Source organism: Crassostrea angulata, chromosome 9 (assembly GCF_025612915.1).
Source record: "Crassostrea angulata isolate pt1a10 chromosome 9, ASM2561291v2, whole genome shotgun sequence".
In the NCBI taxonomy this organism is placed as follows: Eukaryota; Metazoa; Mollusca; class Bivalvia; order Ostreida; family Ostreidae; genus Magallana; species Magallana angulata.
In genome coordinates, this window is record NC_069119.1 from 16,495,161 (window position 1) to 16,639,339 (window position 144,179).

A 144,179-nucleotide genomic window follows, 5' to 3' on the forward strand; every position below is an offset into this window, starting at 1 on the left:
GAGAGACAAAAGTTCAAAAGCAAGACGGCTATAGACATTTTTGAACTTGGCATGATTTTTCCCTTTTACGAGTACTTAAAAAAAAAGGTGATGCTTATTTTTTAAGAGATAAAGGTTTAACTTGTAATTTGAATCAAAATGAAACAAATTTATTTTTTGAACAAGTAGCCAGTTTATTAAAAAAAATTCCATAATAAGCGAACTTTTTAACTGAAGGAGCATTGTTGACATCAATAGGAAGCCTATCTAGTATCTTGGATGTCACATGTTGGCGATATATGAGATTTTTTATAATTCTTATCTGATTGCAATGTTCTTGCATGTCAACAAAGTTATGTTGCATGTTGGCATAATTATCTTGCATTCAACATATTAAACTTGCATGTGTACATATTTAATAGAAAAATAACTTGCACACAAGGGGCAGATATAGACACCATAGATTTCTATAATGTATAGATAATTATAAATAAGTTGGCATTTGTTGGGAAAGGGCGGTCTAAGTTATGGAACTTGTGCCCCATCCCAATTGTATTTTTGTACAATAAAAATACATTCAACTCAAATTAAACCAACACTTACCAAATGTTTTCACAATATCTTAACTTTGATGCACAACTTCATTCTTTTTCATTTCTAAATATGTGAATTTTAACTCATTTCTTTCATTGAAATTTCTGAGCAGAATAAAAAAAAGAAGATAAAAAAGAAACTGGTCAAATTCGGAATGCAAGGAGTTAAGTCATTTGAGTTTTTCACAACGCACACGGTATAAATAATAAACAAATATGATCAGCGGTTTGCTTTGAAACGCCAATCCGGTTATCCAATATTTAACCGATAAATATGCTAGCAGACAATTCACTGCAATAGCCATGATTGTCCTGTGCTCTACTGCTTTTTGGATGGGAAGTGAATGGTCCGCTATCGATATTGACCTCGCTATTTATATTTGACATCAGCAGTACAGTAATAATGGCAGTAAGTAGCTGTGTCAGTGGTATCATAGAAACTTGTAACGCAACGAACTTCCTACCTCTGTTACCAACTTCATAAATTCAAATATTGATACTGCTGTTTTAGTTATTCAGAAATTTTATAGTATTGTTGGTGCTTAAAATAAACATCCAACTGAGGGCTACAATTTACAGACGGCTGCATTGCTGGGTTTTGTCAGGCTAATTATCTAAGTTAATTTTTTTCGGATTATACATTAACATTGTTCTATGATAAAGTATATACTCCCTACTATTTGATTAATTTACATAATGAGAAATTGGGCTTATGGATTAATTTATTTATGATATTCTAAAAAATTCAAAATTTACAGGAATAAATGATAGTATTACTTAAAAAATATTTACATCAAGTATATGAAAAAAAGTACTTTAACATTGACATTTAAAGATTGACATCTTTAGAGTTGTCTAGTGATTCCGCACAATAATATTTGTTTCTAGATATTAATGCAATTGCTCTGTAGCAACTAACACCTTACAATCTTTTAAAGAAAATCCTGATGACATGGAAACCATAGTAGTACAATTTTAGGCATTATATATTATTAATTCATCCATGAAAAATTCAAATAAGATAGCATTTGTTTTTCTGAACATGCACGTTAATCAAAAATTCTCATCATGTGTTTTTCTTTACCTGCACTGAATGAACAATGGAAGACATCAAATTCTGGTTTGTATGACCATCATTACAAACATTCTTTTTCACTAAATTACTTGGGTTTGCATGCATTAGACATGTGCCCAGTTGTTCAAACGCCCGATCACCTACTTTCACTTTGTATGATACAATGCCCAAATTTTAGCAATCAGACATACAGAATTGATACGGATAATTTTTTGGAAACAGACATTTTTAGTGAAAAAAAATCATATCAAAAATTCTAAGGGACGGTAAAAGAGTCCTGTGAAGTCTGAAAAAGATTTCTTTAGAAAAAGAAAAACAAATTCAACAAAGTTTTCCCAATCATCTATTGGGGCATTAATTTACGCAAAAGTTATTTTTTTTCAGCGCAAGAATTTGGTACTTTACATGTAAGTTCCATAAGTTCCATAAGTTGATACTTTATATTCACTTGCAACAGTAAATTCTTTTAAGAAGAGTAGGTTTTGTGAGTTTATTGCTGAGAATTTGGAAATCTAATAAGTTTCGACAGATAAGTGATGTTTATCATTTGTCCTCTAATCCTCACATTGCACAAAATTCATAATGTTTCTGAAATGTTTCTGAAAACAATGCGTAGAACAGCAGCACATTTGAAAGATGCATTGTTTAATTTAATAGCTATGTTAAAAAACTTGAGATGTTGCACCTTTTTTAATTACTCTGCAAATGATCAATGATTACCACTTGATTGAACTTTCAAAGTATGTCACTGTTTTTTTTCTTCAAAAGTTCACCTTTAATTGTAAAATAAAATTCGTTGATGGCTACAATTTTTCGAATTTTACAAATTGCATTAACAAAACATGTGTAACTGTCTGGTGGACACCCATTGGTTGAAGTTATTGATTTGCCCCTGTAGAGTTTTAGTCTCGTGGAAGTTCACATTTACAAATCATACACCTTTTCTATTCTATTCAAGATGAATTTATTCAATGTCTATACTTGCCACATTAGCTAAACGAAATTCACCATTATATCCTTTGCCTATTCATAGCCACCGCACTAATTATAAAAAGCAGAAGTGAATTTATTTTAAATGTAAACTCCAGTCATGAAAATCTAAAAGTGTGGTTGTCTTGATTCCGGTTACATAGATTGTGCAAGACTTTCTGAAATGTAGACCCGTCAATGTGTAAGTAAAAACTAATTTGTCTTTCATTGAATATTATTGCAATAGATGTATTTATAATACAGTCGTTTGACCAGTTCTGAATTTTGACCAGTTCCGAATAGTTCAATAGTTTAATAGCAAATAATAAATGAAACTAGATCGTTCTCGTTGCAAGCAACGAGTGGGTCTTCCGTCCGATTTATGAGTAAATGAGATAAAATCCTCACGTTTAAGACTAAATTATTAATCAACTCAAAACATTAGGGGAAAAAATTTCGGCACCCGAAGCTTGAACCCGGGTCGCCTGGGCACATGTCCACGACTCTAACGACTGTGTCATCGGACTCTCGCTTCAGGACTTTGATGCTTATTATCTCAGGAACACATCAATCGATTTCAAAACAAATTACATATTCTGAATCAGTAAAAGAGTCTCTATCAACCCGTTAGAAAAATATATAAAAAGCAGAAAGTTGAAAAAACCGATTTTTTATCTTTTCTTCCGGTGACGACCGGAAGTGACGGCGGACGTTTTTATGACAATGTTGCAACAGGTCAAATTAATGTCTATCCTCACTGAAAATTTCAGCCCTATATCTTTATTCGTTCTTTGGATCTCTAGCCGACAAAATTGACTTTTAAAAATCGTAAACGGACGATAACTTCCGACCGGAAGTGGTTATCAAAAAATTGAAACGGCGGTACAAACTTCAGATGCCGACACATCAACCCTTAAAATTTGAAGAAAATTGAATGAGCCATCTTCGAGAAATCGCCTGCACAAAATTTGTAAGACAAAAAAAGAATAAAAAGAATAATAAGAAAAGTGAAAAAGAAACAATAGAATAATAGTAGGGTCTTCCGCTGAAGACGGAAGACCCTAATTAAAAAATGGAGAAAAAAAATCAATTTCTTTATATAATCACGTATTAATGCTTGTTTGAATTCTGCAGTAGTTTCATTTTAGCTGTCATGTATGTATTTGATATCGGTCTGAGATTAGCCGACCTACTTTCGCTTTGTAATAAATCCAGGTCACTGCAACGCTAATATGCGCATAGAATCGTCTGTCGGTGTCTTAAATAATCACTTGTAACAAGATTTATTTTATTACGTGTAGGTTTAGTATGTATTCTAACATACCAAAAAGCATACAGGATAAAAAATATAATATAAACATAAATCGATGCAAAATTTTATTGAGCCGTCATTTAACGAGTTCCGAATACCCAATTCTTTTCTGTCTGCTTGAGAATTAAATGAAGGGATGGATAAAACAAATACTTCTGGAATTCATTAGATGTCTTTCTCAGTCTTGGATAAATCATACTGTACCACAATAATGATAAGTGGAGGAGCTGTGACTGTATTTCGATAAGATGTTAGAAACCAGTCTAAATTATTGTTACGGTGATTTTGTCTGTCATTTCCGTGCAAATCAAACTGCATAGGTTAAAAAAATACCAATATCTGAGTGGTTTGCATTAAACGTGTTATTCAACAGGTTCAATGGATGGTTTTTGGGCCGACACTTTTTTTTATCTACATTCGATATGAAAAGAAACAGTTATGCTATTCGGAACTCGTAGGCTTATTCGCAACTGGCAAAATGGCTTCTCGCGTAATTTGCTGTAATAAAATTTTATTTAAAAAAAATAAATGCAGCAGTATTGCATTAATATCAGCAGGGATATGGTGTATATTGGCCAAAAAGTCATACCAAAAAATAACACCCAGGAACATTTTTAGTACCTGTACCCTATTCGGAAATGGTCAAAGGACTGTACTTATAAATTTCGGTAAACTTAAAGTTTGTTTACATTTTTAATAGATTGAAATCAATAAATATGTTTTCTTTATAGTGGTCTTTTTGTGAGTTCAACATTTCAACACAAGGATGGACGATAGAGAATACGGACGAAATATTTGCAGACTGGAACTCCTCAGAAATCCCCAATTACTTTGACCAAGGATCGGAGACGATCAATATTACAAGGGACGTTTCAAAGAATTTATACCAGATTCTATTAGGACACCATTTGGATATACATCCTATCCTTAATGGATGCAAACATTGTGGCAAAATGCAAATGCATCACTTAACCTTACACCAAGGAGTTAAAAATTGTTTACGTTTAGTGAATGGTGAAACTGTTGTGTTGATGGTTTGTATGGTCAGGTGCAAAGATGACAACAGAAGCTTCTCAGACTGACATGTTTTTTTACTACTTATAGCAGAAAAACGCACATTTCGAGGCATTGTACATTTTCTATCAGCACACGAATTAAAAAGGGCAGAAGATAATTGGATTAGACATGTGCAAAAGGATCTTACAGATTTAGACGTCTTGGACCACAATTAACATCAGATGGAATTCATCTTACAGATGATGTTATGTACATATTTAGACGTCTTTGACCACAATTAATATCTGATGGAATTATTACCGTTGGTCAAAGAATAAATAAATGGATTGAAAATAATTGTAACAATACATCATTTGCTCTTGTCCCATCAAGTCATCCAATTACGGAGTTTATTGTAAAAGGAATTCATAACAGAGATTATGCCGGAGTTGATGTTACTCTTATCAAATTTCGAAGTAGATACTGGACACCAATACTTAAAACAATACAAAATAAGACGTGTGAAATCAAAATGTATGACTTGCAGGAAAAAAATCACAGAATCTCAGCAAATGGGACAAATTCCAAACATCGGACTCAAGCCAGCATCACTATTCTACTTATGTGCTGTGGACTTATTTGGGCCACTTGTTATCAAATATACTGTAAAGAAAAGGACTCATGGAAAAGAATATGGAACCTGTCAACTGTTTAGTGTCTAAAGCTGTATTGACTTAGCTGAGGGTTATGATGTTGGAATTTTGGATTTTCTTTTATTTCATGTGAATTTTTTTGGTGTAAAGATTTTTTCAGGTTAAGAATAATATAAACAAGTTCCCGGTTTTCACAAAATAAATAATAATTATTTATTTTCAGCAGAGTTTTCGTAACATTTTTCTTTATAACAGAGAAGTTTAATACATATTTAAAAAAAACCCAAACCATGTTTCTGTTATTTCTTTTTATTTTATTCTTCTGTACTTTTAAAATATTTTATGGTGGATAATACTTCTATACGTTTTGAAGTATTTTTTCTTCTTTCTTTCATAGAATTATTAAATTTTTTCGATGAATATAATGAAGTCAGTTTATATTCAGTATTGGCAGAAGTAAACAGTTTACACATTATGTGCATAAACATACTATGACTATTTTAGCCCCGGCGCCCTGGAATCAGAACTTCTACCTTGGCGGACATGAGATATATACTTTTTGCTGCAGACTTTATGGTCCTTCTTAAGATAGAGTAGAACATTTGGACCCAGCCCTAGAGTCAAACCCCTACCCTAGAGGACATGAAATAAACATTTCTGGACGGCAGAGGGCTTCCTTTCCTTCATAGCTAGGAATGGAGTTTTTCTTTTAGATGTGCAGAGGAAGAGTGAAAAAAATTGGACCATTTTGGTTTTGTCCTTAGAGTCCGTGTAGGACAAGAGTCATGTAATTTTCAATGTATGGTCCTCTTACCTCAAAGAATCATCATAAGTTATTTGAAAGCATTTGGCATGTCGTTTTAAAGAAAAAGTTTAAAATGTTCAAATTTTAACACTCAAGATCAACGGACGATGACGACAGACGAAAACATATTTTAACAGATCACTTGAGTGACTAATGTAACATAAAAATGTTGTAAACTTTTATACAGTTTCACTGTATGGCCTTTTCCAAGGGCCAGGTTCCCTGAACTAAGGTTCATGAATTCTACCATGTAGATAAAGCGCTTCACTAACTTTGAAACCATGCATTCAGTTTATTTGCTTTGCAAGTATGGAAACCCATTTTCTAAGGTACGAATGTAACGTAAATGACTATATTGGCCCGCAAAAGGGTCTAAACCCCTTACCCATGGTCCATGAAATTTTTCACAATTGCGGTAGAGGGATTTAAGAGATGTCTTTAGTTCTTTTTTTTTTTACATGCGTGGGAGAAGAGAAGAAGATGTTTGAAAATGTTTACTGTTTGCATAATTGGCTCATAAAGCGTGGTAAGGTGGGATATTTCTCAGTTTAGATTCTTGTTATATTAGCTCCTTTAAACCAAAAATAGTTCCAGCTGAATGTAAAGTTTTTAAGAAGATACAATGTGAAATTGTTATTGGACGATGCAGGACGCACAACGACGGACAAAGAGTAATGGCCATAGCTCATCTGAGTGGCACAGATGACTTGAAATATACCTTTGAATGTGCAGCATTTATATCCTCGCTTTAGTCTCGCTCTAATCAGAAAGAACAAGAGGAATATCATGACTATGATAAACACTGTCAACGCGACGAACCTGTAAATAGAACATTAAAAATATATTAAAGATCTTTAATATTTAAGGTTTTTAGTAAAAGCTGGCATGGAAAAGTTTACTAGCAATGCAAATAATTATATAGATAAAGGTTGATGTATTCATAAGGAATAAAGTTTCAATTTTACAAATATTTTCCGAATATATTACATTTATGGCTCCAGTTACAGGAACAAAAGATTAGGCAACCATTTAACCGTAATGGGACATTAAGTTTTAATTGTAGACGAAAGTTTCGTTTAAAAATCACTGATTTTTTAAAATTGAAAACACACAGAGAACTCACCAGAATATGTATCCATCGATATTATCCTTTTTTGGTGGGTTTGATGTGCCGGTAATGTTTGTATTGATGCAAGCAGTATCTACCATAGCATAAATAATTAACAGATACGTCCAAACAAACCTTTTTTCAACTAAGTAAGTACTGGTCAATTGTTGAACAATATATATATATATATATATATATATATATATATATATATATATATATATATATATATATATATATATATATATATATATATATGTAAGGCGCAATAGAACAACACAACTAATAATGCATTGCGTTTGAAGGTGACTGTATTTTAATTGTATCTGAAATTGCAAATAAAACTAAATTCAAGACTAAGTTATTTTTCTGTAAGTAAAATTTAAGTTAAACCCACTTACATTTGTAAACATCGGATGAATTGTACTTGATGGGGCAGGGAGTGTTTAACTGTATGCATTTTAAGTCCTGGTTTTCTTGAATTTTGCCTCTTCTTTCATCGTACTCCGGACAAAAGAACCCTTTAACAGATATTTAATCAATTGCATCTATTTATTTAGTAATTAGTCAAAGTCAACGTATTTTTGCCACAGCAAAAAATTACTGAAATTAACTTGTTTTAAATTTGTTCATTACCAATTATGTCTGTATCTTCTCCACACAGTACAAAGGATTGATTTCTCCAATGGTTCAGAAGACAGTGGTACTTTAATGTTACGTTTATTGAGCTGCAGTTCTTTGCTTTTCTTTCTTCTATCCATTTCTCCTTCGTGACTGGACAAGATGAAACTTTTTGAACGACAATTATTTGAGTTGTATCCTGGTTCTCAGCCAACTAACAGGAATGATAACAGATAAAATATGATGTTGAATTCTTGTTACTAGAAATACGAAATTGCCATATTTTCACACACAAAAAAACGAAAAAAAAAACAAATCAAAAAACAAAATAAAAACAAAAAAACAGACACAAATTTTTTTAAAACAGTCAACTTTAAATTCGTGTTTCCAGTGTGTTTTTAAACGTGGGTGCATCCACAGGTTATATCACTTAGGTGATCAAATATGACCCAGGAAGATAGCTACAGGAAAATGTTGCAACCAAAGATATGTGATGCAACTGCATTGGTTAACACAGCATGTGACTGCCTCATATATCTCTATGTATGTTCGATGAGAATCAATATTCGGCAATATGACCGTCACTGGCCGGCGCTTCGCCTACTCATGTCATATTGTTTAATACCGGAACCGCATGCCGTAAGTTCTTAAAATATTTGGATTAGTTGCCCTTTAAAATTCTTAAAAATTAGAGTAGTTGCCATTTGAATATTGACGTCACATAGTTTTGTCTGGGCAGAACAAAATAACAGCGTCGATATTTGCTCAAATCACTGAGAGAAAAAGGGAAAAAAAAGTTTAAAATTGAATAGCATCAAAACATTTTAAGTAAACATTACTGAAGCGAAGATATTCAAAGAGTACTGGAAAGGTGAGATCGATAATTTTGAAGCGTTTTAATGAGTTAAATTGGACGATATGTTAGGCATCTTGTATACATGAGTTTGCGTAGATCATCCCTATCTGGGAATAAATGTGTCACGAGATAGTTCTCCGTAGAACAAAACATTTATTAGGTTTGCTTCGCCTCGCCATCTATGAGATTGATCATAGCTAATTCTTTAGCTAATTGATGTTGCAAATGCCAGGAAATCTATTTTTAGATTGAATGTCCCTCTGATAAGAGAGATAACTACTGTAGAAAAAAATCTACTTTTTATGCTAACTCACAATTATTAAGAAATGTAGCAACAAAGGAGGTAGTACAGGTCCCCAATTTATGTTCGAAGGTGACATCAACTTAAATTCAAGTATGGAAAATGAAAATTTGTACGAAACCATCTCGAAACCAACTGAACCCAAACTAGCAGAGGGCAAAAAGGTAATGTGAACTTTTACAAAAAATTTCAAGAAGCGATTTATATTGTTCAAATTTCTATGAGGCATTAACTACATGTATACCCCTCCCCTTCCCCTCCCCCCGATGGATTAATTCTTTTAATAATATTTATCCATAAATTGATTTCCGTTTGAAGGAGCTATAACTTATGTAGTTTACTTAACGTATGACCATCACCTCAATCTTTCGATACATAATACCACATAATTATATAAACAATTAAAACAAGACATGGTACATGTATATGTTGCTCTTTGCCATCAGCGTGACTTTAATTGTTACAAATATTGTAACACATTGCGTAAAATTATATAAAATAATATTTCGCAATACTACAATTAAAATTTGATTGAATTTTGTCACAATTCTGCATTTGATCTTAATATAATGTAATTATTATAATAATTAATTTCCGAATAGTAATTTATTATTTGGCTGTATTGAGAAACTGAAATCGAAAATTGGTTACATAATATCGTCAAACAAATTCCTTGTGGTATGTACGTCTACAATAAAATACATGCATGAAAAAAAAGAAATAATAATATAAAAGATTTTACACTGGAACGGTAGAGGGGAGGTGGTGGATTTTTAAAGAAATGGTCCAAAGGAACGGAATCAGAATTCGAAGGTGTTACCCGTGCGGTGTCCTGAAATAAAGTGAATTAGCACGTCTTTCTAAACAGAGAGAGTCGCTAGAATTCCCGCGTTTAATTTCATTTCTCAAATGATGACACCAACATTGCGTGTCCAAATAGAGCACTCTCTACTTCTTGATACTACACAATAAAAAGTGCGATAACTCGTAGGGCGAAAAATTGTAAAAATCAATATATATATAAAGCATTTTTTAAAGTAAACTTAAAATTCCTAGCTAAATTTTATGTACTAGTTCATTACATGAACAGTACGTGTATGATGTTTTAGGCCAAAGAATATTTGAATGGTAATTTTTTATTTCTCAATTTATAGCTCGTTCACAGAGGTAATTGAATTATAGTTGGGAAAAACGTGACTATGACCATTGCAGACTCTAGACTTAGGATTTCAAACAAGAAAACATTATTCTGATCAAATAATTTTATAAGAATCCAATTGAGGGACTGATTTTCTCTAATTCTGAAAACATCATACTTTTCTGAACACTTCCATGAATCATTGTGTTGAGTTTCACTAATTTGGTCGAAATTGACCAGTGGTCGAAATTATCCCGGTCTATCCTAGTTATCATCATTTGGAACTTATAACATTTAAATGTCTAAAATTGAATAAGAGTTCGAAACAAAAAACAATTAATATCACAGCTTATTCAAGACAACTAGACTTTGACCCGTGCGTGCATGGATTGACATTGCATATGATATCGGACATTTACGAAATAGATACATCGGCACTATGACATTTGCATAAGCAAACTTTAACCCTACAATAATGCTTTTAATTTTACTACACTCTACTTAGTTAGAATAATCTAACTGTGTCTGGGGAAATGCCTTCACCACAGTAAAATGCCTCCCTGGTCCCATGTACCCGTAATGTAGCAAAAAATGGCAGAATCGCTCCAAAACGATTTTTTTTTAAAGAAAACTAATTAAGTTGCATTGAAAATAACTTGTTTGTTCAACACAAACCATTTTGAAGCTGTAAATACCTTTCTTCGAAAAGTTTAATTCTATAATTGCAGAATTCAACATTTTTTTCAACAACGTTATTTAGTCACTCCAAATTTACACACCATGTTGACATTCGAAACTCTCGAGATTTTTTAAAAAAAGTAAATGCACTCTGTTAGAGGTAGCTCACGTATTTTCTTTGATGAACATAAAAAAATTCCAATGAAAATTAACACGCATTTGTATTATCGTTTCTGAATTTATCCATGTAAATGTGTAAAGTGGAAACATAATATATAAAAGAGCCTCCCATGATTTAGCGTGAAGGTTATGCGAATGCACAAGATTGTAACATTAAAAAAATTTTGAGGAATTTTCGTTGATTATTAATGAACGAAGCAAAATCGGAAATCTTCAAGTACCAATGATGTTTAAAATATATGAAACAAAAGACAGTACTCTTCCGATTTATCGGTATTAAAGCCCAAAAATTCGATTCTATTGTGTTAATAAAGTAGCATAGACATATCCAAATGCCAAAGCTTGATGATGAAACATATGATGAAAGTTGTAGATTCTTAAAACCATAACCCCAGATACAATACTGAGGCCCCATGAGGGATTACAATAAAGAAACAAGTAGATATTTCTATGCACGCATCTTAAGATAGTGTAGATTTTAAATTGTAAATACCGTGGTTACAATGCCATTAATTTGGACCCACATCAACACCCCTAGCCACCATTATACCATCCTCTAATTCCCTCCTCCTACATTGTATTTTTTTAAACGCAAAAGAAGATCAATATTAGGATCATGCGGGATTGTGTTAATTATTGAACGTTGCAGTTACTGATGCCAAATTAATGTTACTAGACCTAATTGCAAAACGTGTCAATACAGCATTACATCAATCAAATTCAATTAGGTTTTTTGATATTCTTATTACATGTTGAAAAATGTGCAATGGTATGTTTTGTTACTCTCAAATAATTAATTATATTTTAATAAGGACGTTGAAACCTGCAATCAACGGTTTTAATATTTTTTCAGTATTTTATTTAAGAATGTACACACCAAAAACCGAAATTCAAAACAAAATTTACGGGTCTATATGCTTCTTTTGGCGCTACAGTGTATTTGATGTGACCTTTCCGCACTGAACATGCAAATAGGAAACAAATCGCTTTTTCCTCTATAAGATTTTTTTATCGAAATGAATCATTGCATCAAATACAAACATGTACAATTTAAAAATAATAAAATTACAAAATAAAAGTTAACAGTTTCTTGATCTAATTGATATTATGACCTTTTTGCACTAATAAAACGCTATTTTGGCGTTTAACGATTCAACTTGCAATGAAATTATATAAAAGTCTCAAAATTTTTCTCAAATTACAATAGACTTGTCAGAAAAATGTTATAAATATAGAAAATAAAACCAAAAGTACAGGTCTATGAGCAAAATTTTGAGATATGACATGAAATTATCTAATATTAAGCAAAGATTGAAGTTCATTTTTCTTGACTTTTAGGAAATGTAAGTCAAATATGCCAATTTATGTCAAAGAAATACTGAGAAGTTGTTAAAATTTGTTTTTCGAAACAAAATGAAGTAATCACAATGCACAAATTATCTGGATATTTGGTATGCACTGAAAAAAATGAAGCTAAAGTTACGGTACTCCTAAACAATTGAGTTATGAGAAATGTTCATTTTCTTGTTATAAACCTTATTATAACTCTTATTTCCCCCAATATTCTATTCAATATAGTTTATTTAGCATTGTAAAATATGAAAATACAAGTAGAATTAATATATGATGCATAATTTCTAGACTAGAGGTGACCAAAAATGGCTACCAAAAAAAGAGGAACGAACCCCTGTAAATAAAAATTGGATTAGAAATTACCTGAGAAACACCAAAAAACGGAATCAACACAGCCAGAAACAATACCTTCCAAAAGATCCTAAAAAAGAAAGAAAATGACATAAAGAATTTCAAATTGCATTTAGTTTACAGTATAAACAACGTGTGGTAATAATAATCATATGTTAGAAAACTAAAAAATATAATTCTATACGAACAGTTCTACCGACCATGATTCCCTATAATAAAGTTCATTCATGGCTCTTTAGACAGCCAGATTGAAATATACAGGCCCCGTTTTTCGCTTGGTCGAAATCTACATCGGCAGAAACTGACAGGACTGAAATCTACACGCCCTGTTTATCGATTGGTCGAAACCTACAGGGAAAGTACAAAGTACTGAGAGTACTGAAAGACGGGGTCTTGAAAGTTTGAATTTGTAATTGTCCTTGATTTTCTCGAATACGAATTTTAATTAGTTGTTTCAATCTACGTTAAATTGGCTTTTGCAATTGTCTGATACTTTGTCTAAATTTTACTCAATCCCAACCTTCATAATTGTAGAAAATTGACACAACGGTATTTTATGTAAAATAAGATCCCAAGAATTTTTTTCTTTAAATTACTACCAACCGGGAAAATTAAAAAAACTATATCAAGGTAGAAAATTTAAATCATCAGATTTATTCAATTTTGTGATCCAAGAGAAAATCCACAAGTCGGAGGGTATCCATTATAAAAGGTTTATGAAAACCCCGTAAACTCTCAAACTGCTGAATTAATTAACAAAGTTAATACTTTTTTACTGATAACAAAAACAGGCACCTGACGTTAGAAATATTTCTTTTTACAATAAGATTCCAAGTACTCTAACAATAAAAAGGTGTGTTACAGTCGCCATTTTGATTTTTTAGACCGATTTATCTGACACGATTTTCTTGCAGCAATTCATGCAAAATTAATAGGTAAAAATAGATCCGTTCGGCACTTACTACTTTTTTGAGTAAACTCGTGCACCACCTACACGAAGTACGATACAACCGTTCCGTTCATTAAAAATCATACTCCGAAAATCAGAGACATAAATAACAGAGATTGGCAACTCCGCCATTAGTGTGTGAATGTGACCAACCTTACTTTGAGAACTACAATCTTGTATAAGTCATTACATTTGAACCTGATAGTGAACACGTAGTTGTATATATGTTTAAGCATGTTTTATTTATGATACATATACAAAAAGTTTAACTCTTAATTTAGCTTTTAAATTACTTTTTTTTATAACTTATTGACTTTTCACAAAGTAATGGTAATGGTAATGCATTACTTTACTCATGTAATGGTATGTAATGCATTAATTCAAGAAATATAAGTAATGGTAATGGTAATTTAATGCCCTAATTCAGGAAGAAATTGTAATGCAATGCATTACTTTACAATGTAATTCACCCCAAGCCTGATTCCAACTAAGCCGGACAACATGAACATTAACATTTAACTTGGTTATACAATCGATAAGATTGTATATATTATTTGATGTATTGGTCACCCAAAATGTATAATCTATATAGATTTTGCTAACAATGCACTGTTCAAAATATTAATTCAGTTTATTTAATTAAAGAACCAATGAACGAAAAGGCAAATTCAGACTTGTTTTTATTTTCTATGTACAAAATTCCTCTGGAGACGAACAGCAGTCATACTGCAGGTAGACTGGAAGCCAATGAAACACCTATTTCTTTGTATAATCCGTCCTACATGTACATGTAATTTCAACTTCGGCCTGCGCAAGAAGTTCGGTAGTATTCAAGTGAAAGATTGTCAAAATAAAATTCACAACTTTTCAAAAATGATACATTGCGTTTAGGAACGTTACATTCGATTCAACCTTCAACCTCTTCTATTGATTAATGAGCTCCAACACTAGTCTAACTGAATCGTCAACGGCATTGTGCATTCAGTTACGTACCTCATTCCACATTTGAGCCCGAGCAGGAATATTTTGATCAATAAAACTATTTTTTAACTTCTAAATAAAATTAAGTTTATACACAGAAGACTTAAAAAGATGTAATGCGTGTTTTATAATATATTTACTGATATGTATGAAAACTTTCTGCACTATTTTCTTTCGCGTAGACTCAATTCATGTATTCTACGCGTGCCTTGCGGTTTGAGACTTCGGCTGACAGTAAACTAATAGACGGGGTCACGTGACCCCGTCTAAAAAACACGGACTGCACGAACTAATCATCATGATGTCAGACTAAAATTTCCTAAAAGTCGATTTGTCTTTTTTTTTAATCTTTTAGCTAATGCGCTAATGTACATTAACAGTAATTAAGTAAAATTAAATGTTTTCTTTGATGGTCCATGTGGTTTATGAAGGTAGCGATCATTGCAGAAAAAATTTAGAAAACCCACTAAAACCGGATAGATAGATAGATAGATAGATAGATAGATAGATAGATAGATAGATAGATAGATAGATAGATAGATAGATAGATGATTGAGACAGATGCATTTAAATCCAAAGATGTGAGATTAAAACACAGAAAACGCTTACTTTTTTCTGTGGCAAAAAAGCTTCACAATTTCCGAACATCGTATGTGTAAACTTACATGTATCGGTACCATTTCGTTTATTTTTACAGCTGCATCACTCAAGATCTTATTAATAACGAGTATTATGTTTTTTCCTATAATGTTACTATATAACTCTATACGAAAAAAAAGTCCAGCATTTTGACTGTTGGACTGGAACTGTTGGATTGGAACTGTTAAAATCGACTGTTAAAAAAAACTGTTTACCGGTGACGTCACATTCCGCGAAAACGTGTTATTGATTAGAAGGTGTATAACAAAACAGTTGTTGACTGTGTCTCAGTCAACAGTTGATCTGTCGGACCGCCTCGCAAACTGTTGTCCGCGGCCTGGGCAACAGTTGCGAGCCAGTCCGACAGATCAACTGTTGCCCTCGACCCCAGTCAACTGTATACTGTTGTTAACTACTTGAACCCTTCTCCCCCAAGTTGCACATGTACCAATTTTTGTGCATCTTTGCCAAGGCGATTGATGATAAAACTATGTGTATTAAATGCACTGTACTGTATGACCAACTATAAAAAATCTTTAAAGGTTGTCTATATTTAGATTTTCCGCATGTTGGTTATTGTATGTGCAGTTTATTCTGAGAAACTGATTGAATCATCATTATTATCTAACTAAAGATAGAATGAAAGGGTAAGCCCATTTATGAAAGTCAAATGACACACCATTTTTTCGCGCATTTTTTATCAAACGCTGCAAGCGCCAAGTCATTTTTCTTTTAAAAAGACAGCTATACTAGATGATATTCCACGCAAGCTCGGGAAATAATAGTTTACATATTGATAGGGTTTGTATGTTGAGGCAGATCTTTATCTTAATACATGTATTTTATCTGTCCGAATTTTTTCTAAATTTTATTCCTCAACTTATTTTTTTTAACTGGAATTTAAAAACAAATGGCTGTATATCAAGAGGAGCGAAACATACTTTCTTGAAACTTACTTGAAACATACTTTCAAGTCACAACTCACTTACTTGATTATGATTTGCATATGCTTACTAACAATCATCTATATATGTACATATATGTATATACATGTACATACCCGTACTATAACTTACTTGAATATACTTACTTACTTGACTACACTTACTTGAATATACTTACTTGACAGTACTTATCACAATAACATACTTAAACTAACATTCATTACTTCAGCAATCTTTGACTTATACTGAAATTTCTGAGGTGACTTTTCTAAACTTCTTTAGCCTAACACAGGAGGTACCATTAACATCGTGTTCAAACATTAGTGACACAGTATTCATAATTATGTTAGTTTTGTTGATGAGCATCACTTCATTTTTACCCCAATATAACAATTAAATGATTGAAGACTGTCCGTTTTGGATTATGGTTTAGTCGCCCTTTTAATAGGTTTCGCAACCCTTTTGTTACTCTTGAATATCATCGATTTTAAACCTTTAAATATGTTCAATACTTGGTATGTGTTGACTCAAACAGACGTATACGTATCAAAACCTGCAAACAATGTCATTTTTTAGAACTAAAAGGCATTTTCTTTTATAGAGTGGGTCTGGGCTCCATATTTTTCTCATAGTTTAATTATGGTCTAATGGAAAACAAACCGATATCAATCAACAAAAACGTGGAGAGATGACCCACTTTACCTTAAAAATATTATTTTGTATCCCAACAATTGAACGTTTTGAAAAAATAATACAAGTCCATAAATTCGTATGCATTCAGTCTTATATTAAGATTTTGGGTCCAATGTTACTGGAGGTATATCGCACTGATATTTTCACTGTTTACTGTTTTTTTTCATATTTTCATTCAGTTTCATATGATGCGTTTATTTCAATATTTCAAATGAAGAAAAGGAGGATTTCATAACTCAAAATTTCCTTTAATTTAGAAAACTGTGTGAAATAATATAATTAGGTATTATTATCTGCATTCTGTTTATTTCTAAAATTAATGGTTTACAGCCAAGACACACGTATTTAGCAAATTCTTTTCATTGTGGCATTGTTTATTTATCCTCAGTCAATGTTGTGCCTTCTTACACTCATTTTTCTTTGATGTCACTAATTTCTTTGTTATCCAAGTGTGAAGCAATTTACTGTCCAAACACCATTGTCATACATATACTCTTATTTACTTAAGTTAAGCCCCTTTAGCAAAAAGTAGTTTCTTACTCAGTGTGAATTATTATCACGCGTTAATCGTCTTTCTACATACATTTTTCGAAACATACACTATTATTACTGAGGTCATTATTCACATGTTTTCAAGAACTATTTTTTTACGACATTCGAGTGTTGGGCGAGTTGTTGCAAATCACTTTCTCGATTGCTCTCTTTCAATAAACACCTGACAGGTATTAACTGCCCACTATCTGCCTCTTTTACAAGGTAAATAAAATTATGTTTTGTACTTTTTATATTGCTTACTATTTTATTTGATTTTATTATAAGTATTTCGATCTTACTTTTATTATCAGAAAACTCAATACCTTTGGAAATAATACATTTTTTTCCCCATTAATATATCGTGTTCATTGAATTGTATGTATCTATAGGTAGCGATATTGTTTTAAAGCTTTTTATGGTCACACGCATTTTAAAATTATTTTTTAATTTTAAATTTATTTGGAATACTTATTTCCAAAAAAGGAATTAACTCTATTACCTTTAGAGCAACTCTGCACATCTCGGCGTTTGATGTACTTTACGGAATTAGCCGAGGTTTGACGAGTACGTGCAGAACAATTAGAACTCCTTTATGTAGGGAGATAGGCTTTTTGTTATTTGTTTGCAAATCGTTTTCAAAGCAAAGAATGAAAGATGAAAGAAATCCTTTTCTTGATAATATGTAAGTGTTCAATTTTGTTAAATATGAGTTAACTATGTAAGAGTATGAATTTCAAAGTTGTTGATTTAAAGAGGCCGGGTCTTATTTTTTCTGTCCTAGATTTTTTAATGAAATTTTTTGCATGAATTTTTACTGATATCATTTTTATTTTAAGATAAAAAAAAATAAGACATTTACCACACCGTTTGTTTAGGGGGTCATCTCAAAGTTTGTTAATTTTTAAGATAGTCGAGTGGTAATGCATCTTGGACCAGGAGCACGAATAACCTCAATTATACAGAAGCTAGACAGTATTTATGACACAGTGGCTGAAAAAGAGGACATTCTGTCAGAGTTTTACAGTGCTATACAGAGGAATGTGCGATATGGAGTTGTAGACTGGAGGATATTCTGAATAAGGCCATACAGAAAAACCTCAATGGCAGTAGTCAGTTCGAGGAGATGCTAAGAACCATGTTCTTTAAGGGACTTTGACCTTCACTAAGTCTTAAAGATATATATGGACATCTATATGATAAATGCAAATCATTCGATGAACTGAGAACATCTGTGAGAAAATTGGAAAATTGAAAATCATGCGCAGACTTCAGAAAAGAAATTAGCTACAGCAAAAGCTACAACAGTGAAGGGTCAGTCAGCTGACAGATTCGATAGCTTAGAAGCTAAGATTAATCAGTTAACCACTGAGGTTAGAAGTATAAAAGAAAAAGAGTATTCTTATTCTCCCATTCCCTAGCCGTATAGGGCACCAATACAGCCATATCAGAGAGGCAGACAGGAAATAGGATACAGAGGAGGATATAGGCAATATCCCAGATTTCCTCAGCCCCAAACTACAGGAGATGTTGCTAAGGAACCTCAGAGTTCCAGGGTAAGAGAACCCCCTGCTTGTTATAGATGTGGACAGTTAGCCCATATCGCTGTGGGATGCAGAGTTTTAGTCAACCAAAGGCGCCAGGCTTTAAACTACAACACGTCAGCACCTGGGGACAAGGGGTTGGCGAGAGGATCAATGGTCCCAGAGAAAAACAACTAATTGGAAAACCAAATGAAATATTAGTGGCCATCAATGATGTACAATGTACAGCTCTTTTAGATACGGGAGCTATTTCAAATGTAGAGCTTCATTCACTGGAAGACGTTATCAATATAGAGTGTGCGGATGGTCAACTGATGCCCTATCATGGCTATGTATGTGTTGATTTAACACCATTTGGTATTCCATCTTTGAACAAACTAAATGATTGTCTGTTTTTAGTTGTTGAACCCAAGAGCAATTATAATGCACATGTACCAGTGCTTATAGGAACAACTATCTTACAGAACCTGATGGATGTGACAAAACTTGAGTTTGGCTCAAGATTTCTGCAGGATGCAGCCATTTACACACCATGGAATTGACCATTCAGATGCATTGCATTGAGAGAGAGGGAGTTACACATACATGACTATGTATTAGGATTAGTAAAGAGTGCTGAGACAGATAGAGTTATCATCCCTCCGAACAGTCATGTGACCATTCACGGATACTTGGATAAGAAAATTCCTTATGATCAAGTAACTGTCATGATGCAGCAATCTGAAAAATCCTGCATTCCATCTGATGTAGACATAGAAGCTACATTGCATCAATATGTGTATGAAGAGTTTCAAACAATGCCTGTCACCATCAACATTATTACAACCAGGACTATCTCAGTATCCCCAAACGGATGATTTGCGAAATACAGCCTGTTCACCCCTGCGAAAGTTATTGTTATTTAAATTTTAAACCACGTTGTTTTGTTTTACCCTTTCAGTTATGCAGTAAAAACCGTGCCTCATGGTTATAGTCTATTTCATAGAATCTAGGTACGTGTAGTCAAATATAAAATGTAAAGGTTTATTGATTTTAAAATTTATCTTCATTAATTGGTGGGAAAAATGTGTTCTATAAATGAATATAACAATACAAAAAATAGTTTTTGTCTGCTGTTACAACAATTAACATGCTTAGTAGAGATCCCCCTAAGGATTAATTTTTGATCCGCGCCTGACCTAGTAATTGCATCAATAGTAAAACAGACTATACTATTTTATGCAGAATGTTCCTTGAAAATGGCTCGATATCCTAAGTTTTTATGCAAAACAGACACCCATTATTGTTTTTTGAAAACATGAAATTGCACACCAAAAGCATAAAAAATTGCTAAGATTTTATTAAGTAACCAAATGTTTATATTTTTACCCACTCTACACGTGGTTGAACACGAACGATAACTCTGTTCTGAATATCATCGTTTAGTATAAACAACCGCTAGATGGTGAAATAAGACATACATCTTAAAAGATGTTCATGTTTTAACATAAATCTAAGTAGGATATGATATGAAAAACGACCGGTACTTACGTATTTTGAGAATACTATCCGAGCACTTATACTTCCGCTCCAAATTTCACAGGAACTAAACAAATCTCAGTAAAGTCTCGTGAACTTTCAGTCGAGCACCTCTGGATTTATTACATACTTAGCAACGATAAAGAAAAAATTCCGAACACATTCGCAGGGGTGTGTTGCTAGTGAGGACACAACAGTTGAGAAATCCTCTTTGTCAAGCTCAAAACAAATTGAGGATATATCCAAAATTCAACTCCCAGATGATATTGGAGAAGATGAAAAACAGGCCTGTTTGAATTTAATGTTGAATTTTTGCAGGGATATATTCTCAACAGGAGCTACAGACATTGGTACAACAGACAAAGTGAAGCAAAGAATTGAACTCCTTGATGAGATACCTTTTAAGGAGAAGTACAGGAGAGTACCACCAGCATTGGTTGAGGAAGTGCGTATTCAGATCAAGGATTTACAAGCTGCAGGCATTATCAGACCATCTCATTCTCCGTTTTCATCTAACGTAGTCTTAGTTAGAAAGCATGATGGATCCTTGCGGCTATGTATAGACTATAGGTATCTTAATTTTAGGACTATCAAAGATAATTATGTTCTGCCTAGAATAAAAGAGATTTTAGATTCTCTTTCAGGTAACACATACTTCAGTGTATTAGACATGAAATCCGACTATCATCAGATAGAAATTGCAGAGGAGCATAAAGAGATAACTGCCTTCACTGTTGGTGCACTTGGGTTTTATGAATTCCACTGCATGAGTTTCGGCCTTGCAAACGCCCCTGCAACCTATCAGCTTCTTCAAGAGGCGACCTTCATCTTAAAATTTGTTTTATATATTTAGATGATTTAATCATATTTTCTAAATCTTTCATGGAACATCTTAATTGCCTTCAGCAAGTTTTCCAGAGAATTAGAGATTTTGGGCTTATGCGTTCTCCCAAAAAGTGTTCATTACTTATGAAAAATGTTGAATATGAAGGGATTGTGTCCGAGCATGGGATTTAGTCAAACCCTGATAAACTTGCTAAAGTTAAAAACTGGCCTATTTTACAGAATCCTGAAGAGGTACATGTAAGACAATTTTTAGGGTTTGCAGGATACTATAGAAAATTTATTCATGAGTTCTCTAAAGGTCATTTGACCATCACCACCCGTCCTAGGTTACCCAGGGGCGCCTGTAAAGTGCGAAACGAAATCGAAACGAAATTGAACGAAACCAAACCAAACCAAACTAAACGAAACCAGAAATCAAAACGAAACGGAATTTAAACAAAACTAATATCGATTTTGACTACATAAAAGTGAAAAAAAAATTCATTGAAATAAATTTTTAAACCATAGAATATAACTATCTATATGTTTCACATTGCTGCTGTCAATTTGTAAGCCGATTATCCGAAAGGACACTATATGATAAGGGCCTAAAATGGCCCCCTAAAATGAACATCATCATTTTACTATCATTCTTTGTTTTCTTAGTACAGATATATATAAGATGTGTTTACATAATATTCATTTTGGTTCAAGTGCCCACAATTTAGAAATACGACATTGTAAAGACAACATTTTCCCGCCATTTGTGCATTTTTAGCGTAAAACAGATTGTTTTCAAGCAGTTTTTCCTTCCGAAAACATAGAGCGCATTCTTGAACAAATAAAATATTTTAATTAGACATGTATCTAGCCAAGACTAATATTTGACAAAAAAAATTTCCTTCCGCTCTATATTTCCCATTCGTAAATAGATAAGAAAATGTCAATTTTTGGCAGATTTTGATTGAATTATAGAAATGGCGTCACTTCTGACGTCATTATTGCCAGTGAGTGCAAATAAATCAAATAAATAGATGAAAAATATATTTTATATCAACTCTTCTAAAAAATTAGTTAACATTTTATTGTACCCGAAACACTTGAAAATGGCGAATTATGGGGGCCAAATTTAACTCTTATCATATATAGTTCTTTGCAAAACTATATAATTATGTAAATAAGTGATGTACATCCCTATACCTTTTAATGTTTCTAATTTTTTTCATTAAATGATATTCAGACGTTTAGAGAGAGAGAGAGAAAGAGAGAGAGAATCTCTTAAAACTTATCAGCGACATCACATAGCAAAGTATTTACGCAAGTACTATAACAATTTATTAAAAAATTTGTCGCGGTAGCCATTTTGATTTTTTTTAGACCGTCTTACATTTCATGATTTTCTTGCAGCGATTCATATTAAATTAATAGGTAAAAAATAAATTCGTTCGCCACTTACTACTTTTTTGTGTAAACTCGTGCATCATTTACACGAATCACGATGCAACCGCTTCTGAAATTTCATTAAAAAGCATACTCCGAATTCAGTCATCTGCTTTTCAAATTGATAAAACTAGAAAATGGAGACCAAAAGTGAATGAATCACGTCATATTTCGGAGTAGACATTTCCTGATTGGCTGTTATATATAATAATTGTAAATTGTTAAATTTAGCTATTAATTCAGATTTAGGCTATTTAATTTTAAAATTTCTAAACTATGCAAAGTTAACGCTTTAAACAGTAAAATTAACAAATGTTGTAGGACATTGTCATTTCAGGGATTTTTGTCCTTTCAATACATTCTCGTTTATTAAACGCACAATTTAATGCATGTTTTGGAAAAATGAACTTAATTTCGAAAGCGATTTAATTTCAAATTTTTCGAAAGGCTACAATAAAGGATTCGTAAATCAGATTTTAAAATTACGATAAAAACTTGTAAAAACTGAGATAAGACCTATTCATTTACATGTACTACCATACGATAAATTAAGCATTTAAAACATAACAACCATGCATTATCTCTGAATTCATAGGTCAAATATTGGTGCGAGATATTTATCAATGAGAGAAAGATCAGCTGAGTTTCTGGTGAGAGGCATTAAGATATTGATGGAAAATTCCTTTTAATCATGAATATGACTGGTTTTGTCCGTTATAAAGTATAGAAAATGTCTCATAACATTAAAATAAAATACATAATTGTATATTCCAACTAAGCTGGACAACATGAAGATTAACATTTAACTTGGTTCTTCAATCGATAAGATTGTATATATCAATTGATCTATTGGTCACCCAAAATGTATAATCTATATAGATTTTGCTTACAATGCATTGTTCAAAATTTAAATTCAGTTTAATTAACTAAAGAGTCAATGAACGAGAAGGCAAATTCAGACTTGTTTTATGTAAAAAAAATTCTTTAGAAATGAACAGCAGTCATAACACGTGTTGACTGGAAGCCAATGAAACACCTATTTGATATGTAGTACAGCTGTGTATAACCCGTCCATATTTTAACTTCGGCTCGCGCGTGAAGTTCGGTATTAAAATTCACAACATTTCAAAAATTGTACATTGCGTTTGGGAACTTTACTTTCGATTCAACCTTCAACTTCTTCTATTGATTGTATGAGCTCGTCCACCATCTGAATCATTGACGGCGTTGTGCATTCAGTTACGTAACTCCATTCCACAAAACACTACAACTATTGAACCCGAGCAAGAATATTTTGATCAATAAAGCTATTTGTTTATGTTCTTTACAGAATTTGGTTTACAAATAAAGGACTTAAAACGATTTAATGCGTGTTTTTATAATATATATTTACAGAAATGTATGAAAACTTTCTGCACTATTTTCTTACGCGTAGACTCAATTCATGTGTTCTACGCGTGCCATCCGGTTTGAGACTTCGGCCGACAATAAATAGACGGGGTCACGTGACCCCTTCTAAAAATAGGAAAATTCATTAATTAATAGGTATCCAAATGACGTTGACCTTTGATCTTTATGTCATTTTGTTTGGCCAAGGTAGACGCTTCTATTCCAAGTGGTCTGAACTCTCTATGATACAGTGCTGCTATCGTGAAAGTTGACAAAACTATCCTATCCTATCCTATATCCTGTATCCTGCATCCTATCCTGCAAATAAGCTCTATCCTATCCTATCCTATCCCATACTTTCAAAATATAGGAATGCAAGTTAAATGAAACGAAATTTAAAAATAAAATGATTTTATCAATTAATGTAGTACTCAAAATGAATAATTAAATCTTAAAACCGAATATTCATCGAGCGGGATAACTTAATTACCTGTGCTACGGTAAAATTAAATCGTACGCAGGATGGAAACAATAACGTAAACAAACAAAGTAAGCGATTAGATTTTTGATTTAATTATATTTATGCATAAAAAAACCAGATAAATAACTTCGATGCACTTATTGAGGAACTGTTTAGTCACATATTTTTATCAAATTATTTTCTTATCACATATAAGTGAGCGTAATTCTCATTATTCGAGCGATTCGTTCGGCGATAAATGTAAACACGATCTGAAAATAAATGATTCCTTTAGGAAGTTTATATTGTTTATAGTTAAACCACTCGGAGTTATTTTTAAAGTATAAATTCTTAAGCCTTTATAGCTGTCTGACATTTATTAATTCGATATGTTCAGGTTAATATCGGACGGAAATATTTGTCCCTGTTATTGGGCATCGAAGAAATTATATGAAACGTGAAGCAATGTCTGTTTCTTGTATACATGTTTATCTTTTAAAATGCCAAATTAGTCGTTTATAAATTCAAGCTTTTATTATTTTGCAGGCTTTAAATGAAGTTAATACAGAAATCTATTTCTGACGTTGTCAAATGTTGCAACGAATTCTCGCAGTAACTCCGTACTTGCGTACGAATTGAAATAGATGTAGCGCCGACATTTTAGCACGCATTAATGTTATGCACCGCGTTCTTGATAAAATAATTATTCTTAAATGGTTTAACTTGTAAAACGTATTAAATTGACATTGTTTAGCCAATTTTCGTTTCGCAAAATAACTCTGAAATTTATACTCGAATCTGATTGGCTACAGGATGCAGGATAGGATAGGATAGGATAGGATAGAACTTAACTTTTATATTTCTATCATTTATCGTGCATCCTGCATCCTATCCTATCCTATCCTTGTCAACTTTCAGGATAGCAGCACTGTATATAGTAAAACAGTTTTAATGACTTTATTGGAGTTTCAATACTATCAGGGTCAATAACTGCTAGAAGGGGCCTCAGATCCTTTCGGTATAAATAAATAGAAGAACCCTCTTAGTGTACTGAATGCATTGGTAAAAGTAGCGATAACAAGTATTCAGTATAATAGGGGCAATAACTCTGTAAATATTCAAAAGTGTTTGCCAAGGGGCTTTATTTTTAAATGTCTTAAGGTGTCCTACTACGTCCATGAAAATTTTTTTTCTCTAGCACCCTAAACAAAAGAGATCTAAAAACTAATTAACAGATTTCCAAATGACCTTGACCTGTATGTCAATTTGTCAATTGGAAATTAAAATTCTTTCAAGGGCAACAACTACTAGAAGGGGGCCTCAGATCCTTTTGGTATGAATAGATTGAAGAACCCTTTAATTTTACTTAAGACATTGGTAAACGTTCCAAGTCTCTATCTCTTATGGTTTCAGGGGAGTAGCGATAACAAGCATTTCCTTCTCAAAGGGCAATAACTCTGTAAGTTCTGGGAATTTTTTGACAGAGGGTCAACTGGTACCATAACTTTTAATGAGCAATTACATATATTGTACATAAAGTTTAAATTGTTTGGATAACCCTAATAAAGAAAAAGTGACTCCGAGGAAAATATAAATAAAGAAGAATAAGAATAAAAAAACATAAAGAAAACAAGAGGTCTTTCACCTAAAAAAAGAAGACTATTATTCTGTAATTTCTGCTTTTATGAATAGACTTGCTAACCTAGACGACACAAATAAAGAGTGTTTTGAACACATAATTTATCTTTCGTATCTACTACCACAAAAGGTAAAAATAATTCTCCGAATTCTTGAAGAATTCCTGCTCAAAAATCAAATTTCATGATCAGCTATTTAATTATCAAATGATAATTTTCCTGGCCAATGTTTTATCTTTGAATGCTGTTGCATTTTTGTTAATTATTTCTCGAATTTTACAATATCTTCGAAAAAAAAACTTTGACGAAACTTTTAAATGAAAGTAAAAATTCACAACGAATTACGGTGTTCTCTGCCTTTACAAATGGTAATATTAAAAGAGTGAATCAATTTACACTTCAATCATTTTAAAAATCAAAGCCTACAAATTATTTTCTGGAATTTAGATTTTAATATCATTATGATAACAAATTTTAACTAGACTCTTGTTGCTATAGCAACAAAAAGGTCTTCCGTTCCTCATGTATAAATCTGTACAAAAGATCCATTTCTCTTGTAAACAGAAAATGGATATTATTTATACTAAAAAGGAATTCCCAAGAAATGAACAAAACAAAAAGACAAAACGTCATTTTTGAGTACTTTCTGTGACGACCGGAAGTTACGCCGGATCATACAAAACATAGTAAACATATCTTCATACATTGTCTTGTATTTCCTCAAATTTTGGATGTTCAAGTTTTTGTTAGTTATAATATCTCGTTGAGAAATGGTTTTTGTCTCGGGACCGGAAAGGAACGAACGGAAGTGATTAAGAAATTGAAAATACGTATTTTAGTATATTTACCTATGATAAGTTATTGTTCGTCACATTGAGAAAATGCTAAAAAAAATTCTAATTAAAAAAAAACAACAACCTTTTATTGCTTGAACACTTCAAGTGAAAACCGGAAGTGACGTACGACCAAATGGAACCCGTTAAACACATGTTCATTCAAATGTCCATTATCCATACAAGGTTTGTGTCTTGATCTCTCAAAGTTTCTGAGATCTAAGGGGTAGTTTGTTTTTTAAAAAGAAGGCTACCTGAGATATTTGAGATGTCTCACCGGAAGTAGAACTTTTTTGGTTTTTTTTACGATCTGTGGATGACTTCCTGTATTTTTATAACTAAAAAGTTACTTCCATGCTAAATAACCAACATATTTTTAAAAAATCCGAACTTGGTGTACTTCCTGTGACGACCGGAAGTTACGCCGCATGAAACAAAATAGTGTTAACACGTGTCCATACACAGGTCTATAATCCTACAAAGTTTGGTTGTTGAAGTCGTTACCGTTTTTGAGATCTCCTCGATATAAGGTTTTTTATTTCAAAACAGGAAACGGACAAACGGAAGAGCTTAATGAAATTTAATTTTTTTATATTTTGTTACTTTCCTATTTTACATTATTATTCATCGAAGTAGCTAAAACTATCAAATAAAAACAGTTTTATGGATAAACAGTTTGATTTGTTTGAACTCTTCCGCTGTGGACCGGAAGTGACGGAAGACAAAATGAAACTGTTTAAACACATCTTCAATCAAATGTCTATGATTAGTGAAAGTTTCGTGTCTTAATCACGTACAGTACCTGAGAACTTGCGGGTACAAAATATGTTTTAAAAAAGCTTCCTGAGATAATCGAGATATCTCACCGGAAGTAGATTTTTTTTGTTTATTTAACATTGTATGGATGACATATGTAAGGATCTATACTAATATCTTTATTCTATGGGAAATAAATTAGATATGTAAAAACAAAATTTTTTGAAGTGCTTCCGGTGACGACCGGAAGTTACGACGAACAAAACAAAAATATTTAAACACATCTACAACTATAGGTCTATCATCCCACAAAGTTTGGATGTTCAAGTCTTTACCGTTTCTGAGATCTCGTTGGTACAAGCTTTTTCAACGCGGGACAGGAAACGGACGACCGGAAACGATTTTTGATAAAATGAAAAAAACGCCTCGAGATATTGTCATTTTATTCCATTCCAGAAAATTTCACATAAATCTATCCAATCATCTCTGAGAAATCTTGTGGACAAAAACTGGGAAAAAAATAATAATAATAACTAGACTCTTGTTGCTATAGCAACAAAAAGGTCTTCCGTTCCTCATGTATTAATCTGTACAAAAAGTCAGTTTCTCTTGTACACAGAAAATGGATATAACATATACTGTAAAGGAATTCCAAAGAAATAAAAAAAAACAAAAAGACAAAATGTCAATTTTTGAGTACTTTCTGTGACGACCGGAAGATACGCCGGATCATACAGAATATAGTAAACATATCTTCATACATTGTTTTGTCTTTCCTCGAAGTTTTGATGTTCAAGATTTTGTAAGTTATAATATCTCTTTAAAAAAAGGTTTTTAGTCTCGGTACCGGAAACGAACAAACGGAAGTGATTTAAGAAATTAAAAGTAGATATTTTAGTACATTTACCTACGGTACGTTTCTGTTCATCAAATTAAGTAAAATATTAAAACAAATCTAAAGTTTAAAAAAAACTTCTATTCCTTGAACGCTTCAAGTGAGAACCGGAAATGACGTACGACCAAATGAAACCCGTTAAACACATGTTCAATCAAATGTTAATTATACATATAAATTTGTTTTTTGATCTCTAACAGTTTCTGAGATCTTGTGGGTACTTTGTTTTTAAAAAAGAAGGCTACCTGAGATATTTGAGATGTCTCACCGGAAGTAGAACTTTTTGTTGTTTATTTATATTGTGTATATGACCTTTTGTATTTCTACAGCTGAAATGTTACTTCCATGCTAATTAACCAAATATTTAAAAAAAATCAAAATTGGGTGTACTTCCTGTGACGACCGGAAATTACGCCGGATAAAACAAACTAATGTGAACCCATGTACATACATAGATCTATCATCCCACAATGTTTGGTTGTTCAAATTGTTACCGTTTTTATGATCTCGTCGAAATTAGGTTTTTTGTCTCGGGACAGGAAACGGACAAACGGAAGTGCGCAGTGTAAATTGTATTAATTATTCTTGTACACTTGCCTTCTGTACATAATTTTTAATTAAAAACGCTTTAAATATCAAAAGAAAACAGTTAAACTTATAAACAGCTTGATTTTTTTTAACTCTTCCTGTGTGGACCGGAAGTGACGGAAGACAAAATGAAACCGGTTAAACATATCTTCAAACAAATGTCTATCATTCATGAAAGTTTCATGATTTGATCATTTATAGTTTCTGAGATCTTGCGGGTACAAAATGTGTTTAAAAAAAGCTACCTGAGATAATTGAGATATCTCACCGGAAGTAGAATTTTTTTGTTGATATAACATCGCATAGATAACTTATGTATAGAATTATAGTTTTATGTTTATTCTATAGAAAAAAAAATTCAATGGGAAAAAATAATTATTTTTGAAGTGCTTCCGGTGACGACCAGAAGTTACGCCGAACAAAACAAAATAGTTTAAACACATCTACAGCTATAGGTCTATCATCCCACAAAGTTTGGATGTTCAAGTGTTTACCGTTTCTGAGATCTCGTTGGTACAAGCTTTTTCAACGCGGGACAGGAAACGGACGACCGGAAACGATTTTTGACAAATTGAAAAAAACGCCTCGAGATATTGTCATTTTCTTCCATTCCAGAAAATTTCACATTAATCTATCCAGTCATCTTTGAGAAATCTTGTGGACAAAAACTGGGAAAAAAATAATAATAATAAACTAGACACTTGTTGCAAAAGCAACAAAAAGGTCTTCCGTTTTGATATACATGTATCAATTTAACTGTAAGACATTGCTTCTCTTACATGCAGAAAAAAGTTGATATGATAATTATTGTGAATGATATATCCAGACGTTACTTACATGTAAAACAACGAGAATGAAAAAGAAATCAATTTTTTAAGTACTTTCTGTGACGACCGGAAGTAGCGCCGATCTAAACAAAAATGTTAACCATTTGTACAATCATAAGTCAATCTTTCCTCAAAGTTTGGTTGTTCACGACTCTGCCAAATCTAAGATCTCTTTGAAACAATATTTTTTGTCTCGGGACCGAAACGGACGAACGAAAGGGATTAATAAAAACAAAAGCTGGTATTTCTCGTACATTTGCTTAATGTACATCACTGTTTATCAGGCTAGATGAAATTCCAAGAAAGTCAGCTAAACTTGTTAAAAACAGGATTTGTTTGAACCCTTCCGGTAAGAACCGGAAGTGACAGTTGACAAAATTAAACCCGTTAAACACATCCCCAATCAAAATTCTATCAAACAATCTATGAAAGATTCGTGTCTCAATCACTTACAATGACGAAAATATTGCGGACATCAAATTTGTAAAAAGAAAAGCTACATAGAGATACTTGAGATATCTCACCGGAAGTAAAATTTATTTGCCAATTTAAAATTATATAGATGACATATGTAAGATTGTATACTGATATTTTCATTTTATGTAAAATGAATAAAACAAATTTTTAAAGTGCTTCCGGTGACGACCGGAAGCTACGCCGAACGAAACAAAATAGTGTAAACACATGTCCATACTTAGGTCTATCATCCCACAAAGTTTGATCGTTCAAGTCGTTACCGTTTTTGAGATCTCCAGGAATCAAGGTTTTTTGTCTCGGGACAGGAAACGGACAAACGGAAGTGCTCAATGTAAATTGTAATTAAAAATTTTTTTTGTACTTGCCCTTTCTACTTAATTGTTCATCGACTTCACTACAAATATCAAAGGAAAACAGTTAAACTGATAAACAGCTCGATTTGTTTGAACTCTTCCTGTGTGGACCGGAAGTGACGGAAGACAAAACGAAACCGGTTAAACACATCTTCAATCAAATGTCTATCATCCATGAAAGTTTTGTGCTTTGATCGCTTATAGTTTCTGAGATCTCGTTTGTACAAAATATGTTTCAAAAAAGCTGCCTGAGATATTTGAGATATCTCACCGGAAGTAGAATTTTTTTGTTGAGTTAACATCGCATAGACAATCTATGCATAGATTTATACTTATATATTTATCTTATGGAAAAAGAATCTTATGCGAAAAAGTAGTTATTTTTGAAGTGCTTCCGGTGACGACCGGAAGTTACGACGAACAAAACAAAATAGTGTGAACACATCTACAGCTATAGGTCTATCATCCCACTAAGTTTGGATGTTCAAGTCTTTACCGTTTTTGACATCTCGTTGATACAAGCTTTTTCAACGCGGGACAGGAAACGGACAAACGGAAGTGCTCAATCCAAATTGTATTTAATATATCTTGTAAACTTGCCCTTTGTACTTCATTTCTCATCCAGCACACTACAAATATCAATGGAAATAAGTTAAACTGATAAACAGCTCGATTTGTTTGAACTCTTCCTGTGTGGACCGGAAGTGACGGAAGACAAAACGAAACCGGTTAAACACATCTTCAATCAAATGTCTATCATCCATGAAAGTTTTGTGCTTTGATCACTTATAGTTTCTGAGATCTCGTTTGTACAAAATGTGTTTCAAAAAAGCTACCTGAGATATTTGAGATATCTCACCGGAAGTAGAATTTTTTTGTTGAGTTAACATCGCATAGATAACCTATGCATAGATTTATACTTATATAATTTTTTTATCGAAAATGAATTTTATGCGAAAAAATAGTTATTTTTGAAGTGCTTCCGGTGAAAACCGGAAGTTACGACGAACAAAACAAAATAGTTTAAACACATCTACAACTATAGGTCTATCATCCCTCAAAGTTTGGAGGTTCGAATCTTTATCGTTTCTGAGATATCATTGTCCATATCTTTTTGTCGCGGGACAGGAAACGGACGACAGGAAGTGAATTTTGAAAAAATGAAAAAAACGCCTAGAGATATTATCATTTTCTATCAGTCTTGAAAATTTCAAGAAAATCCATCTCGCCATCTCTGAGAAATCTTGTGGACAAAAAAAGGAAAAAAAAAAATAATAATAATAATAATAAGAAACACTAGACTCTTGTTGCTATAGCAACAAAAAGGTCTTCCGTTCCTTATGTATTAATCTGCACAAGAAATCCAGTTATCATGTAAACAGAAAATGAATATAATATATATAAGTTTTGTGTCTTGATCTATCATAGTTCTGAGATCTTATTTATTCTTTGTTTTTAAAAAAGAAGGCTATCTGAGATATATGAGATGTCTCACCGGAAGTAGAACTTTTTTTTACCATGTGTAGATGACTTTTTGTATTTCTATAGCTAAAATGTTACTTCAATGCTAAATAACCAAAATGTTTTTTAAAATATCAAAATTGGGTGTACTTCCTGTGAAGACCGGAAGTTACGCCGGATGAAATAAAATAGTGTTAACCCGTGTCCATACATAGGTCTATAATCCTACAAAGTTTGGTTGTTGAAGCCGTTACCGTTTTTGAGATCTCGTCGATATAAGGTTTTTTGTCTCGGGACAGGAAACGGACAAACGGAAGTGCTTAATGAAATTTAAATTTTTTATATCTTGTTACTTTCCTATTTTACATTATTATTCAACGAAGTAGCTAAAACTATCAAATTAAAACAGTTTAACGGATAAACAGTTTGATTTGTTTGAACTCTTCCGCTGTGGACCGGAAGTGACGGAAGACAAAATGAAACTGTTTAAACACATCTTCAATCAAATGTCTATGTTTAGTAAAAGTTTCGTGTCTTGATCACGTACAGTACCTGAGAACTTGCGGGTACAAAATATGTTTTAAAAAAGCTTCCTGAGATAATCGAGATATCTCACCGGAAGTAGAATTTTTTTGTTTATTCAACATTGTATAGATGACATATGTAAGGATCTATAGTAATATCTTTATTCTATGGAAAATAAATTAAATACGTAAAAACAAAAAAATTTGAAGAGCTTCCGGTGACGACCGGAAGTTACGCCGAACAAAACAAAAATGTTTAAACACATCTACAACTATAGGTCTATCATCCCTCAAAGTTTGGATGTTCAAATCTTTATCGTTTCTGAGATCTCGATGTGACAAGCTTTTTGTCGCGGGACAGGAAACGGACGACAGGAAATGAATTTAAAAAAAATGAAAAAATCGCCTAGAGATATGATCATTTTCTATCAATTCTAAAAATTTCAAGTAAATCTATCCAGCCATCTTTGAGATATCTTGTGGACAAAAACTGGGAAAAAAATAATAATAATAATAATAATAAAAAACATTACAATCACTAGAAGGTCTTCCGTTGTAACGGAAGACCTTAAAAACCTTACAATCACTATAAGGTCTTCCGTTGGAAACGGAAGACCTTAACTAGACTCTTGTTGCAAAAGCAACAAAAAGGTCTTCCGTTTTGATATACATGTATCAATTTAACTGTAAGACATTGCTTCTCTCACATAAGTAAAAAATGGATATGATAATTATTGTGAATGATATATCCAGACGTTACTTACATGTAAAACAACGAGAATAAAAAAGAAATCAATTTTTGAAGTACTTTCTGTGACGACCGGGAATAACGCCGAAGTAAACAAAAATGTTAACCATTTGTACAATCATAAGTCATGTAAGATTGTCTTTATATATTTCTATGTGAAACTTGGTCACCCTATTTTGGCCCCACCCTACCCCCGGGGATCATGATTTGAACAAACATGAATCTACACTACCTGAGGATGCTTCCATTTTAATTTGAACTTTTCTGGCATGATAGTTTCCTCGAAGTTTGGTTGTTCACGTCTTTGCCAAATCGTAGATCTCTTTGAAACAATATTTTTGTCTCGGGACCAGAAACGGACAAACGGAAGTTATTAATAAAAACAAAAGCTGATATGTCTCGTACATTTGCTTAACGTGCACCACTATTTATCAGGCTAGATGAAACACCCCAAAAAGTCAGTTAAACTTGTTAAAAACATGTTTTGTTTGAACGCTTCCGGTAAGAACCGGAAGTGACAGTTGACAAAATTAAACCCGTTAAACACATCCCCTATCAAATTTCTATCAATCATGATAGCTTTGTGTTCCAATCAATTACAGTTACAAAAATTTCGCGGACATCGAATTTGTAAAAAGGAAAGCTACATAAAGATATATGAGATATCTTATGGGAAGTAAAATTTATTTGCTAACTTAACATTATATAAATGACATATGTAAGATTGTATACTGATATTTTCATTTTATGTAAAATGAGTAAATTATGAAAAAAATATTTTTTTGAAGTGCTTCCAGTGACGACCGGAAGTTATGCCGAACAAAACAAAATAGTGCAAACACATGTGCATACATAGGTCTATTATCCCACAAAAGTTTGATTGTTCCAGTCGTCACCGTTTTTGAGATCTTTGGGAATCAAGGTTTTTTGTCTTGAGACAGGAAACGGACAAACGGAAGAGTTCGATTAAAATGAAAGTTGGTATTTCTTAACCATTACACAACAGGACTTTATTGTCTATCAATTTGTCTTTCATTGTCAAACAAAAACAGTTAAACTCGTAAGCAACTTGAATTGTTTAAACCCTTCCGGTGTGGACCGGAAGTGACGGTTGACCAAATGAGAGCGGTGAAACACATCTTCAATTAAATGTCTATCATCCATGAACGTTTTGTGCTTTGATCACTAATAGTTTTTGAGATCTCATTTGTACAAAATGTGTTTCAAAAAAGCTACCTGAAATATTTGAGATATCTCACCGGAAGTAAAATGTTGTTGTTGATATAACATTGCATAGATAACCTATGTATAGATTTATACTTATATATCTATTCTATGGCAAAAGAAATGAATGCGTAAAAGTAGTTATTTTTTAAGCGCTTCCGGTGACGACCGGAAGTTACGCCGAACAAAAAAATAATAATGTAAACACATGTACATACAAAGGTCTATCATCCCACAAAGTTTTATTGTTCAAGTCGTCACCGTTTTTGAGATCTTATCAAAATAAGGTGTTTTGTCTCGGGACAGGAAACGGATAAACGGAAGTGCTCAATGTAAATTTTATTAAATATTTCTTGTACACTTGCCCTTTGTATTCTATTGTTCATCGAGCACACTACAAATATCAAAAACAAAAAGTTAAACTGATAAACAGCTTGATTTGTTTAAACTCTTCCTGTGTGGACCGGAAGTGACGGAAGAAAAAATAAAACCGGTTAAACACATCCTCAATCAAATGTTTATCATCCATGAAAGTCTTGTGCTTGGATCACTTATACTTTCTGAGATCTCGTCTGTACAAAATGTGTTTCAAAAAGGCTACCTGAGATATTCGAGATATCTCACCGGAAGTAGAATTTTGTTGTTGATATAACATCGCACGGATACCTTATGCATAAAATTTATACTTATATATTTATTCTATGGAAAATGAATTAAATGCTTAAAATTTGTTATTTTTTAAGTGCTTCCAGTGACGACCGGAAGTTACGACGAACAAAACAAAATAGTTTAAACACATCTACAACTATAGGTCTATCATCCCACAAAGTTGGAATGTTCAAGTCTTTACCGTTTTTGAGATCTCGAATGTACAAGCTTTTTCGACGCGGGACAGGAAACGGACGACCGGAAATGATTTTTGAAAAATGAAAAAAACGCCTAGAGATATTATAATTTTCTATCAGTCCTGAAAAATTCAAGAGAATCTATCCAGCCATCTCTGAGAAATCTTGTGGACAAAAAACGGACAAAAAAAAATAATAATAAGAAACATTACAATCACTAAAAGGTCTTCCGTTGGAAACGGAAGACCTTAACTAGACTCTTGTTGCTATAGCAACAAAAAGGTCTTCCGTTCCTCATGTATTAATCTGCACAAAAAATCCAGTTATCTTGTAAACAGAAAATGGATACATGTACAGTTTGTCTTTCCTCAAAGTTTGGATGTTCAAGTTTTCGTCAGTTGTAATATCTCGTTGAAAAAAGGTTTTTATCAAGGGACCGGAAACGAACAAACGGAAGTGATTGAAGAAACGGAGAGTAGATATTTTAGTTCATTTACCTACGTACATTACTGTTCATCACATTGAGTAAAATGTTTTTGAAAAAGTTAAAAGTTTTAAAAAAAGTTCTATTGCTTTTGAACGTTTCAAGTATTATCCGGAAGTGACGTAGGACCCAATGAAACCTGTTAAACACATGTTCAATCAATGTCCATTATCTATATAAGTCTTGATCTATCACAGTTTCTGAGATCTTGTGGGTACTTTGTTTTTAAAAAAGAAGGCTACCTGAGATATTTGAGACGTCTCACCGGAAGTAGATCTTTTTTTTTAACATGTGTAGATGACTTTTTGTATTTCTATAGCTAAAATATTGCTTCAATGCTAAATAACCAAAATATTTTTAAAAAATCAAAATTGGGTGTACTTCCTGTGACGACCGGAAGTTATGCCGGATAAAACAAAATAGTGTTAACACATGTACATACAAAGGTCTATCATCCCACACAGTTTTGCTGTTCAAGTCGTTACCGTTTTTGAGATCTCGTCGAAATAAGGTGTTTTGTCTGGGGACAGGAAACGGGCAAACGGAAGTGTTCAATCTAAATTGTATTCAATATTTCTTGTATACTTGCCTTCTGTACATTATTTTTCATTTATCTAACTAAAAAATATCAAAGGAAAACAGTTAAACTGATAAACAGCTCGATTTTTTAAACTCTTCCGGTATGGACCGGAAGTGACGGAAGACAAAATGAAACCGGTTAAACACATCTTCAATCAAATGTCTATCATCCATGAAAGTTTCGTGTCTTGATCGCTTATAGTTTCTGAGATCTCGCGGGTACAAAATGTGTTTTAAAAAAGCTACCTGAGATAATTGAGATATCTCACCGGAAGTAGAATGTTTTTGTTGATATTACATCGCAGAGATTTCCTATGTATAGATTTATTCTTATATATCTATTCTATGGACAAAAATTTTGGTGCGTAAAAATTTTTTTTTTTGAAATGCTTCCGGTGACGACTGGAAGTTATGACGAACAAAACAAAAGTGTTTAAACACATCTACAGCTATAGGTCTATCATCCCACAAAGTTTGAATGTTTAAGTCTTTACCGTTTTTTTAGATCTCGAGGTGACAAGCTTTTTGTCGCGGGACAGGAAACGGACGACCGGAAGTGAATTTAGAACATTTTTTATTAAAATCCTCTAGATCTTTTTATTTTCTGTCATTCCTGAAAATTTTATAAAAATCCATCCAGACATCTCTGAGAAATTCACGAGAGAAAAAAAGCTTCCTGAGATATTTGAGATATCTCACCGGAAGTGGAATTTTGTTGTTGATATAACATCGCAAAGATTAATTTTGTGTAGATTTATGCTTAAATATTTATTCTATTGAAAAGGAATTAAATGCGTAAAAGTTGTTAATTTTGAAGTACTTCCGGTGACGACCGGAAGTTACGACGAACAAAACAAAATAGTTTAAACACATCTACAGCTAAAGGTTTATCATCCCACAAAGTTTGGATGTTTAAGTCTCCACCGTTTTTGAGATCTCGAATGTACAAGCTTTTTCAACGCGGGACAGGAAACGGACGACCGGAAAAGATTTTTGACAAAATGAAAAAACGCCTCGAGATATTAACATTTTCTATTAGTACTGAAAATTCCAAGAAAATCTATCCAGCCATCTCTGAGAAATCTTGTGGACAAAAAAAGGGGGAAAAAAATAATAATAACTAGACTCTTGTTGCTATAGCAACAAAAAGGTCTTCCGTTCTTCATATCTAAATCTGTACAAAAGATCCATTTCTCTTGTAAAAAGAAAATGGATATAATTTATACTGTAAAGGAATTCCCCAAAAATACAAATACACAAAGACAATATGTCAATTTTTGAGTACTTTCTCTGACGACCGGATGTTACGCCGGATCATACAAAACATAGTAAACATACATTCATACATTGCCTTGTCTTTCCTTAAAGTTTAGATGTTCAAGTTTTTGTTAGTTATAATATCTCGTTGAGAAAAAGTTTTTGTGTCGGGACCGGAAACGAACGAACGGAAGTGATTAAGAAATTGGAAATACGTATTTTAATGCATTTACATATGATACGTTATTGTTCATCACATTAAGTAAAATGTTGAAAAAATTATAATGTTAAAAAAACCAAATTTTTATTGCTTGAACACTTCGAGTGAAAACCGGAAGTGACGTACGACCAAATGGAACCCGTTAAACACATGTTCAATCAAATGTCCATTATCCATACAAGTTTTGTGTCTTGATCTCTCACAGTTTCTGAAATCTTGGGGGTAGTTTTTTTTTTTTAAAGAAGGCTACCTGAGATATTTGAGATGTCCCACCGGAAGTAGAACTTTTTTTGGTTTTTTACCATGTGTGGATGACCTCTTGTATTTTTATAACTAAAATGTTACTTCCATGTTAAATAACAACATATTTTTAAAAAATCAGAATTTGGTGTACTTCCTGTGACGACCGGAAGTTACGCCGGATGAAACAAAATAGTGTTTACACGTATCCATACACAGGTCTATAATCCTACAAAGTTTGGTTGTTGAAGTCGTTACCGTTTTTGAGATCTCGTCGATATAAGTTTTTTTGTCTCGGGACAGGAAACGGACAAACGGAAGTGCTTAATGAAATTTAAATTTTAATATCTTGTTTACTTTCCTGTTTTACATTATTATTCATCGAAGTAGCTAAAACTATCAAATATAAACAGTTTAACGGATAAACAGTTTGATTTGTTTGAACTCTTACGCTGTGGACCGGAAGTGACGGAAGACAAAATGAAACTGTTTCAACACATCTTCAATCAAATGTCTATGATTCGTGAAAGTTTCGTGTCTTGGTAACGTACAGTACCTGAGAACTTGCGGGTACAAAATATGTTTTAAAAAAGCTTCCTGAGATAATCGAGATATCTCACCGGAAGTAGAATTTTTTTGTTTGTTTAACATTGTATAGATGACACATGTAAGGATCTATACTGATATTTTTATTCTATGGAAAATAAATTAAATACGTAAAAACAAAAAAATTTGAAGAGCTTCCGGTGATGACCGGAAGTTACGACGAACAAAACAAAAATGTTTAAACACATCTACAACTATAGTTCTATCATCCCAAAAAAGTTTGGATGTTCAAGTCTTTTCCATTTTTGAGATCTCGAGGTGACAAGCTTTTCGTCACGGGACAGGAAACGGACGACAGGAAATGAATTTTCAAAAAATGAAAAAAACGCCTGGAGATATGATCATTTTCTATCGATCTTGAAAACTTCAAGTAAATCTATCCAGCCATCTCTGAGAAATCTTGTGGACAAAAACTGGGAAAAAAATAATAATTAAAAACCTTACAATCTCTATAAGGTCTTCCGTTGGAAACGGAATACCTTAACTAGACACGATCTCGTTGCGAGCAACGAGGAGGTCTTCCGTCCGATTTTTAGAATATGCAATGACCTTACTCTTGACCTTCATCAACGAAACGTAGTCGGAAAAGGAGGCGGGATCTATGAGTAATGGGTGAAAGACTATCTATTCCTTTGGTGTCCCTTATTTGAGGGATCAGCTCCTTTTCATTCATTTTAGTCAAAAGGTATTTTTGTGTACCACTAATAAGTATTTAGAAATTGGTTACCGTTTTTGAGATATCTGGGAAAAATCGTTTTGATATCTGGTCCTAAAACTCCTTTTAGGGTCCAGATAAAAACAATATATATGTTTGTACATTGTTAAGCTCAATATTTTGAGCATCTTTTGTTAAATATTGCTTTCCGAAGTTTTCCTCTATTTCGAGATATTAAACATCAAAGCTTTAGACCTCTTGTCCCTTAAAATTCCTAATTACGTAACATAAGTGTAAATGATTGCTATGTACAGGTACATAACATTAGAATGAACATAATTGCTTCTATAACGTATCACCAAATATTTAACAGTAAAAAGTTATCATTAATAGACTTAAGAGCCCCCTCAGCCCCTTATTAGAAGGGCCAGCACCTTTTTAATGATTTCAAATGAAAGCTATTGTCAATTCTAACACTTTTTGTTCAACAAGTAATTACAAATTTTGTACCGTTCTCGAGATATCTTGAGAGGGTCGTGTTAGGGGCCAACCCTGTATCTCCTTTTAGGGACCGCATAACAAAGAAATTTTAGTTGATTATTGTTAAGCTCTATATTTTGAGCATCTTTTGTTAAATATTGCTTATCCAAATGTTTCTTCATTTTGAGATATTATGCATTAAAGTTTTGGACTTGTGGCCCCTTAAAAATTACTAATTACGTAACATAGGAGTAAACGATTGCCATGTATAGGTAAATAACCTTAGAATGAACATAATTGCTTCTATAACGCATCACAAAATATTTCACGGTAAAAGGTTATCATTGAAAGACTTCAGAGCTCCCTCAGCCCCTAATTTGAAGGGCCAGCCCCTTTTTTTTGATTTCAAATGAAAGCTTTTGTCAATTCAAACACATTTTGTTCAAAAAGTGTTTACAAATTATGTACCGTTCTCGAGATATCTTGAGAGGGTCGTTTTAGGGGCCGACCCTGTAATTCCTTTTAGGGACCGCATAACAAGGAAATTATGGTTTCAGGTTGTTAAGCTTTATATTTTGAGCATCTTTTGTTAAATATTGCTTATCCAAATGTTTCTTCATTTTGAGATATTGAGCATCAAAGTTTTGGACTTCTGGCCCCTTAAAATCCCTAATTACGTAACATAGAAGTAAATGATTGCCATGTATAGGTAAATAACCTAAGAATAAACATAATTGCTTCTATAACACATCACAAAATATTTCACGGTAAAAAGTTATTATTAAAATACTTTAGAGCCCCCTCAGCCCCTTATTTGAAGGGCCAGCCCCTTTTTCATGATCTCAAATGAAAGCTCTTGATATAATTAAGTTTTTTTGTTCTACATGTTTTAACAAAATGCTTTGAAGAAAAGAGATATTCAAAGAAAACCAAGAAAAATCATGACGCCTTTTTTATCTTAATTTTCAAGCTCGGGCGAGCTTCGGCGCTCTTTGAGATAAAGATGATTAATGACCATTAGACACTATTTCAGTCTTTCGTTTATCAGCCCTGAAAAGTTCAACATCATATCTTCAATGGTAAAAGAGGAGTTCTCGGTACAAAATACCCCTATAAAAACTGATAAATCAACGATATCTCAAGACAGGAAGTGACGTCATCAACAAAAAAAATTTCCAACAAGGTTCAGATCAATACCTATCAGAACTGAAAATTTGACGTAAATCGGTTGAGCCGTTTCCGAGAAATCGCGTGCACAAAATCGGTAAGAAAAAAAAAATAATAATAATAATAGGGAAAAAGAAACCTAAGAAAAACAATAAGGTCTTCCGTTGGAAACGGAAGACCTTAATAAAAAAACCTTACAATCACTATAAGGTCTTCCGTTGGAAACGGAAGACCTTAAAAAACCTTACAATCACTATAAGGTCTTCCGTTGGAAACGGAAGACCTTAAAAAGTTTAATGGTCATAAGAGATGATATTCAATATTTTTAAAACGGAGAAAGTATCTGTTTAATTTACATGTCAAACAAAATTATCATGCTCACGAAAATAACTAGCATTATAGCTATCTAAATAAGAGTTTCATTAAAAACTGTGTGCCCAGTTTTTCCGCCAAGTCCCTCAACAACTTCCTTAAGTAGAATGTGTTGGAGTTTAGTAAAGATGGTTCTTGTTAAAAATATCGTTCTGTGCGTTAATATTATTTGTCTTCTCCTCACTCCGAAAAGGTATATGATTTTAAAATTCTTAGCACGCTTGCGAGTCGATGTGATTGGGAAATCTTCTGCCTTTACTCTTCAATCTACTTATATCAAATTCATTCTTATCCTACTTTCTTTTTTAGACCTTCCACCTTTTTTAGTTTTCTCAAAAAGAACGTATTTGTTTGTTTGGCTTTTGTTTTTAGAGGGGGATTAATAGAAGCTTTGATTGGATTTTAATGAATGGTAAAACTGTCGATTCTCTTAACCTAATGGGGATTTTTAATTAACATTTTTATATCTATCTTTTTTATGGGCGATTCGCACGCACCACGAGTAGTTTGTGTACGCATGACGTAAGTATGACGTACGTGTACTGTACGTTTTATTTATATGTTAATGGTGAGCACATGCGACTTGCAATTAACGTAGGTGTAATGCAAGGGACAAGTGAAATCCCCTTACGTCATTCATGCAAGTCAAATCGTACGGTTATTTTACGGGTCCCTTGAGTGCAGCATGTATCGCACTACTATCCATCGCTGGTACTATCCATTTCTGTAGTCAAAATCAATTACATATTGAATGATTGATGCATTAAAATATCCATTTCCTGTTACAGCAACATGAGAGTTCATTACATGGTGGTGATATTGGGTTCATTTAACGGTAATAAACATTCAGATAATACTAACTAAAAGAATATCATACTGTTTAAGATGTACTTACCTGCAAATATCAAATTCCAAAAGAGGAAACATTTTGAATTTTGTAAGCATGTACACGCGAATCTAGACGTCTACAATCTTGAGTAAAACCTGTTTTTGCTGAAATCAAAAGAAAGCCCGACGCAGCTTTTGATCAGCTCTTTCAATTCACAAATACTCTCTTCGCTGTAGTTGTAAACATTAACGTGTGCATTATTCGTGCGTCCCAGAGCGTACTGCGCATTTAAAGAAATCGGCAATATTCGGTCAATATCGGTGAGTAAATTAGTGTTAAATGAAATCCCGTTAGATATTCGATGTTATGCAGGGTAATTGTGTTAACAAATCTAGACATTTAAACTTGCAGCCTGAAAACGCAATCGTGTTGATTTGTGAGTCAGAGTATAAAATGGTGTATCTTTTGATACTCGGGCATAAAAATATTTTAACAAAGAGTTGGCTCTTAGCATCATGGGTACATGTACTTTAAAATGACTAAAACAGTGCTTCAGTAGGACTTGAATACATTCGCAGGCTGAAGTCCGTAACTAGAAGAGTGTTTAGGCTAAAGCCTCAGTCACAACTCGCCGTACGTGCTTATTAAACGTGCGTGTGCTATGGGTTTTGCAAGTCGTGGCTCACGTGACTGATCGTAGCATGAAAAATCGTGTTGAAGTGATTGAAAGTGCAGCGTAAGACAAACGGACGTTTGACATGCCAGTCGTAGGTGTCATGTACATTTTTGTTTGGAGACGGGATATCACTTGCAACGTGCGGTGACCGCAGGAACCGTACTTGTGTCTTACGATAATCGTGCAACAAACGTGCATTTGCGTTGCAAACGACAGTAAAAACATTCACGTCGTATAGGTCACTTGCACGTAAATCGTACCGACGTCTTTCTGTGCCTCACGATAGCTGCGCGGACAATTATGAGTTTTAACATTAAAAAAAGAACTTCTTTTTCTTTAGACATGTGCTGAAATACCAGGTAAATCTATCGTAAGCAAGTGAATATTGAACCGTCCAAAGAACTCCTAAAAAAAGAAGACTATTATTCTGTAATTTCTGCTTTTATGAATAGACTTGCTAACCTAGACAACACAAATAAAGAGTGTTTTGAACACATAATTTATCTTTCGTATCTACTACCACAAAAGGTAAAAATAATTCTCCGAATTCTTGAAGAATTCCTGCTCAAAAATCAAATTTCATGATCAGCTATTTAATTATCAAATGATAATTTTCCTGGCCAATGTTTTATCTTTGAATGCTGTTGCATTTTTGTTAATTATTTCTCGAACTTTACAATATCTTCGAAAAAAAAACTTTGACGAAACTTTTAAATGAAAGTAAAAATTCACAACGAATTACGGTGTTCTCTGCCTTTACAAATGGTAATTTTAAAAGAGTGAATCAATTTACACTTCAATCATTTTAAAAATCAAAGCCTACAAATTATTTTCTGGAATTTAGATTTTAATATCATTATGATAACAAATTTTAAAAAGTTTAATGGTCATAAGAGATGATATTCAATATTTTTAAAACGGAGAAAGTATCTGTTTAATTTACATGACAAACAAAATTATCATGCTCACGAAAATTACTAGCATTACAGTTATCTAAATAAGAGTTTCATTAAAAACTGTGTGCCCAGTTTTTCCGCCAAGTCCCTCAACAACTTCCTTAAGTAGAATGTGTTGGAGTTTAGTAAAGATGGTTCTTGTTAAAAATATCGTTCTGTGCGTTAATATTATTTGTCTTCTCCTCACTCCGAAAAGGTATATGATTCTTAAATTCTTAGCACGCTTGCGAGTCGATGTGATTGGGAAATCTTCTGCCTTTACTCTTCAATCTACTTATATCAAATTCATTCTGGTCCTACTTTCTTTCTTAGACCTTCCACCTTTTTTAGTTTTCTCAAAAAGAACGTATTTGTTTGTTTGGCTTTTGTTTTTAGAGGGGGATTAATAGAAGCTTTGATTGGATTTTAATGAATGGTAAAACTGTCGATTCTCTTAACCTAATGGGGATTTTTAATAAACATTTTTATATCTATCTTTTTTTATGGGCGATTCGCACGCACCACGAGTAGTTTGTGTACGCATGACGTAAGTATGACGTACGTGTACTGTACGTTTTATTTATATGTTGATGGTGAGCACATGCGACTTGCAATTAACGTAGGTGTAACGCAAGGGACAAGTTAGATCCCCTTACGTCATTCATGCAAGTCAAATCGTACGGTTATTTTACGGGTTCCTTGAGTGAAGCATTTATCGCAAGATTTTTTTTAAATTCAGGTTTTAGACCACCCGTAGTAGCACGTGCGACATGTTGTGACTAAGGCTGTAGTTATGACAATTTATGCAGCCGGTAAAAAGGGACTAACTTGGAACAATAAAGACGAACGATTTTCAGTTTCAGTTAACATATTATTTTTTTTTTGCTTGTAAGCATTGTTTTGGTATAAATGTCATGGTGTGAGTCAAACATATGCTTTAATTCTGTAAACACGACAGCTATGGGTTTCCATATTAAGCTGCACAGTGTTTTATGCAAAAATCTTCCATCATTTATTGTTTTGAATTGCAAATTTTAAGTATGAATGGGTCTTGACTCCATCCTAAAAGTACTTTTATTTAAAGAATAAGTTTTTATTCATTCATATTATTGATTTATTAAAATGGAGTGTAGAGCCATAATGGGTCTTTTTATTTTATTTTTATATGTACGTAAGCCATTTCAACATTTTGGTTGCGGGGGACTTGTCAGGCAATGTACGCTCTTGTACTTAACATAGTAAAATTATTGCAAATATGCCTCACCCCCCCCCCCCCCTCGGCAAACGCCCTCTCCCACTCCACACCCCACCCCCATGGATTAGGAATTTCATGATTTTCGACTTTCAATTCGGATACCCCCTGGAAAAAGTTTCTGGATCATGTATATTGTACTATATGTATATAATTGTTATTAAAATAATGTATTTGCGCTTGCGAGCTCATCCTACAAAATATGTATTTGTTTTTTATTTTATGAATAATTTATGTTACGTTGAATTGGTGAATTAGAACGTAATGATTGGTATTCTTGCTATAGTAACGCATTTTATTTTTCAAACATGTCACAAATAATAAGGTATCTGCAGAAACGAGATATATAGATTAAGACAAGGGGGCAGTTATATGCAGTTCGTGGAAAAAATGTTCTTATTTTCAGTGCTTGAAGTGGATATTCATGTATCATGTATTTTTCAGTTTTATAAAAGAGACAGTACAGCTGACACATGGGTGTTTAACTTCAAACTGACTTCAAATAGGCGAAATACTTAAAAATCCCAGCTATTAAATGTACATAATATGTATGTAATTATGAGCTTTAGGAAATTAATGGGTTGTGAAAACTGGATTAATCTTATATCGTTTATTTGTACTTATTTTGGATTTTGATTGTCATTAATTTACTACGGTCATCATGTGTTACGACGTAAAAGGGACTCTCTAAACGTAATATATCATCACTTTGCCGATAATTTATATATGACTTAACAATTTCATTTCTGACAAGAATATGTCAAATAACCCCTAAAGGGGCTTCACTTACAAGTGAATTAATGTTGTAGCAATCCCTGTGATAAAAACGCAAAATCCAAACTTACAAAATCATAACATCACAAAATTGAATTTGGTACCCAATTATTTATTCATTTGATAACTCAAGGATAAAGAGCGAGTTTCCATTTGACTATTCTGAGCCTGTAAAGTTTACATTTTTGGGAGATTATTTTAATTAACTCTCACATGCAGTTACTCTCTCAAACCGAAAGTGAAACAGTGTTTTGACCTACATGTAAGCACAAACCATCACGCAAACAATATCTAGTTCTTGAAAATATTTGATTTATTCGATGCAATGTATGATGAAGCATTCCTTTTCAAGGAAACGTATTTATAAATACCTTGAAAATAGTCAGATTTTAAATGATACGAACAGGTTAAATATTTTAGGTCGTATGTATTCCTACGCCAGAGTTCAAGATAGTCTCTTCAACCCAATTCTCGGCTGTCTCCGTAAATATCCGACAAGCAGAGAGTCATTCTATATTTAGAGGTCGCGTCATCAAGCTATCACGTGACCTGGTGTACATATTGGCAGAGAGTTTCTCTTGCTCGCCGGAGATTAACAACGACAAGCTAGCCCTTTTAAATTCATTGGGACCGGTTTACGTAAATATACATAGTTTAGACACCAATGGTATGCATTTGCGTGATATATAAATTCATTGAGTATTTTGTTGATAAAGCTGTCTTTTGTATTATTCATTTATATTCTATACGATAAAAACAATAACAAATAAATTAAGATTTTTACCTGGAGCCATAGACGTAGATATATATAGTTATTGCATTACAGAAATCTCAGGGCTGGGTTTAATAAAAAATCGTTAGATCTATTATAAGACATATCTTTAGATTTTCATAAAATCTATCACTTCCGTTTCACAAAACTATCTTAAATTAGAAATCTTAAGACAGTTTTTTAAACACACTTTATTGCGAATTGTTAGAAAGAAAATAATATCTTTGCACGGAGGCTGTTTATATTTTTGATTATATTTATTTTTTAGATAGTGTATAATTTAAAATCTAATGTGATTTTTGCTCTGAAATTGATTCTGCACCAATTGAATGTCTTTAACCATGGGGGGAATGTTATTGCTATACAAAATATTATGATGTCTAACATATAACATAATTTTTTCATTAAAACTTGAATTAAATATATTTTAGATCATAAGATATCTATTTTGAAAAAAAAACATCATTTTCATTAAATAAATTATAGTCTTATATAGTATAAATCGATTAACCGCTGCATTTGCGTCTGTACAAACAATAGATTTGTTCGAATGCACTAAGTTAGACCATTTAACAAGTAAAAACTTTTTAAAAATCCACGACCGCCTTTAAATATGCCAGCGAGTCATTTGATACCTTTTTCTTTGGTTTATTCGTAGTTTACAACGCCAACGCACGATGCTTTCTTTAGTGCCGACTAATATACAAACTCTCCTCTGCTTAACCAAAATAAAGGTTGATGAAATGTTTAGATTTAAGACATGTATCTGGTTGTTGTAAGATTAAAGGCAGATCTTAACATATGATAGTTTTGAGGAACATCGATGATAAAATCTTATGATAAATTTTGGTCTTATGACATATCTTAGTCATAAAATAGTTTTGTGTAACGGACCCGTGATGGGTTTTTTTTTCATCTAATTAAAAAAGAATTGTAAGTCAGGAAAACTTTAATTTTGTTTTCTTTTGTTTTACATAAGAATTGGAAAAGTAATTTTTTAAAGTATGAATTTTGTAATAGGTATTAAGATATTCATTTATTTCATAAAAAAAATAATACAATTGAAATAATCTATGGTTCGTAGAACCAGAAACCTATATATAATACCTGCCTTACAGATATATAATCTTTTATTTTCGCAATATTTTGAGTTATATCGCGTAACAGCACTCTGTGACACGCTTATAGAAAAGTAACAGTTACAATTGAAACTGATGTTTTCCTTTAATTAATTAGCACTTAAGAAAAAAACAAAAGATGTTTGATTATTTCTTTTTATCACCAATGTAGCTACTAATTCAGAACCTATGTTGGAACATCAAGAGTATGCAATACGATGGATTCATCATTAAAAATTTTGTGGGTCAATGAAATTTGAAACGCAACTGCTTAGATTTGAATTCTCTGCATGGCATTTATTTCATGCTTTTGAAATCGGAACAAAGAACACAGACATGCTAACAAAGAAATACTCGTGCAATCTATAAATACTGTCATATTTATTGTTTAATTGTTGTGCACATGTGCGATCTTGCTTATATTGAAAGTGGAATGGAAGTGAAGTTTGCCAAAAACACTGTTCTCTATATAACGAAGAAAGATATCTTACCTTATGTGTCCACATTTACACGTTTCAAGTTATATAATTAACGTCCATGTGTTAGTTGTTATCTTTGAGATAAGAAGAGGGTGAGAGGGAGAGGAGGGGAAGAGTGAGAGTGAAACATTCTCATTTACTGTCTCTCACCCCACTAGCCTCATCTTTCATTTCTCTCTCTCTCTCTCTCTCTCTCTCTCTCTCTCTCTCTCCACCAACCCCATTTCACTTACCTTCTCGCTCAACTCTCCCCTTTTCACTAAGGGTGAGAGAAGGAAAGAAGGGGTGAAAAAGGGATGAAAGATAGGGAATATGGAGCAAGAGGAGAGAGAGGTTAGAGGAGAGAGAGAGGAGAGAGGGGGCGAGATGACAAAGAGTGGGACGAAAAAGAGAAAGGGGAGAGAGGAGAGAGAGTGGGACGAGAGGAGAGTGTGTGTGGGGGGGGGGGGGGGGCATTAGAAAGAGAGTGGGGAGAGTGACGTAGGAGAGTTGGGCGAGAAGGTTGTACAAAGTTAAATCCGTTACCATGTACGATTGATATTTAAAAACACGTTAACATGATTGTGTTATTTTTTAAAATTTATGCAATGTATATTAGGAACTGGTTAATCTAATAGAATTATCACAAATTCTGCGAAGCTTAATTATATTAAAGGCTATTTCCGAAGCAACTACTCGGTAGATTACTTGTGATGAATGATTCGGAGATAAAATGTGACGAGCTGAGAACTAACTCGAATATAAGATGATTTCTTGATTTGACAAGATCCTATACCATGTAATGGATTTATCGATATAAATAAATATGTTAGTAAAATATTTAAAATTTGGGAGGGGACTCTAAGCAAACATTTTTACGTTCAAATGAAAGCTCATTTAAGTAATTTCCAAAGCCCCAACACGCATTAAATAAATTAAATGATGTAAAACATTTATTGTCATTTATGATTTTAAAACAATTGACTGTGTTTCAGTTAATTTTGTGAGGAAATTTTATAAGCTATAAAAATCCTATGAGATTTATGAAAACCGAGTCAATACAAATTCTTTTAAAGGGACTTGGACACAATTTTAGATCAATATTTTATTTTTTATTTTTTATTGACCAAACTTGGAATGTTAGAAATCAAGTTATACATGTAGGAGAGACACAGAGGTCAGAATTCATTGTTATGTAAACAAAGCTCGAGTTTTATATTTGTTTACAATGGTGAAAAGTATGGAATTACAATTTCATTGACAAAATGACTCTTAAAAACAAGGTTAACTTATTCAATGTGTTTATAAATAAAATTATCAGCAGAAGAAAGTAACATTAGATTGAAATTTATACTAATAAAACACATATGTAAGCAATAACAAGGCTTGAGCTTTGTTTACAAAACAAATAATTTGAAACTCTGCATCTTGCTTATAACTCAATATTTGACTTTAAAAATTGACAAAGCATTAAAAATACTCGTATTAACCATTCAAAACATAAATTGTTTTTTATCTTTAAACTACAATCTTAATTCAAGTGTAGAATATAGAACTGAACATTTTATTCACAGTATACGTATATTAAAAGTGTTTAACAATATACATTTATATAGCGCACAACATATACTAGTATAGGACGACTCTGATCCACATTAAATTGTCGCCTTTACAATTTGAGATTTGCTGTCTGTTCAAAGAATATGCTTTGAAGTGTTAAAGTAATATATGAATGTGCCCAAATCGAGAACAAGACCAAAAAACAAAAACAAAAAAACAAAAAAAACAAAAGAAAGCACTTTGCCTCTTATATTCGATCAGAACCACATAGTGAACCAGGACTATGAAAAAATGCTACTGATATAATGAATACACAATGGAGACCTATAATTTTGATATCGGAACTTCTTATTGTTTTTACGGACAGTAATCTTTGAATGTGCCCTCAATTTCCATTTGAGAGATTTTAATTTTTGAAACTAACGGTTTTCAATGAAGATTCAGTCTACATTTTGTAAAGATCCTGTCTTTTCTATAAGATTGATGCATCACTATATAGCTAACAATCCAATCAGTTTCTATAATGCTTTAATTCTTATCTGTGTTTAGCAGATCAGTACCGAACGGTATATTGCTGGCGTAACAAGTACTCACTTTTACACGAGGTCCTGTTAGGTATGTACACGTTGGTGTCTCTGCGGACTTCCAAATTGACAAACTGATCATTTCCTGCTTTGAATGTGTATTTATATTCTCTGATTAAACTGTTTAAAGCATCTATGTCCAACAATTTATATTTTTGCAACTCATTTGTCATTTCGGTATAAATGGGTATGTCAAGAGAACTTATCACTCTCCGGTATTTCGCTCTTATGTTAAGCACGTCATACTGAGGCGCCGCGAGCAGCCAATTCAACTTTCTGTTTCTGAGTTGGTCCAAATAATAAAAGTTGCTATTGGAATGAGTATCGATTATCAGTTCAAAGACTTTTTCAATATTCTCTGATGACTCAGTCGTGGAAAATACAACTATTAGCAAAATCATCATCCGGCGCCAAAATTCTAAAACTATTGCCGAATTCCAGGCTGGATAACGCCGTCTGAGCTCAGACTTTTCAATGTTTCCAACTAGTTGCCGCCTTACAAGGGTGTCACAAAGAAAGTGTGATCCCCAAATATTATGCGTTCTATGCTCAAGAATATTTTTCAAAACGTTGGTTTTAGTCAAGAAATAGGTTGGCATGCACGTCTGATCAAAGCATTTGGCAAAGTAAATAAAAATGAAAAGAATGAACTCAAGCTCATGGTCAAAATCTTTCTTGGATTTGTACATGATGGCCGATTTGAGTGCATAAGACGTCAAATATTCAGACTTGCCCATTTGATCGCTGGTAAACAATAGTTTAAGAACACGGTGGCATTTCTTTTTTCCACTGTCCATTTTCCTAATCATTTCGCTTTCTGCATGTGCAAAAGAATTATGCCAACACTTGCCTTCGTAATGATGTTCGCATGACCTTGGAATTAAGTAGCAAACTTGATTATGGCCTATCTCGTCCATTCTAGTGTCTGTGCAGTCTTCACGTAAAGTTTTATGGAGATCTTTGTAGATCACAGGAAAAGCCGGCATAATGTCGACTGCAATATTCATGTTACTGTCGCCGTTTTTCTTCCAAACAAAGTCAAATGTCCTCTTTCTTCTCTTCCAGCCATACAATGTTCCGGATGGAGTGATGATTGGTGAAATATTTTCAAGATGTGACGGTAGAAGGGTTTCAAATATTCTCATGCATTTATGAGGAGACAAATAAAATCCTTGGCAACAGTCAGACCACTGTTTGGAATTTTCGTTTACTCGGATTTTGGTGAAACCTGGTCTACATCCAGATTCCAAACTAATTCCTCTATCGCTAGTGATGTCATAATCGAACACTGCGAAGAAATCGAACTCATTTGGTGCCAAAATCTTCGTCTCTTCGTACATGCTTCCTATTAACTGTAAATCTTTGACTTTAAAACGAGCGTCTTGTTTTGACGATTCTATTACGATATTCTTCATCATGTGAGAAACGGCTTGATTAAGGTGATCATCTTTATTTTTGAACAATGTGTCCTTGTGTTTAACTTCAATAAAATCTGATACAGCACGGGCTGTCTTTTCAGTGAATCCCCGCGTGCCACGAGTTTTTGCAATTTTGCTTACCAGTCTAAATCTATAAGGTGGAATACGAATCATTGACATGCTCAATCGGAATTGGTGTCTGAAAAACAAGAAAAACACGTATTTTGTATTTGTTTTCTATCATAGTGTAAAAGAAAAATACCAACAACCAACATAATAATATTAATAATATTAGCCAAAAAAAATCAAACAAAAAGCTTAATAAAAGATTTAACGTTATTTTTGTGATTTATTAATGTACACAAATTTAAGCGTAAAAAAAGTTATATTTTTTCTTTTTGTTGCTATACCTAAACCGAGAAATGAGGACGAGTGCTAAAACGTTTGTGTGTGTAATGTCTGCCTTGTATTATATTTATAAGACAAAGAAGCATTTGACATTATCATAATTATATTTATATATTAACCAAGTATGATTCCTTCTATTGAAATTCATAGCTCTGTGGAAACTGACAGGACTGAAATCTAAACGCCCCGTTTATCGATTGGTCGAAACCTTCAGCATCATGAGAAAAATCACAAACTGCACGAAATAATCATAATGCGACCCAGTGGAAGATTGTATTTGCTGACAAGGTCATCGTATCGCCCATAGAACTTACAAAAAGATGACTTCAATTGAGGCTCTCAGACTCAAATTCCCATAAGAGACGTTTTGGCTGTTTCTTTCGACTAACGTACTACTGTACATAAACAGTAGTTCAGTAAAGTTTACTAACTTTTTCGATCAATTAGTTAATTTGTCAAAAGGAAGATGTAAATATAAACAATAAAATGCTTTCTTTGGTGATTCATGCGGGTTTTGAAGGTAGCGATCATTGCATAAAAAAATATATAACCCCCGAACGCGGGTTATGTATTTTTTCAGCAATGTCGCCACCTTCATATCCCGAATGAATCACCAAAAATCGTTTTATTGTTTTAATGACAAGAATCTATCTTTTAATTGTGCTTCAGTGTTGGCGAATGTTCATTCTACAAATATACTATGCATAGTGACAGTGCAGATTTAAGACATGTGATATCGCAATTGAAAGTAATACTGTAAATTCCTAACTGAATGCGAGGAATAAATAGAAATATAAAGTATTTAAAATCTCCCTTTCATCTTTTGAACAAATGTAAATTCATTGAAAGTATGATAAGAGATTCGGCGTTTGCGACTTTATATTCTCGTGATTTGATGCAAAACGGTTGAATCGCGGAATTAAGTATTTGCGTTTTTGCGTAAAATAAGGAATCTACAGTAAAAATCAAAACAGTAATAAAATATTATGTTTAAAAGATTAAAATTTTCGGGCATTATGGAAGATATTGCATTGGAGTATTCCTCTTCTCTCCCGCGCCAGGACCAACACAAAGTCCGTATAGTATGAACGACACTTTAATTTCTGAAAAAAACCAATTACAGTTACATTGATTGTAATTCATACGGCACACTATTACTACATGCTGTGTCATGCTTGCGATGTGTAATCGGACCGATGCAACTAGCGTTACATATACATAATAAAGGTGACATCTGTTGGGTTTTTTTTTTGCCAAATAATATTAAAATCAATACAACAGGTGACCAGAAGGTTCGAAGAAAGACGCAACAAAACAAATGTTATTTTTTGGAATTAATTTTGTCAACATGATTGATTTTGAATTAAAAGAAAATAAAAGTTACCACCAATTTGAAGTGTACAAAGGTAAAAAATCTCTTTGCTATTAATGGAGTAATTTTATAGCACTAAGTATACAGTTACATATTCCGAATTATTTATTCTTCGACAAATGATCAAATAAACCAATTTGAATTGTTTTGTGATCAGAAGTTTTCTAGCTTCCAAATTGTGTAGATGAACAATTTTTTGTTGGAAAATAATTCATTAGACTGACTACACTACTTTAAAAACGATTGAATCGTGAATGTAAAAAGGTAAATTTAGCAAAGTAGATGCAACTTAAATTACACCCATTCTTGTTTTTTGAGGCGCCATTCTCCGATCTTTTCGATCACAGTTTCTTCAAATTTGATATTTTAAAGAAAATTTCTTCTTATCACCTGCATCTCTCTCTCTCTCTCTCTCTCTCTCTCTCTCTCTCTCTCTCTCTCCAATTCAATGATACAAATAATGTACTTACTTTTGCTTATGTTTACAACCTTTCTATAAAAAAAACCCAAAGCTTTTACTATCTTAATAGGTTTTAAAACATGATAAAAAGAAAGTACAGAAGTAATCGTACAATCATTACACTGCATTAAATTAACGGTTACATAACACAATCATATTACGTAAAGTACAATGAAGTAGCAAAACAAAAGAGTGTCTTTACTGCTAAATACAAGCAACTTACCCCAATAGTCACGCGCTGATTTCAATGTATAGATTGCATGGTATTTTACGTGCAGGTGCAGTTTATGTAATTGAAGAAGGCCAAGTGTAAACGAGATGTATCGATTGTTCTTGTTAACAGACATGATGTATGGAAAATGTGTTTTAGATACATTGATATAAACTCAACCAATCAATAAATACTATAGTAATCATTGGAATTATATGCATATACCCCTGTATATTAATTATGTCACATGCATACATATAGTGCAATATTTCTTGTAATATTTTTCTTTCGTCTTCTCTTTCTTTTTTCCTTTTTTTTTCGTAGAAGTAAGGCAATTAACATTATGGAATAAAAAGAACAATTTTGTGAATAGTTATTTACATATTTTTATCAAGAATAAGATTAATAAAAATAATCTAGCGTATGCTTTTTATTTATCAAATATAATGTTAACCAAATGCCATTTTTACATCATATTTCCGTCAACAAATACAGTGTATGCACGTTTAAAATAATATTTTCTATTAAATAAAATACCTCATAATATGTGTTTTCAAGCCGAAAAGACCCTTTCACAATAACTGTGGTACTCCTTTCTGGCAAAGAAAATTGGTAAATAGGGGCGATTTTTAATTTGTAGATTGTTACATGACGTTTATTAAACAATTGATGTTACGTCATGTCTTAACAATCTTGGTCACTTTGCATTGCCCCCAGCTACCGTGAAGTAATTTATATCATACTCTAAATGATTATGTAAACATTAACTATTTTTAGTGATAGTTTTATTATATATCACATATAATATGTTTTACGGTGCGACCGTTTGGGCGTGCACAGCATGTGATCAAGCAATGAATTTTGATAAATCAATAAAAATAAAATTAACAACGTAAATGAATTTGATTGCAAAATAAAATAAAACATACCTATTTTTCAGTAAATTTTCATTATTCATAGTTTATAAGATTTGTTATAATTTATTTATTTATAAGTAAAACAATAGTTTAATCTCAGATACAATGTTGTTGAGGAATAAAGATTTTAATATAAATGTTCATTGCACCGTATTTCTTCTTTTAAAGTGATTGTAACGTCAGTTCATCCCCTTATTTTGCAGTAGACATTTTTTCTTAAACTTACATATAAACATTGACTAGTCATAGAGCTTCCCCCCATGTTAAAACAAAATAATAGCGAGCGCAGCGAGGCGGTGCGAAGCGCCGCTCGCGTAGCGAGCTCCATAGACAACGTGTACGAACGGAGGAAATTCGAGTTGAAATCTGCACATTGTTCAAAGAAAATTTTGTGGACCCGCGTGAAAACGTTCTACTATCCCAGTGATCCTTTGCTGTGCATAGCAACATGGTGGAACAGGATGTGTTTCTACGGAAAATTCCTACCTCTACATCGCATACACCATTTTCACTTATCAATAAAAATAAATCCTTCTAAAAACATTAAAGTAAACAACACATAAGCTTACGTAAAAAAAAACTTTTGCTGACATATGACGTCATTTCCTTCTCCGAATTTGTCCTACAATTTACGAAAACTGTCGAGCGCAAAAGAATGTTAACTATGACGTCACAAAGATCTCGCGATTTAATTTCCCGCGATACATTTAGAGGTGGATCAAGGATATGTACTGGATAATGTAGGAAGTACTCAGTATCAGTGTTAACGGTGACTCTTTGGCTGATAAGTTTTGTTTTGATGATTTTTTTTTTGCTTAGTAAATACACATGCAAGTTCCATGCTAAATTTATTGTCATATTGATCCAATCAAAAAATTATCAAGAAAGAAAAGTCTAATCATTATTAGATCTACGTGCAGCCACGTCATTTTGTAATGAATAGATAAAAGAAAAGAATTAAACTGTTAAAATATTTACGGGTACATGTATTTGTTATATAGTTGCATATGTGGTCAAATAATATTGGATATCACACACTAAGAAAGGGGTGAGGGCACATGTCTACAGCGCTTATATAGCGTACAAAAATTAAAAAGATTTAAAACAAAATTAATGTCACAGAGGAAAATAATTAAAAAATGTTACAACAAGGAACAAAATGAGAAATAACAGACAAAATTTATTTTTTACTGATTTTAATGATCATTATTAAAAGGTAAAGAAAAGATAAAACATAATTGTATCTACATAAAAAAAAAAACGGCGTTGTGTTTATCAAAATATTTTAATACAATGTAAGTCTGTTTAACATTTTATTAAAGCTCAGTGGTAGCTTGTTTAAGTGTATAAGACTAGGAAGGGGCCATTGGAATAAAAGTTTGATAGCTTCGGGTTCCTTGCGGTGGTAAAAGTTTTCGAGACAAAGCCAAAGTTTTTTGGTTAGGGCAAGTCCACGGGTTGCATTTAACAATGATGACAGGTGTGTGGTTCCTTCTGCGCTCGCCCCAACGGTCACACCGTAAAACATATTATTTGATTTTTTTTTTCAATTTACAGTTTCAGCAGATTCAGCAGATTTACAATAAATTCAATTAGAGTAATTTCCCCTTATTGTGACGTGAAAGTTCACGTTGATTAAGTGTCATCTGACTCTTTAAAACTCCCCTGAAAAATAAAAGTACGCGAAGTATACTGTTTTATATACTTAAAAAGCATGATGTTCTTAAATTTTAATATTTTATATGCTTCTTAAAAGTTTTAATTACTTTAACTGATTCTCGCGAGAACGTGAGGTTGGAAACCATTGGTACTATGAATTGTGGGTCAAAATTTACTGACGCCGAAAAAATCTATCGTATCAATGTGTAAACCTTTGTGACGTCACTCGATCATTTTTATTGAGAGTGTACTGAGGTGAACTTTAGAGGTAACATTGACTGTATGTCGTATACATCGTTATTGTTTTTACTGTCTTGCTGATTCTCGTGAGAGTGTGAAGTGATAAAAATTGCCATGATTACAGGGAACTACTGGGATGATTAAAACAATTCGTTACTGGTCCGATTTACTGACGCCAAAAAAATCCGTTGAATGAATGTGCAACTAGACCGAATTTTCTATTCACACACGCCTTGCCGGTAGAGCTCGCTTTGCTCCGGCGCTCGCTAATAAATGATCATTTTATTCCTTTAAGTGATGTAAATGTTATCTGTATATAGGCAGATGAAAGACAATACACATTAAACTGGTTTTGGTGAGGTAATGCACTAATTTTTTAAAGATCAAAATGCGTTCCAAGTGAAATTACATGTACCAGTAAAAATACAATGTTACCGTTTGTTATATAAGTTATATTTGGGCGAGGGTAAGAAAACGTGTGTCAGAGTTCCACGTTTTCGAAAATCGGGCAATAATTGGCCTAGATGTGTAAAGCAACCCTATCATAAAATCATTATCCAGCGCCACATTACACATGAGATTCCTGTATCTAATGCATAATTTAAAAACCGGTGTAACGAAGAATATTGACCCGGGTTGAAAATTGACCCGGGGGTCATTTTTCAACGTTGAATATTGACCCGGGGGGTCATTTTTCAACGTTGAAAATTGAGACCAAAATCGTGAAATTTATACCCGGGGTCATTTTTCAACGGTATGAGAAAGATTTTTCTAAACTCTGATGACATCGACCCGTTGAAAATTGATCCTGTTGAGAATTGACCCAAACCTCAGAGTTTTGATCTGAACTGGAACTTACTCTACACGGTTTAAATGTACAATCATGCACATATTTGAAAGTTTCAGTTTTAAAATGTACATACTGTCCGATACATATGCGGACGTGGCTAATTTCTTTTAGGCTGATATGTCCAATTAATCATTTTGTTTTTAGATTGAAAATATGATATCCATTTATTATTACAATACTATGTAAATAAAGCTAAGAAGATGACCGTTTGCTTCGGAATCGAGCAGGCGAGTAGGGCTAGAATACTTTTTGACATATATGACATGGTTTTCATTCCCTCATGTGACAGAATTGTAAGTTTAAACTTGTTACAATCTCTGATAAGTATATCAAACAAACATATTGCCCGTTATCGTCACTTTTAAGGCAATTCAACAGAGCTCTTTTCGACAGGCACCTGACGTTGTATATTTTTCTAATAATTGAAAATATATAACCTCTGTACTGCTTTATTGGGTAAAGGGTGTATATATTTATATCAAGACAAAAGGATATAATGGCAGAAACCTATGCTTAATTTGAAGAAGTCAGAATATTTCACTGACAAAATAATAAATAAATGGTTGTCATATTTTTATCCTTTTTCATATATACTGGGTTTTTTATACATATGTATACAGCATATACATATTTACACATGTTTTTACGACTTAAAAATAATTTTTCATAAACTTGTCTGATTAACTTTATTGAAGCACCATCCAATTTTCTGCATATACAGTCATAGTTCTTCTTAAAAATGCAATTTATTTCTATTATTTTGAGTTTTCAATTCTATTATTCACCTGTAAATTAGAAACACAGGCAACTGACGTAATATATTTTCTCAAAATTAAAAACATATACCCTCTACAGCAAAAATGTTAACAATTTTAAAAAAGTAGGTTTGCATCTAAATATGCAGTCGGAGGATGGTTGATCTTATTATATTAATGGTATATACATGAAAAGGTATGCGAAAAGTATACAACTGATAGATATGTTATTTGGAGCAGCTGTATCAAGGAAAAATCCGAGTTGCTTAAACATGTACAAATTAAAGCAACCAGGACAGTGCCAGGGATCAGAGTTAATTCTTCTAAAATGATTTTATATAGTGAGATTAATTTGGAAACCTTGCAATCTCGAAGGGATAGCTATAAACTAATTATATTCTACAAGAATATAAATGGTTTAGCACCACAAGATATGTTAGATTGAATTCAATCATATTTTCTTACTGAACATGCATATAATCATAGATCAAATTAGCTTTTTTACTATCTACCACTATATACTTATTACAATAGCTTTGCTCCGTCTACATGTAAATTATGAAATAATCTTCATGCAGAAAAGAAAATTTCATCAACTTTATCTTTCTTTTAAGTCAAAACTTAAAAAACAAAATACACCTAGAGCGTACAAACCTTTCAGTTAAGACAATAGGAAATATTATTTTACGCCAATTACGGAATAAAGCTAGTAAAGCTTACTTATTTAAGGATTTTTTATCTGATGTGAGTCGATGTTTATACTGTGGGTCTGAATCTGAAGGAAATGTGATTTTTCCCCTGGATATCCAAGATACACTCAACAAAGAGACGAACTTCTTAAACAACTTATTGACATTAGTGTACCATTTTTTATGAACTATATACTTTATGGTAGTTCTGATTTTTCATATAGATAAAATTGAAAAATTGTTTCTCATGTTTATACTTATATTAGATCTCCAAAGCGTTTTTGATTCTCTTAAGGTACACTGTTTTAACCTATTTAAGTATTATACCTGTATATTTACTTAATATACAGTTCCCTTTTATTTACTGTTCTTTTCAAATGGGCTGGATCATGAAAATCTCATTCTTATGTTTGTATCTCTGCAGGTATAAATAAAGATGATATGTTTGTTAATATAGGTGTGAGTGAACATGTCTACCAACACTATGTAATACAATCATATATGATAAATATTCAAATAATTATTTAATATTCAAGTACCTGATCATGTCTTATATATACATACTATACACATTAAACACGTTTAAATTAAATTAATAATGTAGGTGGCTGTGATAGGAAGGTCAATCATCTACTCCAACGCTGCTGTATGATCTTCCACTACTTATTTCTATTCAAAAAATGCAAGTTACCAATATATTGACGAAAACAATTACTGTTAGTAAATTTATGTTAATGTTTGTGATCAAAGCAATTTAGAAACTTTAAAGCAAAATTCTATTGTCATCCTGTACAAAAATTAGGTTGCTAACTTGCTACAGATTCCATGAAGCAGAATTGCTAATGCCTAGAAAAATTAGCGATTTGATGATATTTAGTTACATCAGAAGTTATTCTAACGGAACAAATAAAACACCAAAAAATCGGCTTCAAGATATAGTTACTACAGCATTGTTCATGAAAGAGTACAATCATGTTAGCATATCATCATTTTGTAAACTGTTATTGGTGGATGGGTGTAAATACAAAATTCAGATAGGCACAGTTTTAACAAACTGAGTGGGTGCAAACACAAAAATCTCAATATGACATACTGTAATTTTTGGGAGTTGATTTTAATCAACTCTCCTTTGCAGTTACTCCGGCAAACCGAAAGTGAAACCGTGTTTGGACCGAAGCACAAATCAACACCGCTGACAACATTTAGTTCTAATCAATAAATTCGATGAAATGAGTTCTTAGGCATTGTTTTTCAAGGAAACTAATTTATAGATACCTTGTAAATAGTCAGATTTTAAATGATACGAACAATTTAGATATTTTTTGAAGTCGTACATTTTATGCATTCCTACGCCAGAGTTCAATATAGTCTCGTTCAACCAGACGCTCGGCTGTCTCCGTAAATCTCCGACAAGCAGAGAGTCTCTCTTGCTTGTCGGAGATTAACGAATACAGCTGAGAGTCTGGTTGAACGAGACTAGAGTTCAATTTTGCTTGAATCCATAAAATTTCTCATAACTATTTCGATTACTGATACGCAGTTTGGTGGACTAATTCTTTGAATATTACACAACATGATTGATATTGGAATTTCACGAATTTCCTGTAGGAAATATTACATGTATAAAAAATATTACATAAAAAATGTGCGTAATTCAAATACTTACAGGAATTTACTTGCCATGCATGCACAATTACAAATCGTTGATTTAAAATAAAAAATAATCGATAAAATCAACTCCCGTCAGTACTTCAGTACTTTGATTTTTATTTACACCCACTCAGAAAATTTTCAATGAACAATATCAAAGTTTCAATTTACTGGGTGAACGTAAAACCAAAATCAAATAATATGACATATTGTAATTTTTTAAAATTATTTATATTTGTACACTTCTCCAGCAAATTAAAAAAAAATAGTTTTACTGAATTGAATATTTTAACGTGTAACCATGTATACTAATATTATTAAGAAACATATATTTCTTTAAAAATATATAGATATCACACAAAACAGCATTATACGCGATTAGTTTATTATGAATAAAATAGTTATTACATGTACATATTTAAAGGGATACTATGTAAATTCAAAAAATAGTTATTTAAGTCTCATTTTAACGCAGTTTGTGCATGCATTTCAACGGACGGGGGTGGAAGGGGGTTCCACCCCCGTCCGTTGAAATATGTGAACATATAAATCTAAAGAATAAATACATAAAAACTGATAATTTTTAATTAAATAAACTCAAGTTATAATATTGATTCGTTAATTTGTGCTTCTTTGCTGTTGAATTTTGAACCGGTTTCATGATCAAAATTCCACGATGCGGGTCAATTTTCAACGATTTAGGGTCTTTATTCAACACCTTTGGTCTCAATATTCAAAGTTGAAAAATGATCCCCGGGTCAATTTTCAACCCGGGTCAAAATTCTTCGTTACACCGGCCTGAATTTTCCTCATAGTTTTTTTTTCAATGACATAACATTTAAGAAATTGGCTGATTATGATATCATACAGTCTTCTAAATCTTTGAATTTTAATTTTTAAAGAAAAAACCCACAATATCTCTATTAGAATTATTTAATAAACCCAAGTTAATTTCATCAAGTTGATTTCTTTAGTTACTTATTTTTAATAACCGAAATCCATCTCTTTTTTTCAACCAAAGATTAATACATCTAATGCAGATCTAAATAATATCGTTTGCAGTCTGTTTTGTCCGATATCAAACCAAAAGTATCATAGTATTTAAAAGCTGACATATTCATAAGAGCGTTAGTAACCAAGGGAACGTAATTTTACTAGTTCAGTACACAGTTCAAAAAGTCTCTGTCTGTTGTGTTTTGACAAAAGCATCCAGGTTGCAAAGACTTCTGCAGACTTTTTTGTGACTATTTTAAGAGAAAAAAAAGGGAATTCAAAAATAAAGGGAATTCAAAAATATTTTTTCATGAAGTAAAACAACTAAATATTTTTTTTTATTAAATTGAAAAAAAGGGAAATCAAAAATTCTTAGAAGTTTGTTTTGGTTTATGGTGTGGTATAAATTTTTACAAACGGTATGCTTTATTATCAGTTTCAGGGATTAAAGTAAACCTTCTGTAATATCAAGTCCGGATCCGTGCTTTGTCACTGAACAATGTTCTAGAATAATCATAGATTATATCAAGCGCATATGCGACAATAAAACAGTTTAACAGAAAAAGGCCAAATTTTGATAATGGAAAGTTTATGATATATTTGCTTGGGTATCAGTCGGTTAAATTTGGACTTTAATGGGTATTCCTTACCACTGAAAGTGGTTGTAAATGTTCTATAAACGCGTCTTGAAGAAGTATTTGCCTCATATAGAACGTGAATGGGTCGATAAAGTGCATGCATGCCGAAAAACATGGAAAATGTGTCATCTTTGAATAGATGTATATGGATAGAAAGTATCAATTGAAAAAAAAAAAAGAACTTAAATGGCTATACAGAGATCAAGGGTAAATACATGTATGAAATCGTGTCCACTTTAAGAGGGAAGAGGGCAAGAATATTTACTTAATAACGTTGGAAGTCCATTTGAGAGAACTTTAATAACAAATGTTATTTCATGTTTTGATTAGAGTTGTCTTGAAATATGCTTTGACAGACATTTTTAAGAGATTCAAATTAAGGAAAAACATATCACGTGAGATTTCCAATCCAAATGTAGTAACCAGATACTTTCTAACTGTATTTTTGTAAAAATTGCTGGACAGTAACTAGTTTTAGGGGAATATATGCATGGTGACATTCAGGCGTTGAACGTTTAAAACACTTCCTGCTCTGATAGTTTTAAACCCCTTATCAATCTCATGTGTGTATTTGTCAAGGTACTTGTTACCTGATAAATCAAACATTGCGAAATTTAAATCCAATTTACGCTATATAAAGCGTTTTGATAGAAAGATGTAGTTTGAAGATAAAAACTCCCTCACTCGCTCTAAAGGATATAAAAAAGAAAAGGAAACAAAAGTAATACTCTTTATTATGATAAAGATTCGTCATTCCTTTACCTGGTTGTAAATTTAGAATACTGTTCAATGACATGCATAATTACTTTCAATGCAGAATAACAAGCAAGATGTTCTCCAAAAAAGAATCTTGAATCAAAACTGAAGTTCATCTCTGCATATTTTTTAACAAATCATAATTTTGGACACCTATTAAATGTCAGTTTACCTATATTCCGACTGCACAGGATTTAATATTGTTTGATGTTTCTTTCTATATGTACATGTAGGACGTCCTCTCATATTCAGAAATAGCAAGTGTCAGACTTTGAATTTTGAGGTTCAAACTTTGTAGTTGCCGTTTTGCAATATTCATAGTGTTGACGTGATCCTTGAATGTGCCCTTTATCTTCATTGCAATGGAAGCTGCTTTAATTTAGAGATCAAGGGTCATTACAAAAGGTTCTGAATCAGTTCTCAGTAACTGAATGAACATTCGTTCTTTTGCATATAAGAATGCAGCAATTCTATTGACATTGTAGTTTTTGAAATGCTACCGATTGGTGTAAACCTGGCGTTATAATAAGGCATCGCTTTTACATGAGGACATGTAGGGCATATATACATTAGAAAGTCTACGAACATCGAGATTGATAAACGTATTATTTCCTGCCTCAAATTTATACTGATTATTTAAAACCAAACTGTTCAACCAGGCCCTCATATCAAGAAATTTATATTTGTGCAACTCGTCTACCAATTCCGTGTATACGGGAATGTCGAGAGCTCTTATAACCTTTCTGTGATTTTTTCTTAATGTCATCACATCAAACTGAGGCGCTGCTACCAGCCAATTAATCTTCCAGTCTTTCAGCCTTTCCATATAAAATTTGTTGCTTTTGGAGTGGACATCGTCTATTAAACTGAAAGCAAAGTCTAAAGCCATGGATGACTCGGCTCTACAGAAAAGTACTATAAACAGAATCATCATCCGACGCCAGAATTCCAGGATTACTGCCACATTCCACGCAGGGAAGCAAGGGGGATCTTTGAGTTCATCTTTGTCAATATGCTCTATAATTTGTCTCTTCACATGGTAATCGTACAAGAATTTTGTGTCCCAAATATTTTGTGTGCGATGTTCAATGATGTTTTTCCACACGTTTGTTTTGGTCAAGAAGTAGGTTGGCATGCAAGTTTGATCAAAACACTTCGCAAAATGTATGAAAATGTACAAAAGAAAATCTAATTCATTGTTAAACTCTTTCTTGGACTTGTACATTATTGCAGATTTCAATGCATAGGATGTTAGGAATCCTGACTTGCCCATCAAGTCATCGGTAAACAACTGTTTTAAAACACGGTGGCATTTCTTTTTTCCTGCGTCCATCTTTCTAACTAATTCACTCTCCGCATGCGCAAATGAATTATGCCAACACTTCCCCTCGTAATAATGTTCACATGACCTCGGAATTAAGAAGCAAGCTTGATTAGGTCCAATCTCGTGCATTCTGGTGTCCGTGCAAGCCTCGCGCAATGTTGTTGGAAGATCTCTGTAGATCACAGGAAAAGCCGGCATAATGTCCACTGCAATGTCAATTTTAGAACCATCTGCATCTTTCCAATACAAATCGAATGTCCTTTTTCTCCTCTTCCAGCCATGCAATGTTCCTGATGGTGTGGTGATTGGTTCGATGTCTGCTATTTGTGATGGAAGCAAGCTTTCAAATTTTCTCATACAAATGTGTGGAGACAGATAAAGTCCTTGGCAGCAGTCTAACCACTCTTTAGAAATTTCCTTTACACGAATTTTGGTAAAACCAGGCCGACGCCCGGTTTCTAAACCAAATATTCATTCGCCAATAACATAATAATCAAACACTGCGAAAAAGTCGAACTCGTTGGGCACCGAAATCTTCGTTTCTTCGTACATGCTTCCTATCAACTGTAGAGATCTGATTTTAAAGTGAGGATCTTTTTCAGTGGATTGTATGATGATATTCTCAACCATACGAGTAACGGCTTGAGTAATGTTATACGCCTCGGTTTTAAACAGAGTTTTGTCGTGTTTGAAATCGATAAAGTCATATTTTCCTTATCAAAGTTTTATTCAATTTTTTTGTTCGAACCCCTCCCCACCAATAGTTTACATGTAGAATAACTCCAACCGATTATCAAAATAAATTAAAACTTCAGAAGGAGATGTTTTGTACATTGAATTCAAAGGGGTTTAAAAATTTAGGTCAGGACATATATAATTATTAAGTAAATGTAAAAAAAAACCGCCTGGGCCTGCATTTAAATTTTTTAACCAAAATACACTATACAGACGTGTACCTTTAATAAACATGTATTGATTTACACTTTATGATATTGTTTGCAAAAAAGGCAACACATAATAAACCGAATCGATGATAAATTGTTTTTAGGCAATCTTCCGCTTTGGTGAGAGGGGCAATCACACAATATGCAGTCACATGTGTTTAAAGTGACCTAGACTCGAATTCAAATGAAAGCTTTTTTTAAAAATCTCTATGTATAAAATGATTTGCTTGTGTATTTTGAGCTATTCACCAAGTTTGTATTTAGAAGTCAAGTTAAAAGCGAGACACAGTCATGAAAGAAAATGTTGTGATGAAACGAGACTCGATCGAGTCTTATATTTGTTTACAAATAATGTCAAGTAAAAAATTTACTTTATTTTTTTTTTTTTTGGACAAAATAACTAATTGTGGTAAACAAGAGAAACTGATTAATAAGTTCATAAATGCTGTTATCGACAACCAACGAAAAACACATTAGATTGAAATGTTATTTTAACCAATACAAGACATATGTAAATAATAACAGGACGAGCTTCCTTTACAAAATAAAAGAAAATACAACCTCTTTAACGTTCTTTTTACTCGATATTTTAATTGAAAATTTTGGCAATGCACTAAAAACATACATGTTCATCATGATTACATTAGACATTAAAATGAAAAAAAAAATTAAGATGATTTTTTTTTATAGCTTTAATCGTGTCTAGGTCCCCTTAAACATAAAGTCTCTCTCTCTCTCTCTCTCTCTCTCTCTCTCTCTCTCTCTCTCTCTCTCTCTCTCTCTCTCTCTCTCTCTATCTCTCTCTTAAAATATTTACCTTTAAAGTGTATCGCCAGGGTAAAGACGTTGTTTTCCTAAATTCTGTAAGTGCTTTTTTCGGCTTTATTTTTATTTAAAACGCAAGATTTGGTAACGCATCTATTTCACTCCACCAAAATCCAAGTTTTTACGATATTAAAACATTGAGCTACAAACGTCTTTTCCGCTATACAAGAAAAAATAAATAAAATGAAAGTCAATGGGATTTCCTGTATTCTATAAATAACAACATAGATTTCAACATTATTCATTGTCCCGCGAAATAAATTCAAAAGATTTATTTTTCAATTCAGGTCATTTAAATATTTCGATTATTTTTCTAAATCGCAAAGCAAACAATCTGTCGCAAATGAGTCACTAAAAAACGTAGCTTTCATAAGGGCTGATTCTCCGAACGCCTACTGCCCAATTATCATTATTCAATTATACTGGGCAATTATGGGGCCTTCTAAAGGGGCACAGGTAAACTTTACCTGTGTTTCCTTAAATGAAAAATAATATAACAGTTTGTAATTTTTGTTAAATTTTGAATGTCTTTATAATTAAAATTGTTGCATAAATAAAAAGAAAACATTGAATCAATTTTAATATATTTATTTAATTTATTAGCACTACATATAATTTAAAACAATAAAATAATGTTTTAAAATTGCATAACATTTTATATACAGTTTTCTTTTTATTTTGACACATAGCACTATTTTATAACAAACTCATAAATACATGGTTGTCTAAAACATAAATAACAATTCAAAATGACATTAAGTTTTAAAAAGTATAATTCATACCAGTATATATACAATATTTACACATATACTAGTATGGGCACGGAGTCTGTCATAATGTCCTTTCTCTTTCACTGTCACTATGTCAATGTCCTAAATAAAGAAGTTCCGAAGCTGAATCTGCGTAGGTCATAAGGTCGATGATCCCGTCTTGGTATCGCTCCTTCAGGGTCTGCAGTCTCCTCTTGATGTTCGCGTACTTCTTTGTTTCTGGATCTGTAGAATTTCTTTGCCGTTCTGGGTGTCCTTGAAGATCTTGATGACAGTGTAGATGTTTGGGTGCGCGTGTAGGGCCATCCTCTTCAGCTTCCCGTGCCATGCTTTTAAGTTGTTATTGGTCCGTGGTCCATTGGTTCCGAAATGATTCCAAATAAGTCTGTCACCATTCACCCACTGTTCTGTCACATAGTCTGTAAAGGTCTCTCTCACTTCCGTAAGGTCGGCTTCATCGCGGTCTTCCAGGACCACACGTCTTCGATGCATGCTGTCTAGAGGAACTAGGGGTAGGACGGCTGCTCTTCTTATCAGTTTCTTCACGTTCATTTATTTATTCAAAGCTTGGACAAACTTGTTGAAGAAAGTGATTTTTTATCATAATTTTATCTCAGTCATAATTTAGATAATCATCATTTAAAATCTCTGATTTTAATTTATACCTTAAGAAATAATGTTTTATTCTTATTTTGTTAAGATGTAAGTTTAAAAATGAAGAAAAATATTTAATTTTAATTTTTTTTTTAATGATTATTTTATTTCAGTGAAACATTTAGGTTATTAAAAAAAATATGGTATTTTTAATATAATATCAGGTACATGCAGCCATTAGCACTATTTTTTGCATCTTTTTTTTAAATTAGAAATAAGACAATGTCGTCTACCTGTGAACGAAAGTATATACAGGTAAAGTCTACCTGTGTCACAAAGTATATACAGGTAAAGTCTACCTGTGTCCCCTTAGAGGGCCCCATAATTGCCTTGACCAATTATTATTTTTAATTGAGGAGTAGGCGTTCGGAGAACACACCTTCATAAGTACTCTAGACTACAGAAAATAAATTGACAAGATTTGTGGAACATCGGTATTTAAAAGGAATATCTGACCAATGAAAAAGAAACCATGAGACGTGGTATTTCTTTTTAAAAATGGATCTCTGTGTAAAAGCATTTATTATGAGAATAACGGATAATGGTTTACCGGGAGTTTTAACGTGTCCACTTATAACCCTAGCCCCCCCCCCCCCCTCCCCCGGTTCCGACGCATATGCTGTGTCGTCTCTATAACAGTAGGGTACATATCAGTTTTTTATCAGATAATTCATAATTATAAGAGAAATATTGGATTTTTAAATCTATTGAAGAAGAAGATAATTACATACTATTTCCATTAATATTCGTTTAAAAAATTGAAATCAGATAATTTCGGCGGAATATTATTATTGAAAGGGTGGATAATTTGTGTACGGAAACTTCCAAAAACTGATTCTAGAGTCTCACAAAATTTAATTTTTAGAATAATTTGTCTAGCGAAACCCTTTCGTAGATTAAAAAAATACTTTATTACACTGTATCATATGTAAGAAAATAAGTTTCTCGTTTCTATTTATTTTTTATATTTTTATTTGTTTTTCTCAACAATCGCAAAATATTTATGCGCATGCAGAAACAATTTTCTGTAGTTGTAACTCTCAGGGTAAATGTTCAGTAGTAAAATTATATATTGCTGTAGATTGGCTATCGCCCAGCTGCGACAATCAACTCGGGCAACACAAATATAATTCCTTGTTCGTCGGATCCCGCGCGCCCGTATTTAAATGAAACAATGCAAATAATTTTTTGTTTTAATTCGGCATCAAGGAAATTCTGCGCTGTTTTCTCTTCTATTTCCGCTCTTTTTTTTTCGCAATTTAGATAATTTTAATTTACAAATCAGAAACAAGTGGAAAAAAATATAACCGTCCGCACAAAATTATTTATGTACCGACTATAAATTTTGGCTACAAGAAATAATAATTCTATTATTAAATCGCTCGCCCGCTTGTACTTTTTGTCACTGGATGTCCGACGAGCAAGGAATTATATTGGAGCGGCCTCACATGCTGCACCTTAATTTTTTAATATGTCGATATGAATTTCACCTGATATGTTGACATGAAGTTTGATAACATTACAATATCATACATAATTAAGTGCCTCTCATTTATCCGGCCATGCAGTTTGTAAAAAATATATTATAGATTTGCGAAAACTTACATGGGTCGATTTCAAAATATTCAAAATAAGGATATTAACTCAATATAAATACAAACAAATGTATGTTAAAAAAATACAAAACAAAATCCAACAAAACAACGAAATGAGATGATGCATACCTTAACGGGAAAATCATATCCCATTATAATTTGAGCATTCCTTTCATCCATGTATTAATTTTCTCCATTTTTCCATATTTACATGATATGTACTTTACCAATTTTAAAAATGCCTTAAGTTTGTACATATAGATTTTTTTACACAAACAAAGCGTACTGTAAATTCTGATTCCTTTTTCCGTTCCGATTTCATTATTTGGATAAAAATATTTTTTGGGGAGTCTATATTGTCATGATCAAACACTATTTGTCCTATTTGTGTTTAGATATTGAAAAGGAGACGTGTATACATCAATAGCCAAACTTTGTTTTATTTTTTAATTATTTCAAAGAGACATAACTTTATGTTAGGGCTAGGGTAAGGGCCACAATGATACATTTGTCCATATTTTGGACTACATGTACTCTCAAAGTAAAAAAATACTCACAGAATTGGTCAATTTATTTCACAAGATACAACATGAAAGTACACATATTCATTCAAATCACAAGACAAATTGGTAGGGTAGTATTTCATACTAGTAAATTTTACACTGGATTAATACATACATGTACGAACGTAACAATCATTTTGCTTAAGGATGACGTTTACTCAGAATGAAAAAAAATCCACTGATGATAATGAAAAACCAACTATTGTGTGTTATATACCTTACATGGGAGTGTTATTCTTCACTTTCAAAAAAGTAGGTCAATGACCTACTTTTTGAGTTAATGGCCATGTACTATTTTTTGAAAATTTAAGAAAAATCCATAAAAATTTTACACTATGATTGAGGTTTTCTTAATTGTGAAAATAATACAAATTTCTTAACTCTTTAACAAATGAAATACAGTTTATGAATGGTAGAGACATTAAATAGATACAAGGCATAAAGTTTTCATTCACAATTTTTATAGATATTCTAGTCCGAATTTCCTCTATCAGTTTTCAAATTACTACCCATTTTTTGATTCAATATAACAAAAAACTGGATGATGATAATGCTAAAGCATTTATAGCATTAAACGAAGTATATTGACCTTTCTCTGCTGGCATAAAATTTATATGAGGTCAATGATCAAAATTTTGAGATATTGTGTCTTTTATCATTTTTAGGCATTTTTCAATATTTTTGTAGTGTGTGCCATTCGATTATCAAAACGAAAAAGCAAGATAAAACCAACAAAAAATAAGCAAAATTATGTAGACTAACAAATAAAATCTTAACTTTAAATATTACAGAACTACCAAAAATATTTAAGTGGAAAACAAAATCTGCCAAAATCTGAAAATTTTTGTCCGAATTTCCTCTGTTTTGCTAAAAGTCAAACTTTGTCTGAGCCTAATTCCATTATTTAGTAAAAATATTGATTGTTATGTCAATAATAATTTATGTCATAAATACTTTTTGTATTTAAAACAAATTTTTCTCATGAAATTGGACTTTTTAACAATCCGGATTTGAGAACTCAAACCCTGAGTAAACAACATCCTTAAATACAGAATATATTATCAACTTTACATACAAGCAGTCATACTCTTATATTGCATAAAAAAGAATGAGGCGGGCCAAGACAGATAAGGTTATAGAAATGTCTATAGCTAACAAAGTTATATGTATATAGTAACAGATTGCTGGCAAACATTAAAGCTTATTACAGTTATTACAAGCCTTTAGCCCTGTACTGTCTGGACATTTTACTACAGCATTGTGTCTTTCCTTTATTTCAATCTAAATCAAACGTATTTGCGATACTAGTTTTACTTGAACCATTCTTGCGTCTAAACATTCTTAACATAACATCAGGATTGAGCAAAGAACAATGAAAAGTTTCATAAAAGGTTTTTGGATATAGTTTTCTTCTTTTAGAATTAGTTTTTAAAGATATGTTTAATACATTGTCTTTTTACGAGAAACAAATTCTGAATGATATTGTTTAAGTATATTATATTCTAGTCTTGTTGACTGAATACTGAGTACTATGGAATGTTTATATCTGAATCCATTTGATAAGTTTATATAACGTAGATTCTAACTTTAACTAAAAAATAAAATAAAATGTTGCCTGAAATATAACAATCCTATGGTGTTTACTACAGTTGAATTGGTTGCTTTCAGGGGATGAATGCAAAATTGGAATTCACCAATTAACTGACTAGCATCCAGTATTTATTTCATATAGTCTGTCATACTGCAAACATGCTAAAAACATATAGACGAGAGCACCTGAAAAAAACCCAGTTATTATAACAAATTAGAATTGACATTGTACTTTACACTTAAAGAACACTGACAGGGTTTGATATTTTTTTCATTTTTAATGATTGATATTGACTTTGATAATGCTCGACTTAAATTTGAATGTAATGATCAGAAGTTTAGTCACAAGTGAGATAAAAAAACAAAACCAGGAATGTCATTGTTAACATGAAAACAAAGTTCTAGTCATGTTAACTTTTTGTTCACAAATAATATACATGCGCTATAAAGAAAATGCCAATTCTTTAACAAAATGACGCCTGAAAAATTTGTGTTTGTGTCCAAAAACAACTTTATAAACTTAACAAGAAAAAACATTAAATTAGGAAAAACTTTTACCAGACTTTAATAAGTATAAAATCATTCTTAAGCAGAGAAAAATACATTCAATTTGTTTTCAAATGATAAAATTTTGTCCTGTAAATCTCACTTTCCACTAAAATAAGGACATTTAAATTTATGTGAAGCATAAAAAACACTAAAGTAACCATTGAAAACTATAAGAATTGAAAAACAAAGTTTCTGAACTTAAACCGTGTTATTGTCCCTTTAACTGGAATGAATCGAACCATTTAATATCACATGTTCAACATAAATAAAACAAATCATATAATTATATAACAAAAATAGTTTAACAGGTCCAATAAAATATCAATTCAAACATCAAACTTATTATTTAAAATTAAAACAAATGATCACAGTACTAAATAGCAGTCTTTCAAAAATATAATATAAAAATCATAAAAATATATCTTAAATAAAATATCATCATCAATTACAAAGAGGCAAAGAAGTATGATTTGGAATCAATCATAATATCAAAAATAACTTATATTGCACTTCATCTTGTGAACAAAATAAAATCTGTAAATAATGCATTTCTTACAGCAACAAAAAAAAAATAAGTATTGAACTTCCCCTTTTACATTAAACAAAAAATATTGGCTTTTATCACAATACATGTACACTACAAAATCAATCATAATTTCAAAAATAACTTATATTGCACTTCATCTTGAGAACTAAATAAATAAAATCTGTAATGCATTCCTTACAGCAACAACAAAAAGATAAAATGTATTGCACTTTAACTAATAAACTTTTTAAAAATATTGGTTTTCATAACAACATTTGAATTCATTCTAATACACTACAATGAGTATTTACTATAATTGACTAGTTTAACATTTCCATCATTCAAAATCCTATTAGGACACCATCATCTCCAGAAACAATGTCCATGCAGAATTTGAACCATTTCTTATAAAAAGAACCATTTTAACAGGAGCGTGGACTTTGAGTAGTTGTGTCAAACAGCAATGTGACGTAAGCCTGTCTGTTTCATTGCTGGCCACTCAGCCATGGGTCTTTGAAATCAACAAGATTTGTCTGGCTTTTTGAGCGAAGATTACCAACTTGTGTATATTTCACTTGAAACCAGCATCATTTTTAACTTGTTTTGATGCAAGAAAAAGATAGTTACATCCTACTGAAAGTCCAAGGTCTTGTTAAAATGATCTATCTCTTTATAATAAAAGCACAGCATTGACTATCAAAAGCCTATAATATAGCACTCATTTTAAAATGTCCAGCAAAAGCCTATAATTATTTTTTTATAGCACTCATTTAAAAAAAAAACCATACTGGTATAGACCAAAAACCATGGTTAAATTTTGTAAAAGTTCATCTCAATATCACACATGTGACTAAACATGTTGGCCACTTTGGCGTAGCTCTGCTCGCTGAACTGTGACAGGACTTCCTTGATGTCCTCCAGGCAGTTCTGCTCTAGTTCTCTCAGATTCTCTTTAATCATGTGACCTTGTAGCTCGTCACGCTCCAGTAAATTTAGAAATTTTTGGTGACCTTTGACCAGGGGGTGGGCGCGGTCCACATGTTCTTGGAATCTAGGCTTTATTTTAACTGGATCCTTTTCTCCAAAGTCAGGAGACTGAGTCAAATTACCTAGTGTCATAAAGGTATTTTTTGTGTATAAATATATACAAAAAACCTTTATATGTTTATTTTTAATTATTCATATTAGTGTCATTGAACTCTTGTAGAATAATTTACCGAGCAAGAAAATTGGCATCACTTTTAATCAAATATTTAGGAAACATACTGGTAGAAACTTCATGAGAAATACCATGCAGTACTAGCTGTTGCTTATGTAATTAATTGCTCAATCATTTTTTTTTCTTTTTTAATAAATTTAGAAGCCGGGGGGGGGGGGGAGGGGGGGGGAGGGATTAAAAAGGTTTCTGACTAAATAATAATGTTAATACTAAATCATAAATCATTCAATTGTTTAATAGACATGGGGAGGTTGGTTGTAGATGAAATACCGGTAAAAAGATTGTTGAACAAAGTCAGTGAAGTTTAAGGAATCATAAATTTTGAAAAGCTATAAACCCTGTCACATTTACTTTAGTAATGCTTTTTTTTGCCGGGTTTTTTTCTTCATAAAATATAATAATATAACAGCAACTAACATTATATAATTGCATATTAGCTATAATGTCACCAAACCATTTCAATTTACGTTGAAAAAGAGCATGAGCACCTCAATTATTGTGAAAGGGTCAATAATTGATAATAAAGCAGATTTAAAGTGATTCTTTTGTTTTGAAAAGCTTCTCTTTCAATGCACATGTACCACTTTTCCATAATACTGGTTTACTCACCAACACTGTTGTTGGGACAGAAGATGAAAGGCTTGAAGAAGCTGGCCGCTGGATTCGGAGTGGCAGTCAGCCAGTGGCATGTTGGGACATCAGGGGAGATAACTGATATCATACTTCCTGTTGTCATAAATGGTCCAGACATACAGATGTTGCTCTCTTGGTCTCGTAATATCTCCATCATCTCAGCAATCCCAAACTCTTCTACAACCAGAATACCAGAAATATTTAAGATTATCTTAAATCAGGCTAGCGTAAAACATACAGCAAAAACTAATCCAGAAAAGTATTAATTTCTATATGTATTATGCATAATATCTTCCCGCATGGTACATCTGTCTATTGACTTCCATATACATGTACATGGCTAACAGTCTGAAGGACATGCAATTTAGACATCAGGCAACCCCCACCTCCCGTTTTTTTTGTAAAAAGGACGCTGATATTTATCACAATACATGTACTTAAGGAACTTAGTCAGATGAAACAGAATGCAATACCATCTCATCGTGAATAGTTGTATGTAGCATGTCATAATAATTACTCTTGGCTGCGAGTTTTTCCATCAGTTGTTTCCCTTTGTCCCTGCGGTCTGCTTGGTCCCCTTCCTCTTCCCCCTGTGGCACAGAAAACGTGGCCGCAAAATCAAAAGGTCCGCTGTCTGGCTGATACAGCCCCTCCCCCTTTGCTTTCTCCACCAGTCCCTCAGAACTCATATCAAAGTCAGAGCCCAATGTCAAGGTAGTAGAAATGTTATGATATCCATCTGCAATAGAGTTTGCAACATTGAGCAGCAGTATGTTACATTTGCTGTACCTATCTACAGTTATTTAGTTACAAGGATGTACAACCACTATAAGGGCAAATTTCCTACTTCACAAAATATAACATACATGTATATTCAGAAATAAAGAGAAGACAATAAGGAAACAATTACAGATTTATATTTCAGTTCCTCAATTATAGAGGTCTGCTTAATAGTAAATCTGCAACTACATTTACAATGTAATATTTTAATGATTTATATAAAGTACAAAACATGTATTTCTACTCATAAATTTTATATTTGCATTGTAAAATGAGCGCACATGCAAGTTCCATTGGATACAATCTAATCTTAATCATACTGCATTGAACAGATCACTTTCTTTGTTGTATCAAAGTTTTTCTTCTCAACAAATTAACCAGTACATTAGCTTTACCTTTGATGATTTTGGCCACCCAGTAACTGCCAGCTGTTTCCAGAATCCACCCTTCGGATTTATCTGCTATCAGGAAGCTGTTGTGGTGTGCCCATTTCTGTGGGCCGCTCTCCTCTGCCCCGGGCCCACCCTGCCCATATTGAGACATCAGACCAGTGATTACCATCACTGCCTCTTTAGCTGTACAAGCTCGCTCTAAAGCTAGTCTAAATGTAGAGTATTAAACATGACTGTTCATGGCTATCAATACTAGTAATTTCGAAGTGAAGAGATGAGTTCAGAGCTTTTATGTACATGTAGTCTTCATTTACTAAACTCGTAGTACCTTGCTAGATCCTGTCCCAGCAGCCTCTCCTCTAGATCGCTGGGTCCGTTCAGCTTGGTCCACACTGGCGCCATGACTACAGAGACCCCTTGGTCGTTGGCCCCCATTTCAGCACCCCACATCCAGGCTGGCTTACTCAGAACTACAGCATGAGTCTTCTTAACCTGGTCCACTTCAATGTATGTGCACTTCAATAAATTAAAAAGAATTTAATCACATTGACTTAATGAACTTTGGTGTTCAACACATTACATGCAAACATCATTTTGCATTATTTCCCAGGTTATTTAGAGCAACCATATTTTCATGACCAAACCAATGTACATGTAGATTATCTTATTATCTTACTAAAACATATAGAAATAAAGAACTGGTTTTCGCAGTAACTTGAAACAATCATCTGATTCGAGAACAGTCCCCCATCATTTCATGACATTGCTATATACCGTTATATACATAAAATTTTGTTCATGTATAGTGATTGAACCTTCAACTTTTTTCTAAAATCTGTGGTGAACATGATAAATGTGTAGTGGGAACGGAGGAATGAGCATATAAATACAATATTATAAAAATATATGGCTGGAAGGAGAATCGAACCTGGGACCCCTGCAACTCTAGATAGTCAGGAGCTCTATACCACTGAGCTACCCTGGCCGATATCCAGTCCATATAGCCCCATCTACTACAAATACATTACAGTCCTAAAATAAAATGCAGGGTTAAAGTACAGTAATCAAAACAACCTGTGTTAAGCCCATGGGTTTATAACTATCATGCTTCTTAAAACCAACAAATTGGTGCTATAAATATGATACCTGTAGTTTCATGTTGTCTGAGTAGCTTTCAGCTCGTTTATAAACCACTTCCTGGACCTCAGTGGTTGGCCTCTGAGAATTTTTCCCTAATATAACAGCGTTATCTTTGGTCAGTGGAGGAAAAACCAAGAAACAATCCGCCATGATGTCTGCAAAACAAGGACTGTACTGAAAATGATCTAGTATCAGCATAAAATATTCAAGAAGAAACCAATTTTAATTAGCATGATTACATGTTACCTCATTTGACCATGATCAGTGCATGCCGAGCTGTGATCATGGTATTCAAACGAAATAAATGCAGAATTAATTTAAATTGTCAAGCCCGTGATGCGCTTTCAGAAATACCAACACTCTCAATATGAATTGACGGACTTTGATTGAAGTAAACATATTAAAATAAAATTTAGATAACCATACATAAATATAGTACGTCTTTACTCTTGGGTCTTTCAATATGTATGAGGAAATTCGTGCTAAGCGGAAGCGCCTATAAAATCTTGGTTACTGCCTTCCCATGGTCCGGATATTAAAATAACTAATATTTTTAAAGAGTTTATTTTTTTTATATAGATACATATGCCTGATTAATTAAACACTGGAGCAAATATTGTTAACCAACGCCAAAAAGTTATATGCAACAAATATATACTTAAACTTTTTGCTAAACCCGGATATTCTGTATTTTTCGAATTGGCTCTTTCTTTTACTTTTAACGTCGTCCATCGGTTTCAGGTATGAGAAGAAGTGATGAATAAATCTGTAATCATCGCCTTATTGATAAACACTATAATAAAATCTCTTTTACATTTGCTTTGAATACTATTTTAGGTTTGATATTTTACATGTTATAGTGCCCTATCAGAGAAATTAAAAGAGATATGGATTAGTAAAGTACCACGTTGAGAGTGAATGTTTACAAAAGTTGGCCGATTTTCGTTTATTATCAATAAAGTCTAGTATTTTTCAAACTTATACCATATGCATCTTCATCACAGTAATAATGCTGTTTACTGACTATTCATTGCGTGTCAGCTTTATGTAGTCAATGATAAAACAATTGCAATTGTATTGGACCTGACTTCCGAATTTGCTCTAATCGACTTGAGATAATTGAAACCCAATTCTATCATTTAGCTTCACAGTATGACTCATTGAACACTCAAAGCGTTTTAAATGATCGCCAAGTAAACTTTTGGGGTTGATGGTCTGATTGATGTAAATTTTATTTATTGATAAATGTAAAAGTAGTCATATTTATTATAATCTGTCCCAAGTTATTGCTTCCATCACTTTTTGATGATTTTTAATAAAAATACACATACCTGTGAAAGAAATACAGTTAAAATCGATAAAAGGGAATATATCCAAGATATCTTCATTGAACAATTATGATTTTTCTCTCATAAAAGTTCACAGGTCCGAATACAACACTTTCTTACGGAGATTCATAATGGGATATGTTTACATCTTTTCTCCATTCGAAAGTACTCGGGATACCTCGCACAATTTTTCAACATTATCATCTGGGGCTTATTAATGGCTGATGCAAAGCAAAATCCCCGTAGACTTTGTTTGGAATAGGATGCGTATTGAAACCTGAAGCGGTAGAGGGGGTTTTTCAAAACAGATAATCTGGACATTTTTCATATGTGGATAAATGTAGATTTAGCCCAAAGGTATTTATGATTATCAAAATATCAAGCCAAAAGTGGTGGAATCAAAAACTCGGGACAGAGTATAAGTGTTGAAGTAGAGTCATACACAGGTTCTCTCCATATCTAAAATATATTTTTAGTACACATTTTTGACATTCTTTTTATAAATGCTTGCTGTTAACTATATTTAAATCCTTCATTAAGTTGAATCTCTAGCTTTTATTGTTACAAATTAAGAATTAATCATACATAATTGAATAACAAGTAACGTACTGTATGATCTTTGAAAGATTCAAAAGTTGCATTTGAACAGTGATGCGAATATGAGCTACAATACTCCTGAAGTACATAAACCAGTTCTCACTACAACATAACTTTATTTGTTGAAATATTGATGTTTCGTTGCTCTGGCATTTGCAAGAAATGAAACTAGTAGAGAATTAGTCTAAGGCCATTGTATGTACATTCTTATTTCATTGTATGAATATAACTTGACTGTCTTTCGATCATTCAGTAATCAGTACTATAAACAAGCAGGATTACAATGCACACTTATTAAAGGAGTAAGATCTGTGGAATATGATGATAATAATGTTGTGTTTTTAAATTTTCAGCCATGGGCAAGTTTATGAAACCAGGCAAAGTGGTGCTTGTGTTAAGTGGACGATTTGCCGGAAGAAAGGCAGTCATTGTTAAGGTGGGTATATTTTTTGTGAATGATTTTTTTTTCTATTCAAGAATGAAGTGGATAAGTTTTAATCCAATGTTTATTAAAAAAAACAAAACCCATTGCCAGTTATCTCTTTTCAGATGTAGATGTAGAATTTTATAAGATTGATGGTCTAATGGTTCATATTAATTAGTCAAAAATAATAATCATGAAACTTGTTTAATTTGAATAGATTCCTTTTTGAAGTGTACTATCATGCTAATTTTCATTTTTAACTACAGAACCATGACGATGGTACACAAGACAAACCTTACGGACACGCCCTTGTAGCAGGAATCGACCGCTACCCACGTAAAGTCACCAGAAAGATGGGCAAGAAGAAGATGAAGGACAGGTCCAAGCTCAAGGCTTTCTTAAGGGTGTACAACTACAACCACCTTATGCCCACAAGGTACTTTGAAAAAGTAGTGTAGGCACAACAGATGTAGAAATTTTACTCTTGCAAAGTGCCTCCCATGGTTTAACCGACTTTAATTCATGACCACCTTAATTTCACAATTTACCGGGCGGGGATAAACTGGTTCATGGTGACTAATTTTTTGCAGTTAATTTGTAGATTATATGGAACTAGAATATCAGAAATAATTTGAGAACTGGTTCATGGAGACAAATATTTGCAACGTCAAAAACCTTGCGAAAGACTCACACATGCGAATGAATTAAAGTTGGTTTATAATAATTCCAACTAATTGTCACACTTGATAAAGAAAAGTTAAGAATTATTGACAACAAGAGGGAAAGGGGTGAAAATAATAATTAATTGGGGGATGATATTTCCCTGTATACAGTTTGTGGTTTTTTTAATGGTCAGCTAATGCTGTTATTGAACTATCTTTAGATACTCAGTGGATGTTAACCTAGACAAATCTGCTGTCAACAAAGATGCTTTCAGGGACCCAGCTCTGAAACGTAAAGCAAGGAGGGATGTCAAAGCTAAATTTGAAGAAAGGTGGGTGTGAAAGATGAAAAATATTGTCACTGTCTTGAAATATAAGAAATATTTTGGAAAGAGTAAGAAAATGGGATAGAAGGGAAGGCCTGCAGTCTCCCCCGCCCCCAAGTTTTTGACCCAAGCCCAAATATTATTGACATTTCAAGACAGTTTCTTGATTTTGATTTGATTATTATGTAACATTGTATGTCAGTTGATATCCAGTTTTTGTTAAACCAACAAATATTAGCAATTGAATCGATGAGACCATGTTGCAAATGAAGCATGAAAAATAGTCATTCAAAAATGTGAAAGAATGCCAGTTATTTATGCAAGACTACACTGTGGCAGTGACCAATTGTATAGCTTTATAGTAGTTAATTGGGTTACCTATATTTGGTCTTTGCAAGGGACACTTGCAGAATATTTTTGATCAGTTTATTTGGTGTATCACAGTGTATGTATTGTTTTCAAACATTCTTAAATGATGATTTGTCCTGGGAAGTTTGCATGACCTCTTGGTTAGACATCCTTTTACATTAACAAGCCTAACTCCAATAAGTGTACATACTGCACTAGACTAATTAAAAGAAAACACAAGAAGTCATAACATTGCTGATTTCTTTGTTTTGTATTTTTCAGGTACAAGACAGGAAAAAACAAATGGTTTTTCCAGAAGTTACGGTTCTAAACAGACAATAAATTATAAAAAAAAAAAAAAAAAAGCTGTTTCTGTTTTGTATGTATAGATGAGAACTAGTTTAGTATATTACTGATTGACAGAGAACAAGCAAAAGCCTCATGACCCAATTTACAGTACCGATCAGACCCAACCTAACAGAAAGTAAACACAAACTAAACCCTGGGTTTACTTTCTGGGTTTACTTCGGGTTTACTAGAGTGGACCCAGAGTAAACCCAGAGTGGACACAGAGAGTAAACCCAGTCAGAAGTATACACCTGAAAGCAGACACTAACTGTGTATTCGGAATATACAAAGGGTAGGAATTACAGGCAGTAGGATGGTAAGATAAAATACTAGTCTGCTTCACTCTCCAGTGCATACAGTTGACCTTAAAAGCGATTTCAAAGTAAACCCCCAGTGGACCCAAATTTTCAAAAAGTAAACCCGGGGTTTAGTTGGGGTTTACTCTGGTGTTAGGTTGGGTCTGATCGGTACTGTATATTGAATTTACTCATAACATTTTCTTTCTCCAACTGTTGGTTGATACATGAATTACTGAACATTAAATAAATGGTAGATCATTTATTTACAACGTTAGTCAGACAAATCAAAAAAAAATTTTCCTGTTCTATTAGTTTACTGTGGAATCATTTAATTTTGTGGGAGCCAATTTCCGTGGATTGCTTAAAATTTTTACCAGGTTCTGGTGGATGTAATTTGGTAAAGTTCTCTTGTACCTCCAAAAGAAAATATGACTAAATCCATAACTTATTAATGCATGAAGGATGTTAATTCATAGATAAGAGGTGCCCATAAATTCCACAAAAGTTGAGTAGCCGCAAAATCTAATGATGCTGGTCTTGAGGCCTTGGTTATATAACAGTATGTCTGTTTTGTGCAGAGAAAAAACATCGGGTAAAAAAGGAATTGTCACACCTACAGAACAATTATGGTGCTTTCCAACGTGCCAATTACATGTTCCAAATTACATTTCTATAAACTTCAAGAGAACACTTACGGCCATTGCAGAGGAAAGAGTTCTGCTAAAGGGACCTACCCTATGACATGTAGAGTGCAGGTAATAAATATTGCAGTATTTAATAGTACTATAAGTGATTTCAAGTGATGCCTGCTTACATAGGATAATCAGAAGTCTGCATTTTGCTTCGATCCTTGACCTGTTGATGATAAATGCGTTTCTTTTTTGCCCGATAATGAAGTTATACAATGCACAACGACATGAATCAGTTTTATCCATTTTTATTTCAGGATATTGATAAATACACTGTACATCTTATGTGAAATACATATAATTATATAGCTGATTTAGTTCTTTACAACTCCCATGATGTGGGTATAACAGTCCGTTAAAAATGAACACTATAAATAAAAGAAACAAAAAAATTATGATATGATAATTCTGTGTGCATGCATTGTACACAATTTCCTGTGCATTGTTACACATAGAAAGTTGTCCTAGCTTGGTCAACTGAAATATCAAAAGAGATTTTTTCAATAATCAATACTTTCTTGTATTTATGAATACAAGTTAAACATTAATATTCTACTGTAATCCATTATTTACTACATATGCCCCAATGATTATCATTCTTCCTGACAAGTAATAAAACAAACGTACATGTGTATTACAAATCTTGAATAACACTGAATGATGGATTAATTGAGTTGTCAGGCAGATAAATGTGTAATACTACCAGTATTGGACACGTTGAGTAAATAAAAGATGTAAAGTGTTTAAAGTTTTCACATTTCATTCAAAATCTGCTCTTAAAATGACAGTCATTTTGTTTATGTCTACATACAAAACAAAACTCTTTATTTATATATGATATTGCATGTACATGATTTTATAAATACCTTTTATTCCTGGCAATGATGGTTGCTAATCTATATACATATAGAGTTTTGACAATAAGAGTACTGTACCTGGCTCGTTATAACTATCTAATTTAAATGTTCATGTATTTTCACACCCAATTCTTTCTATTTGATTTGGTAACTTAATCAGATTCTCACTACAGTAACTGCAGATGGCACATATAAGTACACACTATACCGGTATATCAAATATTAATACATTTGTCATTACATGTACATCATACTACAGATATTAAATATTTCAACCTCTATTACAAATATGTTTAAAAATGCATATGTTCTTAACCACTCCTGGAGAAATACTGTTTATACATGAACAATCATAATGTTGATTAATTAATGCAGTACTGTAAATTCCTTATTTTACGCAAGTATTTAATTCCGCTGTTTTGTATCAAAGCGCGACAATATAAAATAGTGATCACCAATTTTTTGTTATTATTTCCCATAGTTCAAAACCGTCTGAAACATAAAATAGAGATTTTAATATCTGTGAGGGTTGCTTCTCATGATTTTATGCTGAAATTAATTCCTTGCGTTTGATTAGGAGTCTACAGTAATAAGGTGACTCTACATGTAAGTTGATGGTCATTTAAATTCTTTTACAATTTATTGTCGTAACCAACAAGTTTTCTCTCCTTTACACTCCTTTGAATGCAGTTTAATACAATGGAGAGAAAAGCCGTGGGTTCTGACAATGTCCAATATTATGAAAAATTTTTTTGCTGACTTCAGATGCTCGAAGAACACTAATTAAAAGAGAACAGCCAAAATAGCCCTCTCTCAAACTGCCCATAACTTAAGCAAGTCCATGAAAATAAATTGCAACTAACTGTATAAATTTGATTTAAAGAACATTCTCCTAAACATCCAGACTATTTTTCAGTTCATGCTTCACTTTCGCCATCTATCGCATTCTGGTCCTCCAAGATGGGAACGATTAAATTGTCTTTGGACATGAGGTTGTACTTTGTCACAAACTTTGTGAATCTTCGACACAGGTAGGTTTCATTCTGAAAGAACAGGAAAAATGTTCTTAATGTTAAGAATTTGAAAGCTAGTCACAAACTGAAAAAAATACTATTATTGATCCATAATTAAAAAGGTAAAAAAATATCACACGCATTTCAACACCCTTTACTTCGTATATTTAATTACAGCGGAATCATATTGTTTGGGGGGAGCAAACAATAATCTGTTGGTCAAAAAATTCGAAAACCAATACATTGAATTATTACAGAATTTGCTAAAACATAAAAAATTAAGATTATGTGTAGTTTTAAACCTATTAAACATTAAATATTTTTATTAAAAATATTCAATCTAAGTACATGTATTTCCGGTACTCCAAAGAGTTTTAGAATGGATGAATCAATTACATAGTGTTGAAACGCAAAACCTTCTTAAATATTAAATGTTATGCAATGACCATTATATAAATAGTGCCTATTTGGAAGGGCAGCAGTTGAAATTGACATCCAGAGAAAACCAATGTCAACGAACGCAAAGCGCAGGTTGGCAATGGTTTTCGAGGAGTCAACGAACGCGAAGCGCAGGTTGCCAATGGTTTTCGAGGAGTGTCAATTTCAACTGTTGCCCTCCAATAGGCACTATTTATTTTATTATACTGAATGTCTTCAGTTAAAAAAAATTTACTGCTTTTAATATTTTAACATGAATTCTACATCGAACTGTACAGGCAAAATTTACAAGCATGTAGCATTTTCTTGTGTTAAACGTTGCCAAGTGTGTTGTTAACACTGAGGGTAACAGAATGGATTATAAACTGCGTGAAAAACAATCAGATTTCAGTATTCAACATGAAAGTATAATTTTAAAAAATGGTTACAAATCTCAGTATAACGGCGTACCTCATATTCATCAAACAGAGTTCTGTGGTGGAAGTAGGCATGAGAAAATATCCTATAAACTCTTCTGCAGACTGAGCCAAGCTTGTTCACTGAGGATTCTTTTATACACACCCTGAAAAAGTCAACATAAAATGACTAAAACATAGACACTAACTTAAGATAGTTCTTTCCTAATGGTTATGTATTCAAAAACAATGGAAAAACATTTTATCATTTCCAAGACAGGGAATTTGGATAACCATGTAACTATTTTGTAAAGTTATGAGGTCAATAAGCATTTGATATCAGATCAACATGCATTAAAGACATAATCATATTCTTGAAGTCTATCATTGCTACCATTAACATTCAGAAAAGGAGAATTCTGCAATTAAATATCTTGATTGTAGCAAGTTTTCTGCATTAGTCTTTGTATAGGATACATGTTCTGTTACAGTTACACAGTAAACCATAGTTCTGTTACATGTTCTGTTACAGTTACACAGTAAACCATAGTTTTGTTACATGTTCTGTTACACAGTAAACCATAGTTCTGTTACATGTTCTGTTACAGTTACACAGTAAACCATAGTTCTGTTACATGTTCAGTTACAGTTACACAGTAAACCATAGTTTTGTTACATGTTCTGTTACAGTTACACAGTAAACCATAGTACTGTTACATGTTCTGTTACAGTTACACAGTAAACCATAGTTCTGTTACAGTTACACAGTAAACCATCGCTTACCTGCTTGGGAAATATTTGTTACTATTGAGTAGACACGCTGCTCCGTCTAGTGTGTGTCTGGTGTAATCAATGGCTGGACACTGCAAAAGAACAATATTCTCTGTGAAATTTAGAGTAATCTCCCTTAAGTTATTTCTTGTTTAAAATACATGTACTCTAGATCATTAAAATCATTTTTTTTAAAAATCATTAAATTGTACATATATTAAAGTACTTATGCATGCATGAACATGCAAACTGTGGAATCATTTTTATTTGTGGGGGTGTCAATGTTCGAGGTCAGCCGAAATGTTCCTAGTTCGTGGGGACGCTTATGTAATTTCGTTGGTAGTGTAATCAGGGTAATTTTAATAAATAATAAACAACTGATTGTGTATAGGTTTGTCGGGATGTAAATTCTTCGGCAAATGTTACCTACGAAAGCCACGGATATTGGTCCCCCACGAACAATGATGATTCCAGAGTACCAGTATGTAACTTCGCATCAATTTTAATGGTACTACTCTGAATATCATTTTGAAAATTGATTTTCACAAAATTTTGAGTTTTTTTAAAAACACATATTTCTATTTTTGTCTTAAAATCTTAGCGTACAATTTTCTACATTACGATATCATTGTGCACTATCTTTTCTAGATATCAATTTTTCCTACTTTATTTCGTGCATTTTTTACAATATTCAATTTTTTATATTATCTCCCCCCCCCCCCCCCCCCAATGACTGGTAACTTTCAAGATACCCCGACACATTTATCGATAAGCCTTTCAAAATGAAAAGCAATCGACTCAAAAATACCCACCTCTTTGGGGGTTTTATGTGCTGCACATAGAAATATCCACTGCTCCGTGGCCGTCATTTGTGAACACTGCTCAGGGTGGCACTCTGTCTATAATACAGAAAACAGGCTCTAGTGTAGGGAATTAAATAATGTTGTAAAAATCCATAAATAATCACATGCAATATAATATGTCCAAAGCATTCAGTCAAAACAGGATTGGAAATGAACGTCTAGAAAGCATTGAGCAAGAACAAATACTGAGCACTGTAATGTTTGGTAAATAGTTACCTACTGGTAAGTAAGTTAAAGCAATATGAGCTGTATTTTTTAGAATTTTATTTTGCTGCAAAAACCTGCTAGTATGATAAGTCTGCATATAACTTAAACTTTCATGATAAATAAGATTTGAAAAAGTCATTAATTTTTGTCAAAGGAAATATTTCTCTTCTAAGGAATATATAGCAAATCAATTTTTGTACAGGACGACAATAATTCAATTTTGCTCAAAATAAGGCTTCTTAACGGCTTATTCCACAAAATATGGCAAACTGAATTTAAAAAACCATGATATTTTTGTCATTTTAGTAGAAAAGAACATTTTAGTAAAAAAAAAAATTCAACATAAAAAATGCAGCTCATATTGCTATAAGTAATATATATCCAGCAAGAACTTGTGAAATTACTGTTTTAAAGTATTTTTTTTACACAGGAATAAAGAGGTCTTCTTTTTAATACTTGCCTTGTTTTATAAGTTTTAAAACTTTTCTTCACCCATTAAAAGTTTTAAAATATTGGCTCTTTTTTATTTTTAGAAATCATACACTGCATTAACGTATATCGCTAGTGTATAAAATTGTGGTACACAAAAAATGACATACTCACTTGTAATTTAACACAGAGGCCGTTCAGCTCCATACAAAATTGTCTGCAAAACATGAATAAAAAATATGTGCAACATAGATCATATTGTACAGGTATTTTATATTCTGTGCCATCTTTAATAGAGTAGAGATTATGTATCAGTACTGCTAACTAGTGGTAATGACCACTAGTTGATTTGTCAGAAAAAACAACACATATTTTTTATTACAAATTGAATATAATTTGCCTGTATTTAACCACATGAAAACCATTTTTTCTTTATCATTTATTCATACTTACTTGTACATATTTTATATATTAAGCGTACTGACAATTTCATCAGTTTTTATATTATTTTTTCAATTTTGCAAACCCTTCAAGGCAAACAATCAGCATGCCGTGAATAAATTACCGTAATCCGGTGAATATAATACGCAGTAGTGTACAATACGCACCCCCCATTTTGGGCCTGAAAGTGGTGATAAAAAGCTTGTTGGGATGTATAATACGCATCAAAAAAATTTACCAAAAGGTAATCCTGAGTATCAACAAAGCAGTTATACTTTGTATGCATGCTCAACTTCATCGCGGGAATACGCTACCGGAAATAAGAAAAACACAATATTTTTTTAGATACGGATTTATTGTAACTAATTCATCATGGTAATATCTTTATTTCATAATCAATGTTTTAAATAGACCTAGTATTAAATATTCTACCGTAAATAAAATCAACTACTTTTAATAAGCGTTATAATTGTTTGGTCATTACAACCCCTGTGTAGTGAAAAATGGACGATGTACAGGTATGGAGATAACGGACCTAATTAAATTCTTATGAGATTCCGATCAAAGTGATCAATTAGAGGCCTGGAACATAATAAAATATGTGCACAAATAGTTGTGTTGTGTACAGTATACATAGCCTAAGGGGAGTGTCTGAGATACCCAAGGTGTCAAGCAATTGTGGTGGGGGAGCACAACAATGGCTTCAATTAACGGAATATGTTATAGAATTATTTAAATTCATAATTATTTGCAATAAAACAATTAGCATTACATGAAAATGATTAAAAATGAACCAAATGATGTGTAAGCTGTTTTCAAAGATCGGTTAGAAATAGCACGTGGCCATCCAAGCCCCCATTCTATTAATAACAGCTGTAATGGCGGCGTACACGGAGATAAAGAATAAGCAGTTCAAATTAATTTTTAAAGGCCATTTTAAAACAGTTTATTAATTAAAGGAAGTGAACATGAAAAAATTATCAAGGGCTCAAATTTGTCTGTTTGATGTGTATAATGATATCTGAAAACCGTTTAGACAGAGCTTTCCTCAGTAAAAAGATATACCACTTAGAATAACTAATTCTTGCAATCCATGAGCGCTGCCATATTGTTAAAATCATTACCTCCCTGCTGGGTTATCTCTAAGCATCTAAGAGAGGGCAGCACTGATGCTGCCGTCAGCGAGACACATTGCATTTTTACACACGTTTAGTAACAGAGATAAAATGTCATGATCAAAATGTGAATGGAAACTTGAAAGGCCTCAATGTAGAGTTGTCATTTTAAACAGTGTTTATGGAAGAAGATTTTGGATCTCAGAGTGATGCATTCCCACCAGCAGTTAATGTGACATGTAACTAGAATGGAATGCCCGTGGATCAGTGTTATTGTGACCGACCTATTTTTTCTTGCACTCGGAAATTTCTTGTTTATGAGTTTGAACATTATGTGTGCTACATAAATGAGCACACAAGGTGCATTGCACAGAATCCTGACTTTAAAAAGTGTCTTAGTCCTGTTATTCTTCTGACAGCATAAACAGAACCGGCGTAAATATCATCAAGATCTTATGTATAAAAAAAAACCAATCAGAAAAATTTCCAGGGCATTTAAATAAAAAGTAACGGTAAGAAACCCCACAAAGAAAATGAAGTTACAATTTTATATTAATTTAAATTTAAATCTAAAAACAGCATTTTATTTATGTAAACACTGACTGCCACTTCTCCGTACAAACATCTGGAATGTGATGGTCTTATATTTCACAAATTAATTTATCTATTCGTTTTTTGTACAAATCATAAATAGTTATCTGAGCTTCATTTATAGAAATGTACTATAAATCCTTGTCTTCTCATGACAAGACACAAAATTTTTCTTCACATCAAGGCATATTTTTTCTTCGTAATTTCTATCTACTCTGTACATAAACACTGGCCTAGTTCCAACATTGACCCATTCACAAGCAGCAATGTGGCTTATCTACGTCAGAGAACAGATGCATGCTGGGGAATAATGGATTACCTCCATAAACCTTTCACTGAGAGTGTTAAATTGATAAAATCTCTTGATAGAAATAAACAAAAAGGTAACAGACCTCATTTTTAAGTTTCAAAAGGCTTTTAAAATTTATTAAGCAACAATTATTTTTTTCATGTTCACTTCCTTTAAGAGACTTTAAGTATACATTTTCTTTCATTACACGCTATGACAATCATTTCCTAAGGGTTAAATAATAATATAAATGTGATAATGAAGTAATGTTACGATGTATAGCGGGGTATCGGTCCTGTCTGTGAGCAGCATAAGTAATACAGTAGTATGATACCCCGTGCTTCATCTAGGGAAAAAATATGTCAAAATCCTATAGGGATGTATAATACGCACCCCTTTCTCATGGTAAAAAATGCTGGGAAAAAAGTGCGTATTATATTCACCGGATTACGGTAATTAGAATTTGAAATACTGACCGTAAATGTTCATACTTCCATACGCCTTCCTCCACCCCCTCTGGAGGAGTCAGGATTTCTTCAATGTTTGTAAAATCCTTCCTGATTGCCTGTTGAATGAACTGTAGGAAAAAGAATAGAATATAGTGAATATGGTAAAAAAAAAATTATAAAGGACTATGTATGATATGGACCTAAAATGACCCCCTAAAATGAACATCATCATTTTACTGTAATTCTTTGTTTCCTTTGTACAAATATTTATGTGATGTTTTTACATAATGTTCACTTTGATTCAACTGCCCACAATTTAGAAATATGACATCGTAAAGACAACCTTTTCCCGCCATTTTTGCATTTTTAGCAAAAAACAGCTTGTTTTCAAGCAGTTTTTCTTTCAGAAAACATAGAGCGCATGCTTGAACAAACAAAATATCTTAATCAGTGATGTATCTAGCCAAGACTAATAAGTGACAAAAAAAATTTCCTTGTTCAAGCATGTGCTCTATATTTCCCATTCATAAAAAGATAAGAAAAATTTCAATTTTTGACTAATTTTGATTGAATTATTGAAATAGTTTCATTTCTGACGTCATATACTGGCAGTGAGTGCAAATAAATCAAATGAATAGGTGAAAAATATATTTTACACCAACTCTATTAAAAAATAACTTTACATTTTACTGTGCCTGAAACACTTTAAAAAATGGGGAATTATGGGGGCCAAATTTAACTCATATATCATATATATAGTTCTTTATTACATGTAAATTGTATGTGGCAAATTTATTAAATGGAATTTTGAACTTTTAATGCATAAAATAAGCATTATTTTTCATTTTAATTTTAAGATACCTAATTTAAGATCATACTTTGAACTCAAATGATGCAAGATGTCTGGGGAAAAAAATGAAGGACAGGTGCTCTGCCAAATGAGCTATTGAACACCATATATAGTTAACGATTCAGCTCAGCTTTGTTACATGTATTTGGACTGATGCCAACACCAAATTTTGGGAGAGTCCTTCATAATTAATGTCTTTAAATTCTATCACAGGCATGTCACAGTTATAATTGAAATTGTAATTAAATTCTGTCTCGATCACCACAACACCAATTTTTTTTCATGCATTTTTCTAAATGGACTGCGGCCATAATAAATTTTAGTCATGATTATATTTCCATGAAATGAAAAGAGTTCTTTTGTACTTTAACATAAAGGTTTCAACAAACTAGATAGAATGTTCTATCGTTAAAATGACAGATGTCCTATGGACCCGGTTTAACGATAGAATTTGTCCCATATACTCGCTTCGTAGCAAATAAAAAAATTATATCGCGCTGTATCTCGCCTAAATTTTCATATGATTGGTCTCAAATACCTACAATATTGCTCTTTTCTAATCCCCTATTTACCACAATGGCACATTAACTGTTTTTGCAACGAAATCACTGCCACTTTTAACATCACATTTGAAAATTCATTGTTTATGGTCGCCATATTAACGATGCCATGGTACGACTCATTAAATGGATATTTCGTGGACTAAACTACATATGCATGTTCAAAAAGGTTTGTATAAAAATGTGTTTTTCGTATGCAGATTATTTTTAACAGACTTAAAATGAACGTGAAGCTGATCCGCTTCACGGCTGCTACATTGCAAGTATATGGGACGAATTCTTACTGTGACCTGAGCATAGCCTGGTCACGGTAAGATTATTCTTTCTATCAACAAACCTGCTGTACGGCGAGGGTGCTATCCATTTCTTCAAAAGCCTCATCACTCCAATTACACCAGTCCTTCAATCATGAACAAATTTTAGCTTAATCATTCATTTAAGTATCGTTTGTTGGAATATCTGATATACTCAACCAGGCAAAAGAAGGGGGAAACTTATCAAATGATAGGCTAGATAAAAAAAACCAAAATATTAACTAAGGAAATTCGAAATGTACACTGTCACTGTCAGAAAAAAATAATCAAAGAGATTTGATCTGTTATGATCATTTAAACAACATTGCATGGTTATTAGATTTCTTTAGTTACTAAGGAGATGTTTAGTATCGTCATCTACTCACTTCAGCCTTTGTTCCAGGACGATTTCGTCGCAGAACAGCAGAATTACCGTCAGCCATCTTCATTTTCATTGCAGCGATCTGACGGTTGAATGAAATTTCGCCCCCATTGCATTTCAGCCCCAGACCACCCCAACCCTGTCTCAGCCGGAGTAAGGAAGAATCTTAACCCGTGTAAACATGGGAATCGTTTTAAAAATGGTATGCCATTGTGTTTATACTTTCAAATATTTTCGATGTTTTCTGTTCCCATTAGTTGTTTTTCAAAATAATCTGTTCTTTTATTAACCAAAGTGTTACTTTTAAAAATATGAATTCTGTTACGTATAACACCACTAAGAATCGCTTTATATATCTACAAGAATTTACCAATCGGGGAGGTCGATTTCCGGAAAAAAAAATCACTTTTAAAAATCAAAGTTCATTTGATCAGAGACATAAATAACATGTTATTAAGGTCTTCCGTTTCCAACGGAAGACCTTTCTATTATTGTGCGGGTTAAGATTTTTCTTATTTTTCTTTTTAGGGTTTTCCGTTTTTCAACGGAAAACCCTTCTGTTATTCTACTGTTTCTTATTATTATTTTTTTTTTTCCCCGCAAATTTTGTGCACGAGATTTCGCGAACATTTTTTGTCTGATTGCTATGAAACTTTCAGGGTATGTAGATGATATTAATATCTCTAGACGTTTTTTTCAAATTTTTAAAATTCACTTCCGGTTATGAGTTATTGCCCTTTAATTGAAAATTGGGGGGTCTTTTGTCCAGAGTTGATCTCGGGAACTACAGATGATAGATGCATGAAATTTGGCGAAATTGTCGGTAACATTTTATAATTTTGCTGGCATGAAAATTTTGGTAATTTCTTTGTTAGTTTTTGAGCCATTTGTCGCCAAAGTTTAAGATTTTTTCGGGGCTGAAATTTTGTTGCTTTTTGTATTATAACCTTTAAACTAAAAATATTTTGTTAATACATATAGAACAAAAGTTGTTTAGAATAACGAGAGCTTTCATTTAAAATTAAGAAAAAAGGGCTGGCCCCTATAATTAGGGGTCAGCAGCTCATACACGTATTTTTCTGATAGCAAAAATCGTTATCATTTTATGAAAAAAAAATAATTCAGTTATTGTTAATATATTAAATAATGTCATTTGGTATCAAATTAAACAAGTTCTGTCCTATATTTTTTTTTCAAATTTCATAAAACAAATATGTGAGAATCGTACATGAACGAGTTAATATGTCTACATAGACACACAAGCGAACAAATGCCACATTAAGGCCCAGGCATTTACTGCATTACGTTGTGTTGCGTCTTAGATAAATTGTTGTGATTCAATTTCATTTTTTTCATCTATATCATTTATGAATTCAATGAACACACATTATTTAAACGTTCTATGTGCAACTTTTTGTCGGGGCGCCCCTGTTTGTGACCCCCGCGCGCGCGCGCCGAATGTAAACAGTAACGAACGGCATTGTAGAAAAGAGAGAGCCGTAATGCAGAAGAGAAGTTGTGTATTCTTTCGGTGTACACATGCATTTTCAATTTGCTGTGAAACATATGAACATGCACAGGGAACAATACTACATATTTGTTTAAGGAGGATATTTTTCTCGTGTGAATCGTTTACGAGGAAATTCTGACAGCCACACTTCTGTCGACGATCAGCCGTTGATAAGCTACGAGTAATAAAGGAGAAAAGATGGACATTAAAGTGTGTGATTTATGTGGATGTTACTGAAGAAGGTGAGGCTTTTACTCCTTTTAAAGTTAATTGTTAACTGGTTAAAATTTAGTATATAGTATAGATGTACATGTAAGTACGTGCACACTGTTAGATGTTTTTGTTATGGTGTGGGTGTTTGTTTACTAACGTGTAATTTTTACATGTTTCATGGGTGTTTAGACTCGCTCGAGGTTCATGGGGGACTGGAAAGGGTAACTGAATTTATCTATTTAAAAAAATAACAGATTGTGAATTTTCAACTCAAAATTCAAAGCAGGGTCTAATTAGAAACATATCATATATTCTTGTGCAGAGGACTCCAAATGTAGTCATGAATACCCTGTAGACATAACTTCAAGTAAATAAAATTGTATACTTCAGACTTCAGAGTTAAAACATAACTTTAATATCTTTATGATGCCGATCATTGTATCATTAAAGAGGTATAGCAGACCAACGGGTACCCGGTACATGTACTTGTACATGTAGGTTACAAGTTAGAACTATGCCTACCATTCTACCAGTTCACATAATTTTTCTTGTTTAGCAGTTATGATGTGTACTTAAATTGTCCTTGTTAATGTTTTAAATGTAATTTTTTATTCTCTTTTTTTAATCTGACTACTGGCAGTACTGGCGTGCGAGCAGTTCTCGCCGAGGACCATTTCTCGCTGGTGCACTGTTACATCATATTTTCGTATATAATTTTATGTGTTGATAAAATGACGTAACAATGCACTGGTGAGAAATGGTACTCGGCGAGAACTGATCGCACGCCAATATTGATTAATTACAGACAAAAACTGAAGGTTGCGAGTGTTATTTTTAATTGAACAACATTGTTTAAAATAATTCTTTATATATGTGACGATCAGACCGGTTTGAATACCAGTGCCAGATAGCTCAGTTGGTAGAGCACCTGACTAGAGATTCAGGGGGCCCAGGTTCAAATCCCTTCATTATTTCTCCCATCCTGTTACAATATTGGTGTTGTGACCAACCCCTGGAACTAACAGGTTAACTCGATCCTGCCAGGGATGATCTTCGAGGGTGAAGATCATTTAAGGGGGAGGAATGTGACGGTCAGACTGGTTGGAATACCGGTGCCAGATACATGTAGCTCAGTTGGTAGAGCACTTGACTAGAGATTCAGAGGGCCAGGTTCGAATCCCACTTTGTTCCGTCGTTATTTCTCCCATCTTTTACATATACATGTATATCAGATATATGACAGATGATTAAGGTCATCACATGTTTTGCAAGATGCAATAAGTGTTAAAAACCTTTACTTTACAACAGAATACATTTAAGTGAATATTTATGTTTCTTGTTATTATTTGGTGTAGTTTTCTTGACAGTGTCGCATAAACAATTTACCCGCTCCTAAAACACAAACTTTCTTTTTGTGGATTCAGCTTACCGCTGATTGGCTGCTGTTGCAGCAGACAAATAAGATATGCACGCACAAAACACAATGAACTTATCAGAGAATGAGTTGAGTTTATTTAAACTGTTGGAATTTGGGTATTTTTTTTAAAAATGTATACTTGTGACAAAACATATATGTGGTACATACAGCTGTAGCTTTATGAAGAAAATTTTGGTTAGACCATATATACCTATCATGCAAGTAAATGATATTTACAAAAAACTTGCAATTTATGGTGCACGAAATATACGCTAGTTTTATAAAGATTGACATACATGTAATGTACCACATTCTTTGAAAAATAATCTATTAAAAATTCTTCATTAAGTTTACTCATACATGTTTTATGCTTATTACACGTAGTATTGTTTTTAAAACATGTAATTTATAAGAAAATAAACAAAAACCCTCGCTAAATTTATTTGCAAACAAAAAATACACAGTAGAATTGATAAAAAATGGTATACCAGAAGCTAATACCAGTTCATGTACTTTGACGCTGTTCGGTGGGTAATATTCGTTTGTAATTTACGAATTGAAATATTGACTGTTGCACTACAAGTATGGTAATAAACTCTCTCTCTCTCAAACTCTCTCTCTTTCTCAATTTGATAAGTGTTTATACCTATGAAAATTTTTTAATATTATATTATGACTTGATATGCAAATTTTTGATCTTGTACTGCCTAAATGTTATGTCATGTATTGGGATATGTCATACTTATTACACTGCATGGTCAGTGTATTTTTTACAGAAATACTATGCATATGTTAATGTAAACACAGCTATTACTAGTACATGTATGTAAACACAGCTAATTATTTTTTTTATTTATTTCAGCTCAAAACAGACTCTTGTTACCACATGGCTTTTACCGGTACCTGTTGATTCTTGTGGGTCAGCTCCTGAGATTAACCTGTCAGCTCTATCCACATGCATATTCCTTGTGTTCTACAGACTATTTACTGGTAATTCAAATTAAATCCGATAATGCATGAACAATAATGGAACTTGAAGAAAGCATCATGCCATGTTGTGGTTTGTTTTTGATAAGAAATTATGAAAACAAAATTAGGGTAAGGCTGTTTAAAGAAATTCATAATTGCTGTGAAAATTTGTTTTTCAATAAAAGTATACAATTATGTTTCCTTTGTTTTTTATTTCATAAAGATATTAAGAGGTGTTTACATAATTGAACCCCCCCCCCCCTCTATTTAATTGTCTGCATTAAGATTACATGTAGGATATGTAAATGTACATTTGACTTTGAAATAACATCTGCTATGATAATTACTTTTGAAATGAACAAGAAACAACCTATTTCTACCTTTCTAAGGTATATATGCATAAAAAAGTAGAAAAACATGTCAAATTTGAACATTTTTCATTGAAATCAACTCTGTCTCCAGCTACCTGGGTGTGTTTGAATTTAATTCTAATTTAAGGCAGATGTCTAACTTGTAGGTTGTAACTTACTGTTTTAGCATGGTTAGAAGAAGACTAGAAATCAGAATAGATTAGATATTCACTAAATATGATTGTTAGCTTACTTTTTTCATGAAAACAAGAAATCACAAGCAGGATCGACAGCTGTCTATTTGTTAATTAAAATGGTACAAATCATACAATAAACAAATAAAGATCACATTTTAGAATCATTGATGATTGTTTTCAAATATGTGTGAGAAATGACTCAAGGAAATTGCCACATGTTTCATAAAATTAGGTAATTAAAACATTTCAAACCATGACTTTTTATGAAAATCAAAAGATTGGGGGGTGGGGGGTATACATGTAAGGGTATTTCTAAGTGATGTGAAGCTTTTATCATGATTATATCATGTAGGCATATGTTGTATTAAATAAGGTTTCTTTTTAAAGGTGGTTGAACAAAAGTTGAACTCTAAAAGGTCAGATAAAGATGTTTTACTATGGAGAACCCTGTAAATCTGTGTTTACTAAAGGAAATTGGAAATGGTGGGTTCACTTAAATGGCCATATTTTTATTAAACCTCAATGGAATTGGCAATATGTGGTATTCTTTTTCTCAGAATTGCATTAGCTTTCTTATTCTAAGACAAACCGTCTTTTCATAAAAATGTTAGTGTACTAAGTTAAAGATACAAGGAACAGTTTCGGATAAAGTACCGTCAATATTTTTGTAAAATTGAGAGTGACTGTACTTGAAGGTTTATCATTGTTGCGTAGATTCATGAAATGAATTTTAATGATTACCAATAGTTAGAGGGATGTCTCTTGTTGGAATTGGTAAGCAATATTAAGGCCCCTAATTTTAAGTACATGAGAAGCAGAAATAAATTGTGAAACTTGCGGCTATGACAGATATGTTGACTTTACAGTGAAATTGAAGGTTACAAACGGGAGGTTATATAACATGAAATGTAGGTGGATGGGATATTATATGCCTATTTAGTATTTACTGGGTATGAGGACAATAGCAAGTTTATTGTCCCCCAAGACAGCAAATATTTAATGAGGCAAAGCCAAGGGAAATAGTAGCTGTTGAATGGGACAATAAACTTGCTATTGTCCGAATAGTCAGTTAATTGGTATTTCATTATACAGAAGAAAACTTTATTTGTCAGCGATGCAGAATTTCTTGATGATAAACAAATTAGAGTTAAATCAAACTTTGTATTTAATGCGGCGATCTTATTAGGTCAGAGGTGTTCCGAGTTTAAGGTGATATGGGACACTTCCATGTTGTGACGTATTGATTATCGAAATAAACAATAAAATAAAGTGTAATTATATAAGTACATGTAGTTTCTTTTCAAAAATGGTCACCTAACTCCTTAGCACAGTGGGTTAGAGGGTTTACTAGGAACCTGTAAGTCATGAGTTCGAATCCCGCTGGGGTTTTTACAATTTTTACCTTTTCAAATATTTTTAAAAGCTATTTTTTGGTTAAATATTGTAAAATTTGAAAATTCTAAACCGGTGAAAAGTTTTCAATTATATAGTACTTTAATCCACATTAATATCGACAGATGTCCCATACCACCTTAAAAAGGAGGGAAATCAAATTCTGCTGATGAATGGTTTTGATGACTATTCACTATGGGCAGATAGCATGGATACTATTTTAAATTAGATAAAAAGGCATGTTTATGCGGGCGCCTTCTAGTGATCAATTTGTCCGTCTGTCCATCCGAGATGGCTTGACAGGAGCATAGCTTCTCTCCCTTTGGCCCAATCTGGCTCATACCTCATCCACAGGGTTCCTTTGGTTGAAGGATGTGCAGTGACCTTGAACCATGTTTTTAGGTATAAGGTTAAGGTCATAGTAGAATTATATATATAAAATCCTTGTCTGGGGCATATCTTTTTTCCCTTTGGTCCAATCTGGCTAATACTCACAGAGTGTCTCTATGGTTAAACGATGTGCAGTGACCTTGCATGAAATTTCTAGATAACGGGTGAAGATCATATCGGATCATGCAAAAATCCTTTTTTGAGAGCATATATAATTTCTACTAACCCCTATTTGGCTCAGAATTCACATAAGCAGAGCTTTTGAGTAAAGGGTGAAAGGGTGTGTAGTGACCTTGAATCTATTTTCAGTGAAAAGAAACTGCGAAGGTCATACCAGAATTATATTTTTAAAAATCCTTGTCCGGAGTATAGCTTCTCTCTCTTTGCTCCATTCAGCCTCATACTTCACCCACATGATGCCTTTGTTCAAAATATATGCAATGACCTCGAATGATATTTGTAGATGGAGAGTCAAGGTCATATCAGATCACACAAAAATCCATATTTTAAGAGCATAGATATACTCTCCTTTTAGCCCCTATTTGGCTAATATTTTTCCTTGACAGAGTTTATTGGTTAATGGCGTGCAGTGACCTTGAACCAAGTCCGTCAATGTGAAGGTCATAGCAGATCTTTTTAAAATTAGTTTTAAATAGTAGATTATTTTCCAAATATGCTTAATCTTGGTCAGATTGAGCAAAAATGCATGTATGTTAGGGGGAATGAAATTGAATTAAAAGTTCTATGCCAGCTGGAAAAATTTCAAGTTATAGGTCAAGGTCAAAGCAGAATTCTCTGAAATAACATAAGCGGGGCCCTTTGAAATGTTCACCATTTCAATGTTGTCTGGTTCATAGTAATTTTACATAGAAAATATTCACAGAAGTACAGTAAAGTAAAATTTACATCGATAAGTTTCTGACAATTAATGACGCAACGAGCACACAGTACGAAAGGTCAACCTTTTGAAAAGCAGTGAAGAGGAAAAGTTGCTCAGAATTATGTTTTAAACAAAATTGATTTTTTACATAAATTTTAATTTTGTATTCTGGGTTAAGAAAAAAGATGTTAGTTCAAGGTAAAGTAAACTTGTACCTAAAATGAAGTCAAATAAGTTAAGTCGTACTTAAACACATTGTTTTTTTTTTGTTAAGTCGTTCTTGAAATGGTTAAGGGGTTTTGGTTAAGTCGTACTTAAAAACATTCGGATCATGTTAAGTTGTACCAAGAATCATTCGATTTTTTTTATCTTTTTGTACTTAGGTTTCTTTGTTACTAGATTAAGAACTCTGCTTCTTAGACGTACTTCTAGCGTTGCTTTCGACATTAGCGGAAAACCCACTCGTTGCTTTGCAACGAGCTTTGCTCTAGTTTTTTTTTTGTTTCCTAGACGCGAACTTTGAGGCTTCATATCTTGCTCATTTCTGAACGGTTTTTGCTCAAATTTTCAGGGCTAATGTACTTTACAAAACACTATCTTAAGCAATTCATAAAGTTTAGAATTCCCTTTCCGTTAAAGAGTTATTCCCCTTTTAAAATTTTTTAGGGCCTTTTGTTTCCAGACAAAGGCTCTGAGACTATGATAGCAGGGAATGGGAATCCAACGAATTTGAATAGCAGAGACATTGTAGTGGTGCACATCGGTTTTTGTTTTTAGATTACGTTTTTTATTTAGGAAAAGGTAGGGGGTCAAAAAACAGGATTTAAAAAAGTGCAAAAATTTAGACATGTTTTCCTTTATATCTTTTAAACAAAAAATATTTTGTTAAGACATGTAGAATAAAAGTTGTACAGAATATTAAGGGCTTTCATTTGACACCAATAAAAAAGGGCTGGCCCCTTAAATTAAGGGCCAATGGCCCCTAAAAGTTTTTGCTTAATAACTCAAAAACGGTTAGGATTTTGATATGGCTGTCGCTGGAAAAGTTGTTTGTTGGGATCTCATAAAGGTCGTTACAATGTTATTTTGTATGAGATTTGTGTAGTATGAGTGTAAAAAGCTTTACATGTTAACATGTACCTGTTTTCATTTGACAAGTTATCGAAAGTCTTTGCGCGTACAACTGGCATAAAGTTACCGCAAAAAATGTATGCTGGTTTATACAAACGGCATTAATTCATAAGAATTTTTTTTTTTAGAATACGTGCTTTATTTTAGGAGTTTAAGTCATTGTTGTTAAGTTCTTATAATGCACAATCCTTAAAAAACGGGATTTGGAAAACAAATCATTGTTTTTCTTTTCTAGTAAACCACAAAATATGGAATTAAAAAAAAGCTATGCATTACATTTTAGTTATTAACTCCATGCATTTAAAATCTACCTTGAATCAGAGCTGTGTGTGTGTACCATTACGTAAACTCTCCCTCGCCCGCGGCCGAGAAAATCGGTCACCATGGTCGCGACTGGACTACCTAGCGATCAGCGGTTATCTAATACACGAGAGTTGCGTCTCTCATATATGACTTTATTTATTCGCAAACTCAAGAATTGTTTTCGTTTTAATTATACATATTTTTTTATGGATTAAACGATTGGGTGTCAATTAAGAAATCGTTCAGTTAATTAATAAAGGAATGTCATTTTCAATCTAAAGCAATAATAGACATAGATCAATTGTGGGTTTTAAGTTTAAAATAAATAACTTCTATTTGATAGAGTATGGTCATTATACTGCAATCTTTTCAAAGCTTCCTGGGTTCTGAGCTGTGCGGGTCTGTGCGTTGTACCTTTACGTAATCTATCGTTCGCCCACGGCCGAGGTGCACTACATAGCGGTTATTTAATACACAAGATTCGCACACCGAGACTCACACTTCCATGCATATGAACGTGTTTGAGTTAATATAGCCGTAAATACAAGAACTGTTTTAATTTTATGTTATCAAAGTTTGTCCATTTTGTATTTTTTTTAATTAAATTTGAGTGTAAATGAATATTAATGAACGATATTACTCCAAATCGGAAACATCGTCAGACATAAATTAATGGTTGGTTTGTTTATGTAAAATATTTTATAAACTGTACAAATAATGCTTTAAATCAACAACAACAAACCCTAAATATTAAACATTTAAATGATGATCATCCATCGCACATGGCTGAGGAGATCCGGCGCGAGTGGACAAGTGATCCGCGGTCGGTTCGTGATCTTCTACATGTACCTTATCACGCGTTCATGTTTCATATTTTGCACGGACACAACTATATTTTATTATGTTTTCAACTGTTGAAACGATAAATTTATTTTACGTGTACAGTTGATTAAGCATTGATGTATACGATAGCGTACAAGGTAGTTTAAAAATCAAATCAAATTATAATCAAAGTTCCATGTTACATGTTTGCGGTAGGTGCTAGCACGATAAAAGAATGTCCTGAGTTGAGGCATTCGATGATTATTTAAAAGAATATTCACATGAGTTTTAAACAACTTTAGATTAGTGCTATCGGTCACATATTAATCACTTCTGTAGTTTTTTTACATGTTCGTTTCATTATGGAAGCGAACTCATTGCTGCCCCCTCCCTCTTCCCGCCCCGCTGACCGGAGCTCGCGCTGTATTTTTTTATTTTGGCGAAACGATATCAAGATCTGTCGAAAATCATTTTTGGTGGCTTCGCCTTATGTGTAACATTTTGTTTCACTTTCCCACCCGTTTGTTTATTCGGTCAGTCTGTGTTAATTCAATCGCCACGTGCGACCCTTACATGTACATGTATAACGGCGTACATTGTATAGATTATCATGATCTATTTGAATTAAGTACCATACGTAAAGATTCCCATAATAATTAATTGCATGACTGTGTACATTGTAGGCAAATCCCTGTGAATTAATTACTTCTAAGACCTCTTGTTTTCCGTTAACAGTGGTTTAAATAATTATAATAATTACTTGTAAAAATATCTATAATCGGGATTCCAAAGAACTTACTTACTGCAATTCATAGAAATGATCAGTATGTTTTCTTTCTATGTTGACATTTAATTTTGTTCAAATAATTAATAAATTTTCTATCATTTAATTGTGTGCTTCATCAAATACTGATTCCGACTACCTTGAAGTCATTCATTTTTCCATTGGCTATTGACAAAAAAAGAGACGCTTGACCATCCAATGAAAACAAATACACAGAGTTGGATTGACAGGTTCAGCCAGGTGCAGGTCTCACCCGATGTCCGAGGTTATGTGTTTATGTGTGCCGCTTGTACAAAGCCGAATGGTCTTAGTAAGAGTTATCGATGTAAAAAAAAAAAAATACATGCTTATCAAAACATGCTCGTGTAAGTTAAAGTTGATTAAGGCTTGTTCCAACAGAAATCATGTTTTGCTAATTGTATTTAATATTTTTTATGTATAGCGAATTTTAATATTATACAGTCATTTTACCGGTAACGAATCAGTATGCGGTTTCTTCGTGCATGCAACTATTATTATCGGAATCCCAAATAATTATTTTTTTATGTTTAAATCGCGTTTCTTTGTCCTTCTAAACTGTAGTATCAAACTTCCAAAAATATAAAGGAAGTAATTTCAACACCCCCTCCATTTTCCTAGTTTCGAATTCGTTTCCCAGTATCGAATTAAGCGCCCTTTATACTTCTGACCGAATATTTTGAGGCGAATTAATTTCAAAAATATACTAGAGGTACATTTTAATAGAGAATAAATGAAGAAGGAAAAACAATAATGGGAATATGTCCTTTAAACAAATAATATGATCGTTATTTTTATCATACCGTTTTCCCGTCAAATTAAATCTGGACTTGAACAGTTTTCATTTGCGTTACTTTATAATATTGAATTATCATAAAAACGCTTTATAATAGTAATTGATGATAAGTAGATGCCATTTCCCTTTGTTTTTCCCGTATATCTATCAATATATGAAGCCAAATAATACTTCTGTCGCAATGAACCGAAACTAGGAAAACTACACGTGGTTCTATTTGAAGTCGTAATTTCATTCAAAGCTCCATTATTATTTGATATGATGCATTATCTTTTTAAATGAATTATATTTACTTATTATCCACTAAATAGGGATCAATAACAAACTTATTTTCATAGTAAGGCTTAATTGTTTTCACATTTTCGTTTTTTCTGCTTTGAACTTCCGGCAGCTCATATCTGGGTCACATTTTTAATTTGTAAACAATTCGGTAAATAATCGTGCAAATGGCAAACAACTTCACGCACTGATAGAATATTTATTTCTGTTTTATAATTACCTAGCTATGATTTTTTAAAACCTCAACTTCGTCTTCCACTAGTAATTTTTCTAAAAATTATTCGATTCTGGCAAATATTCGTTGTAAAAAGATAAGTATATAATTTCCTCTAGATTTTATTTCATGAAAATACCTACAAAAGAGTTTTGCCAATTACAAACAGTTTAAGGTACATGTAATGTAAAACACGGGCGCCATTATGAAACAAATTGTCAGAGAGTTCCGAATAAAATCTGATTAACGTTTCACATGGTTCTCGCACGCTTTGCTCGAAGCGATTCACACGCTTTGTCCGAAACTCTGCACGCTTTGTCCGAAACGCTAAACGGTTTACACGAAACGCTTCACGATTCACACGAAACCTAAACGGTTAACGCGAAACGTTTCTTGCACGTAAGTCGCACGCTTTTTTGGTGTAGTAGTAAGTTTCAGGGTCTGTAAATTTTGTCAGCACGCAACAATTCTAAATTGTTCACTGTTTTCAAAAATTTAGAAATATTTAGATAAAGAAGTTATCTTAGAGAAAATGTTACGTGTTTTGTAAACGGGTTCGGTTTTTAAAAAAAAACCACAATTCCTGACATGACCCATGAGTACATACTGTTTACAACAATGCTTGCTACCCTCTGAAAATTTAATTCGCCAATAAATATCTCATTTTTTAATTATGTTTGTTACGATTACATAAACTGTGTGCGACAAATAGTTTTCCTAAAACATTTTCTTATTTTCTTTTTCAATACACGTTGTATATGCAGGCTTTCAATCACAACACGTTTTTATAACAAAAACAGAACTGAAAGTTTAGTAATTATAATCGTTTGACACCACATCACATATATTTTTAACTCGCAGCAACAACGGAAGACCTACTCGTGGCTTTGCCACGAGCTCTGCTCTAGTTTATGTCTCTGATTTGATATTTTTCTTCTGCCATTATTTAAATAAAATTTTTAAAATTTTCATTTCGAACCTAGCATATTGCAAAATTAATTACTAGCGTGTAATTAAAAAATTAATTTTGAATTATCATGTTTAAAACTGAATGAGGTATAAGAAAAATAAATACCCGAATTAACGTCATTGTGGACACGGCATATGTGATAATTTAGTCATCGTAATTAATTGTGATCCTATACGGAACACATTCCTTATTTTTTTAAAAGACTAAATGATATATAAAAACACAGGGGACAAGCCCGTTTTAACATTAATTTCAATGGCCCCTGTGTATAAAAAGGAAAAATGTAACTTCCCAAAATTTTGGAAATCCTATTCTGGTGGGGGGGGGGGAGGGTTGACCATCGTTGACCAATAATGACGTACACGTATAAATATGAGATGGTGATCCTATCTAAATATGTTTCGTTAAATGCTATAGTTACAGCTGTTATTTTTTTTAAAGCTACATGTGCCAGATGGCTTGCACGGGAATTACAGAACACTTTACACTTTGAAGATGGCTTAATTGCACGGGAATTAACACTTTACACTTTGAAATAATACGATGCTTAATACGTAGAACCATATATTTTTTGTTCATTTTTGTATACAATGAATCCACAAATTTCTTAACTTCTTGACATATTCTTTAAAGTGAAATAAAAAAAAACCATAGGCTGGATATTTAGAAGAGCGAGCTGGGAAGAAATTCTTAAGTGGATGATATATAAACATGTATGTGGCCCTATTTCTTTGTTGCCGCTGATTGCAAAATAATTGCAATTAATCTCCCTTATTTTATTTCAAACCATCGAGAAGGTACAGTACAGAATTTATTCAAAATTTCTATATTTTTTTTGTCTCTTATGTAAAATTTCACTATAATATTTTTATCACTGTTCCAAATAAGAATTTAACATTAAAGGCTGTTTTGAAAAAAATAATTGGGGAGCCCCCCCCCCTCCCGATTCAACTTCCCCGTTCTGTACACATCATTCACACACATCATTCACACACACACACAGTTTTTTTTATCTGGGTCAGAGTTCGACCCCTTTGCGTCTATCCAACAAAACTAAAGTCGCGCATTCAAGAAACAAATTGGCCTATGTTATGTCAAGTCTTGATTTCTGTGTATACCATAAATATATGTAAGTTCCCAGTAAATATATTCACTCTGCGTAATCATTCCATATTATTTCATTGCAAAAATATAATATATTGATGCAAGCCACTGAACTCCAACCGACTTGGATCCGCCTTTGCGCGTCCACCACCTCGATCACTCTCATTTTTGCTATTTTGGGCTGGTTTATCGAAAATCACGTGTTGAAGAACCAAAGGTTTTAGCACTAGCAGTTATTCTGGTGCAGGCGTTTTGTAGCTTATTGACAAAATATCTTAATTTATCAGTATTGTAAAAATTGGGGTTAATAATAAAGTATACTCTGAATTCTAACTTTAAGAAATAAAGTCAGATACACTATTGTTCGGGTGACTAAGCCCATGTTGACATGTATACAAAATATGCGTTTGCATCGTCTATAAAGTTCTACTTATACTTATTATTACTATATTTTAAATAAGGATGTCAACGGGTATTTGACTCGACTATCGTTCGGTCACAACGACCATCGACAAAAATTTTCTTAGTTGACTACTCGTTATAAAGTAAATAGAAATTCAAAACGATTTTTTTTTCTAATCGCGGCACTTTTTGGGCTACAAGTGAAAATAACAGCTACAAGTGAAAATAACAGTTTTCTTTTCTTGGCAAATTTGATTCATAAGATACACTCTGTTCCATCAAACGGGTGCCCCCCGTATAATTTTTAGGTGGCTAAAATCTCTTGATTTTGTAGATCAAATTATTATTTTTAAAAGCAGTACTTCGGCAGACATGTACTTGACATTTGATTTGCCTAAAATGTTAGAGCGCAGTGATGTGTAAGCGTCACAAGAAAAGGGAGAAGCTATAATTAAGACATTTTTAACGGATTATCGATAATGCCCTCGGGGTCTTATGCGTATTATGGTATATTTTATACACCGGAAAGGCAATGTGTACCGTTATATAAATAAGCTTGCATATGATTTTTTTTTTAAATATAAGTCGAGGTGAATGCATGCAATGGAATGTACAGGTCCCTTCGTATTCTGTGATGCAAAATCATTACTGCGCACATGATATGAATATTTTCTTATCATATAAAGAATAACTATTAAGAGTGTCAACTTAAAAGACAAAGAATAATTCACCAAGCAAGTAAGATTATATGGTATAATATCACAAATAGATATTTTTTATTCTTATCCCTACCTAACTATAATGCCAATATCTATAAATGTCCACGTGACCTGGGCCATATTCCGCTTTGCGAATATTCTTAAATTTTTATCGCACCATTTTAATAGAAAACCTTGCACATGAACATGCAAATTGAGATAATTTGATGCTTACATGTACAAAATACATATTTAACCAATATAATTTCAAAGATGTACTTTTTTTAAGATTGCAAACTGGCTAGTCGTTGGAGGAAAGTTGATCCTGCATATACATATACAAGTTTTTTGTTGTTTATTCTAGGGGGATCATTTTAATTCAAAACCATTCATCACCTGGAATTAATCGTCAAACCGCTTTGATGTTGACTGAAGCACTTGTCTAATTTTTTTTGTGGTGAGCGCGGAACATACGGGATTGATGATTTTTGTACTGTATAACCTAAGCCTTTGAAATAAAAAAAACTTGGTCTATGTTCATTGCCCACCCTTCAGAAGACCCTCTGTTGGTGCACAGTATGAACCAGATTGGCAAAGAAAGAGCAAAAAATGTTTAGAACAAGCAAAGTATATTGGACAAAGCAAAGTGATGCCCAACTGTCAAGTGATAAAAAAAAAGAGATGTTAAAATTTATTTGAAAGGCCTAAATATAAAATTTGGAGCATATAAAAGAGATATGTCCGATATATGTCTATAATAAGTTTTAAAAGATTATATATTGTTCTTGACAGGTTGGTTTTCACAGCTGAATAAAGAGTTGTTGTTGCAGACTAAGCCCTCTGATGGGAGGAAGGCACGGAGCATCTTTTCTCGGGTTAGGATTTTCTTCTTTATTTTTTTGTTTTTTGTTTTTTTGGTCTTTTTGGGCTTTGTTTTTGTCTTTTTGGGCTTTGTTTTTGGGGGGTTTCCTGTTCTTGCGCTTTGCGTTTTCGTGTTTTTCTTGCTTCGCTTGTAGAGCTTGCCCCCTCCGACGTTTTGTGTTTGGGAGATTGTAACATATTTTTGTCGTTGTTGAAGATGAAGGGTAATCCCCTAGAGATGACCACCAATGTTTCGTATCTAGGCTCTTTTAGTAGTTCGGTAGCATCTTCGGATACTATTTTAGCTATCTCTTCATTTTGAACCCAGACATGAAGAATCAGCCTTTCCCATTTTTCATTAGATTTGTGAAGCTTTTGTTTTTGTTTTTCAGTTGCAGCTGAAAGTATAAAACAAAAATCCTGTTCAGTTACATAACTTTTGTAATAAGGTGTGGTCTTCCTTTAATTTTGGCTTATTTTTTGTCACTGGTGATAATAAAGCAGAGAGTTTCATTTTTTCACCTAAATAAGGTTTTTTTAATTTGAGATATTCTATTAAGTTGTTACTCAATTTCTCTTAAATTAAAATTTTTATACCGTTGTGGTATTTTCTTTAACTAGACCCTATATATGAAAAGTAAACACTGAAAACGTAACATATACATGTATAGGCAATATTGTTTTGGGTACTTTTGTGCATGTTTGAAAACGATTTTTTTTTTCATTCCTGTGTTTCTCTGGAAGAAATGTCATTTAAGATATCTCTGATTTTTTCCATTTTGTCGATGTCAATTGTATTTAATTAATTGGAAGTTATATTCATTTTCATTACAATCGACCAATTTTTGCGGAAAAATTAACTTGGTACAGACTATGAACGTTCAATTGTTAAAACTTGCACTTTAACAATGGAAACATAATCAGGTAGCACCGTTGAGTGATTCATTGACTAGATTGTGTACCTTCTTTGAACACAGAGCCTATACATATAATTGTGGGTGAACTGAAGTATTTCATTTGTTAACTTAAGTCAAATTGCGTGATTTGTATAAAAATACTTTACAAATATTTTGACACTTACATAAATGAACAAGCTTATATTCAAACACACCATCTTATGACATTACAAGAACATGTTACATGTACATGTATTCAATGTTCGAAAAACTGGTGCAATACAATCAGTTATTAAATTCATAAACAATCTGTTATTAACTAAAGTGGGTGAGTAAGATGATTTATATAATCAGTGCACAAATCGCTGCAGAAATAAGACAAACCTGTAACAGTCTTTGTAGCCTAATTTACCTGCATTTTCTATAAAAAATAACAAATTAATTCTTGTTAATTATTTGCACTTATATTATCAATAAATAAATTATTGATATAGCATTGGATGATTAATATTTGACGTCGTCGTTTAACGACCACGATTTAATGGAAAAACACGGATTATACGAAATAAAACGGGTTGGGCAGTTTAGGCTTAAAAAATTGCAAAGCAGTTTATAAAAAAGCGTAAATTGTTTTAAACCCCTTTAAATACCGTATAAAACTAATAAATATTGAATTCATTCCTAAAATTTAATTTTTTGCTATATTAAAATGGCAGATTAAAACGGTCATTTGACCTCTAAAATGATATCAACATATACAAACGTAACGTCAAGTGGATTGATATGTTTTTGACGTTAGTCTTACTTTGCCGTAGGTAACATTTTTTATACGATTTAAAAATTCTTTTTAGCCAATCAGAAAGCGTATATGGCGTTACAACAAAAATTAATTTATTAGTGCATAACATAAAGGTTCGGCCACGCGATGCGACTTTTCATTCGAATTTCAATCGATTTGCTCAGGTAATTTGATTTGAGTCGATTGTTGAGGTGGAAACACGATACGAATTTCGATTAATAAAACATACTCAACACTTTTGTTGTACGGGAAAAGTCATTGTGACGTCACAATTCTCACTAGAGAGTGAATTGAAAATCGGACGCACATTAGATTTTCAACCGAATTTCAGACTTAGTTTTCGACTTAGGTTTTTACACGGTACGATTTTAGTGGAGAGCGACTCAAATGAGAAAATCGGATGGAAAATTGCATCGTGTGACCGCTTATTTATTGAAAACTCGGTAAAAGACATCAGACATGATTGATAATATCATTTATACATTTTTAGTAGCTCATGTGGATAAAATCGCTCAGCCATATCCTTGACTCACCTGCAATACCGTCCAATTTCCTTTTAAGTAAGTCCTTTGCATTTTTATTCATGGCACGAGTGACTGATACTGCCACTACTTTGCTATGAATTTCACAAACGTAATCAACGAGTGGTCCACCGTCCAGATGGTTTTCAATCTCATTCTCTGTCTAAGAAAGAAAGTATTCTTTTTATTAGATGTCATGCACAGACCTAATTTCTCAATGTTTACCCTAGCTGCAGGACTGTAGCTCCCGGTCTTAAAAAATTCGGATGGACGACCTAAGAGCTACAGTGCCTCCCATAGTAAAAAACTGCAATTTACGGCGCACAAAAAATTGCGCTAGTTTTGGGCTTATTAACCTTATTTTCACACAAATTCTGTAAAAATAATTAGTACCATTAAATTCTTCAGCAAATTTACTACTGATATCGTCACTTCACTTGCCTCAGATTTTGATAACCGACCTCGGAAAAAGAAGTATGTTAATTTATTAATCGAGAGTCGCAATTTTTAAATGTAAACAAACTTGCACCTCTTTAATTTACAGGGCTGGTGATGGTGTTTAAAAGACTATCAGAAGTATGTGAAGTGACGATATCTGTAGTAAAATGTCCGAGGAATTTTTTGTGATCAAAGATTTGTACAGAATGTGTTCGTAAATGAGATTAATCGGTCCAAAACTAGCGCATTTTTTTGTGCGCCGTAAATTGCAGTTTTTTACTATGGGAGGCACCGTAGCTCCCAGGTCGTCCATCCGAATTTTTTCAGACCGGGAGCTACAGTCCTGCAGCTATGTTTACCCCAATACAATTCTTAAAAACTAAAATAAAGAAAAAAGACATAAATATAGCTTTCATCACACAATTGACTACTAATGAACTGGCTTACTTTAAAATTTCAAAACCACAAACTTAAAAATTTTATTATAAATACATGTAATTGAACAAAGATACAATAAATTTCACTTATCTTTAATGAAATAACACAAATCTTCAATTCAATTAAAGTAAGTTCAATTGAATTTATATCTATCCCTTATACATTTGAAGATAGGTATGCTTTATTTAAAGATAGAAAATTATAATGAATTAAGACATGTACAATTTGAACATATCCACAAAGATATACCTAGGTTTAATTTGTTTTTGTTATTGAATATAACGCAGGCTCCCTCGGAAATTTAACATAGACAGAAAAGCACAGAACATGCAAAGCAACGACGACGCGAATAAAAGCCTAAAATGAAATATGCAAATAGCATAATGTATTCAAAATAAACCTATATTGAAAAAAGCGATAGAAAAATATATACCAAACGTTAAGAAAATGAAATTAGTTTAATAGGCTATATATTTACCTAATTTACTCGGTTGCGTTATTAAATTGTAGACCTTTTTTGTAAGCCTAGTGCTACTATTCACTTTCGAATGACAACATCACCTTTGAGTAATTTTATGAAAAAGAATCTAATCATTTTTCACTATGATTACCATGGTTAAAATTACTCATATTATTGTATATGTTTATTAAAGATATATTCACGAAATACCAAGTGTAGTTTTTTTAATTTCATATAGGCGTATGTATATTTTTTTCAAAATAGTTTCCACACGCCGGGAAGAAACGCCTGTTGTCTTAAAAGCTTACTAAAAAGGAACCTTAAAAATTTTTGGAGAATCTCTAAAAAAATTCTAAATAGTTTTAATCTCTAAATCCAAAAATAGTATTTGATTAAATTGAAAATTTTTTAATTTAATTAATAACAATATTTTTTATGACTTTTTTCTCGAAAATACTTGAAAAACGTGAAACATACCGGAATCAATAGACGACGTATTCAAACATTTTATGGGGAGTAGTTGTTATTGTCAATATCTTGATAACTAAAGACAGGTTAATTCAATTGCACCTATCTTAAAATCAATTATACCAATCTTTCATTTGTTGTATTTGTAACTATCTTCAAATTATTTTGTACTGAATAGAGACATGCAAAACAGAATTAAACATATCTGCAATTCTTTTGGAGATAGGTACAATTGATTTAAAGACAGGAACCATCGATTTTAAAATAGGTATAATTATGGGCAGATAGGTAAAAATATTTGAATATATGTTAATTTGGCGTTTCATACAAGTAAGGGGAGCAATGAGGTAATTTGAAGTTGAACTACCTCGCATTATCATAAGATACTAGAATTTACCTGTGCACACACACGTTGATCAAGTACGACGGATACAATGTTGGCGAAACCACCCCTATACCCTTAGTTTAAATACGTCCCTGTTTTATGTGTTTGTAAACAAATTTTATCCCCCCCCCCCCCCAAAAAAAAAAAAAAGAAGAAGAAGAAACACAGCCAACGGCCCATGGGCCTTATCGGTCACCTTAGTAACAGCAGTGTAGCTCTTGCAATGTACATTCGTGTGCATTACAGGGCTATTGAATTATTGTTGTAGCTTTATGGTGCAGTGGACTTATCTCTGAAGTGTAGTTAGATTTGACCAACCTCAGCCTTTTAAAGATACTAGTATAACCTAGGGTTCTGTACATTTCTGAAACATGTAGATGTGCTATTGATGTGCAAAATTAAAATTTCATCTTGAAAATTGTGCGATGAGTTACTAGTATCCAGACAAATGGTATACCTTTTATGATATATTTTGCAAAGAAATGATTTAAAAAACATTTTTTTTTTTTTTTTTTTTTTAGATTTTTTTTTTCTAAAAAAAAAAAACAAAGTACAAATTCTATGCATATCTCTGACAAATGTTTACAGGTAATTAAAAAAAAAAGAAAACTTTGTAGAAGGTATTCAGACGAGTGTGTCCAATATTTTGCAAAAAAGACAAAAAAGTCCAAGTACAACAGCTGATATTTGTCTCATTGATTAACAAAAACCCAAACCCAAGCACTATGAATTTTTGGGAGTTGATTCACTAATCTATGCACTTACTCTGGCAAACCGAAACTGAAACAGTGTTTGGACCTAAGCACTAATCACCACCGCTGACAAGAGTTAGTTCTTGAAAAAAATCGATAAATTCGATGTTATATACGCTGAAGCATTTTTTAAAAAAGGAAACTTATTCATAAATACTTAAGAAATAGTCAGTTTTTGAATAGTACAAACAATTCAGAAATTTGTTGCAGTCGTATGTATTCCTACGCCAGAGTTCAATATAGTCTCGTTCATATCTCCGACAGGCAGAGAGTCAGTCTATATTTAGAGGTCGCATCATCAAGCTATCACGTGACCTGGTATCTCTTACTTGTCGGAGATTAACGGAGACAGCAGAGCATCTGGTTGAACGAGACTAGAGTTCATAATTGGTTGGATCCATACACTTTCTGAAATATTTCGAATACCGATACATAGTTTGATTAAATCAATGCTATTAAAATATTACACAACATGATTCATAAGAGGTTTTTTCGAAATTCTTGTCGGAAAAGTCCGAGAATCCATATTATAAAAATGTGCCTAATTCAAATAGAGATTATAAGCTACTTGCCAAGGAGAATAACATATCGTTGATTTTAAGATAAATAATAATCGATAAAATCAACTCCCGTCAGTACTTCAGTACTTTGATTGATATATGCACTCTTCCTCATGATAACTATGTACTTAGAGTTTATCTGCTTAAAATTTAGGATTAAATGAGAAGATTTTTAAAGAATTAATGCTTTTCACTATATAATCATTAGAGCCCCACCCTTACACAAGAACCACTGACTCAGGGGCATAAAATTCACAATTTTGGAAGAGGCATTCTTCCTCACTGTTACTTTGTACTTCGTTTATATGCTTAAATCCAGGAGCAGAGAAGATTTTAAAAGAATTAATTCATTTTCACTATATAATCATTAAAGTCCCACCCTAGCGCCGAAGCCCCTGACTCTGGAGCAATGAATTTCACAATTTTGGTAAAAAGCTCAATGCTTATTACAATAAAAGCCAGCAGTTTGACTGCTTGATTTCCAGGAGTAAAGAACAAGATTTTTTTTAAAGATTGCAATTATATTTATGGTTTAACCCCACCCCTCAGGCCTCAGGTTCCTTTTACCAATAGATGTAATATTTGGTTGAAAGTGGTTTAATGGTTTTAGAGAAAAAGCTAAGATGTTTAAAGGTTTACGACGGACAAAAACAGATAGCAGTAGGTCAACTAAGTAACTTATATGACCTAAAAACAAAACAAAAACAAACAAACGTTTTAACAAGTTTCATGTGTGTGACTGAAAATGGTATTTTCGAAAAGAATGCGATGTGCAGAGAGGGTATATTATGCTGTTTGTCTTTTTTAATATGAAAAAAAACCCTAAACCTGCAAATGCAAAGCTTATGCGTTTAATTAAAGACACCGTTAGTGCAATGACCTACACAGAGAGAGAGAGAGAGAGAGAGAGAGAGAGAGAGAGAGAGAGAGAGAGAGAGAGAGAGAAATAAAGAGATAGATAGTGTGTGTTATAAGATGTGTATGGAGGGTAATCGTGTTCAAAAATCCAGACATGTAAACATGTAAATCCTAATATGCAATCGTATATCAAGAGAATGTATAAAAAATACCAGTGAAGAATTCGATCGGCCTCAGATATCTTCAAAGAACTGGAAAAAATTACATATAATGACTTTGTTTGAATGTACGTGTATATAGTTATACACACATTTTTATTGGAGAACAAGCAACAAATTGTTAAAGTATTTCAAAAAATGACAAAAATAACAAGAGAAAGCTGTCAATGTAACATCAAAACGGGTTTTCTTTTGTGTGAACAGTATCCATAATCCATTTGTCAATCCTGAATTGATAAATACCACCTATCCAAAGAAATGGGATACTCTATATGCAATGTTTTTGCCAAAAAATGACTAAGTTCGAAAACTGATATTTTAAAAAAATTATCAGAATTCAAAATCCTACCGATTTGCATACCAATTATTATATATGTATTTAACTGATCCACAAAAGAACAATTACTTCGTATCTTGAAAACTGTACGAGGTGTTATCGGTACACTAAGGGTACTTTTTTGGCAGCAACTCGCACGCCCGCCATTTTTACTATTTCAATAATCGGAAAACCCGGTTAAACATTCTCTCTCAAAATTCTTAGAATTCAGAAGCAATGGAGCTACTAGATAGAATGTTCTATCGTTAAAATGACAGATGTCCTACGGACCCGGTTTAACGATAGAATTCGTCCCATAAACTTGCTTCGTAGCAAATAAAAAAATTACATCGCACTGTATCTGGCCTAATTTTCATATGATTGATCTCAAATACCTACATTGTTGCTTTTTTATAATCCCATATTACCAGATTAACTGTTTTTGCAACGAAATCACTGCCACTTTAAACATCACGTTTGAAAATTCACTGTTTATGGTCGCCATGTTAATGATAAAATCCGAGATATTCCGAGTGCGCTTTCTGACAAAATGGCACACAGGGGCTCGTCACGAAATTTTTCCAACCTTTTATATATACCACCTCTATACTATAAAATGTGTATTTTATAGTATAGAGGTGGTATATATAAAAGGTTGGAAAAATTTCGTGACGAGCCCCTGTGATGGCAGGCAAATTCAAACGTGTATATTAACAAGATGCCATGGTACGACTCATTAAATGAATATTTTGTGGATTAAACTACTATGCATGTTCTTAAAGGTTTTTAATGTATAAAAATGTGTTTTTCCCATGCAGAATATTTTTAACAGACCACAGGGGCTCGTCACGAAATTTTTCCAACCTTTTATATATACCACCTCTATACTATAAAATACACAAGGGAGGAATCAAAACTCGAAAAAATCGCTACCTCCCGATTTCGGTCGCCTCGTATTTATTCTTCTAGGACGTTAAACCCTGCACTCTAGGTATCATTAGATCGGGAAATGACCATAGTTTTTAGGAATACTTTCAAAATTTAAACATCGGCAACAATTTTAGAAGTTTTCACGCATTTTCTTCCAGTTTACTCTCCGGTGACACTTTCTTCGATCAGATGTTGCGCACCAAATTTATTCATGCGCTCTCATTGGTTAATTTTGTTGATCAAGATAAATCGTACGTTGACTAGTATTTTAGAGGGATATTCAAAAGATGAGTGAAGAAGTTCTTATTACGTGGTGAGTATATTTATTAATTTTCATATTTATGTAGAAATATTTTAACCATACCTCGGACATTCGGTAGGACGTGACTATGTATTTCTTGCATCAAAGCAAGTTTGAATATCGTTTGAAAATCCCTCTAAAATACAAGTCCGCGTACGAGTTATCTTGAGCAACATTGAATTGACCAATGAGAGCGCGACATCTGATCGAAGAAAGTGTCACCGGAGAGTAAACTGGAAGAAAATGCGTGAAAACTTCTAAAATTGTTTCCGATGATTAAATTTTGAAAGTATTCCTAAAAACTATGGTCCTTTCCCGATCTAATGATACCTAGAGTGCAGGGTTTAACGTCCGAGAAGAATTAATACGAGGCGACCGAAATCGGGAGGTAGCGATTTTTTCGAGTTTTGATTCCTCCCTTGTGTATTTTATAGTATAGAGGTGGTATATATAAAAGGTTGGAAAAATTTCGTGACGAGCCCCTGTGAACAGACCACAGGGGCTCGTCACGAAATTTTTCCAACCTTTTATATATACCACCTCTATACTATAAAATACACAAGGGAGGAATCAAAACTCGAAAAAATCGCTACCTCCCGATTTCGGTCGCCTCGTATTTATTCTTCTAGGACGTTAAACCCTGCACTCTAGGTATCATTAGATCGGGAAATGACCATAGTTTTTAGGAATACTTTCAAAATTTAAACATCGGCAACAATTTTAGAAGTTTTCACGCATTTTCTTCCAGTTTACTCTCCGGTGACACTTTCTTCGATCAGATGTTGCGCACCAAATTTATTCATGCGCTCTCATTGGTTAATTTTGTTGATCAAGATAAATCGTACGTTGACAAGTATTTTAGAGGGATATTCAAAAGATGAGTGAAGAAGTTCTTATTACGTGGTGAGTATATTTATTAATTTTCATATTTATGTAGAAATATTTTAACCATACCTCGGACATTCGGTAGGACGTGACTATGTATTTCTTGCATCAAAGCAAGTTTGAATATCGTTTGAAAATCCCTCTAAAATACAAGTCCGCGTACGAGTTATCTTGAGCAACATTGAATTGACCAATGAGAGCGCGACATCTGATCGAAGAAAGTGTCACCGGAGAGTAAACTGGAAGAAAATGCGTGAAAACTTCTAAAATTGTTTCCGATGATTAAATTTTGAAAGTATTCCTAAAAACTATGGTCCTTTCCCGATCTAATGATACCTAGAGTGCAGGGTTTAACGTCCGAGAAGAATTAATACGAGGCGACCGAAATCGGAAGGTAGCGATTTTTTCGAGTTTTGATTCCTCCCTTGTGTATTTTATAGTATAGAGGTGGTATATATAAAAGGTTGGAAAAATTTCGTGACGAGCCCCTGTGAACAGACTTAAAATCGACGCGAAGCTGATCCGCTTCGCGGCTGCTACATTGCAAGTATATGGGACGAATTCTTACTGTGACCTGAGCGTAGCCTGGTCACGGTAAGATTATTCTTTCTAAGCCACACTTACCATTACAAGTTTAGCGCATCTATATCTATAAAAGATCTCATAAGAAATCGCCTCCGAAATCTCCGAATTCCCTCCAGCATTGGTGACTTGAATGATTTGCCGTGCATCATCCGAGAGAGAGGCTACGTGACAATTTGCTGTTTCAACAAGATCAATAAAGACTATCCCCCGTTCATTTTTTTCCAAAAACTTTTCTAAAACATCTTCGTTATTGATATCAAAGATTTCACCAGACATTTTTGCAATTTTCCTGACATTTAAGCATTGAGTCCAGAGGAAGTTGCGCGTTTTGCACACGGCACACAGGGGCTCGTCACGAAATTTTTCCAACCTTTTATATATACCACCTCTATACTATAAAATACACAAGGGAGGAATCAAAACTCGAAAAAATCGCTACCTCCCGATTTCGGTCGCCTCGTATTTATTCTTCTAGGACGTTAAACCCTGCACTCTAGGTATCATTAGATCGGGAAATGACCATAGTTTTTAGGAATACTTTCAAAATTTAAACATCGGCAACAATTTTAGAAGTTTTCACGCATTTTCTTCCAGTTTACTCTCCGGTGACACTTTCTTCGATCAGATGTTGCGCACCAAATTTATTCATGCGCTCTCATTGGTTAATTTTGTTGATCAAGATAAATCGTACGTTGACTAGTATTTTAGAGGGATATTCAAAAGATGAGTGAAGAAGTTCTTATTACGTGGTGAGTATATTTATTAATTTTCATATTTATGTAGAAATATTTTAACCATACCTCGGACATTCGGTAGGACGTGACTATGTATTTCTTGCATCAAAGCAAGTTTGAATATCGTTTGAAAATCCCTCTAAAATACAAGTCCGCGTACGAGTTATCTTGAGCAACATTGAATTGACCAATGAGAGCGCGACATCTGATCGAAGAAAGTGTCACCGGAGAGTAAACTGGAAGAAAATGCGTGAAAACTTCTAAAATTGTTTCCGATGATTAAATTTTGAAAGTATTCCTAAAAACTATGGTCCTTTCCCGATCTAATGATACCTAGAGTGCAGGGTTTAACGTCCGAGAAGAATTAATACGAGGCGACCGAAATCGGAAGGTAGCGATTTTTTCGAGTTTTGATTCCTCCCTTGTGTATTTTATAGTATAGAGGTGGTATATATAAAAGGTTGGAAAAATTTCGTGACGAGCCCCTGTGCACGGCACGCAACCTCGGACTATATTATCGATCGCTGGACGTTAGAGCTGGTCATTTTAAAAGAAATCCAGTCAATCCGTACCCAAATCAAACCGTCCCGGTCAATCCGTCCCCTATAATCTGGCTTATCCGTCCTCAAAATTTGGTCAAACTGTCCAATCGTATAATGATATAGGCAATGCAAATCCGCCCCTTAGTTTTGGTCAAACCATCCCCAACTTTGGTCAAACCGTCCCCTGGTATAATGTTAACTTACACATTTTTTTGGTCGATCCGTCCCCATGCTTTGATCAATCCGCCCCCGGTAGAGTTATCGTTTTTGTTTTGTTTTGTTTTTTATTTAAATGAATTCATTTTTAAATGGTTAAATAAATGATGTTTAAATTGATAAAAAAAAAAAAAAAAGAAAAAAAAAGTAGACTAATTGTTCACGGAATAATTAGAGGCCTTTCCTCCTTTCATAATGATTTTAAAAAATTCCCCAAAATGCTGATAATTATTAAATAATTAGAGAAAAATCAATATCCGAAGCAAGAAAAAACAATGGGGGTCAGAGTGGTAACATCGACGAGTAAATCACAGGGGTTCGTCACAAAGTTTTTCAACCTTTTATATCTACCACCTCTATACAATAAAATACACTGTATTCTATTTTATAGAGATGGTAGATATAAAAGGTTGAAAAACTTCCATGACGAGCCCCTGTGAGTAAATGGTTAGATTGCGACGAATTGTGGGTTTTTTGTGTTGAACAGGACGTGTGTTGTATTCCAATGAAAGACTGTCCAAGTGTCAGCTTTTTAGCACGTGCAATCAAATAATGCATGGGATACGGGGATGCAGTTTTATAAAAATGTATTGTTAAATACCAGTGACAGCTGTTCATTTGAGAAAAGAAATATTTTCCACATGTAAAAATTGGAGTTCTATCATTAAAGGTTGATAATGAAGTTTACATTGTACTTTCCTTTTGATAAATATATACAATATACTTCTGATCGGTGACTGAACTCATGTCAATATGAATACAAAGTTGTCCCTTGGTACCTTTCCTGTTTTCAATATTTTAACATGTAATAACATACACTGTACTTTCATACAGTAAGATAACTTTGAACATTCGAAGTTGCAAACAGTTTTCCTTTTAAACTAGCTAGTTCGGTGCAAGCTTTGGAGAAGACATGTAAAATTGTTTCATTGATTGTCAACAAGTTTCTTTTCAGATAATTTATGCCTTACAATCATTCATATTATATTTTTGACGATCAACTATTTATCGGTAAAGCAAAATTCCAATATCATAGATTTAAGATTTTAACATTTTCCTATCAATATCTATATACATGTATACAGATATCTTCGTCAAAGGGAGATAAGTATAGTCAAAAATGGTCAAATCAATCAAGACGTCTATCCTAAAAACCGACGCCAAAGTCGTCCGTCGGTATAGCATAAGCTTTACAAGAGTTATAGATAATGAAAGATGTTTTGTAACTGCGCTACTCATTTTTAACAAGGGGTTGTCTCTATCACAATATTCCCATTCTCTCTAAATAAAGTGCTGAAGATATGATCATGTCTGCCTTTGCAAAATTATGAATAAATAAAATCAAGACCCCCTCCCCCCGTTCCGATGTATATGCTATACTCTGATTTACCGATCGATTACCGATGAGCTGAAACAACTTAAAACACGTATTGTACCGTGTTCACCACCTTTATTTCATAACCCTAGCATAAAATGGCCAAATGTACATGGGGCTCGTTTCACTAAAAGGCGTAAGATACGACAAAACTTAAGTTAGGCCTTAGGCCTTAGTACGCCAAAATTTAGTTCGGTGTAACGTAGAATAATGACCCCCGTAGAATAATGAGCCCCCGGTCATTATTCTATGCAGGAAAATGACCCTTTTGCCTGAAGAATAAGTGTCATTTCATAAAATTGAGCACACTCTACATGAAGAAAAGTGACCCCTATAGAATAATGACCCCTTTTAGATTTAAGTTTTTCAGTATATTTTTATATTATATGTGAAATCGTCTTTACAATATATGCAGATTACAGAAAGTAAGACAAATTATAATTTATATTCAAATAAACTTGATGTGAAAGATGGGGTATATCTTAGAAAATAAAAAATCCTTCCGTTTTAACAAGATACTGACGTATTGTATAGGGGTATGGTTGTCATCTTAACGAGTTACATGTACATGTATATATCTCATTATAACGAGTGACAACACATTAAAATTATTTTGAGATACAAGACATTATGAATCAAAATTCTGTTTACTGGCGACAAAAGAGTAGACTCGACATTGTTCATGAATTATACACTGTACTTACATTGACGATTTTCCCCTACTACAAACTACTGGGTATGCAAGTGCATCACCCAGAAATAATCATGAAACCAAAATTATGAAAAGGTTACTCCATTATTAGGCATTAAAACCATGCGAAGTTAGCTGCCACTTACAGTAGCCATTCAATGAGAAAAATTGTCAAAGTACTGAGAGTACTCGAACAGAAAATATATTTTACTTTATCATCGGCATACTTTAATTAATATCAAGATGATTAATACATCAATAGTTTGTGGGAGCGTTGACAATTTCGGAGTCAGTAAAGATCGTGTGATCAAGATCAAGAGAGACATAAACCCCTCGGAAATACCTGGTGGTACCCGTACAACCCAAATTTGGGATCAGGGAATAATAGCCATATAGGTCTCCTGCACTACTCTGATGTGATGTACACTATAAAGAAAAGGGAGATAACGGCCCACCATTCACCACAATATCGTTGTGAAGAGTTATATAAAAAAAAAATGGTAAAGTTCTAGTGAGCTAAATGGACACATTTAGATGTGATAGCCCCAGACCCTTGATATGAATATTAAGTTCGTGTGGTCAAAATCAAGAGGGGATATAACCTTCAAAATGAGCCCTTAACCACTTATCAACGCTTTTAGAAATAATCACTTATTATATTCGATCAGTGTTTATTACCTATTTAAGATGTACTATTGTCAGGTACTCTTCACACATTTGTCTAAAAAAGTATATTCATGATCACAAATACAACATCAAAACAAATGTTTAGAATATCGATGTATATGTATTACATGTACATGTTCATAAAAGAAAACAAAACTAAAGTAAAATGATTTTTTAAAGGTGAAATATCCATCCGCTATTAATTTTACCATATATCTTTTTAAAAATATCGTATTGATTTTCATCAAAGTCAATACCAAGAGATTCAAATGAAATAAAGACATTAAGCGCTACTATATTTCTCCAAAATTGACAGTGTGTGAAATCATGATATGAAGAAAATTAGACAAAGTGATTAAGAAAACCAAAACTTTATTATCGCAGCATAAAATTAAAAGTATTAAATGCATATGAAAATAATATTTAGTTATATACACTGTCAAATCATCTTAGAAAACATAGTGAAGCGCTGCTTTTTAGTTCAGAATAGCACTTTGTTGTTAAGGTTTGTAACAAAATCTGCTTCCTACAGCAAGTTATTTTTCTTTATCATGAACTATTAAAGGTTTTACATACAGTATATGATAAATTACAATAGTTTTTAATTTTTCATAAAAGGTTTTCTGTTTTTGAATTTGGATAAGATAATAGTAAATAGATCCATATGTTTTAGAAAGAAAAAAATCAAACCAGAGCTTTTTGTTTATATATATATCACACATAAAGGGGATCAAATGAATGATCTTCTAGTAATTAGTATATTAATCTTAATATAGGGATATATATTATCTTGAATAAAATGGGATATTGTTCTTCTTTTTTGTTTCCCCATATCTGATCTTTACAATACAAAAACCTGAATCAATTTTAAACATTTATAATGTTATAAGTTTCAAATAACTTCGAGAGTTTGCAATTGTCTTGTTATGTTTTTCCGAATTCTAATTCATTTACCTTTGTGGACGAGCGATTAAGAGAGAAATAAAAATTTTCCATCCAGAGATTCTCTCGTATTGTTGATGAACTGTTCTAGTACATATAATTAAGGTATATTCGGAAAACCCCCCATAGATATTACCTCCTAAAATTTGATCAATATGATAAGTTTAAATTTCTTGTACTTTTTGGTAAAACATTTCTAACTTTTGTGCGCCCCCCCCCCCCCCCCTGAAATTCAAAACTTGGGGTTCAGTTCGTACCGTTCAAATTTCATCTTTTAATATTTGAATTAAAATAAATGTCGCCTTTCGGCATAAAATGGGGCCCAGTACGTACCGCCTCTCTTGTTGCTTGTTGTCCTTGTTAAATTCATAATTATGAGTTATCAGAAACAAAGTGAGAATATTTTCTACAGATGTTATCTTTCATATCAGAGGGACATTCCACCTTAAAATCCCTTTCCCTAGCACGAAAATATATATATCATCATTTGTTTGACAATTCATTCATCAATGAATATTGCTAATATTATTACAACAATTATTCTTTCATGATTGTTGTTTGTTAAATATCACACAATTTAATTCCTCAATATTTATAAATTTGTTTTTCATTTGTTTTTTTGTTGTTGTTGTTTTTTTTTTTTTTTATTACAGAATGGCTTTGCAACAGTAGCACCACCTGCACATATTTCACGCGTGCAGACCTGACAATTTGTTGCTGATGCAATTGTAAAATCGAGATAAATCAAAGTTTAGCGAGCTGTGCATACATTTTGTAAAATGAAATATCGTCTTTAAATAATAAAGCTATATAATATGTTGTTAAGAATTATTCATGGTAAAGAGGCAAAGAATCAAGTATAGTTCAGCAGATTTCTACACAAGTGCAGCGTTATTTCCCGCCATATGTCGACGGAAGAAGAAACGAAACTGTTAACAATCAGTTTGTGGCAATGTAAGTGTGTTTGTGTGTGTGTTTGCTACGAATATGAAAAACTATATACAGCGATTTCTTTACAAGTTCGGTGTTTATAACGTCAAAATCAACTGAACAGAGTGAAAATTCTAGTAATTCTTAAGTCAGATACCTTGTCGGGATACTGGGTAACCATTTTCTAATCTTGTTTACAGCGGGGGTCATTTTTTACGGGGGTCATATTTCTTTACGTTTAACATGAAGAAAAATGACCCCTGGGTCTTTTTTCATCAGAAAAATCCAATTATTCTACAGCAAGGGGGGGGGGGGTCATTAATCTACGTCGAAAAATGACCACCGGTCATTATTCTACGGGGGTCATTATTCTTCATTACACCGGCGTAACTTGCGTTTCACTAAGAGGCGTACGCCTGGCCGTAAACACTAGTATCGGACTAAGTTAAGGTCAGAATTACGTCCTTTACAACGAGCGTATGTACAACATGCGCAGTCAGATGATAAACAGTAGAAAGGAAGATAGATACATAAATAGGTATATAGATGGATATTCTTTAGATAGATAAAAAGATAGAAACTTGTCAATTGTGTTTGAGAGAGAGAGAGAGAGAGAGAGAGAGAGAGAGAGAGAGAGAGAGAGAGAGACCCGTAAAGCATTCAGTCATATTAATCCTGTTAAGTGACATAATCACACAGCAAAACTTGCTGAAATTTTTTATTTGAAAGATATGTTTGATGAAGCATACAGGATATGTTCATTCAAAATTATTAACTCAACAGAACTATATTGTTAGCGATATCTACGATGATTTAACCATTCTTCGTACACCCTTGGAATTTCTCTTTTGATCATGCGTCAATTATGGCCCGAGTATAAATATTTTTTTATTTTGTGTGATTAACCTTAGTTTTACTTCCTAGTTTAACTTCCTAAGCCAACACCTTTTACTCACAAAAAATAAAAATAAAAAAGAGGAAAATATAAAAGTCAATTCACTTAGTGAGTTTTAAATTTCAAAATATCCCGCTCACATATTTTGCGTGGAAGTTGGCGGGGGGGGGGTGGGGGTGGGGGGGGGGATGAAATGCTTGAAATGCTAGACATTTCTTATACAAATATACCTCTGTACTACACGTGCATCGTGTATGTATATTTTCTGCATTATTCATTGCCCAATTTACTAAAAAATATGAAACGTAAATAAAATTATTGAATGAAAATAATCGAAAGAAAACTATATATCGATTGTCTAAATATTTCATTGTACAGAATATGCATTAAATATGGTAAGAAAATTTCTATATGAGAGTTGGTACCACCTATCAAAACTTTCTATTTTCTTAATTTCATCTGAAATTAATAAAATTGGCATGACAAATTGTGTAATTTAACATCACGGTCAATACCGATATTCTCAGCAACAGATTAGCAGTCAATTCCTGTTTACGCCATAAGTTACGACTACCCTAGGCTAGGTGTAGATTTTTATCTTAACTTAAGGCGGGCGCAAAGTTACGCCTTTTAGTGAAACGGACCTTAGTCCAAATATTAGACTTAAGTCCGGACTTACGACAGGCGTAAGGTTACGCCGGGCGTACGCCTTATAGTGAAACGGGCCCCGTGCAACGTTGTATTTTTTTTTCGTTAAAATAAAATTCCAACTTTAAGGTCAAGATCAAGTAAATGGTTCCAGACTGTCACTTTGGAGCTAGAACCATTATGACGTCTTGATTGATTTGAAGAATCTTTTCCCGTAGTTTACGGCTTTAAAGGAATTCTGTAAAACAATATTTTCAATCGCGGGAAAAGTAATCCCGGTACCTATATTCCATTTGACATCATTTTAAAGAGGAGGTCAAGAGCTTGTTTCATGCTGTTTTTGGAGAGACTGTAGGCATTTTAGATATATTTCATTTGTCTAAATTGGACAAAACTCCGAGATTTGTTACTTTTATCCTTCAAATGGTTGTTTAAAACATGATTTTTCATTGTGTTTACCAAATATTTCAGCCCCGGTATACCCTATGAAACAACGATCTTATTATGAAGCACCATGAAAAGAATTTATTTCTTGAATTTCATAAACCTGTAGACATCTTTCATTTACTAGATCTCGACCTTAAAGATGGAAGTTGGAATTTCCAACTATAAAGTCGATTTTCAAACTTAAATGTCGGAATTTCCAACTTTAAAGTTGATTTTTCCAAATTAAACCTTGAAATTTTATACTTTAAAGTTGGAATTTCCAAATTATATATTGGAATTCCAACTTTAAAGTTGATTTTTCCCATTTTGTTTTATTTCGACTAATTTCATGTAAATATAACAGTATACATCTATTGCTATTTAACTTTTTTTGCAGATACTTCGCTAGATTGACCATCTGCTTTCAGAGCGAATCTGTCAGCAAATTTTTGTGGTCGACTTCGAAGCAGCAAAGAAACACCATTTACATTCTATCTAAACAATAGTGCAAATGTTTAAATAGAAGGTGAATGGTGTTTCTTTGTTTTTGATTAAATGGTTGTTTTTGTTCTAGTAGAGATATATGTTAAATTCTGGTGCAAAAAAAATACAACCAAAAAAAAACCAAAAAACTAATCAAACCAAAAAAATACGTACTTTTAAAGGAGGAACTCCTCTTCGCTGGAACTACATGCAACCTCCGCCATGCACTTAAATGTTTTAGATAAAAAGGGGACAAAAAATACCACTGATATCTTACACCAATCAATTAATTTCTATAACTAAGTAAACACAAGCAAAATGGGAAGCTTGCGCTATTAGCATTTCTTTAACTATAACATATGCGATTAATTCTTACAATGTTGTTGTAGCGAACTTGCTCTATCAATAATTAATTAATACAACTAATCAAAGAACTGGATCTTCATGACCCTAGACACATTTTCTGTTTATATTCTAAATAGGACTCTTGGGCTCGATGGTCATAACCATAATTGTCTATATTAACCTCCTTTAGATGAAGAGCATCATATCAAGACATAGGGAATTTTATAAATCTAAGATATTGTTTTTTTTCTTTACTAAATGATAGCTTATGGCCAAAATTATCATACTTGAATTTTAAGCAAGATCTGATGTTTACTTGCTGACCATCTATACTACTTCATGTTAGATTTTCCGCATTTTATTTTTGTTCATGTACATGTAAAAAGTAAATACCAAAAATAACTGTCAAAAGCAAAGATAACGACACAATCTAACAACTAGAAGATACATGGTTTTATTTTGCAATTCAGTGTTATTCGTAATTACGAAAACAGGAACTTAAAGTATCTATCTATCTATCTATTTATCTATCTATTTATCTATTTATCTATCTATGTATCTTTGTATCTTTCCATCCATCCATCCATCCATCCATCCATCCATCCATCCATCCATCCATCCATCCATCCATCCATCCAACCATCCATCCATCGATCGATCGATCGATCGATCGATCGATCGATCGATCTATCTATCTATCTATCTATCTATCTATCTATCTATCTATCTATCTATCTATCTATCTATCTATCTATCTATCTATCTAATGAATAACACATTGTTTGATTTTCACATAAAAAACATGTTTCGAAGCGTTAAATTTGTATAGAACAACTGATTACCACAGTACATATGCATGTCACTGAACACTCCAGCTTTAGCTGTTCAGTTGCTGTAAATACAAAAATTACAATTTGACAACTTACAGTCTTTCCTTTTTGTATTAATTGCCATGCACGCAGTAATATTGATTACAACAAACTATTTACATTTTTCAGTGTCTTTGTATGTAACAACAGTACAAATTGATTTTGTAATGTACACTAGTATTATACAGTTCATCAATGATTATTTTTATATTTAATGGTACAAATGCTGAAAAAAAAACAAATAAAGTAATAAGGAATCATTTTGTGAATATTATGAGGTGATCAAATACAGCCCTTCAGGCTTTATTGGATTTGATTAGCTCCAATCGTATTTGATCATTTTTGATCATAATACTCAAAGGATGTTTTCTTATTCCTGAAATACATGCATGAAATACAGGAAACAAGAACTCACGATGTTTATTAAGTGTATGATAGATTTTTGTGCCTATATAATTTTAAAAATTCCAGACTGGTTTGAAAGTGAAAGATTATGGTAAGCAATAAACTTACAGTTTTTAAGATACTTCCCACTTTGCAATCACATGGCTTGAAAATAAGGCCCTCTTTTCCTATGCTATCGCTAATCATTAGGCCAAAATTTAGCATGCTTAAAAGCGAGCATGTAAAGTAAACGCAATTTTTGCTCTTACTTGAATCATCCCAATTTTCATTTATATTTCCCAAATAATTTCCTATTATAAAAAGTGTTTGAAGTACAGCTAGTATGATGCTAACGATGTTATCTCCATATATGATTTCTTTTATGTTTTCATTATGAATAGAATCACTAAGAAAGAAACATGCAATGTGATATGAAATGTTACCAATACAAGTAAAAATCAACATAAACAACCAAACATTGTAATGAGACATTGTGATGGAAATGTTGCTTCTCTTGCCATATAAACATATAGTGCATGTAATACTAAGCGTTAGTATTATCAGTACATTTAATGTTTTTATACTTATTTGTGTTATAACGTAAGCTTTTAAATCTGCAGATGGATCACTTATCAAAATTTCAGTAAAAGTGAAAGCAAAAAATCCAAAAGATGCCAGAAAAAATATGTGTTGAGCCATCGTTTTAAAACATCTCCACATGAAATTATTTGAATTGACAGAGTGTCTTAAAGGTGTATCATTCGTTTGTAAATCTGATTCTGAAAAGGTCATACTTGTTTTTGGAAATAAAAAATCTATAGTCAACAAAGAGAATCCAATGATGGCAGATGAAATTAATGGTTTTGTTTTCTCTATAACTTCTATTGCTCTCGTGACATTTTGCGTTGGGTCCGTATGTGTTTTAAATAGACACGCTGTCGAAAGTGCATCGATCCAAGAACCAAAGTTAGAAAAGAAAATTGCTAAAATTGATATTGCGTTTTGGCAACGTTTCTTCTTCCCTTCTAGTGATGGGTCGGTGCAGCGCCTATTACATGTATATTCACGATAGTCTCTTTTGTCAAACATAGCAAAATATAGTAATAGAAGAAATATATGTAAACCACCTACTACATAACTGGCTATGCCAATCCATTTGTTAGCATAGTTTAAAAATGGTTTCCATATGTATAGACCACAATGAAAAATGTAGAATACGCCGAAAGTGAACATCAAAATCAGTTTTATTTTTACAAAGGTATTTCCTCGAAGATCAAAATAATTTGCTCTTTCTTTTCTCAGTTGGTTCAGTTGAATTGCTCCAAGGATTGCAATAACCAAAATCCCAAACGCATGAGAAACAAGCAGACTTATTAAAACAGACATTTCCTTTAATTCGACGGAATCAACATAAATGCTTATTAGGACGTAAAAGGAAGTCGGCAATACTATACCTATGAAAAAATAAAAACGACTTAAGATCATTTTACAGCTATCCTTAATTAAAAGCAAAATAAATAAATGTATCTGTTCAATGAATAATCTGACTAATTAATTGTTTATTTGCTTTTTGTTGTTTAAGAAAATACATTAATTGATAATCTACATTTGTGAATAAAATGCACTTTACATGCAAGTATATAATTATAATCATAATTCATTTACTAATTTTTTTTCGAATTCATACATGTACAAACAAATTAAAAAAACTGGGTGATAAATACCTAATGACGACCCTATGATAAACAGCACTGAAAAGGAGAACAATACACAATCAGAGGATTGATAATCTTCTTAGACAAAAACAATTTATATCATTAGAACAATCACACTTTCCAATTTTGACACTCTAAAAAATCGTTAAAACCATGTAAAGGAAGAAATGGATTTTAATGCTATTGATATCTTTCAATTGAAATTAACTAAGAAAACGCAATTTCCCTTTTATGATGACAAATTGTCTCAAATACACATTTTTCTCTATAGACTACATTGATTAGTCGGATATGTCAAGTATAGTTGATAAATGTTTCACATCTGTTTAGAACAGTTCGAAATAAAACCTTTCTTATCTTTGTTTGATTTGATGAGTCTGACAACAATTTGCACTGAGATTGAATTCAATTGGAGTTAAACAAATTGGATATTTAATATGATTGATCAATTCCTATTGATCTCTCATTGGCTGATATCTAACTAACAATTTAGAAAAAATAAAACGTTTTTATTATTCTGCTGTATATATTTTCTATGTAATATTATTTATTCAACAAATAAACATGCTTTTAGATCTAACCGTGAAAAAGTTTACGTCATGTCCCTCTTTGACAGCAACTAAATTTCCCTCGGCTTTGCCTCGTAAATAGTTGCTGTCTCCGGGGACAATGAACTTGCTATTGTCCTCATAGTTAGTAAATAGGTATATGAAGTACACCTTCACGTGACGTAGGAGGTCAAACATCATTTCATTATTTCTACATTGGACTATAAATATATATCGGGAATCTCCAAAATGTTTGGTTGTCATTACCGCCGGTATTCATGTATCCAATGGAATATTGCATTTTTCAATTTGTTTGGCTATGGCTTCACACTTGACAATACTCAATTTGATATAATTTTTCGTACCAAGTCATCACTGAATAATATAATAAAACAAACATTACTGTTTTTTAGATCAATATTATATAAATAGTGCCTGTTTGGGAGGGTAACAGTTGAAATTGACACCCCGAGAAAACCATTGTCAACCGACGCGAAGCGGAGGTTGACAATGGTGTTCGAGGGGTGTCAATTTCAACTGTTATCCTCCCAAACAGGCACTATTTATTTTGTTATACTGAATGTCTTAATTTTTAAGAAAATTTTAATGCTTTTATATAGGAATAGCGTGAATTCTACAGCGAACCGTACGCGCATAATTTTCGCGCATTTAACATTTTTGTTACCCGTTGCTAAGTGCGTTGCTAACGCTGAGGGTAATAGAAAATATTATTAACTGCGTCTTAACCAATCAGATTTCAGTATTTAACATGAAAGTATAACAAGATGATTTATCAACTCTCAAAGTACAATATTCGATTTGCCGAATATTGTAGTTTGAGGGTAGATAAATCATCGTATTGACCTAAAAAAACAACAAAATTTGTTTAGTATTATCTTTGTATCGACCAATTATCGATTTTTAGTTGTGATTTGAATGCAAGACAATTTTGAAAACAAACCTCTCTTATTACGCATTATAACTTAAGATAAAGATATTAAAAATTTAATTTCATAAATACATGGATGCGCTTATTGATATATTATTCTTACCTCCTGCTTTCGCCAGCCCTTTCACAATATGCGTCCTAATTTCAACATCGATGTTGATGGTGGATTCATCATAACCTAAAACATTACATAGAAGTATATGTCATCTAGAACTTTTCATTCGATACTGCAACTTCAAACAAAAACAATACTAGTGACTGAATTGCTTTATTTTGACACGGTATTTCCCCTAGCTCAAGTAACGGAATATGTGTGCACCCCCGCACCCCACAAACCACACATGTATATACACAATCTTGTAAAACACATTTGTCCGCATGCTGCGATGCTAAGACAACTAGAACAAAATGTGCCTATTAATGAGTTTAAAGAATTTTTTGGTGTGAAATATTATTAACATAATTATCTATAATTACTGATATCTAATGAGGAAGTATATATTCAGTTAATTAAATCATCAGCTAGATGTAGATAAATCTGAGTAATGAGTAAGTAGAAATCATATTTTCATAAAACGTTGATTTGTAATAAGGTGGAATAACACACCTAGAAAAATTCACTCACCTTAGCATTAATGTTTTTGAATATGGAAGATGTAATGATAAATAATTGAACATATGTCACATAAGCAAAATGTTTGCAGTTGGGGGATAAAAAAATAAATATCTAAAAATTTCAATTCTGTAACAACAAACATCGTTGCAGGATTCAAACTCGGCATGTACAGATCACAAGCCCGGAGTAAAGAAGAATACTTTTTTTTAATTATTAAATCTGTCTCGAGAGGCCCTTATTTCAGCAATAACTTTGTTTTGTTTCTTTGATCACGATACTTTTGCCAATGATGAGGATTCTGAGTCTTAACTGCTTTTCTATGTATGCGATTTCTTTTCCTCATGAGCTGTCTAATAGAATTATAAAAAAATTCTTGAATTTTCACTCTTTTCTGCTGATTGTGAAGTTAAACACCGAACTAGCTGAAAACATTTTTTTTGCATTAGTAGCAAACACACAGAAACACAATTTTATGGCCACAAATTGATTGTTTTGGTGAATGAATTGTCAATCGAAGAATGATATATATTTTCGTGAAAAAGACTATGGAGGCAGCCCAGTGGGCACGCACCGTTGTTCAACGTTGAGAAATGGTTGAAATCAAGTTGCAACGTTGATAAACCATCATTCAATGTTGAATCAACGTTGAGGTTCCAACGTTGAAACCCAAACCATAACTCAACGTTGATTCCACGTTGAAGACCCAACTTATTTTCAACGTTGACATTAACCACTTTTCTACGTTGACACAACGTTTTAATAAATAAAGCTGAACACATATTTTCAAATTATGTGTTCAAATTTTAATTTTTTTTTTTTTCAAATTTAGGTTTTTCTTATATTTTGTAGGCTGTGGAAGCATTAAATGATGTGTTTTTACAAATATTATTTTGAATTTGAATATTTTTTTTATATTTTACTATTTGGGATAAAATTATTATATTGTTGTTTCATATAACTTAAAAAACCATTTTATAAAATGAAATTTTTTACATTGCATTTAAAAAAAATTGTTTTATACAAGGAATTTGATATTGAACTGTGCGTACAGCAAGTGGCTAACTGCATTTTGATTAGGTCATTGGCAAGGGGATGCAGACCTATCACTACTGCAAACACTGCTGATCTTGGGAGTTATGCAATTTACCCGGCTGCTCTATGTTAGCTTGACCGCTAAAGAAGCTATTGGTGAACAAAGAAATTCAGTTCTTAGGTACACCTCGTGCAGTTAACACGGAATTTATGTACAGTAAAATGTCGGGATTTTAGCTTTTTGGCTATTGTGACTATTCTATATTTTACACTGGAGTATCTTGGAAGTTATTTTTTATAACAGTCTGCTGAATGCAAATGATGAACTGACTATTGTGGATTCTACGTTTTTGTGTTGACATCCTTTGTTTCATTTCATTGAAAACAAACATGGTACCATTTGGCGGAAAGTACGCGGTTTCTTTGTGTTCAGTTCCCTACAGCCTTATTTAAAACATTTTGAAATGCCAAGTTCAACTTTTAAACGTGGGATTTTTTTAGCAAACTGTTTAGCAAAGGATGCACTCTAATACTACTAAAATATAAATAAAGGGCGACATTTGGATTTTATATTTTTTTTTAATAAAGTGTCAAAACACATAATTCAGCACAACATAATAAAAATTTGCTTATAAGCAACATTTTACGAAAAAAATTCACTTCATTTTAAATTATTTTCATCGTCATATCTACTTATTTTCAACCAGATTTCAACACGATCTCTACGTTAAATCAACGTTAGATTTTGACGTTGAAACAACGTTACATTTTCAACGTTGCCTCAACTTTCATATGCAACCTTTTTGTCAGCGTTGAATCAACGTTGATGCCTGACGTTGAAACAACGTTGTTTCAACGTTGAAATGCCCACTGGGAGGTAACGAAGAAATATGAATACTTGTTATTTACATTTCTGAAGAAAAGTGATTATCGGAAAAAAATCATTTTACGTTAGTTTTCTTTTCTTTTACGTAATACATTTACATCGACATTCTAAACATTTGTTGAAATGTTGTAATTGTGATTTTGAATAAATAGACTTTATTTTTTTTTTAGAGCAATTGTGTAAAGAGTACCTGCCTATAGTAAAGTTTAAATAGGTAATAAACTCTGATCGTATATAATAAAAAAAGAATACACGTATTTCTAAAAGCGTTGATAAGGTGTTCGGGCTCATTTTTAAGGGTTTATATCCTCCTTGATTTTGATCACACGAACTTAGAAACATATACATGTAACAAGCATCTGAAGGCTTCTATCATATATACAGTACAGGCAACGCGGATCCCGTGTTTCCCGCGACCCGTCACGGTATAAACACATCGAGGTGATCGGCAAGGTGAGACAGGTATACCGCGTTCCCATCACGGTAAACTCATCATCTACCTGTCCCCGCCACGGTAAAATTATCGATGGAAAAGTATCGTATACAAGCGGGAGTTATCTCCCCGAATGACAAATAAATTGCATGTTTCTTTATATTTAATGACGATATTTAACCAGATTTTGACCGAGATTATAATCGAAATACTTGGAGTCTTTTTTACTATTTTTTTTTAATTTCATAGCTATTGAATAAATAATAAAAGTATTTAACTTAATACTTGTGCAGCAATTGCAAATAAAATATTTTCGAATCCAATATCATATTTTAAAAAGGTCGTTAAATTAAAAATTATCATGAAATGATTTTAATTGCCAATAAAATTATAAATGTGTACGCAGTGTGATTGTGTTTTCTTTACAATTAATTGGTTCGCCTACATTTGTATTGTTTGTTGTTGAAGTCCATGCGTGTCAACTAATGATAAGCAAGTGATTAAAAATTAGGGCTTCCTATAAATTACCAATCCAGTAATTTTAGAACGTTCCGTTCATTTCTTACAAGGTCTTCTGTGTGTACATTTTTTGTGAATTCACGTTTTAGTGAATTTGTGTTGCGTTACTTTAGGTACATGTATGGCTCGTCGTTTGTCATTGCGCGAGGATTCCCACTTTCTAGTGCGTTACGTTTGCGACGACAATCTTCAAGTGCGAAGCCGTGTGTTCTTCAAGACTCAGTCTGACTTAAATATTCAGTGTGGAAATGAGTATGACGTTCAGTGGGGCCGGCCTGAGGAAATCGATCGAGCTGTGGTCTTGCATACTGGATGTGAGCAGGACATGAGGGCCAAGCTGCGAGAGATGGAAGATAGCGAGTGTCTACCGGCCTCTCCTTCCTCATCAACTTCTTTGCCACCTTCGAATACGCCCCATTGTAATGCGAAAAATCAAATTAACGTGTATCTCTCTGAACTGAATTATAACAAATAAAGAGTAAGGAGCCTTAGAGATACCCAGAATTGCATAATATTATGTAATCGAAAGATATTGTGGGTATCCCATGTCATGGTGTCGTGATGGTGTACCAGCTACCTGCCGTGACGGAGGTTAGCGTTGGCTCGCGACCGAGCCTCTCTCTCTCTCTCTCTCTCTCTTAACAGAATAACTAGATAAATTTTTTTGAGAAGGAAATATTGTTAAACCGTTCTTATACATTTCAAAGAAATTAAGAACATGTTTTGAAAGTTTTGCTGTTGATATTTCATGCCGATAAAAAACATTTCAGTAAATGTATTGATATCATTTTATGTGTGCATGTACATTTATTCTTATTGACAGCTACTACAAATATGTAAACCCGTTTCCTGTTATCGTAACCTTACCCCCCCCCCCCCCCCACCGCTTTATGACTGTCGGAGTTAACTTTATTTGACTTTAGTCCCAATTGTTTTACACAAAGGTGTGAAACCGGTGGTCGCACTGACAGGAAATCACTCCACGCTTGAACGCACAGAATACACAGGAATGAGGCAGGTAGATAATCTGTGAAACGATTGACCAAGAAGAATTCTACATGCATATCAAACAATTTTACTGATAGTAATATCAAATAATTGATTCATTTTACTGCGTTCTTTAACCGCTAAACGTGTTAAAGATTTTCCTTCCCGGCAAAAAACCTCCATTATAAACTAAACGAGAGATAGAGAAAAAACACAACGAATTAAACTTTCCAAACACAGTATATCATGCATCACGAACATTGTAAAAAAAACTTAACTGTTAAACATACTTCTTATTTTCTTTATTAAAAATAAAACTAATAGAACGAAACTTTATCATGGAGGAAACAAGTGGTAGAGCTAGCGGGCTGATTTGATTGACAGATGCAGCACGTGGACTCAAATTTGCAATTGCATGATGGATTCAATCACAGTGTACCATATTCTTTTATGAATACTAATTTTATGAATATTTAGTATTGGATATTAGTATATTTGACATAAGTGTACGTTAATTACGCCTAAACGCCCTCTCTCTCTCTCTCTCTCTCTCTCTCTCTCTCTCTCTCTCTCTCTCTCTCTCTCTCCTGTAAGTTGTTGTGCAATTAGACGAAGCCGTACGCGATATAGACTTTTTCTTTGGTCGTGAATAGGTGTGAAAACCCTCAAGGGCATGTCGTTTTCTACCCTAAGTTTGTTAATCACTACATGTATACACAGAAAATGATCGTGACTTAAACTTTATATGTATACACAGGAAACGCATACTGATAACACGTTATGATTCCATGTGCTTTAACGCATCACTAACTTTATATATGAATGATAATTTTATCATTGAATGAAAAATAGATTTGTTAGTTGATTCCCGACATTTGTTCATTTCTCAATTTAAAACATACACTTGTATTGACAGTTTACGGCGCTATGCGTGTCAACTTATAAAAAGAAAAGATGATATTGCTCTGCATTGATACGAGTTCATCTAATGAAAATATTTAATTTTAAGATTGTTATAAAAACAGGATTATCAACTAATAGAAATAATAACTGAAATAAGCCCGTCAAATACAAAGTTATGTGTTCTTATTTACACATCACAAAATTTAACAGCGTATTAATCATGTTATGTTGTAATTCGAATGTAGTTTCCGATTTCATGATATTCTATTTCATAAATATAATTTATTAATTTTATAATAATATGGACCACAATTTATTTACAATGCAGCTGTTATGCTTAAATCTGAAGTCGCACATTTGATGTGGATTTACGCGACCCGCATTGCCTGTAATGTACAGTACAGGTAAAGTACACTGTAACAACAACAAGCAGCAGCAGGAATAACGGTATATCACACCGTCGCGGTGTCATCATGGTCGCAATCCATACCGCGATCAAAAACCGCGATGGTGTATCGCGGGAACGATAAAAATACCGTGACGGTAACGCGGGCCAATACGGGATCCGCGTTGCCTGTACTGTAAATGTGCCCATTTAGCTCACTGGAATTTTGTTATTTTTGATATTTTTCACAACGATATAGTGGTGAATAGTGGGCCGTTATCTACTTTTTCTTTTAAATGTTCATTGCATATAAAATGCATAGCATGAATTTGATCTTAATATTCAAATCAATATATTAGATAATTCTATTTTAAATATTATTATTCGAGTTAAAAACTTGATCAAATTAACATAAGATACGCTATTTTCCTGACTATATGTCGAAGTTTTGCATTCAGTTAGAATTATAGCTTACTGACTAATTCCTATATTAAAATGTGTTTTACAAAGATTGAATAACTTTATCTTTGACACAATCTGGATATTTCTTCTAAAACATGCATTCTTTGGAATGGAAATTTTGAGTTTGATATAGACAAATGCTTTTTCTATTTATTTTCTTTAAATAATAGCACGTTAAAAAAACTGTAAATATAGGCACGGAAAGTGGGAACAATTAATACTTATTAAATGAATAATAATTCTCAACGGTGCTTTATTTTTCATTTATTAATGATTCTAGAGAAAGCTATTAAACACACTGAACAGTGAGATTAATTTGTTGTAACAACAATTATAATTAAACTTCAAATGATCTTTTTCAAAATGGTCTTTAATGTTTCCATATATCAAGGTTCTGTGTTAGCAAAATCAAAATACAATATATTTTTTGCCAAAAAATGCAGATGTTTGAATTTTAATCTACTAACCAATGACATATTTTGTAACCGGTTACCATCGTTCCAACCAAGTAATGAGATAACCATGCAGTCAGTGGCATGTTCTGACTGGTTAACCGATACCTTCTTTGGCAATTCATAAACGCTTGTTACGCATTACTAGGTACTTTCATACTGTTTTGGCAGTAATCACTACTTTCATAACCCGCATGATTCATAAAAATCATTTTATCCTTATCAAACTTACATCCTTTTTATAAGTGTTGAATTAATTATAAATAAGAAATTAGGAGTAACTTAATTATTCATACTTTCATATTTCAGTGTCTTTGTCTGTATAATCACTACGTTTCGATTTTGTACTATACAGTCTATAATTTAAATAACGTATAATTTGGGCACAAGCATGGTTTGCTTATTTATTTTCAAATATTTAATCGTACAATTGTAAAAAATCATAGAAATGTAAGCAATAAGGAATTATTCTTATACCTAACGTCAATGGTTAAATTCGTACGTGTATGTGACGTCAAGTTTATTTAACTGATTTTAAACTACAAAAAGAAAAAAAAATGCTATTCAAAATTTCTTTATTTTGTTTTTATCTGATTACATCATGTTACATGTACATCAACATGGAGGAAAAATACAAAATGCGTTAAATATGGTAACAACATATTACCTAATATTTATTAGTTCTATTTTTATAGAATATGATTCAAATACTTTATAAATACAATTACAATACATTTAAGATTTAGAACTTCGGTCTTCATATTTACTGTGTAAAATCATACAATATGTATTTATATACAAATATTTGCATTCTACTGTGTTTTTCTATTAAATTCTGTGATCTTTAAGGTCAAGATCTAGTAAACGAAAGGTTTATGAAATTCAACATATGAATTCTTTTAATGATGCTTCATAACAATTTCTTTGTTTCATAGGGTGTAGCGGGGCTTAAATGTTTGGTAGATACGATGAAAAATAATATTTTAAACTGTCATTTTCAATGAAATATGAAGGAATTGAGGAACAAATTTCGGAGTTTTGTCCATTTTTGACTAATAAAATATATCTAGAATGCCTAAAGTCTCTCCAAAAACCCCCGAAATTTAACAAGTTCCTGACCTCCCCTTTAAAGTAATGTCAAATTAAACTAAGGTAGCGGGATTTCTTTTTCCGTGATAAAATATAAACGATCAAAATATTGTTTTTTTTTCTATATAATTCCTTTAAATCCGTAAAATACGGGAACAGATTCGTCAAAATAATTATGACGTCATAAGTGCCTTGCGCCAAAAGGCAGTTTGTAATTATTTACTAGATCTTGACCTTAAGGATGACGTTTACACAGCATGAAATAAAACAATCCACTGATGATAATGAAAAACCATATGTTGTATGTTATAGACCTTTGATTTTAGTGTTATTTTTCACTTTCAAAAAAGTAGCTTAATGACCTACTTTTAAAGTAAATAGCCATTGAAATTTTTTTTTTTAAATCAAGAAAAATCCCATGAAATTTTACACTACGATTGAAATTGTTTTAATTGTAAATTTATTACAAATAATAAAACGGTTTAGAAAGTTCAATAATGTTTATGAATTGTAGTAGTTCTAAATAGGTACAACATAAAAAATTCAGCTTCAATTAAAAAAAAATATATTCCAGTCCAAATTTCCTCTAAGTTTTCAAATCCCTACCTATTTTTGATCCCATTTACAAAAACATGAATGATGATAATACAAAAACATTTGTAGTATTGGACGTTTATTGTTCTGCTTCTGTTGGCATAAAATTTATATGAGGTCAATGATCAAACTTTTGAGATATGGTACATGTACCTTTTATCGTTTTGAAGCAATTTTCAATATTTTTTACAATTCATGCCATACGATTATTTGATTTTTTTAATAAGTGAGGTAAAACCAACAGAAAATATGAAAAATGATATACACTAAAATATAAAATCTTAACTTTAAATATTAGAGTACTGCCAACAATGTTTTAACAGAAAACAAAATCTGCAAAATTTAGTCCGAATTTCCTCTGTTTGGCCAAAAATCTACATTATTTGAGCCTAATTCCATGATAAAGTAAGTTCTGTCAACAATAATTCATTTTATAAATACTTTAATTGTTTAGAACAAATTTTACTTATAACATCGAACTTTATAACAATCCGAGTTTGAGAACTCAAACCCTGAGTAAACAACACCGCTAAATGCCTATAAATGCAATAACTAATCACTGGGTACTCAAAAGTTAAAATGACGAGTTTTATTATGACGTCACAAACGTTGAACGCTGTAAACTACAACGTCAAATGCGAAAATCAAAGTTCACACTTGTGGCTGTTACTGTGACTTTTCCAATATTATTTACTTACCCTTATGATAAGACAGAAATCTTAAGGTATAAATCACATTTGCAGACAATGCAAGAAGTTAAAAAAATGTAAATATAAGCATTAAATCGTGATATTTTGAAGTATACAGTCTAATGACTACAGCGATGTTTGCATACAAATTTTTATACCGCGCTAACGCGCGTTACTCAATTTGTATGATCACACCGCTGCAGTTATGAGCCCGTATGCTTAAAAAAAGCACGATTCAATGTCATTACATCATTGAAACATCTCAAATTTCTATCATAAGTTTTTTCTATCGATCAATGGGTTAGGAAATACATGTGAAATATAGATTCGCTTTTATATTTTATTGGCAAATTATCAAGAATACAGAAAAAACACGAATTACTGTCGAGTAGGTAAATGTAGTCAAGGGACCCAATAGAACGATGGTCAGACATAAAGACGAACGTTCATTTTTTAAAACAATAACTAAGTTGTTTAATTTAACTTTTGTCTTTTGTCAATTTCGTCAATTCATGTATTTTTTTAACTAAACGAAACGTATTCACAGTTCTATTGAAGTTTAGTGCGTTGAAATTAAATAAAACTGGTGAAGATCATTACATTTAAAGTCTTGGTTAATACTTTTTTCCAAAGTGCACTTCTGACATTTTAAAATTTAAGCGGCATTTGGTTTTGGATTAGACCCCAACTTTTAAAGATCAGTACTGCAATCTAAGGTGGCTAATTTTTTCTTTTTAATTTTAATCTTTTTATTTTTGTGTTTCCAATAAAATTAAAAAAAATCCAGGCCTGTGTGAAATTGGAAAAATATGGTTAGCGGTAAAATTATCTTGTTGATTACAGACCACATAACTTCATCGTAGGCCTTGTATATTTCAATACTAAACACGGGAAGCCGCTCTTCTCCAATGCTGTCACTTACCCATAACCCAAAATTTAGCACCCCTAATATAGAGCATGCGTAATAAACAAAACTTTCTTTGTTTTTGCAATTGTTAATGCAGGGACTACACGTGCAACATGCAGTTACTTGATGACTATGCAAATGGGTTCCTAATATGAATAGCGTTTGAAATCCTGCTAAGAATATGCTAACGATATTGTCCGTCCAAGACACAATTATCACATTTTCTTTACCATTAGACCATAGAGCAAAGCAGTATAGGACGTGATACACAACATTGCCAAAACAGGTTATTATTAATACAAACGACCAAACGTTGAAATGAAAAGTCATGCGAGGCCATTTAAAAATGAGACACGGAACTATTAATAAAAACATTACTACTTTCATAGATAGTTGCATCGAAACGTAGACTTCAAAATACTCAGAATGGTTTAATAATTCTTCTGAGGAGTTGGTTGTTAAAAAAACAGAGAATGTGAAAGCAAATAAAGCAAATGCAACCAAAGAAAGACTTATTTGACCGATTAATCTGAACAAACGACATGCATACCGGCATGTTTCACAATTACAACAAGTAGTGTTCTCAGGATTTTTAGGATCAATTTGTAATGAATCTTCATCATAGTCATCGGTTTTTGTAAACAGCATGTCAATTGCCATTAAAGAAAATTCAATCATCGCCGGGGATAAAAATGGATCTGTCTTTTCGATAGCTTGCATAGCTATGGTAGAATTTGTTTCATTTGAATTTGTTGACGTATGATTGTGATTTTTAAACAGAACACCTGAATGTGAAAAAAGAGAATCTAACCAAATGCACGAGTTGGCAAACAAAATTCCGAGGGAACATAAATTTTCCCAACAACCGTTGTCATAATTTCTTTCATAAAAGATGGCAAAATAAACAAAGAGACCGAACGTATAAACAATAGATGATACATTGTAGATGATACCAAGTTTATCATTTCCGCAATCATTGCTTTTGATTGAATGTTTCCATGCATATAATGCACAATGAAACAAGTAGCCTATTCCAAAAACATAAAGTGAAATCAGTTTGATTTTCAAAAAAGTAATTCTCTTTGTTTCACTGAGATTTTCGTACTTTTTTCTACGAAACCATAAAAGAAATGCAGTAGAAAGCAATCCGATAAAGCTAAAAAATAGCAAAATAACCAGGACCATTGTTTCGGATTCGCACTTCTTAAAAATAAGCTCCGCCCAATTGACCACCATAATTGACACAACAACGGCATGTACTATTACTCCAAACACTACGAATTGCATTGATCCTGAAATAAAACATAAAACGTATTGAATAAGAAAAGAAGGTTTCTGTGATAAAAGTGGTTGTTATCATGATGACTTTTAAAAAAGTGAAATAGTTTCTTTATAAATTGATATCTTTACTACAGTATAGAATGTTTAATCTGCATTTGATCTAGCTGCACATCTGTAGCTCCCGGTCTGAAAAAATTCGGATGGACGACCTTGGAGCTACAGTGCCTCCCATAGAAAAAAAACTGCAATTTACGGCGCACAAAAAAACTGCGCTAGTTTTGGACTGATTAACCCTATTTCCGAACACTTTCTTTACAAATATTTGATTTCAAAAAAATCCTCGGACAGTTTTACTACATACATCATCACTTTACTTGTCTCTGATATTCTTTTAAACTCCTTCACCAGCCTCGTAAAATGTTTTTGTTTACATTTGTGCTGTTTGTTTACATTTAAAAATGGCAACTCTCGAGCTCGGCGTGAATTTAACATACTTCAATTTCCGAGGTCGGTAGTGTGTTTAAGAGAATATCAGACGCAAGTAAAGTACCGAAATCTGCAGTAAATTAAATGAAGAATTTAATGATACTAATTTTTTCCACAGAATGTGTTTGGAAATATGGTTAATCAGTCCAAAACAAGCGCAATTTTTTGTGCGCCGTAAATTGGAGTTATTAACTATGGGAGGCACTGTAGCTCCAAGGTCGTCCATCCGATTTTTTCAGACCGGAAGCTACAGACCTGCAGCTACTTTTGATCACACTCGGGTGAAAACCTCATTATTTTAATCATCAACTAATTGAGACTGAGATACGAAATAAAATAATTCATCTAAAAAAACGACCAAAAAAACCATAAAACTGATGATGTTAGATCCCCTCGTTTACTAAGTAACACAGGATGAACCACTGCCATTCAGTCAACTGAATGTTAACTGAAAGCTCTGGAAAGGTGACTGAATGACACAGCTGTGCCATTCAGTTACCTTTCAGTTACCGTTCAGTCACATTTCAGTTAACTGAATGGCAGAGGTTCATCCTGTGTAAGCGAGCGGATATAACACACATTTTCAGATTGAATTCTACGCCACCTAGAATTCTTTTCCGATACAGAATACACAAAGTGAAATAGCATTTATCGTAACCAAGGAATCCACTCCATATACCCGAAATGTCTTCTTACCCGAGTTTTGGATGCCTTTATTTTCTGAATCTTTGGTTTTTTTCTCATCTAAACAAAAATAGATATTATCAAGAATGATCCATTTTGACAGATAAATGTATAGATTTAAAGAGACAGTACGGCACTCCTTATTTAAATACCGACTTGAAATTTTTTTCGTACTATCAGGTTCAATATTTTTGTACAATATATAAATTTGCAAACTTTTAGAAAATTACAAATTTCTTCAAGAAATAAATGGAATAATAACATTGAAATTAATAAACATGTATATCCCAGTAATATATACATCGCAACATGTTACGTGGTTCCACCTTCTTTACTATTACACATGCCTATTTAC

General features: G+C 32.7%; 7 protein-coding genes across 14 annotated transcripts; 1 reads left to right on the top strand and 6 right to left on the bottom strand.

The window, feature by feature from the left end:
* Nucleotides 1-6,930: 6,930 nt before the first annotated feature.
* Nucleotides 6,931-43,178, bottom strand: LOC128162150 (uncharacterized). The gene is made up of 7 exons (XM_052825340.1): nucleotides 43,005-43,178; nucleotides 12,981-13,038; nucleotides 8,127-8,325; nucleotides 7,892-8,011; nucleotides 7,506-7,584; nucleotides 7,101-7,201; nucleotides 6,931-6,953 (listed from the first exon to the last, which is right to left on the bottom strand). Exons 1-7 carry the CDS (start codon nucleotides 43,052-43,054, stop codon nucleotides 6,931-6,933), a joined length of 630 nt encoding a protein of 209 aa, XP_052681300.1. The 5' UTR covers nucleotides 43,055-43,178.
* Nucleotides 43,179-50,545: 7,367 nt separating this feature from the next.
* Nucleotides 50,546-67,359, bottom strand: LOC128164293 (uncharacterized). 2 transcript variants are annotated; one of them, XM_052828069.1, is made up of 2 exons: nucleotides 67,169-67,359; nucleotides 50,546-52,684 (listed from the first exon to the last, which is right to left on the bottom strand). In XM_052828069.1, the coding sequence occupies exon 2, from the start codon at nucleotides 52,663-52,665 to the stop codon at nucleotides 51,037-51,039; it is 1,629 nt and encodes a 542-aa protein (XP_052684029.1). In that variant the 5' UTR covers nucleotides 52,666-52,684; nucleotides 67,169-67,359; the 3' UTR covers nucleotides 50,546-51,036. The 2 variants fall into 2 exon arrangements, with proteins under 2 accessions (XP_052684029.1, XP_052684030.1); XM_052828070.1 differs by lacking the exon at nucleotides 67,169-67,359 and adding an exon at nucleotides 54,949-54,992.
* On the bottom strand, nucleotides 64,091-66,106 carry LOC128164294 (uncharacterized). Its single transcript, XM_052828071.1, has one exon. The coding sequence runs from the start codon at nucleotides 65,762-65,764 to the stop codon at nucleotides 64,604-64,606; it is 1,161 nt and encodes a 386-aa protein (XP_052684031.1). The 5' UTR covers nucleotides 65,765-66,106; the 3' UTR covers nucleotides 64,091-64,603.
* Nucleotides 67,360-70,748: 3,389 nt separating the features above from the next.
* LOC128164062 (secernin-2-like) lies at nucleotides 70,749-78,071 on the bottom strand. Of its 4 annotated transcripts, none has more exons than XM_052827787.1 (7): nucleotides 78,035-78,071; nucleotides 77,594-77,742; nucleotides 76,776-76,963; nucleotides 76,451-76,656; nucleotides 75,793-76,014; nucleotides 75,252-75,452; nucleotides 70,749-74,532 (listed from the first exon to the last, which is right to left on the bottom strand). In XM_052827787.1, the coding sequence occupies exons 2-7, from the start codon at nucleotides 77,735-77,737 to the stop codon at nucleotides 74,234-74,236; spliced, it is 1,260 nt and encodes a 419-aa protein (XP_052683747.1). In that variant the 5' UTR covers nucleotides 77,738-77,742; nucleotides 78,035-78,071; the 3' UTR covers nucleotides 70,749-74,233. The 4 variants fall into 4 exon arrangements, with proteins under 4 accessions (XP_052683747.1, XP_052683745.1, XP_052683746.1 ...); XM_052827785.1 differs by having other exon boundaries at nucleotides 78,014-78,063; XM_052827786.1 differs by lacking the exon at nucleotides 78,035-78,071 and adding an exon at nucleotides 77,834-77,999.
* Nucleotides 78,072-78,274: 203 nt separating this feature from the next.
* On the top strand, nucleotides 78,275-81,637 carry LOC128163143 (60S ribosomal protein L27). The gene is made up of 5 exons (XM_052826660.1): nucleotides 78,275-78,328; nucleotides 79,866-79,948; nucleotides 80,203-80,372; nucleotides 80,820-80,930; nucleotides 81,555-81,637. The coding sequence occupies exons 2-5, from the start codon at nucleotides 79,868-79,870 to the stop codon at nucleotides 81,601-81,603; spliced, it is 411 nt and encodes a 136-aa protein (XP_052682620.1). The 5' UTR covers nucleotides 78,275-78,328; nucleotides 79,866-79,867; the 3' UTR covers nucleotides 81,604-81,637.
* A 1,203-nt stretch (nucleotides 81,638-82,840) lies between these two features.
* LOC128163142 (MOB-like protein phocein) lies at nucleotides 82,841-92,705 on the bottom strand. The gene is made up of 8 exons (XM_052826659.1): nucleotides 92,556-92,705; nucleotides 92,214-92,276; nucleotides 90,494-90,594; nucleotides 87,756-87,798; nucleotides 86,895-86,981; nucleotides 86,095-86,174; nucleotides 85,367-85,478; nucleotides 82,841-84,508 (listed from the first exon to the last, which is right to left on the bottom strand). The coding sequence occupies exons 1-8, from the start codon at nucleotides 92,622-92,624 to the stop codon at nucleotides 84,383-84,385; spliced, it is 681 nt and encodes a 226-aa protein (XP_052682619.1). The 5' UTR covers nucleotides 92,625-92,705; the 3' UTR covers nucleotides 82,841-84,382.
* A 15,379-nt stretch (nucleotides 92,706-108,084) lies between these two features.
* LOC128162400 (AAC-rich mRNA clone AAC4 protein-like) lies at nucleotides 108,085-118,399 on the bottom strand. Of its 4 annotated transcripts, none has more exons than XM_052825592.1 (4): nucleotides 118,101-118,399; nucleotides 110,480-110,630; nucleotides 109,532-109,568; nucleotides 108,085-108,649 (listed from the first exon to the last, which is right to left on the bottom strand). In XM_052825592.1, exons 1-4 carry the CDS (start codon nucleotides 118,335-118,337, stop codon nucleotides 108,640-108,642), a joined length of 435 nt encoding a protein of 144 aa, XP_052681552.1. In that variant the 5' UTR covers nucleotides 118,338-118,399; the 3' UTR covers nucleotides 108,085-108,639. The 4 variants fall into 4 exon arrangements, 2 of the variants coding, with proteins under 2 accessions (XP_052681552.1, XP_052681551.1); XR_008240650.1 differs by lacking the exon at nucleotides 109,532-109,568 and adding an exon at nucleotides 115,039-115,077 and having other exon boundaries at nucleotides 108,087-108,649; XR_008240651.1 differs by lacking the exons at nucleotides 109,532-109,568; nucleotides 118,101-118,399 and adding an exon at nucleotides 115,760-115,857 and having other exon boundaries at nucleotides 108,087-108,649.
* Nucleotides 118,400-144,179: the final 25,780 nt, after the last annotated feature.

What these genes read in the sequence shown, in the direction of transcription:
- LOC128164062 (XM_052827784.1), bottom strand. Translation starts at nt 77,785, where the DNA reads ATGCTGATACTAGATCATTTTCAGTACAGTCCTTGTTTTGCAGACATC. An exon ending in CAGACAACATGAAACTACAG is followed by an intron (nt 76,964 to 77,593) that starts GTATCATATTTA and finishes AATTTATTGAAG; the next exon opens with TGCACATACATTGAAGTGGA. An exon ending in CTGTCCCAACAACAGTGTTG is followed by an intron (nt 74,533 to 75,251) that starts GTGAGTAAACCA and finishes TTATGACACTAG; the next exon opens with GTAATTTGACTCAGTCTCCT.
- LOC128164294 (XM_052828071.1), bottom strand. Translation starts at nt 65,764, where the DNA reads ATGAGAAAATTTGAAAGCTTGCTTCCATCACAAATAGCAGACATCGAA.
- LOC128162150 (XM_052825340.1), bottom strand. Translation starts at nt 43,054, where the DNA reads ATGCTTACAAAATTCAAAATGTTTCCTCTTTTGGAATTTGATATTTGC. An exon ending in CGTTTTTTGGTGTTTCTCAG is followed by an intron (nt 8,326 to 12,980) that starts GTAATTTCTAAT and finishes CATTCCTGTTAG; the next exon opens with TTGGCTGAGAACCAGGATAC. An exon ending in AGAAGATACAGACATAATTG is followed by an intron (nt 8,012 to 8,126) that starts GTAATGAACAAA and finishes TATCTGTTAAAG; the next exon opens with GGTTCTTTTGTCCGGAGTAC.
- LOC128163142 (XM_052826659.1), bottom strand. Translation starts at nt 92,624, where the DNA reads ATGAAAATGAAGATGGCTGACGGTAATTCTGCTGTTCTGCGACGAAAT. An exon ending in GCACCCTCGCCGTACAGCAG is followed by an intron (nt 90,595 to 92,213) that starts GTTTGTTGATAG and finishes TTTTTCCTACAG; the next exon opens with TTCATTCAACAGGCAATCAG. An exon ending in CACATAAAACCCCCAAAGAG is followed by an intron (nt 86,175 to 86,894) that starts GTGGGTATTTTT and finishes GTTCTTTTGCAG; the next exon opens with TGTCCAGCCATTGATTACAC.
- LOC128162400 (XM_052825591.1), bottom strand. Translation starts at nt 118,337, where the DNA reads ATGTCTGGTGAAATCTTTGATATCAATAACGAAGATGTTTTAGAAAAG. An exon ending in GATGCGCTAAACTTGTAATG is followed by an intron (nt 110,631 to 118,100) that starts GTAAGTGTGGCT and finishes TTTCTTTCTTAG; the next exon opens with ACAGAGAATGAGATTGAAAA. An exon ending in GAAATTGGACGGTATTGCAG is followed by an intron (nt 108,650 to 110,479) that starts GTGAGTCAAGGA and finishes TTATACTTTCAG; the next exon opens with CTGCAACTGAAAAACAAAAA.
- LOC128164293 (XM_052828069.1), bottom strand. Translation starts at nt 52,665, where the DNA reads ATGTCAATGATTCGTATTCCACCTTATAGATTTAGACTGGTAAGCAAA.
- LOC128163143 (XM_052826660.1), top strand. Translation starts at nt 79,868, where the DNA reads ATGGGCAAGTTTATGAAACCAGGCAAAGTGGTGCTTGTGTTAAGTGGA. An exon ending in GAAAGGCAGTCATTGTTAAG is followed by an intron (nt 79,949 to 80,202) that starts GTGGGTATATTT and finishes TTTTAACTACAG; the next exon opens with AACCATGACGATGGTACACA. An exon ending in AAAGCTAAATTTGAAGAAAG is followed by an intron (nt 80,931 to 81,554) that starts GTGGGTGTGAAA and finishes TGTATTTTTCAG; the next exon opens with GTACAAGACAGGAAAAAACA.